Source organism: Microtus pennsylvanicus, chromosome 5, assembly GCF_037038515.1.
Source record: "Microtus pennsylvanicus isolate mMicPen1 chromosome 5, mMicPen1.hap1, whole genome shotgun sequence".
Lineage (NCBI taxonomy): Eukaryota > Metazoa > Chordata > Mammalia > Rodentia > Cricetidae > Microtus > Microtus pennsylvanicus.
Genome location: NC_134583.1, coordinates 138,499,250 through 138,643,428, shown reverse-complemented (window position 1 = coordinate 138,643,428; position 144,179 = coordinate 138,499,250). Strand labels below are relative to the sequence as shown.

Here is a 144,179-nt window from a genome sequence, read left to right as displayed (position 1 = left end):
TGCTCTGTACACTTGATTTTTTTCCTATAATATGTGATAGAGGGGTTCTTTTCCAGTATCATGTCTATTTGAAGTTCTAAATGACTCCTAAATGAAGGTATCCATTTCTTTCCATAGATCTGGGGAATTTTCTGCTATAAGTTTCCTATACTTTTAATTTTTATCCCATTTCCCTCTTCTATATCACAGACTCATAGATTTGGTCTCTCTCTTTGTAGAGGTTTGCACTTGTGTGTGCCTGTGTGCATGCAGTCCAGAGGTTGATGTCAAGTGTCTTCCTCAGTTGCTTCCCACTTTATTTTTTGAGGCAGGGTGTCTCACTGGCTTGAAGCTCACCAATTAGGCTAGTCTAGTTGACCAGCAAGCTCCAGAGATCCTCCTCTTGTCCTCTGCTATGAAATTGCTGACATATACCATCATGATTTCTTTTACATGGTGTTGGGAATCAAACTTGGGTCTTCATGTTTGCTTAACAAGCACTTTTTCCCCCTGAGCAATCTCCAAGTACCTTCTTCTGACATATTATTTAAACAAGCAAAACAAAACCAGAAATCTACACCAAAGCCCAGTTCAGAGATTCCATGCTCCAGAGCCACCTTGCCATCTCTCTCTAAATAAGTTCTTCCATTGAGTAAATTTGATATGAGTCCCCTTCTGTCAACTAGTATTTCATCTCATTTTTCTTAAGATCTGCTGTTTATATATCTGTCTTCCCACCTTCCACAACAATCTCTGTGCTCCCAAGGACAGGAACTGGGTCTTAATTCAACATCATGATTTTCCCCCAAAACCAGCTTCAGTACTGACTCAGAATAATCTTGTTTTAGTTTTCATAGAAAATAAAGTCCAGTTTCAGGCCCTGTATTTAGCAGTCTTTGCCACAATAAAAGGGAGAATTGCGAACAAAGATCAAAATAATTCAAGCTACAATTTCTCCTAGTGGAAGTATGACACAGGTCTGTTTGACCTGGACTTTGTTTACAGTCTCTTTGTTGTTTAGCTGTGCCCTGCAGTTACCCAGGGAACATGAATCCTGCATGTCATAATGATAACCAAAGCCACTTAGCAATAACTCCACTGTTATTTAGCAAATTATATTTGATCTGATGGGTAAACTTACATCAGTGCAGCTGCTCATGTCAAAGAAAAGGGACAGAACAAGGGTGTTTGGGGGAGCCTGCTGGGCTTGCTTCATAAAAGAAGACTTACTATCTTGTATTTTGTCTATAGTTGGGATATTTCTACCAGGGTAAGTGGTGACCGTCTTGTCGCTGGTGGCAATGCAGTAATAAAACCTGAAGAGTGGAGAACTATCACAGACTCCTCAAGGGGGACAGTTCCCAGAGGAAGGAGGCTTCTGGCTCCAATCTCATTTTCCTACTGAGCTAGGTAGACTTTCTGTACACTCTTTTTACTGTATTTCTTTCTTATGAGTAACTTTCTTCCAAGGTATCAGCTACTCTAATTCCTGGCCAGTTTGGTTCACCTACCATGGGGCTTCTATCTGCAGTAAGACTCCTGGTCTCAAGGAATATCATAATTGTTCCCTCGTTTGGAGACAAGCTCCCCCAGTCATGTGTCCTTCATCAACAGGCATTACCTCAAATGTCACTTTTTTAGAGAAACCCTTGCTGACTGTAGCTATCTTGGGAGAAATGAAGATAATTCAAAAGAGACACTTGTTCCCTTTTGGCTCTTAGACTATTAAAACGATGGTCCCCAAGGAAATGGAATTTCCTCCAGAATCTCATGTAGAGAGAAGGAAAGGCCTTTTACCAGTTAGAACCGATCTCCTGGAAGATTCACACAATTCTGACAACTTATCAGACTGCTGTTCAGAAGAGACTAGAGCCCAGACAGTGGTGATGGGTGGACCACTCTCTGACTAAGGCTGCTTAGTCATACATATCTCTTTTCTTCTATTTGAACTTAAACCTCATGTCAGAACTCCAAAGATGACCTTGGTTGAGGAGCCACTGGACCACTTTGCTCCCTTTCACAATATGGTCGCATTGAATACATTCCCACTTTTTTCTTTTCAATATTTGTTTTTGTTTGTCTGTTTGTGTTTTTAGTTTGCTTTTAAAATTGACCTGTTTAAGACAGATGAACAGACTAGCCTGCTAGGGATTCCAGAGCCTAGGCCCTGACTCCGGTAAGAATTCTGCCTTCCTAAAGCAACTTTGCCCCTCCAGTGCTCCCTTCCTATGCTGGAGCCTAGGCCCCAACTCTAGTTAGAATTCCGTCTTCCTAAAGCAGCTTTGTCCCACCAGGGCTCCCTTCCTATGCTGGATGAGTAGATGCCTGACTTAGTGAAGCCTTCACTGTAGCTTCAGGTGGCATTTGACTTCAGGAATCAGGATGATTCCAGGTTAGAGCTGTCAGCTCAGCACCTCCAAACCAGGAGAGGTGCTCTCCTCAGCCATGGTTGTCAGCCCCTGAATATTGACTTAAGCAATCACCACAGCAGTCCCAGTGGGGCAAACCCTTCAGAGAGCAGGATATTGAGACATAAGAGGCTGTTAAGACCCAACTACAATGCCATGTGGTATTAAGATCCCCATTTTACTGGTAATAAACTAAGGTTCCAAGTGATGAGAAAAATATTTCTCCGGTTAAGTTCCTGCAGGAGGGTGAGTCTTAGCCTTGGTCTTTGTCTTGCTGTCACTTCTGGCTGCCCTGCTTATTCAGTGAAGCACTTTCCCCCTGGTACTTCTGCATTTCCCACCCAACGAATAAATTCTGGTCCTTTCTGGAAAATTCTCCTTCATCATTTCCAGTCCCCTTGGAAAGCTCCGTTCTCTTCAGCTAGGCATCAGGGTTAGCATCACACTCTTGTAAGTATAAAAATTACGCTGAGCAGAGATGCATTCCAGATGGAACACAGTGCTAAACAAATAAGAACTAGAATAGAATAATCTTTGTACAAAATACAAGCAGGTATTTTTGTCTTCTTGGGGGAGTACACGCCTTCTTCAGCAAGTCAAAAAATTCAGATGCTATAAATAGCAAGGCTGGCATAGTAGACTGTTTAAAAACAGTTCAGATTAACACAAAGCAACACGCACACAGAAAAAGGCGCAGGCAAGGGATTTCATCTTTAACGAAGAACTAACGTATTTAATAGACTCGGTGAGAAGAAGGCCAAAGTAGATACCCCCAATTTTTTTTGTTTCATTCATTCATTCATTCATTCATTCATTCATTCATTTATTTATGATTTCTGCCTCCTCCCTGCCACCGCCTCCCATTTCCCTCCCTCTCCCCCCGATCAAGTCCCCCTCCCTCATCTGCCCAAAGAGCAATCGGGGTTCCCTGCCCTGTGGGAAGTCCAAGGACCACCCACCTCCATCCAGGTCTAGTAAGGTGAGCATCCAAACTGCCTAGGTTTCCACAAAGCCAGTACGTGCAGTAGGATCAAAAACCCATTGCCATTTGTTCTTTTTTTTTTCCAGTCAGACTTCAGTGTTTATTTTATTTTTTTAAAATTTATTTATTTATTAAGGATTTCTGCCTCCTCCCCGCCACCACCTCCCATTTCCCTCCCCCTCCCCCGATCAAGTCACCCTCCCTCATCTGCTCGAAGAGCAATCAGGGTTCCCTGCCATTTGTTCTTGAGTTCTCAGTATTCCTCATTGTCCGCTATGTTCAGCCAGTCCGGTTTTATCCCAGGCTTTTTCAGACCCGGGCCAGCTGGCCTTGGTGAGTTCCCGATAGAACATCCATATTGTCTCAGTGTGTGGGTGCACCCCTCGCGGTCCTGAGTTCATGCTCATACTCTCTCTCCTTCTGCTCCTGATTTGGACCTTGAGATTTCAGTCCGGTGCTCCAATGTGGGTTTATGTCTCTGTCTCCTTTCACCGCCTGATGAAGGTTAATATTCAGGAGGATGCCTATATGTTTTTCTTTGAGTTCACCTTCTTATTTAGCTTCTCTAGGATCATGAATTATAGGCTCAATGTCCTTTATTTATGGCTAGAAACCAAATATGAGTGAGTACATCCCATGTTCCTCTTTTTGGGTCTGGCTTACCTCACTCAGGATAGTGTTTTCTATTTCTGTCCATTTGTATGCAAAATTCAAGAAGTCATTGTTTTTTACTGCTGAGTAGTACTCTAATATGTATATATTCCATACTTTCTTCATCCATTCTTCCATTGAAGGGCTTCTTGGTTGTTTTCAGGTTCTGGCTATTACAAACAATGCTGCTATGAACATAGTTGAGCATATACTTTTGTTGTATGATAGGGTGTCTCTTGGGTATATTCCCAAGAGTGGTATTGCTGGGTCCAGGGGTAGGTTGATCCCGAATTTCCTGAGAAACCACCACACTGCTTTCCAAAGTGGTTGCACAAGATTGCATTCCCACCAGCAATGGATGAGTGTACCCCTTTCTCCACATCCTCTCCAGCAAAGGCTATCATTGGTGTTTTTGATTTTAGCCATTCTGACAGGTGTAAGATGACACCCCCAATTTTTAAGACAGACAGAGGATGTGTCTGGGGAGATAGTGCAGTGGGTAAAAAAGCCATCCTGCTCTTCCAGAGAACCCGATTTAGTTCCAAGCACCCACATTTGGTGGCTCACAACCACCTGCGACTCCAGATCCAGAGAATCTGACGCCCTCTGTTGACTCTGTGGGAACCTACCTGCCCTCCTGTACACCCACGCTCTCTGACATTAACAATAAACAGAGTAATTACAATTTTGAAAACATATAATTAAGTAAAATATTAAAATCAATTTTATCTGTTTCCTTTTGCTTAACAGATTTGGTTACTAGCAAATCTGATTTATATGTGCATATTTTAGTGGACAGACTTTCCAGAATATGGCTGAGGTAATGCTTGTGTGCTATGAAGAGATGTCATGAAAAGAGTTCTGACCCTTAATTAACCAGGCTACTATGACTAAGAGTTTTCATTAATCCATCCTGGGATCAGGATAGGTTAGGAGGGATCAGAGGAATCTTGGGCCCCTGACCCTGTTAGGTTAAAAACTGAACATCTCTGCCCCTCTTGCCTCCCAGTTTCTCCTTGATGTGACCTGAAGGAGTGAGGTCATCACTGAGGCCTCTCCTATAGCTCTAAGAAAAATGGATAGAAGCTTTCCTAGCCTGTGTTTACCACGGTGCATAAAGGATGCTGTATCGGGCTTTTTTTTTAGGTCCACCAACCAGCTCCCATATCATGACATAGAGACTTAGTTTTGAATGCTTGACCTTAACTTAGCTCTTTTCTGGCTAGCCCTTTTAACTTAAATTAACTTGTTTCTCTTTATCTGCCTTTTGCCTCAGGGCTTTTTACTTTTCTTTCCTCCTATGTTCTTACTTTCACTGTTTCTCATGTCTGCTGGCCTGCAGGCCACTTGGCTTCTGGACCCAGGCCTGCCCCTCATTTTTTCCTCCTCCATCTCTCATTTCTTCTCTAGAGCCTAGATTTTTTTCTCCTGTTTATTCTCTCTGCTCACCAGTCCTGCCTATCCTTTCTCTGCCTTGCTATTGGCTGTTTAGCTCTTTATTAGACCAACCAGGTGCCTTAGGCAGTCAAGGTGAAACAAATGCAACAAATCATCACATAATTAAACAAATGCAGCATAAACAAAAGTAACACACATTTACACAGTTAAAGAAATATTCCGCAGCACAAACAAATGTTGCACATATTTGCCCAGCTAAAATAATATTCCACAACAGGGTGCTCCTGACAGTCGTTTCTGGCCTAACAGAGTCATAGGGGCAATTTTACAGGTCTTGGTAGCAGAATACCACAATGACAGCTGGATACATCCAAGCTGGATAAAGATGCATATTATGGTTTGGCTGTGAAGTGTACCCCCCAGACCTATGTGTTTGAATAACCAGGCTCCAACTGGTGATGTTATTTTGGAAGATGGTGGCCCTGGTTGACTAGGGTGATAGGCCTTTGAGGGCTGTAGTTTAGTCCTATTTCCAGTTCTATTCCTTCTGCTTCCTTATTTATGTGATGTAGCCACGCTTCAGGTTTCCACAACCACAAGACGGAGTCACTTCAGCGACTATGTCTTCACTGCCATGAACTGATACCCCAGGAACTGTGAGCCAATCTAAGTCCTTCCATCCTTAGGTTGTTTTTCTTATGTATGTTTGTGACAGCGATGAGAAAAGTAGCTAATGCCAGAAAGCGGGGTTGTTGTCTGATGTATCTGATCATATGGTCATGGCATTCAGAACCCGACTGTGGAAGAGTTTGGAGTGGCAGGCTAGAGAATGATTTAAAGGTGGGATGCAGTGGAGATGTAGATAGCAAAGCCTATGCTCATGTGGTTTCAGAGAGAAACAAAGACTCAGTGGGAACTGACTAGAGGCCATTTATGTTTCACATTTTGTCAAATAACTTGACTATGTTTTACTCCTGTACTGAAAATCTGAGTGAGGACAAGTTTAAAAATAAAGAACTAACTTATTGGAGCGCGAACCCTAGTCCCCCGCGCGGCCCCATTTCCACTCCGACAAGATGAAAGAAACGATCATGAACCAGGAAAAACTGGCCAAGCTGCAGGCACAAGTGTGCATTGGTGGGAAAGGAACTGCTCGCAGAAAGAAGAAGGTGGTTCACAGAACAGCCACAGCAGATGATAAAAAACTGCAGTTCTCCTTAAAGAAGTTAGGGGTGAACAATGTCTCTGGTATTGAAGAGGTGAACATGTTTACAAACCAAGGAACAGTGATCCATTTTAACAACCCTAAAGTTCAGGTGTCTCTGGCAGCAAACACCTTCACCATTACAGGCCATGCCGAGACAAAGCAACTGACAGAAATGCTTCCCAGCATTCTAAACAAGCTTGGGGCAGACAGTCTGACTAGTTTAAGGAGACTGGCTGAAGCTCTGCCCAAACAATCTGTGGATGGAAAAGCACCCCTTGCTACTAGAGAGGATGATGATGATGAAGTCCCAGACCTGGTGGAGAATTTTGATGAGGCTTCTAAGAATGAGGCAAACTGAACGGAGGGGACTTCTGAAGAAGTGACTCTTGCAGAAGTTACAGGAGCTGCTATTTTATATCATGGCTGCTTTTTAAAGGTCTTTTGTTTATGGATCTGATCAAATCTAGATCGCTAATATTTTTAAGCCCAAGCCCCTTGGACACTGCAGCTCTTTTCAGTTTTTGCTTAAACACAATTCATTCTTTGCAGCAAATTAAGCTGAAGAAGCCTGTGAATAAAGTTTGGAAAAGGGTTAATAAAAAAAAAAAGAACTAACTTATTTGGCAGAAGAAATTTTAAGACAGAAAAACAGCTGGGTGGTGGCATGGTTGCTTCTTGTTGCTTGTAGTCAGAGTTTCACTGAGTATCCAGAGCAAAAAGCACACAGCAGAGAGAGATGAAAAATGTGGATTTTGGTGTGTAAAGGGGCATGTGTATGCTTAAATTAGTGGCAAGGTGGGTGCAGACAAACCATTAAAGAGAAAGCAAACTCTTTGCACTAGAACATGGGAATAGGGTAACCTAGGTAAGTGTTTTCCCAGCTTCAGTACACAGGCACTCAGAGGCTACTGCAGCCATGGTTCAAGGGGGTTCAGCTACTACTTGAGCTGGCAGCAGAACTTGGCATCACCCACATGACACTGACTGGGTTTACAGGTGTGCAGAGTACAGATGTGGTGGGGTCATAGAGCCCTGCAGAAAGAAACAGGTTCCAGGAAGAAGCCACTCAGGCTAGGCAACATATAGTAGGAACAGATTTCCTACATGGAGCTCCTCAGTAGGCTGTAGGTGAATCTTAAAGCGGAAACCTTGGGATATTAGCGATTCTAGGAATGTGGGGTGTCTTCTGAGAAAAACTTCAAGCCCTGAGTGAAACAAGCCGAAGAGGAAGCCCTTGTGCTGCAGGCGGCAGAGCTGTAGGGATGGGGTTACCAAGCTCACTAGAATGCACATCACACCGTCTTGTGCCCTGGATGCTAGACACGGAGTTACAGGGTTTACTGTCTATCATGTTCAGCTTTTGGTCTTGTTTTGGTCCTTTCTTTTCTGTTCTCCTCTAATGAAAATGTTTACTCTATTCCCTTCACAAGAGTTTCCCCTTATAAGTGGTTGTTTCTTGTTCTATTTGAAGAATCAAAGCTTTGTAGATGTTGCTGTTCATACTCGGTTGGTTATATTCCTCATTGTGTGACTTGCAGAAAGAATTCAGTGCAGAACAAAGAACCTCACCACATCATCTAATAAGAACCATGATGCTAATGTATCACATCAGGTATATTTCCTCCCATGTAGCAATGCACCTACATCTAAGAAGGTGCAGGGTTTTCCCAGAACCCTGAAGCATCTAGGAGCCCAGGCTTCTGCTTTTTTTGTACTTCTACCATTGGTGAGTAAGGGGCTTTCATCTTCAAGGTTGCCTCTTCCTCAACTTGTTCAGCATTGAAGTTTCAGCCATTATGTCTTCAACCTTGTGATGAAAAGGGGTAGAGAAAAGAAAAAAATAAATCAACTGTTTTCTTCAGAAATTATAACCAGCTACCTCTCTCTGCTCACATTTCCCTGACTGAGATTTCATTACTCAGGTGTAAGGTGGGCATCTGAGTTTTCTAATTGGGTGACTGAACTGGGGATTCTACTAAGAACAGGTAAAAGGAACACTGGCAGATGTTCTGGTTTGAATGTGAAATGCCCCTTATAGGTTCCATGTGTCTGAACACTTGGTTCCTAGCTGCTGTTTTGGGAGCTCGTGGACCCTTAAGAGGTGGAACCTCACTGGAGGAAAGTTTATCACTGAGGACGGGCTTTGAGGGTTATAGCCTGGCCCCACTTGCTGACTGGTCTTTGCTTAATTTGCCCAGATATGAGCAAGAATCTGCTTACTCCCATCATCACAGGTGAGAGACAATCTTTCATCCATGCCTTCCTTGGCATGATGTACTGTGCCCTCAAAACATGATTTTAAATAAATCTTCTTCCCTTAAGTTGCTTCTTGCCAGGTGTTTGGTCACAGTAGTGAGACAAGCAGCAGTTTTCATTACCCTCTGCAGGACATTCAAATCCTTGGACACACGTCACACCAGAGAGCTCGGTCTGCTCCCCGCTTCCTGCATCATAGACATGGCTCATCACAATAGGCAGACATGGAGAGACGCTGCTCAGCTCTTTTGGCTTGTGTGCCCAAATATTAACCAGCTATTGGCTAAATCAGGAATCTTGTACTTCATTCAGGTTTTGGAAGCCTGAGCCAGTGTGGCAGTTTCCGTTCACCACAGTGAGTTCATGACTGGGGAATACAGCACTGCCTTGGGACTGGGCTGGAGACTACAGTGTATTTGTGTTTTTAGGGTATTTGTGTTTGTTATTAGGGTATTTGCGTTCCATCCCCCCCAAGATAACTTGCTGTCTACACACACTTTCCAAAGACTCTCCTACCATATATGTGTGTGTACATATATAAGTGCTTGTGTGTTTTGTAGGTATACTTGTACATGTATTCATGTGCATGTGGAAGAAGAGATCAGTCTGGGATGTCATTCTTTAGGATGGCATCTTCCTTGCTTAGGTCATTGAGACAGACCTTCTTATTGGCTTGGGGATTGCTGATTTGACTAGACTGGTCAGCCAGTGAGTCCCAGGAATGTTTGTCTCCGTGTCCTCAGTGCTGAGATCATGAGTACCTGCCACTGTATCCAGCTTTTTCATGTGGGTTCTGGGGAATTGAACTCAGGACTTTATGCTTTCAAGATAAACACTTTATTGGCTGATCTATCTCCTCAGTCTTTTCATGCACTCAACTAAACTTCCCCAACTCCCTTCCAATAACTCAACTACATATCAAGAAAGGAAACTTCTAGAGTTACTATCAACCCTAACAACTCCACAGGTGTAAATGGTGCTCAGAGTAACACCCTCTGCCATCTGCAGAATGGTGGAAAGGTACTTTGTTATGCATCCTGTCCTCTGGGCAACTTCACAAATCAAATATTCCGTCTAATTTTAAAAACCATTTTTCTAACAGTGATTTTCCATTTAATCCCTCAGAGTTAACAATATGTGATCAGTTTCCCTTAACAAATGACCTCCTTTAACTTCATTAGCTCATAATTAATTTGCTAGCATGTAACCAAGATAATTAACACTCCTGATTAGAGACAGGCAAAAGAGGAGCCTCTTTTTTCATGGTCAAGGCAAACATTGATTAAAATCTGAGCTGTTTCCTAATTTTCCCTACAATTTAATTCAATGAAAGTCGTGATTTGTAGTGGTTAAAATACCTAAATTGGAGGAAAGATGAATGGGGCCTACCATCGAGTGCTTCATCATCAGCTCCTGTGCTGAATAATTTTACTTTATTTACTTCAAAAAAAGGATATGAAGTAAAATAATTAAGTAGTATCTGGCTATTTTTAATAGAGACTTGAATAGTTAGAATGTCTTTGAACTTGCTAGAAAGAAGGCTGGGCTATGGTGAGTGGACTCATGGGTAGCGACCATTCTTGTAAACATCATCTTTTGAGCGGTCCCATCCCACTGCGGGCTACAAAGCCTTTCCCTCTGATATCTTATTTGGTTCCATACAATTCTGTGATGAAGATAATGAGAAGGGATCAAACTCATGAGACTTTAAGATGAGAACACAGTCTTAGAGAAGTCATAGAAATATTGCTGATGCCAGGAACTGTGATTCCTACAGGCTGAGCTCTGCTCTTCATTCTCCTGGAGGCTAAGGCCAATGTCAGGTGATTCAGGCCTTCTTACAGATCTGTGTCTCTCAAGGTCCCTGCACACATTCTGTGAGTTGGACTGAAGAGATCAAGGTGTCCAGGGTACCAAAACAAAGGAAGCCTTCATTGTCAGGACCTTAGGTTTTGTATCCTGGGAAGCCCAGGTCTGCATCACCTAGCTGACATGTGATTGACACTAACTTGTCAGGCCTGTGCTAAGCATTTTGGTGCATCATCTCCTTTAGCTCTTACAACAACATGGGTGATGTGGATGTTGACAGCAACTTTGTTCTTAATTCACTATGAGTTCATTTCCTGATGAGGAAAAGAGCTTAGAGGGGAAGCAGAAGTTGTCGCAAGACATTGGCCAAAGCTCTTCTACTCTTCCGAGGTGGGTTTCTGGAGGCAGTCTTGGGAAATGGAAAGGGATCCCATTGCCTCATATGGTTTTGGAAGAATGACTTTAGTGTGTGTGGGAAGGGTGGGTGGCATCCACAGGATGGAAGTCAAGGAGCCTCCTTGAATCCAACAGGCAGGCAAGATCCCTCAGAGAACTGGCCTCTTGGCAGTCTCCTAGTCTTAAAGACAGAATGCCATCAAGAGATTCTGCTTCTCTTCCTGGATTTCCTGGTAGGGAATCTTTGCCCAAGGACAAAGGCAGATACAGTGGTGGTACTCTGTGGAGCTGAAGCTAGGGCTCAGGTGTGGGGTTTTTGAGCCGTAGGGTCCAATGGGAAGACACTGTTTGCGAGTTCTTCCAGGGCAAGGAGCATTTGATCTTTGGGAAGGAAATCTGGAGCAGGAGTAGGGAGTGAAGGGGAGTAGAGACCCCCGAGGCCGTGAACAGCACTCCAAGGAGAAGCCAGCCCAAATCCCAGTGTGTATGTGGGCAAGATCCAGAATCACAGCTGACTCAAGAAGCTGTGATCTATAATTTATACCCAGCTCTTTTCAGAAAGGACTGGCAGTATCTGCCAGGGGATTTGTAACTGTGAGTTTGGCTTTGATGATGCTAAGGAGATTTAGGTGGCCCCTGGGGTTGGGTGGTAGTAAATTCAGACCATCTGTGAAGCAGCTTCCTGTTTAGCGATTGCTCTCATCCTCACAGGTGCACTGCAGAATTGTGACAGATGGAACAATATGCTCAGAGGCAGAAGTGACTTGCCCAAGGCCGCCCCAAACCTTGGGGAAGGCAGAGTAGAAACTTAGAGCTGTCTGGTTGGAGTGACATCCAAGACTCTTCCATGGGAAGCAGATGGTGATAATGTTGTCCGTTTCTTGTCCAAATCGCTTCCAGGCTGGCAGCCATTTTAGGCATGATCCTGCCCTGAAAATTACCCAGATGGTTCTAGCTACCCACTGTTCTCACTCATATTTCCCCATCAAAAACGTGGGTCTTGGCTGCTTTTGATAGCTTATCACCTGTCGTGCAAAGGAAGGAGGGAATGAGATGAGACATGTAGATGATGAGGTCCTAGGAATATTGCCTTGGAACTTATCTAGCTGGCTCTAATGTTGGTTTTATCACTGGGCATTTATCGGTCAATTGGGGGTGCCCATACAAAACTTTTATGTGTATGGGCATTATGCCTATATGGATATCTGTGTACTATGTATGTGCAGTATCTGTAGAGGCCAGAAGAGGGCGCTGGATCCATTGGGATGAGAATTAGAGATGGTTGTGAGCTGTGATGCAGGTGCTAGGAATCAACCTGTGTCCTTTGCAAAAGCAGCCTGTACTCTTCACTGCTGAACCATCAACAAAACATTTTTATCAGTCTAAAGAGAATGACCATAACCTGTAGGACCACTGGTTTCAGAGCTCCAGGCTCTGCTATCATTTGTGGTACCCAGTTGTAGTTAGAGAAGGCAGAACTGCAAAGATCTTAATAACACCCAAAGATGATTTTACAAACGAAGTACCTGAGGCCCAGAGCTAGAATGAAAATGCTGGCATTTTCCTATTTTTGGTCTGTTGTTATTATGACTTCTGAACCATTTCAGTGTTCAACAGAGCCAGGAGAGCACTCCCATCCCATCTCTGTTGGAACCATGTATGAAGGATGTGGAAAATGCTATTTGTTTTTCCTCTCAGTGTTTTATGGACTGTTTCTTTTGTGTCTTAGCAGAATGCCCATCATAGAGTGAATGAATAAATGCCATTAATTACAAACTCCTTAAGCAAGGGACTTCAGTCCAGCTCATCTCTATAAATACATTCTCTCAACTCCTGCTGTGATGACAACCAACCCTTCCAAGGACAGCCCAACATTTTCATTGCCCTATCCTGTCCATGCATCTGTGTCTCCCTGGGAATTTGGATGGAAGTGTTAATTCACCAGACTTCTGTCAGAAGGGCATGATGACTCACTTGTCTTGACAGTACAGTCTCTCTAGTTAGAAATATGCAGAGACTAAAAAGCAGAACTTCCAACAAGGCCTGGTATTTGAGTTGGTTTTCACCACAACATCCCTCTCATCATTGTTCCAACAGGAGTCCAACTGTGGTCAGGCATGGGGAATGATGAACTCGAGGTGGTGGTGGTGGTGGTGGTGGTGGTGGTGGTGGCGGTGGTGGTGGTGGCGGTAGTCGGGTAAACTCTGGCTCAAGTGCCTCTCCTTTGCCAATGATTGCTTTTGGATTTGTCCCAAGACCCAGTTCTGGACAATGGTACTTTAAAGAACTTGATTTAGATGAGAAAGCATCTCTCTCCATGTCAGGGATACAAGTGTTTTGTGGTGGAAATGATGGCTACAACAGCTATTTTAAAACCAGGAGGGCAAGAGCAGTGAAATAGTTGCCCAGAGTAATCCTATATCACGGACCTGCAACCACTACCTGAGTTTCCTACCATCGTACTTCTTGTTACGTGAGACATGTGTTAGTCAGTTTCGTCATGGGTATGCACAAATACCTACAGAAACAATATAAATGAGGGAAGATTTATTTTGATTGATTTTTAGAGAGTTCAGCCTTTGCTTGGCCCTGTGTACTAGGTCAGAACATCATGGTAGCAGAATTGGATAGTAGAGGGTCTTCTTCACCCTCTACCATACCCAATAGAACCTCCAAAGCCATTGTCCCAACGATCCACCTCCTTCAGCTGTAGTGCACCTCCTAAAATCTTCACCATATTCTCACTATCATTTCAGAAGAAGTTCTCAATACTTAACACTGTGGGGACATTAAATATTCAAATTATTATAATAGATAACAGCTTCCAGGTTTTAAAATTTATGTGTAGGGGCTGGAGAGATGGTTAAGAGCACTGGCTGCTCTTCCAGAGGATCTGGGTTATATTCTCAGAACCCATATGTGAGCTTACAATGATCTATTAATTCCAGTTCCAAATCTCCCTCTTCTGACCTCAGTGTGAACAAGGCATGTGGTGCACAAACAGGAGGGCAAACCACCCATACACATAAGAAGTGTGTGTGTGAGTCTGTATGTGTGTGTGTGTTGATTGCCTTGGCGGGTTACTTAGTCTAGGGTTAGTAGCCCGCCTGGCGGTTCAGTTATTCCAGGGTCACGGAGAGGCACTACCTGGAAGATATGGGCTAGGAGACAGGAAGAAGGCCATGCAAAGTTTGTCAGAGCCTCCGTTTATTACAGATGTGGTACAGCTTTATATATGGTAAAGAGTTGGGGGATGGGCACAGGGTTCTGGGCTCTTGCCGCGTGGTTCACGTTGGTCACATGGTCCGAGTTGGTCACATAGGCAGCAGGTTATCTTCGGTCAAGTCACTGTAGGCCAAGAAGTCACGAGTCGACACACCTAGATCTTTAGATAGTTTGGAACGCGGGGTGGATTCCGCTAACAGATAGCTCTCATTAACAGCCAATTTGGGTGTGGGGTAGGCTTTGTCAATAGAACCATTCTTAACACAATTAGGGGTGTGGGGTTCTCTGCAGACTCCCCAGGGTGATGGTTCCTGTAATGATTTTAGGAGGAAATTGGCTCCTGACATGTGTGTGTGAGAGAGAGTGTTGTATGCACTTGTATGAGTTTATGTGTACTATATATGTGGAGGGGACAGAAGAGGGTGTCAGATTCCCAGGAGCGAGAGTTACAGGTAGTTGCCAGCTGCTTGTGTGCTGGGAACAGAAACCAAGTTCTCTGCAAGAGCAGAAAGCACTCTTAACAACTGAACCATCCCTCCATTTCTGAGAATTTCCACTTTAATACACCTGTTTTGGGATGCTACTTACAGTCAAAGTCATCCCAATGGATGACATCCTAGTGAAGATAAGGAACAAAGAGCAAAAGCTACTTCCCATGCCCAGATCCCAGCCATTGTGGGCCAGTGGTAAATGCATAGGTAACCAAAAGCTGGTCTTACGTTGTAGGAGGCCACTTGTTTGTTCCTGGCTGCTCAGCCCCAAAATAATCATACAGAAACCATATTATTTGCAATACTGTTTGGCCAATAGCTTAAGTTCATTTTTGACTAACTCATATCTTAAATTAACCCATCTCCGTTAATCTGTGTATTACCACGAGGCTGTGGCTTACTGGGTAAAGTTCTGGCGTCTGTCTCCGCAGGGGCGACATGGCTTCTCCTCACCCTGCCTTCTTTCTCCCATCATTCAATTTAGTTTTCCCTGTCTACCTCTCTCTATTCTGCCCTGCACAGGCCTAAGACAGTTTCTTTATGCTATGTACAAATCTTTGCATATGTATTCACCCATGTATACTCATTTGCTGGTACCAAGGTCTAGAATGTTCCCACCATCCCCCTGACCCTGTTCCTATCCAGTACCCCAACAGAGTCCTTCTTCTAGCCTCATTTTAAGGTAGTGAGGCACATCCATATTGTTCTTCATGCCAAGGGTTCTTTCTTAGTGTGGAGTGACATTTTGCCGTGGAAACATTCCACAGATGTACCCTCTTATCCACAGCCATTTGAGCTGTGTCTAGTTTGGCTCTTGTGAGACTGCTGTGAAAACTCTTGTATGTGTCTCTTCAGAAGAGACTTTTGAAATGCTTCTGAGCTTTATTCTTCACTCAGACAGCAGAAGCGATTAAGAATGAGCAAATCCATTCACAGAATCAGATGTATGCAGTCTGTAGTTTTCAGAGGTTCCTCAGGCATGTCATAAGAGTCTTGGCTGATATACACATGTCTCCAGAATGGTCTGGACTTGGGTACTTATTCTTCCTTCCAGGTTGGTATTTTTTATTACCATTGGTTAATAAAGAAGCTGCTTTGGCCTATGGCAGGACAGAATATAGATAGACAGGAATCCAAAGATAAAAAGAAGAAAAAGAAAGCGAAGTCTGGGAGATACCAGCAGCTGCCACAGAAGTAAGATGTGAGGTAACAAGCCACGAGCCTCATGGTAAAATATAGACTAATAGAAATGGGTTAATTTAAGTTCTAATAGCTAGGTAATAATAAGCCTGAGCTAATAGGCCAATCAGTTTATAATTAATATTAAGCCTCTGAGTGGTTATTCAGGAACTCCTGGCAGGTGGGAGAGAAACATCCAGTTACAGCTTAGTCACCAGGGAGTGGCACTATTTGAGAAGGATGTTGTTGGAGTAGGTGTGGTCTTTTTGGAGGAAGTGTGTGTGGGGGGGCTTTGAGCGTTCTCTCTCTCTCTCTCTCTCTCTCTCTCTGCATTCATATCAGGATGTGGTTCTCAGCTACTTCTCCAGCATTGATCATGCCTGCCACCATTTTCTTTGCCATGATAATAGACTAAACCTCTGAAACTTGTAGCAGGCCCCAATTAAATGTTTTCTTTTGTAAGAGTTGCTTCAGATATGATGTCTTTTCACAGTGATAGAACAGTTACTAAGACAGTGATTAATTCATGCTTCTGCTCAGTTCTTTTTCTCCACATTCACAATCCTAGGGAATTCCCACCTCAATGACTCTAGTCAAGATAACTTCTCACAGGCAGGCCTAGCAGCCCATCTCTCAGGTGATTCTAGGTTTAATCTCACCGACTGTTAACATTATCACACATACTTCCCCATGTCTCTTTCACCGTTATGTCAGAGACCTATGAGTGTGGCCCTGAGAAGTGGGATATGGTGGTGACTCAGTCTCCAGCCATCCCATGAGCTCCCCCACCCCGATTCTGTTTACATCAGGACCTCTCTCTGCCTCGCCCATGGTAGTGCCCTCTCTGCATCCTTTACTCCTGTATCCATGTTTGGCTGTTTCTGCACTGCCGTTTCACATGTGAATCCAATAAGTGGCCACTGAGGACTAACTGGAGCCAAGGTATAAATGAGCAACGCTGGGTTGTAGCCGATTGTTTTTCTCTGTCTCACCTAATCCCGCTGGACTGGTTTCTCTCCTGCCTGTCAGTCCCTGAAGCTGTCAGGGAACTCTGAGCCACTGAGGAATGTTCCAGGAAAGGAATAGGGGTGGGAAGTTCTTTTGGCAGTCTCTTACTTGTAATTCCTGTTTACTCAGGTAATATTTTCCTTCTCAGGTCTTTGATGGGGTTGAAGACTAGATAGTCACAGTTTCTACCCTCTCATATCTTAGCTAGACATAGGCACAAGATTTAGAGTCTTCAGGATAGGACAGCTATTGGAATAATCCTATTACTTGCCAGTTACCTATAGCCTGAACATTTAGTATGTGATTCTTGCTTGATGTTGTTCTTGTTGGTTGTAGTTCCATTTTGTGTATGTTACTACACTTTCTTTCTCCTGGACAGTACTTGATAATTGTTCTTTTTTTTAAGTGCACAGAATACAAATAAAAGTTTATTGTACAAAATTAAGGCTTCAGATTTCACAGTTCATCAAAACTAAAAAAAAAAAATTAAAAAAAAATTAGGTGACTCTATCCCCTGAACTTCAATTTCACTTCTAACCATTAAAATGGCTTGACCGAATGTAATCCAAACGAACACCATAAATAATACCAAGTCCTTTCAAACCGGCTATTCCAAAGGTTATTTCTTGGCATAGGTAATCTTCATTGCATGAGATGGGTGTGATATTAAACCCTTGCAAAGCATCTCTGGCAGCTCCAGCCTGCCCATCATTTTCAAATTCTACAAATGCAATGTCATGCCTCCCAGGTACCAAGCGAACATCTTTGAAACCAGGGAACTGATTGAACAGCATGGATAACATCATCTCATTCGTTTCTTCTGGCAAATTATTAAGGAATAGGATATGGTTTGGAGGGTAATCGGGGACCTGAGGATTTGGTGCTGCGTTTCCTTGAGTATTAGCTGAATTTGGTGTTCCCTGGCCAGGCTTTTTGTTTGCAGCTGCTGCAGCCTGTTCCATGGTTTTAGCTTTCTTCTTTTCCTTTTTCTTTTCTTTGTCAGCGAAAGTCCCACGCATTTTAGATATTATATCGGAATCTGTTTTTGCATACTGAATTCGCATTGGTTTACCATAAAAAGGAAATCCTTGTAACTGTCTCAAAGCATTTGTGGATGAGCCCAGTTCCTTAAATATAACGAAAGCCTGCCCCCTCATCTTCATGGTCTTTAAAGCCACAATATCTACCACGTGTCCAAACTGAGAAAACAGTGCATACAGGGATCTCTTCAGCTCTTCTTTTTTAATTTTATCATTAATATTGTTGATATAAATCATGTGATTTGGCCTGATATCCATGTCTGGGAAAAACCCTTCAAATAGCCTGAAGCCTGCGCTGTCCTGCCTGAAGACCAAACCGGAAAAGCTCTTGATAATTGTTCTTATTGTATATAGTTTTTATATTAGGTTTAGAATCTTCTTGTTTATACAAAAAGGGGAAGTGTTGTGGGAATTCATTCCATCAATAGCTTTGGGGTACCAGCCTTAGGATGTGGCTTCTTGTCTGCGGATGTGATCTCTTAAAAGGAGAGAGACAGAGGTTGTGCTCTCTTTTAGGATGTGAAGACTGGGTCAGGTGGGATGAAGTGCCTTGTGGTTGGTCCCCAGGTCCCTTGGTTCCAGCTCTGTGAGTCTGGGAGGCTGCTCCAAGAGTCCCTGACAAGATTATGGCGGCTTACCTGGTGTCACACTCAAGCCTCTTTCTGCTATTTTCTAAGAATGGGAAGGGTGAGTAATAACATTTAGCATGTAAAAGTACCAGACTGGGATTAGTGGCTGCATATGTGGTTGGCTTAGGTCCTAGAAGCGGTTCCTAACAGATAGGCCTAGTGCTGACCATAATATCTGGAAACAGGGATTGTGCCCATAGCAAGCCTGAGCACTCGGCTGGGGGGGGGGGTGGTTCCTATCTAATATCTTTTGAACGCATTTCTGCAATTTGAGACTAGAGAGCACTGGTCCAACTGATGTGCTTTCTCTACCATGAAACTGTGAACCAGAATAATCCTCCTGCCTGTCTGGTCAGGTATTTGGTCGCAGTGATGAGACATAATGCAGGTGCTGTGACAGAGGTGTTGTCCACAGGTATTTCAAGGCCAACTCTCCCCAGAAACCTTCTAGTGCCCTCGGGAGAGAGCACCGCTTCAGAGGAGATCCACAGGACTTGGCAAACTGTGGCCTGCTGTCTGTATGGCCCATGCATTACTTTCACAGTTTTAGATGGTTACATTCTCAATGTTTCAAATCCTGACACTGTATTCGCGTTAGGTTTTGGTCTACAGTGATTAAAGTGATTGCTATTTGGTCCCTGGTGTAGTTGTTTCCAGAGTCCAGCCTCTACCAGTAGAGAGACCTGGCCTTGCTTCCACCTTGACTTCCCTGGGGAGGCTGAAAAATGAAGATCCTTGGACACAGCCAACATGCTCTTTAGGCTTTCTCTGGTGTCACCCCAAAAGAAATGGGGCCCCTGAGGTTTGGGAGAGCTATATTTTCACTCTAATCTCCCACTACAGTCCACTGTGGATTGCTCCTGCTGGGGACAGGTGTGTCCCTGCCAAGTCAGCAACATCTTGTGGATAAAATCTAATGAGCTGCATTTAACAAGCCCGGCCATGTGCCTTCTGGGGCTGCTCCTCTGTCAACCCTGGGAGGCCACTCTTCATGCAGCTGGAGCCCTCTCCAGCCATCAAATCAGGAGAGAGCCAAGGTCCCTCGAGCCAGGTCCAGCACAGAGGCCCATAATCTTCACTCTCAGCTTGTGCCAACTCCTGGCTGCTCTCCAGTCTTGCTACAACACTGCCAGATGGTGCCTGATGGAGGATGAGAATACTTCTAGGAAGGCATGGGCACAGGGCAGTGGGGAAAAGAGAAGCCACAGGATGCCCTGACCATGACATGGCAAGCCTCCAGCTTTTAAATTACTATTTTTTTTACTGTTTATTTATTTTTTGCTATTTTAAAGCAGCTGTTGACCACCACAGTGGGCTCAAGTGGCTAATGTCACTTGTTTAGTTTGACCAGGGTCTTCCTGTCCCTTTAATATTCAGGAAGTGTTATCTCTGACTTCACCCCGAAGTTTCCATTTCTGTAGCCCCAAGCACTGGTTTGTGCTGCCCCTGATTTCCTGTTGACTGAAATGGGGTCCATGATTGTTTCTTTGTGTTCATGTGACACATACTCCATCAACCATCCCAGTCTGAACCTGGTGACTAAGAAGAATGTAAACTAGGTTGTCTTCAAATTTACCATGCAGCTGAGGATGACCTTGAATTTATGATACTTCTGCTTGTAGATGGAAGTTTCTGTCCCACCTGGTTCCATAGCTGTTCAGTCCCAAAGAAACACACAGAGGCTTCTATTAATTATAACTGTTTGACCTATTAACTCAGGCTTATTATTAACTAGCTCTTACAACTTAAATTAATTTATAATTCTTATCTATGTTTAGTCATGTGACTTGGTACCTTATCTTAGTACAGCATTTTCATCTTGCTTTCTCAGCATCTGGGTAGTGACTGCAGACTGAGCTTTTCCTCTTCCCAGAATTCTCCTAGTCTTGTCACCCCGCCTCTACTTCCTGCCTGTCTACTGGCCAATCAGTGTTTTATTAAGCCGATACAATGATAAATCTTTACAGTGTACAAGACCATTGTCCCACAGCACTTGCTTCTACTCTTGAATGCCGGGATTACAGGCATGGGCTACTGCACCCAGTTTTATTTGGGTTTGGAAATCAAACTCAGGACTCTGAGCATGCTAGAGAAGCACTCTACCTATTGAACTACATCTCTAGGCCAAGCTTTTATTCTTGAGTGCCTTGAAAATATCCCCCTTTCCATTTTTTTTTACCACTGTTCCCAGAGACCTGATAGCCAGTTGCTATACATATATGTTATGTATACATTACAGAGAACTAGCAAAGGTGAGGTGTTAGCTGAGTTCTGGAAGGATGGCGTTCTGTGGTCTTCTCACCAACAGATACCCAGACACAGGGCTAAGGAGATCCCAACTCCAGGACCTCTGCAAACTCTCTGGAGCCCTGTACCCCAGCCAGTGCTGGTCAGGTCAAACATTTGGCCTAACTTGTGAGGGCTGTGATCGATGTCCTCTTGATCCCCTAATGGCTTCAAGCAGACTGCTTGCAAGGTCAGGGTCCTGGACTTACTCAGTCCAACTCTACTTGTGAAGCACAAATCAAGATCAGATGAGAGAATTTGGCAGGACAAGGGTAGAATCCAGTATGGAGCTCTAACATAAAACACGTGGTGCTTGCCCTTCTGGGGAGACTCTCCCACCTTCTAGGTGGTGTTCTTTAGGTCCTCCTGGGGAAGTTAATATGTGTATTTGTGACTGTATAGATGGGCTTAGTAATCAGAACCAAAGGCAGGAAGAGTTGATTTTCCTAACACTTTGAGAATATAGTCCATCATGGCAGGGAAGGTGTGGGTGAGAGCAGCTCAAGGTTGTGGTGGTGGAGGCAGGAGGAAGCTGGTTACGAGTCCACAGCTAAGATACAGAGAGATGAATTCCGGTGCTCGGTTCACTCTCTCCTTTACCTTTTAAAATTCACTCTGTGCTCCCAGATCTCAATCAGAGTGAGTCTTCTCAGTGAAACCTCTCTAGAAACTCTTGTAGACACATTCAGGGTTTTCTCTCCTAGAAGATTGCAAATCCAGTTCAACTGACAATGGAGATCAACGTCCTCTGTCCATCATCCTTCTTAGTCACCTGGGAATGGTCAAGCAGGGGTCACATGACCATAAAGAACCATGGACCCTGTAATAATCAGGGTGGCGCAAATCAGAGCTTGGGGAGGGAGAAATGTATGCTTTGGGGAAGCTTAGGACTGGGAAGGAGGTCAGAGGTAACTACCTGGACTTCAGGGGTGGAGAGACCTTGATAAAACCAGACAAGTGATTTTAGGTACATGAGCCTGCTGGGGTGACCAGTGGCTTAGTCACTGCAGGAGGTTTCCAGGTCTCAGTATCTGCACCACACTAGCTTTTAAAGGGGTGGATCTTTAGACTAACTCTCCGTATTGTGAGGAAGAAGGCAAAAGTGGGTACTGTCAGCCCTCAGGTACCAGAAAGGAAGTTGGGACATTAGTGTGTTTCCACAGGATTTGAAAATTCAAAGAACTACTATAGTCTTAGTACAATTAGTTTTTTGAGACAGAGTCTGTCACTGTCTTAAAACTTGTCATGTAGGCTGTGCTAGCTGGCCAAGGATCTGTCTGTCTCTGTTCCCCCTCCCCAGGGCTAAAATTGTAAGCATGCACCATGCCTGTTTTTTTCTTTTTTAGCATGGATTTGGGGATCAAACCAAGTTTTTGCAAGTAAAGTAGTTTACCAACTGTGCCATTCCAATAGCTCTGTAAGGTGTTTAAATGAAGTGTTGTTTAGATTTAGAGACGAGAGAGGAGTGATGATAGAATTCAACTCAAGGTCACAAACATTCTGGCTTCGAGTATAATTTTCTGTTGTTTTTATATTTATTCATTTGTGTGTGTGCACACATGTAGAGATCAGAGACCAATTTATAGGAGTTGGTTCTCTCCTTCTACCTTGTGGTCCTGGAGATCAGACTCAGGCTTGGTGACAGGAGCTCTGATGTGTTGAACCTTGTTTGATAAGTCTCTAGGAAGTTGAATTCTGTCTCTATAACATTTGGGTTTTATCAGTTAGGTTGAAGTTTCTGAATCTTAGGTTGCAGATGGGCAGCCTCTTTTTCCTTTCTGTTGCCTCTTAATTTCCTCTGTTTTGGCAGATCCAGCCTGAATTTGAACAATGGTAGCAGGAATATGGGAGGTAAGGGAAAAGAGCTATCCTGAATTGTAAGCATGGAGTGAGGTCTGAACATGACTGTCTCTCTTGCCCCTAAATTCCTGTATTGAAATCCTTATCCCATGGAGAGGAGATCATTTGGTCACAGGTACAGAGCCCAATAATGAGATTAGCACTTGAATAAAGGAATCCAAGAGAGACCCCCCTCACACAGACTTCTACAATGTTAGCACTAGGCAGGCCCTCATCAGACAGAGCCCCCAGGAGCTTGATTGAACTCTGTAGCTTCCAGACTACAGGAAAAGCACTTACATTGTTTATGGCCACCTCCCACTCACCTCCCCATTTATTGCATTTTATTATATAGCCCAAGTCAACTAAAGTGAGGACGTTTCTACCTGGGGTGAGAAGGCAGGGATTTGACTCAACATGAGATGTCAGGAGACTGACAGCTGGGACTGTCTTTATTCTTAGTCCCTGTGGACAGTCATAGCAACTTCAAGAGGGTGACTTGGAAAGCCTCCTGGTGTCTGGGGTCGTGGGTGTCAGTGGTGTTCATATCAGCAAGCAAGAAGAGGGGTGCTGGTAGAAGTTCTAGAAACAGGGATAGATCCTGGTCTCCACCGCCACCAGGGGGAGGCCTGGCACAGTCTCCACTGCTTCCTGCAAAGTCTGTCAATTTTTGTCACTGCTGGAGCTGCTGGTGCATTGGGCATAAAGATGAACGGGTGAGCCTCCCAAGAGAAGCAGCGATATTGGCCCAGCAAGGAGGGGGAAGACAAACCATTCTCCAGCTTGCTGCCTTCTGCTGGCAGAAGCTGAGGCCGGGAAATCTGCGAGGTGGTTCTGGACAGATTGTGTGCCCAGTGTGCTTGTTTTTCCACATCCACTCTCTGCTGATCTAAGACTGGACATGAGAAAGCTGGCTGGGGGAAGAGTGGAGTCTGAGGAGAGATGCAGGAGTGTGAGGCGTTTCCCCAGCCCAACATCCCGGGAGGTGTCCTTGAAGCAGCTTGCTCTCGCAGTAAGAGCTCTCTGAGATGTCCCTGGGCAGCAGGTGCCCGTCAGAACAGCTCCTATTAGAAAAGGCTCTGAATCTCCGCAGTCCCCGTTGCCATGGCAAACAGCCATTCACAGAGCCAGGCTGATCATTCCAGAATCCTGCCCAGTGGAGAGGAGCCTCTAACCTCAATTTGAGCAGTCGGGGCCTCACCTTTCATAGGTACTGGCCCATGTGTCTCTTCCTGCCTGGAAATAGCTTTTCTCTCCACCTACTGATTTAAAAGAATGTGTAGTGTTCGGAAGCTCAGTGCCCTTGAGCCTTAGAAAAGCTGTTTCTCTCCCCAATGACCAAACAATCCTCACCTTTTAAAATGATCCCCGTATCACTGCTGAGCTGCTTGTGGGGAGGTTCCCTGAGTCTGGCAGATTCGCAGACAAGGAAATCCAGGTGACACTTAGAGAAATACCCAATGTTACTGGAGGTTATTTGAACCTGGTCATCAGACCCCTCAGCTACCCAGAGCCTGGCTGTTGAATCCACACAGAATCTTTATTTTTTAAAAGTATTTATTGTGGGGGCTGAAGAGGTCGCTCAAGGGTTAATAAAACTTGCTTTTTTCCACCCCAGAGGACCTGAATTCAGTTCCCAACACCTACATGGTGGGTGGCTCACAGCCATCTGTTACTCTAGTTCAAAGGGATCCAGCACCTTCTGACCTCTCTTAGCACCAAGTGTGCACATAGTGCAATGCATACATTCAGACTAGACACTCATACACAGAATAATAGATCTAACATATCTTTTAGTTGTGATTATGTGTATATGTGTATGTCTCTGTGCGGATATGTACACCACATTGGGTGCCTGCAGAGGCCAGAGGTGTTGGATCCCCCTGGATGCTGGAGTTATAGTTGTGAGCCATCTATATGGCTGAGAACTGAACTCTGGTCTTCTGGAAGAGCTGAACATCTGTCCAGCCCCACAGATGGTCTTTTCTGTCATGTTTGTGTTTGTACTAGACCTGAACCTCCCTTATTCCTCCAGCAACAGCACTTTTTACCTTAGGGACACCACTTCCTTTTAGTTCCTTTCTGACGCGATGGCCAAGACTTTGTCCAGCTACTGAGCTACGATGCCTGGTCTTGGAAGGAACATGAGAAAGGGAACAAGCTCAAGCTGACAGACAGGCCATAGTCATACCATGTAATAAGCTATGGGGAGAGCATGGGAGGTGTGGTCCCAGGAGTGCCACTCAAATGACTACTGTCAGGACCTACCATTGGCAGCAGGTGCCAGGAGTCTAGGAAGGGCTCGAAGAACACAGGATGCTGGGTGACATCTATTTAAACAGGAAACTCTGAGCTAGGCTGGATGCCTGTGGAATGATGAATGGAGTAGCAGTCATGGAAACTGAAGCAGGAATCTTGTTGCCTTTTCTGGGCCAACCCAGGTCTGGGCAAGCTTGTGCCTTTTAGAGTGACTTGATCATACAGCCAGGCTGTGAACAGCAGAACCTGTCCTCAGCCTCAGGACTGACTGGCATCACCAATGGTGTCGAGACACTGGGTGCCAGCAGGCCTGGCCAGCACCAGACAGCAGCCATCAGAAGGAAGTTCCTGTGGAGTCAAGACTCATGTAAATATGCTGCCTCCAGGAAAGTAGAAGATTCTGAAAGACGCAGTGAGCAAAGGAGAAAGACAGAAGAGGCAGATGAGCCCCAGGTAAACAAGCATCAGAGGCTACATCTTGAGGCAGATTCTGTGAGAATTCTTAGCAGCAGCAGAAATCAACCTACTGGGTGTTAGCTGGCTATTGTGGTTTGAGTGTGAAAGATCCTTCATAGACTCATATATTTTAACACTTAGTCCCCAGCTTGTTTCTTTTGGGACCTAATGGAGTCCTGGCCTTCCTACTCACCTCTCCTGTTGGTGACCTTTCTTGCCCTTGTTGTTCTGGGTTTCTGAGAAACTTGCAAGTTCCCTGCTCTCAGAGTTGGTTACCAACCCTGCTTCCTGAGTACGCATTTCCTTGGCCCTAACCTGAGGATCTGGTGATGAGGTCTCCATCCTGTTGGCCCACCTGTCTGGGTTAGGTATAAAACCCCTTTGGTGATGTACAGTAAAGGGTTTCTGATTCTCCAACATCCAGAGTGCGTGTTCAATTAATCCTGATGTCCTTCCCTTAGACTTGGCTCTAGCTGCACTGGTGCAGCAGGTTTCACTGTTTTAGAAGATTGTGGAATCTTTATGAGATGAAGCCTTTCTAACAGAAGTGGGTTTGGACATCCATGAGTCTGGACCTTGAGGTTTTATAGCCAACCCCATTTCCTGTCTGCTCTCTGCTTCTTGACCCCAGATGCAATATTGCCGTCTCCCACTCTGCCATACTGGAGTCTGAAGTATCTCCTCAAACTGTGAGTCTAATAGACCCTTTCTCCTTTACACTGCCTCTCACCTGAGATTTGGTCATAGCAATAAGAGAAGTAATAGATGCACCTGCTTCCTGTCACTGTAACAACATTGACATAATCGACTTAGAAAGCAGAAAGATTCATTTGGCTCAGTTTTGGAGGTATTAGTCCATGATTGGTGAGTTCAGTCACTCCTGAGCCTGCAATGAGGTGAAATATCGTAGGGAAAAAGACCGATAAAGTAAAGCCATTCACTTCATGGACAGGAAAGGAACATGAGAGAGAGAGGAAGGGCTGGCATCTGTCTCCCTTTCAGGGCACACACCCTAAAGACCTCCACTAGGTCTCATTTCTTAAAGTTTCTACTACTTGTCAATGATGCCACATGGTGGGGACCAAATCCTTGACCCGCAGATCTCTAGAGGGCACTCAGCACAACATAGCACCACCTAATGTTTGTGTTAGTGTTAGAGTTGTCCTCTGTTAATGCCATGCACAGACACACCCAATCTGGCTTCCTAGCACAACACTGGACTGTCAAGTGCCAGCTACTGAAACAATAACCTGAGCCACCCAAAGGTGGTGCTGCCTGCCCGCCCACAGCTGACACAGCTCTGTTCAACAGTCATCGAATTTTTCCCCGTGTTTTTTTACCGAAAACAAGTGGGAAGTAGTGCAAAGAGAAAGTGCTAATATTAGAGCTAAACAGAATAACGTTTCCATGTGTACTGGCTAATTTGATGTCAAGTTGACATAAAATTCGAGTCATTGTGGGAAGAAAGAACCTCAGTTGAGAAAATGCCTGCACCAAATTGGCCTGAAGTGCATTTTCTTGCTTGAAGATTGATGTGGAAGAGACAAGCTCACTGTAGGCAGTGCCACCCATGGGCTGGTAGTCCTGAGTGTTGTAAGAAGGCAGGCTGAGCAAGCCAGTAAGCAGCACCTGCCCCATGGTTTCTGCATCAGTTCCGGTCTCCAGGTTCCTGCCCTGATTTTCCTGGATGATGGGCTACACGCTGAAACCCTTTATTCTAAGTTGCTTCTGGTAATGGTGTTTTATCACAGTAATAGAAAACCTAAGACACCATGGTTGTTAGTATGACTGTTTCCAGGAGGAAATTCAGTTGCCAATATTTGGCCTCAGATGCTGTTTGACCTGAATGGTTCTACAAAGACTTAATAGTAAAGAAAAAGAAAGCATCAATCTTTAAATATTTAAAGTTGTAGAACACTTCTTAAAAAGATAAGGTCTCGGGACTAGAGATATGGCTCAGTGGTTAAGAGCACTGGATGTTCTTCCAGAGGTCCTGAGTTTATTTCCCAGCAACCACATGGTGGCTCACAACCATCTGTAATAAGATTTGAAGCCCTTTTCTGGCATGCAGGCATACATGCAAACAAAACACCATATACATAATAAATCTTTAAAAAATAAAAAAGATAGGTCTCTGGTAGCCCCATAACCCAGAGTAGCTCCAGTCTCTCTCTGTAGCTGAAGATGACCTTGAACTTGCAATCCTCTTGCCTCCACCTTTCCAGTGCTAGGGTTAGAGAAAACAGGGCCACTACACCTGGTTTATGCAGTGCCGGGAATCGAACCTCAGACTTCAGGCATGCTAGGCAAGCACTCTTGATAGCTGAGCCAACCCTGGATGTGAAATACCTTTGATCTCTCAGATTTAAGACCACTACCAGGGGAAGAGTATCTTGTGAAAATTTGAAAAGGGGGTTGTTTTTTTTCTTCCTCTACGCAAGTATAACACTGCACCATGATACACAGCTGAGTTCCAGTCCCTACTAAATCTGTAGCCAGATGCTGCTACACAGTGTGCAATCTGCCAAACAGGGCAGAGCTGCCCAGGATGGAACTGCCATTTATAATACAGAAGTCTCTTGTTCCAGTTCTGTGCAGTTAATTTTACACATATTCCACATTTATAAAAACAGAACGCTGCCTACAAACAATATTTCTGGTTCTTTCTACTTAAAATAGAAGACTTGTCCCATAACTGAGACATCCTTAAGAAAGCTGAGAATATACGAGCAAGAAATTATGACGGGCAAGACTAGGTAAGAGTCATGTCTTCCATCAGCAATTCTCCTCACTAGAGCAAAAGCATCTTTACGTTTTATTTCCTAGAAGTCTGTTTCCTGGCATGGTTGTTTGGTTTCTGTTGCTGTGATAAAACACTGAGCAAAAGCAACTTGGGGAGGAAAGGTTTTATTTCAGCTTACAGGTCACAGTTCATCATGAAGGGAAGTCAGGACAGAAACTCAAGCAGGAGCAGAGGCAGGAACTACAGAGGAACTCTGCTTACTGACCTGATACCATGGCTTATGTTCAGTTACCTTTCTCACACTTTTTAGGATTACTTTCCCAGGTGTGCCACCACCCACAGGTGGCTGAGCGTTCCTGTATCGATCAACAATTGAGAAGATGCTCCCACAGACTTGCCTATATGCCAATCTGATGGAGGCATTTCTTTAATTGAACTCACCTCATTTCAGGTGACTTTTTTGTGTTGATAAGAACTAAGCAGCACATTTGTATCATGGCTTTTACAGAATTGTCAGCTCTCTGAGGACATGAGCTAGATGGTTCATATGTCTTATTTCCAGAGCATAGCACACGGATGTGTGGGCGTGTGCTAGTAGAAAATGGCAAGAGTTGCCAGAGTCCATGTTGCAGGAGAACGAGTGAGCCTTCTTCGGTACGTGTCCCTCTGTGTTCCTCTTGATCCTCTGGGGGTAAGTGACACCCAGTGATTAATTTGTTTCCACTTCCCAAACTTGGTAGGGGGCAATGCACGAGGGCTGTGGTCCTGGGAGCTGACAAGACATCAGCCTTAGGACAGAGCCCAGCCGTGACCAGTTCACATTTGAGAACTGGTGGTTCCAGCCCTCTCTTTGAGTAGCACATCCTTTTTTAGTTGAGCCTGGAAGAATGATAGGTACCTAGCTTTAGCAGGTACCTAGTGGAAGGAATGATCAGGTATGGAGAACAGGGAGTAGAGCTCATGGAACAGGCTGTTTGGGGAGCAACCCCTCCTTGGTGCAGCAGAACAGAATGCCCTTTTAATTGTGGAACAACTCCAGGGAACATTTAGGAATCCCAGAGGACTCATTCCAGCATGCCCCATAGCAGAGTTGCAGCAGCTGGAATGAGTTGTATGTTTCTCTAATGTGGGCAGTCTGATAACTATGGTAGAAGAGAAACGTCTGCCCTAAGCCCTTCCTGGCATCCTAGAGATCTTGGTCATGGCTGCTTTTGTCCAGACCATCTCTACAGACTGAAGGTTTTTGTGCTTTAGATTGTCCAGTTCACCTTCTCTTCCTTCCATCTCAGACAAATTGGAAATGCAGCTTCCCTTGGTCAGCAATTGAGAGTGTTTATCTCTTGGGATGGAAAAAACACATTTGTGATAGAGAGAGAAAACTCTCATGGTTTGTGGTTAGTAGGTGATTTAAACAGTAATGAACTGCTGTTGTAGAATATTATTTTAAGGTGTGTTACTTTTGTTTATGTTGCATTTGTTTAACTCTGTGGAACTGTGAAGACACCTGATGGTCTAATAAAGAGCTGAAAGGTCAATAGTGAGGCAGGAGAAAGAATGGATGGGACTGGCAGCCAGAGAGTCTAGGAGAAATCTAGGAGGAGGGGGAGAGGAATGAGAGAACAAGGAGAGGACTAGGTCAGGGGACAGCTATCCAGCCACACAGCCAGCCATGGAGTAAGTGAAGATATACAGAAGTAAGAAAAGGAAAAAAACCCAGAGGAAAAAGTAGATGGGATAATTTAAGGAAAGTTAACAAGACATAAGCCAACCTAAGGCCGGGCACTCATAAGTAGTAATCAGCCTTCATGTGAGCGATTTATTTGGGAGCTGGGTGGCAGGTCTCCAAAAGAGTAAAAGAGTAAGGGGTAAAAGAAAAAAAAGCAAAAAACGCCCCAAACAACAACAACAACAACAACAAAACAACCACAAATTACTGCTGAGCTCCGCCATGTAGAACCATCTGGGCTGCCTTTCTCGGCAGCTTTTGTGGGCATCTGTGGGAATAGCAGCCTCTTTCAGGCTCCATCCTTCCTTCCTGTTGATCAGGAAGGCAGTGTCTCCTCAAGTGTAGTCCTGGGGCCTATGGATTCAACACACCCTGGAACATGTTTGGAATGCATGAGCTGTTCAGGTGACCAGAGACCAAAACTTGCCTTTTAACTATGCCTAGTAGCACCTCATTTAAATTTGAAAAGAGCTGTTCTTGTGTGTGTGTGTGTGTTAGCACCAGTTATCGACTTAAATAATCTACATGTTATTAAAATTACTGTGTCAATTTCACTCATAAATACAGTGTACCTATATTTTACTTTTTTACAGATTTATATTATTTCTAGTTGTTTGTGAGAGTGTGTGTTTGTGAGTGTGTGCCTGTGAGTACAGGTGCCTGCAGAGGCCAGAGGTGTCAGATCCCTTGGAACTGGAGTTATGGACAGTTGTGAGCCCCCTGCTGTGGATGCTAGGAACCTAACTCAGATTCTCTGGAAGAACATCAAGAGCCACATCTCCAGCCATATATCTGATTTTTGCCAACTAATCTCTCACAGATCCCAGACCTCACCAATTCAGCTAGACTGACCGGCTTGTTAGGGATCATTCTGTCTCTGCATTCCCAGTATTAGGAGCTACAGGGGCATATTCCTATGCCTGATTTTTATATGAGTGCAGGAAATCTGAACTCAGGTCCTTTAGAGTTGTGATCTCAACCTCTGACTGGAAGTCTTATGGTTTCATGGCAAGGTGCTCCAGTCCTCAGCCTAAATAAGACCAAGGCTCCTATTCTATGCCAGGGCCTCTCAGACAGGCTCAGTCCAGCATAAGCCCAAGGCAGGGCAACTCTGAGCCATAATTTGGATTAATAAATTACAAGTGGGAGAAATCTGAAGCTTGTCTCAGAAAAGCTAAACTTTTTGGCCACTGTCACCTACCTCACTGGGGACAGAACTGGGTCTCCTATCAAGGTGGCCCAACTTCAGCCACTTTTCATGTAGCAGTATCCAAGACATTATCTGTAGAGAAGCTGACATTTGAACTTTGCTGAAAGGTGAACAGTTTGCCAAGCAGTTAGTAGAAGACAGATGTTCTACAGAAGAGCCAAGGAAGTGGCATTTAGGCAGGAGAAGCTTGGACAGATCCATAGAGTGGCCTGATAGTTATTTGTTATAATCTCTTGGGTCCCACTTGGATGCTGGCTTGCCTTTACTTTTTCTGATGACCCCAGGATGTGGGCAGAACAATCAAGCTTAGATGAGATCTAATGACAATATGTTACCTAGAGGATCTAAATAAAGAGTTGGGTGGGATGCTCAGCTGGAGAAAGAGACTCCTAAGGACTGAATTTGCCTTTAAAAAATCAGTTGTCATATGAAAACCTCTCAATGTAATCCACCATATAAACAAACTGAAAAATAAAAACCACATGATTGTCTCATTAGATGCTAAAAAAGCCTTCGACAAAATCCAACATCCCTTCATGATAAATGTCTTGGAGTGTTAGAACCCGGCGTCTGTACTACGTGCTATACAGTACTATGCTTGTAGCTCCCAACCGTCCTGTAGCTCCTGTGTCTACAGGACCGGTTGTGCGAGCCTGGAACTGGACTGAGAGACTTAAAAACACAGAGACAGACACACACACGCACACACACACACACACACACACACACACACAGAGAGAGAGAGAGAGAGAGAGAGAGAGAGAGAGAGAGAGAGAGAGAATGAGAGACAGACAGACAGACAGACATGGGTCACTCTTGATACAAGAGTGTCAAATTTATTGTGCTCAGGGGAAGCTTCTATAGTGCTCTGGCCACGCCTCGGCTCTCGGGATCTTTCAGCTGCAGACCTATCAGCCTGCCGTCAAGGTCTCATGCTCAGAGCAGAGGAAAACAAGTTGTTTTGCTCAGAGCAGCTGCAAGCATAGGAAAAACAAGCCACTCACAGGGAATTCAGGGTCCAGGGGTCCACAGCCCCAAACAGCTCCCAACATTGGAGAGAGCAGGGATACAAGGAACATACCTAAACATAATAAAGGCAATATACAGCAACCCAACAGCTAACAGCAAACTAAATGGAGAGAAACTCAAAGTGACCCAACTGAAATCAGGAACAAGACAAGGTTGTCCACGCTCTCAATATCTAGTCAAAATAGTTCTTGAGGTATTAGCTAGAACAATAAGAAAACAAAAGGAGATCATGGGGATACAAATCAGAAAAGAAGTCAAATTCTCACTATTTGCTGATGATATGATAGTTTACATAAGCTACCCCAAAAAATACTACCAAGGAACTTCTACAACTCAAACATTTTTAGTAATGTAGCAGGATACAAGATTAACTCAAAAATATCAGTAGCCCTCTTTTACACAGATGGTAAATGGGCTGAGAGATAAATAAAAGATACATCACCCTTCATAATAGCTACAAATAGCATAAAATATCCTGGAGTAACTCTAACCAAACAAATAGAAGGCCTTTATGGGAAGAACTTTAAATTTTTGAAGAGAGAAATTGAAGCAGACACATGAAAATGGAAAGATCTCCCATAATCTTGGGTAGGTAGAATTAACATAGTAAAAATGACAATATTACCAAAAACAATCTACAGATTCAATGTAATCCCCAGCAAAATTCTTCACAGACCTCAAAAGAACAGTACTCAACTTCAAATGGAAGGGCAAAAAAACCAGAATAGCCAAAACAATCATGTACAATGAAGGAACTTCTGGAGGCATCACAATCCCTGACTTCAAACTCTACTACAGAGCTACAGTACCTTAAACAGCCTGGTATTGGCATGAAAACAGACAGGAGGACCAATGGAAGTGAATCGAAGACCCAGATATTAATCAACACATCTACGAATTCCTGATTTTTGACAAAGATGCAAAAAAAAATTAAATGGAAAAAAGAAAGCATATTCAGCAAGTGTTGCTGACATAACCTGATATCAATAAGTAGAAGAATTAAAATAGACCCATATCTATCTCCATGCACAAAATTCAAGTCCAAAGGGATCAAAGACCTCAACATATAACCAACCACACTGAACCTCATAGAAGAGAAAGTGGGAAGTACACTTGAACTCTTTGGCACAGAAGGCCATTTCCTAAATATAACCCCAGCAGCACAGACACTGAGAGAAACAATTAATAAATGGAACCTCCAGAAACTGAGAAGCTTCTGTAAAGCAAAGGACATGGTCAACAAGACAAAATGGCAGCCTACAGAGTGGGGAAAGATCTTCACCAACCCCACATCAGACAGAGGTCTGATCTCCAAAATATACAAAGAACTCAAGAAATTGGTCATAAAAACACAAATAATCCAGTAAAAAAAATATGAGCTATAGAACTAAACAGAGAACTCTCAACAGAGGAATCTAAAATGACTGAAAGACACTTAAGGAAATATTCAGCATTCTTAGCCACCAGAGAAATGCAAATCAAAGCAAGTCTGAGATTCCATCTTATACCGGTAAGAATGGACAAGATAAAAAACACTGATGACAACTTATGTTGGAGAGGATGTGGGGTAAAGGGAACACTCCTGCATTGCTGGTGGGAGTGCAAACTGGTACAATCCCTTTGGAAATCAGTATGATGATTTCTCAGAAAATTAGGAAACAACCTTCCTCAAGACCAAGCAATACCATTTTTTAGCATATATCCAAAGGATGCTTAACCATGCCATAAGGATATGTGCTCAACTATGTTCATAGCAGCATTGTTTGTCATAGCCAGAACCTGGAAACAACCTAAATGCTCCTTGACCAAAAGATGGATAAGGAAAATGTGGTACATTTACACAATGGAGTACTACACAGCAGAAAAAAATGACATTGAGATTTGCAGGCAAATGGATGGATCTAGAAAATATCATTTTGAGTGAGGTAACCCAGACCCAGAAAGACAATTATCATATGTACTCACTCATAAGTGGTATTTTTTTTAACATAAACCAAAGAAAATCAGCCGACAATTCACAATCCCAGAGAACCTAGACAACAAAGAGGACCCTAAGAGAGACATACATGGATCTAATCTACATGAGAAGTAGAAAAAGACAAGGTCTCCTGAGTAAATTGGGAGCATGGGATCATGGAAAAGGGTAGAAGGGGGAGGGAAAGGAAGGTTAGGGAACAGAGAAAAATGTATAACTCAATAAAAATCAATTTAAAAAGTTAAAATAATTCAGTTGTCACTAGATGCAACTTGGTAGTCTCACCTCCACAACCAGAGCTTCAGCATCTAGGGATTTTGCTTGGGAGGATAAACTACTACCAGGGGGTTGGTAGCTGGTTGGTATTTTTCTTGTGTTTGTGGATCAGTCTAAGGTCATTCATTAGGGGCCCCTACATCATTGGACCATCACAGTGACTCAGGCTGTGGTAGAACCCCTGTATCAAATCTCAGAGGCATTTTTGCAAACAGGTTTTAAAGCTCCTTTCCTTTCTTTTCCTTTCCTTTCCTCCATCCCTCCTTTCCCTGTCCCTCTCTCCCTTCTTTATTTTCTCTTCCTCCCTTTTTCTTTCCTTCCTTCCTCTCCTCTTTGATTTTATTGGTGTGTATGTGTGTGTGTCTTTTTCTGTTTCTGTAATAAAATTCCCTGACAAAATCAACTTCAGGGTAAAAAGTTTTATTTTTGCTCACAGTTTGAGAGTACAGTCCATGGTAACAAGGTATGGTAGCAAGAGCGTGAGGGCAGTTGATCACTTGGCATCCACAGTAGGGAAGCAGAAACGAATGTTTGTGCCCAGCTCCCTTTCTCATGAAATGGTGCCACCCACATTTAGGGTGGGTCTTCCTAACTCAATAAATATATATTAAGAAAATCCCTCACGGGGAAGTAGGGGTAGATATGATTAGGATATATTGTATACATATATCAAAATTTCAAGAAAAAGATTATTTTTAAAGTCCTTAACAAGCATGATCAGGGGTCTTTTCCCAGGATGTACAGGGGTGATGACAGCCATAAGGGAAAGGCAATTCAAGGATGGAACCTAGAAGTAGAATCCAGGAATACTAGGTGACAGCACGAGGGACTGGAGGGCCAGGACGTATCCTCTTCTGGTGTCTCCTAAGGAACACTGCCTACTCACACCTCAGCTTGCATTTCTGTTCCCACAGACACAGATTTCTTTCTTTTTTTTTTATTGAGAAAAGGAAAAAAAAAAGTTCCCCCCTCCTCCCAGCCTCCCATTCCCCCCCCCCACCCTTCTCCCCCTCCCCCACTCCTCTCCCTCTCCAGTCCAAAGAGCAGTCAGGGTTCCCTGCCCTGTGGAAAGTCCAAGGTCCTCCCCCCTCCGTCCATATCTAGGAAGGTGAATATCCAAACTGGCTAGGCTCCCAAAAAGCCAGAACATGAAGTAGGATCAAAACCCCGTGCCATTGTCCTTGGCTTCTCATCATCCCTCATTGTTCGCCATGTTCAGAGAGTCCGGTTTTATCCCATGCTTTTTCAGTCATAGTCCAGCTGGCCTTGGTGAGCTCCCAATAGATCAGCCCCACTGTCTCAGTGGGTGGGTGCACCCCTCGTGGTCCTGACTTCCTTGCTCATCTTCTCCCTCCTTCCGCTCCTCATTGGGACCTTGGGAGCTCAGTCCAGTGCTCCAGTGTGGGTCTCTGTCTCTATCTCCATCCATCACCAGATGAAGGTTCTATGGTGATATGCAAGATATTCGTCAGTATTGCTATAGGATAGGGTCGTTTCAGGTTCCCTATCCTCATCTGCCCAAGGAACTAACTGGGGACATCACCTTGGGCTCCTGGGAGCCACTCTAGGTTCAAGTCTCTTGCCAGCCCTAAAGTGGCTCCCTTAACTAAGAATTGTGCTTCCGTGCTCCCCTATCCAGCCTTCCTTTATCCCAATCATCCTGTTTCCCCAAGTTCCCCCCATCCTCCCCTTCTCACTTTTCTCTCCCCATCTCCCCTTACCCCCAACCCACCCCACCCCCAAGATCCCACTTTCCTCCCCGGCAATTTTGTATACTTCCCATAGGCAAGAGGATAACTATATGTTTTTCCTTGGGTTCACCTTCTTATTTAGCTTCTTTAGGATCACCAATTGTAGACTTCGTGACCCTTATTTATGGCTAGAAACCAGTTATGAGTGAGTACATCCCATGTTCATCTTTTTGGGTCTGGGTTACCTCACTCAGGATAGTGTTTTCTATTTCCATCCATTTGCATGCAAAATTTGAGAAGTCATTGTTTTTTTACCGCAGCGTAGTACTCTACTGTGTATATATTCCACACTTTCTTCATCCATTCTTCCATTGAAGGACATCTAGGTTGTTTCCAGGATCTGGCTATTACAAATAATACTGCTATGAACATAGTTGAACAAATGCTTTTGTCATATGATCGGGCATCTCTTGGGTATATTCCCAAGAGTGGTATGGCTGGGTCCAGGGGTAGGTTGATCCTGAATTTCCTGAGAAACCGAAACACTGATTTCCAAAGTGGTTGCACAAGATTTCATTGGATGAGTGTACCCCTTCCTCCACAGCCTCTCCAGCAAAGGCTATCATTGGTGTTTTTGATTTTAGCCATTCTGACAGGTGTAAGATGATATCTCAAAGTTGTTTTGATTTGCATTTGATTGCTAAGGAGGTTGAGCATGACCTTAAGTGTCTTTTAGCCATTTGAACTTCTTCTGTTGAGAATTCTCTGTTCAGTTCAGTGCACCATTTTTTAATTGGGTTAATTAGCATTTTAAAGCCTAGTTTCTTGAGTTCTCTATATATTTTGGAGATCAGACCTTTGTCTGTTGCGGGGTTGGTGAAGATCTTCTCCCAGTCAGTAGGTTGCCTTTTTGTCTTAGTGACAGTGTCCTTTGCTTTACAGAAGCTTCTCAGTTTTAGTAGGTCCCATTTATTCAATGTTGCCCTTAATGTCTGTGCTGCTGGGGTTATACCTAGGAAGCGATCTCCTGTGCCCATCTGTTGTAGGGTACTTCCCACTTTCTCTTCTATCAGGTTCAGTGTGTTCGGACTGACATTGAGGTCTTTAATCCATTTGGACTTGAGTTTTGTGCATGGTGATAGATATGGGTCCATTTTAATTCTTCTACAGGTTGACATCCAGTTGTGCCAGCACCATTTGTTAAAGATGCTTTCTTTCTTCCATTGTATACTTTTAGCTCCTTTATCGAAAATGAGGTGTTCATAGGTTTGTGGGTTAAAATCTGGGTCTTCTATACGATTCCATTGGTCGACTTCTCTGTTTTTATGCCAGTACCACACTGTAGCTCTGTAATAGAGTTTGAAGTCAGGGATGGTAATGCCTCCGGAAGATTCTTTATTGTATAGGATTGTTTTGGCTATCCTGGGTTTTTTGTTTTTCCATATAAAGTTGATTATTGTCCTCTCAAGATCTGTGAAGAATTTTGATGGGACCTTGATGGGGATTGCATTCAATCTATACATTGCCTTTGGTAGAATTGCCATTTTTACTATGTTGATCCTCCCAATCCAAGAGCAGGGGAGGTCCTTCCATTTTCTGGTATCCTCTTCAATTTCTTTCTTCAATGCCTTAAAGTTTTTGCCAAATAGATCTTTTACTTCCTTGGTTAGAGTTACCCCAAGATATTTTATGCTGTTTGTGGCTATCGTGAAAGGTGAAGCTTCTCTAATTTCCCTCTCTGCTTCCATATCCTTTGTGTATAAGAGGGCGACTGATTTTTTGGAGTTGATCTTGTATCCTGCCACATTACTAAAGCTGTTTATCAGCTGTAAAAGTTCTTTGGTGGAGTTTTGGGGGTCGCTTATGTAGACTATCATATCATCTGCAAATAACGAAAGTTTCACTTCTTCCTTTCCAATTCGAATCCCCTTGATCCCATTATGTTGTCTTATTGCTATTGCTAGAACTTCAAGCACTATATTGAAGAGGTATGCCGAGAGTGGACAGCCTTGTCGTGTTCCTGAGTTTAGTGGGATGGCTTTGAGTTTCTCTCCGTTTAATTTGATGTTAGCTGTCGGCTTGCTATATATTGCTTTTATTATATTTAGGTATGACCCTTGTATCCCTAATCTCTCCAATACTTTTATCATAAAGGGATGTTGGATTTTGTCAAATGCTTTTTCAGCATCGAATGAAATGATCATATGGTTTTTTTTCTTTCAGTTTATCTATATGATGGATTACATTGATAGATTTTCGTATGTTGAACCAGCCCTGCATCTCTGGGATGAAGCCTACTTGATTATAATGGATAATTTTCCTAATGTGTTCTTGGATACGGTTTGCCAGTATTTTGTTGAGGATTTTTGCGTCGATATTCATGAGTGAGATTGGCCTGTAATTATTTTTCTTGGTTGAGTCTTTGTGCGGTTTTTGTATCAGAGTGACTGTAGCTTCATAAAAGGAATTTGGCAATGACTCTTCTGTTTCTATATTGTGAAATACATTAAGGAGTATAGGTATTAGGTCTTCTTGGAAGTTCTTTAGAATTACGCATTGAAACCATCTGGTCCTGGGCTTTTTTTGGTAGGGAGGTTTTTGATAACAGTTTCTAATTCTTCGCCACTAACATCACAGACACAGATTTCTGCCGTCACAAGCCTTTCTTTCCACACTGCCTCAGGGGCTTGCTTGTCTACATCCCAGCAACCCAGCATTGGTACTGTAAAGTACAGGCATGCACTGCCAGGTCTGGATTTTTATGTGAATGCTGGGAATCTGAACTCAGGTCCTTGTACTTGTGTGGCAAGAACTTTATTTATTTAGCCATCTACACAGACATTTCAAATTTTAGTTATATGAAAAACCAATACTTTTCCTTGACAGAGCAAGTCCAAATGGTCTTCAAATGGGATACTCAATATGATCTCCTGGGCTTTAGGAAAATTATGGGGACTTTGAGGTTAAAAAGCAGGAAAGTGGGCTGTAGAGATGGTTCAGCAGTTAAGAGCACTGGCTGCTCTTTCAGAGGATCAGGGTTCAATTCTGAACACCCACATGGCATCTCACAACGTCTGTAACTCCAGTTCCAGGGGATATGACATCCTCACACAGACATACACATAGACAAAACACCAATGCACTTAAAACTATTTTTTAAAAAATAAGAAAGCAATTATACTTTTCCAGTCCTTTAATGGATGGCTGAGGATCCTCTTACTTACCCACCAAAGAAAGCTATGAATGCATGCATACACATGTACATACACACCCACACAGAAAATAAATAGTGATATCACTCTCTTTCTCCACATAAAAGAACCAATGGCCAGAGAGGACATAGCAAGGAGGTGGCTATCTGCAAACTAAGAAGAGAGGCTAGCTAGATCCCTAGTAATTCTCATTAGACCCCAATAATTATGATGCCATGTTCTTGGACTTGTAGCCTCCAGATCTATGAGAGAAACTTCTGTTTAAATTGTCCAATTCATGTTGTTTTGTTATGGCTGCTTGAACTGACTAATATAGGTTATATGAACAATACCATTTGGGAACCACTTAGGAATGGGTCAATGTGGCCGTGACAGTTCATAACATCATTTGTTCTTGCTTACTGGTTCCATGTCTTGTGATTTGCTGTGACCAATGAAGCAAAAACTATTATGTATGCATGCAGAGGCTTGGAGGGTACTTAGGCATTGGGGACCATCTTACTGTGGAATTTCTTGACATCTGTTGTCAGACATCACAGCTCTATGGGGGTTGAGAGCCTTGTGGCAAGAGAATTGCATATATCCGTACTGGGGCCTAGGGCTCATGTTTAAGGTCATCCTCCACCACCTGCTGTAGCCAGCATCACCCAGTCCACAACAACTACCCAGATTACGGAAAGTCTGGAGAAAGTAGAAGCAGCTATTGCTTCAAGCCACTATATTTTGGGGTGCTTTTTTTGGTTACTCAGAAAACGTCAGGCATACAGGGGCATTTTAGTTCAAGCCTGAGATCTTCAGCCCAGGTTGAATGTTGCAAAGCTCACACAATGCATGGTTTGCAGTTATGATTTAATATTGCTTCCAAATTTATTTCTTGTTGTATCCTCAAAGGCTAGCTGACAGATGTATCCAACCTACTGCCCAAAGGCCACATGAGACAGAAGACAACTGTGAATACAGTTGTCAAATATGTCAAAGCCATAAACATACTTAAAATATTATGAGTTTTTTTGTGTGATACATGATTGTTTTCGGAGGGTTAGTCATTTCAAGAATGATCTGTTATTGTCATGCTAAAAGGTTGGACATGTCTGAATGTTTATTCTAGCACATAGTGTAGGCTTTAAAATATTTTTGAGGTAGTGAATAAAGATGAATCCAAAAAGACATACATTAAATATTTTTAAGTGCGTTGCATGGATTATTTTACTTAATTTCTGCCCCACATATGCAGTAAGTTCTTTATCATGTCAATTTTAAAATAGGGCATTTGAAGCTTAAGTAATGCAATGTAAGTTACTTGCCCAAGATCAGACCATGAGAACAGCCAAGTAGGGATGAGATCTCTCCCATCCACCTGTCTTCAAGCAGCTTTATAAGCATTGTGCACATTACCAAAGATTCCAGCCCATCCATCATTCCAAACATGGAATGTGCTCTTAGCTGTGGAAGCTAGAAATAGCATTCTCACCCTCTCGCTGTTGCTTAAGCTGTCCCTGTTCACCAGGTCCTTAGGGCACACAGTGAAGGTTGACAGCTGATTTTTCCCTGGAACCAGGCTGCTCACGATGGTGACAGCTGTGGGCCTGGTGGGTCTACAGTGGAGGTCACTGATAGAGGTCATTAGGAGTAAAAGACACTCAGCCAGGATCTGGCCTCTTCCAAAGCCAGTAGCTGGGAGGAGAGCCAGGGTACTACTCCAGTTTGGGCTTAGAACTAATTGATGCCAGATGCAATCCCTGGGACTCAGGTGGTGCCCATTATGTGAGGAACTAAAGCCAGCTTCAGTGGAGGGGCCTGTGCCAGACAGGAATGGGCAATTACTGTGCTAGGGTGGTCTGTGTAAAGCCCTATGTTTGTCAATCCTATTTTCCATTCAGGTTTGGAAGGACAGAAACAGCACAGATTGGAGAGCTAGGTAGGGTCTGTGCATAAGCCACATGCTGGGCCACTGGGCTTTTGGTAATGGTGGCCTCTAGTCCTTGCTGGCTGCTTCTCGAGGAAGATTTTTTTTGGTAATTGGTGGTTCACCAGAGCTTTTCATGATGTCTCTGTTCCCAAATTTCCTTTCTGTTGTCTGCTTCATTGTGCTCTGTCCCTCTATCGATCTTGTCTTTCCTCAACCACACCTGTGACTCTCACATGTAGACGGAAGTTTCTGTTCCACCTACTCCCACAACCATTCAGTTCCAAAGAAACACACAGATAAACTAGCTCTTACAACTTAAATTAACCCATAATTCTTACCTATGTTTAGACATGTGACTTGGTACCTTTTATCAGTGAGACATTCTCATCTTGCTTCCTTTGTGCCTGACTGGTGACTGCATCTCTCTGCCTTTTCTCTTCCCAGAATTATCTTAGTCTGGTTGCCCCCAGACACACACACGCACACACACACACATACACACACACACACACACACACACACACACACACGGTGCAGTATCCTGGAGCTACATCCCCAGACCCTGTTTATGGGCTTTTTAAAAACCTTCTCTATCCACCAACCTCAAGTTCCATGAAAATAAAAGTTTTATTTTTTTCTCCATCCTATCTTCAACATAAGTAAAAAATTTCTTGTATTGAGCTAGAGATGGCTTAGAGGCTAAGAGTACTCACTGCTCTTGTAGAGGACCCTCAATGTTGGGTACCTCATAGCTTCCTGTAGTCCAGCTCCCAGAGACACAGTGTCTTCTTCTGTCCTCCTTTACACTTGCACTCATGACCACCCCCACACAATACACACTCTTAAAATATTTCAAAAATTGCTAGGGGGCCTGGATTTGTAATCACAGATTTGGGATATTGAAGCAGAAGAACTTCAAATTCTAGGCCAGCTTGAGCAATATAGGAAGACCCTGTCACAGAAATAAGAAAAAAAATCAAATGAGTATTTTGGGAGACAGGATCTCTGGTATTGCCTAGGCCAGCTGAAAAATTATGATCCTTATGCTTCTGACTCTTGAGTCTGGTATTTCAGGTATGCACTTCCATACCAGATAATGTCAGTTCTTGAAGGCAGGCATTGTTGTTGTTGTTATTATTATTATTGTTGGTGGTGGTGGTAATGGTGTGTGTGTGTGTGTGTGTGTGTGTGTGTGTGTGTGTGTGTGTATGTGTGTGTGTGTGTGTGTAATGTGGGTGCAGGGAAAAAAGCAAGCACTCCTTACCCACTGAGCTATCTTTCCAATCCCTGTTTTCACTAATTTAATGAAAGAGGATAGTAAGGTTCTCACATTCAAACAGCCATCAAATCTAATATATTCTCACCATGTTCAACTGACTTGAAACCTGTGAGGACCACTCTTCGAGGGTTAATTAAGCAGGTGCCCCTGGTGGTCAGAGGGAGACCTTGCTTAGTGCACAGACCTCTTTGAAGGGAAGCAATAAGGTCCCAAACAACATTTCCTCTTCAGATACCTTTCTGTTCTAATAATCTAAGAGATTATATTTTTTTTCCCAGGGAAGGGAGGCTTCAAACTCAGAATTAGACTCTCATGGGGAGATTTGACAGGGAGAGGCAGAAAGTTTGGGAAGTAAGTTGTGAAAATGAGACAGAAACCAGCAGTCCAGGATTAGAAAGGCAGCTAATCCCCCCTTTGTCAGGAATTAGGACTCCTAGTTCTTGATTTGGCACTTCGTCTAGATTACAGTCTAAGACAGCGCCTGTACCTCCCAGCCATCACATTTACCTTCTTGCCACCAGAAAGAAGGAAGTCTTCACCACTTTAAGGACCACTTCCTAAAAGTTAAATGCAACGACTCAGCTTATTCTCCTTCTACTTGAAGGCGTAAGGAAAGAAAGGGGAAGGATTTTGTTCCATCCCTGTGTTTGAAGCCACTCGACACCCATGGCTCACTGCTCATGATAGAGCCTTTGGGCTGGCAGCTTTGATCAGAAGATCAAGGACGGCTTCCTTTAAGGACAGATTATAAAGTGAGACTTACCTGTGACCTGGATCTTGGGCTGATGAGGACAGAAAGTTACTCTACGTATGTCTCATAGGAGAGTGGGAGTTTATTTCCCTCCCCAACGTGTGTGTATAATCTGCTGCACCTTGGATTGTATTGAAGCCAAGTAAAGAGGGAAGGTTGGCAAAGAATCCCTCTTAGGAGTTGTTGGAGTGCTCCCAAGGCGAGGGCAGTGGACTGTCACTGCAGGCTGATTAGATAGGACTCAGGCCCTGGATGAACCAAACTTTTGTTGTTGCTCCATTAAGTAGGAGTAACAGGAACAGGGCTGGCACAAAGCTTAGGGAGCAGGTTCTGTGATACCCTGTAAAGCTGGCAAGACCTGAAACCCAGTGGTATGAGCCTACTGTGCATTCAAGTGCATAGAAGGAACAATTGCCTTCAGGGGAAAGGGCCCCCAGCTCTGGACAGCTGTGGGTATAACTCAGGTTATACCTGCTAGTTGGTGAAGCTTTGGGAGGGTGGTAGAATGGATACAGGCTGCTCAAAAAAGGGAGGGAACAAGGGAACACACCCACACACCCCTTAGGTCCATGCAAATGTGTGACTGCATGCAATAAACCATCAGCATCTGGAGGGCAAGGTAAGCAGAACCCCTCCATAGGGAACACACAGCCACACTAAGCTACTCTACTCCCAAGATGCTGGAGGAAAGAGGAATGGTGTCCAAGGTAGAATAAGCCTCTTCATGTCTTTCCAAAGAGGAGGAAGGAGAGACCCCCAGGCCTGGTTAGGTAATTCCTCATCAAACATTCCCACAATAAAGGCCAGGGCCCTCTTGCCCAGGTCTCTCACCTCATCAAAAAAGACTATAGAATAAACAAGACAGTCTGGCAAGTGCATAAAGCTGTCAGTGACCTTAACGGGGCACAAGAGACAGCTACCTGTTCAAGGAGGGGACGTGGAGCAAGGTCTTCACCAGAAGAGAGTCCCTGTGCTTGCTGATGAAACCTCCATAGGATGAGGCTGGTGCTTTTTCCAAGTTGCCCTGGGCAGGTGGCCCTGCAGGGTTGATGGGACCTTCCTGAAGGTGAGTCATTTGCTTTTTGTATTTCCAAACCCATCCCTGGGATTTGGATTTTTGAGTATGGTGATAGAGAAAAGGAATTGTCCTACAAATTGGTGGAAGTTTAAGAACCATTGAGAGCTCATACTGATTCTCATGTTTTTAACACACACACACACATGCACGTGCACACACACACACACAATGCTGATGTGGCCAGTACTATCTTACTCACTTAATAGTAAGTATAGGCTCAGAGATGTAGTCGGAGGCTGCTTGTTCCTTTTCCCAGCTGCCCAGACCTGTAATAATCACACTGAAACTGTATTAATTGCAATACTGCTTGGCCAATGACTCTAGCATATTCCTAGTTAGCTCTTACATCTTAAATTAACCCATTTCTATTAATCTGTATATTGCCATGTGGTTGTGGCCTACCAGTAAGGTTCCGTCCAGCATATGTCTCGTGCAGTGGCTACATGATTTCTCACTCTGCCTACTTTCTCCCAGCATTCAGTTTAGTTTTCCCACCTCGCTCGATTCTGGCCTGATATAGGCCCAAGTAGCTTCTTTATTCATTAAAAAAAAACATTCACAGTATACAGAGGGGAATCCCACATCACCTCCCCTTTTCTGTCTAAATATAAAGGAAGGTTTTAACTTTAACATATAACAAAACAGGTATCAAGCAAGAATCTACTTTATCTTTTATCATAACTAAAGAAAGCTTAATTATAACTACCTGTTTTTCAACCATCAAAGACCACAGAAGGATATAATATTATCAAAGTTAACAGGAAGTTTATTGTAAGCAAGTTCTAAAACTCTAGAATTGACAGAGACATTTCTCTGCCTGGATAGTCACCCAAAGTTCTTCTGTAACATTGGGGCATTCAATCTTCAGCCTAAAGGCCCATAGTATCCTGCAGACTTTTCCCTAAAGCAGGAAATTTGAGGATCTGTTCTGCCTCTGCAGAATGTCTGGCAGACTTTTTCATGAAGAAGGAACCCCGAAGGATTGTCTCACCTCCTTTAGAAAACTGTAGCAGTCATTTTTCTGTGGGTTCTTCATGTCCAGTTTATACAGCATAACATCAAGCAGTCCAGGCAAGAGCAGTTTCTTGCCCAAATGGCTAACCAACTTCGTAAGGAGCCTCTTCAATGCCCATTGTCCTCTTGAAGTAGATTAGTGCTGCCAAGAGCATATTTGTCTCATTTTCATGAAAAGTCTTAAGTTCTTAAAACTTTTTAAATGCCATATTCTGTTAGTCTTTGAAAGGTTTGAAAGATACCTATCTAACTGAAATACATCTATGTACATCTAAAAAACCTAACTAACATGACTACAAGGTTGACTATTATAGGCATGGTGGTTTATGCGTATAATCCTAGCACTTGAGAAGTGGAGGCAGGTGGATCAGCACTCAAGGCCTATAGTGATATTTTATTTGTGTTTTAATAAATAAAACTTTCCTGAAGATCAGAGTGCAAAGCTAACCACACTAGTCAGCCATACAGGCTAGGCATTGGTGACATACACTTTTAATCCCAGAAGCCACACTAGTTAGCCATAGAGGCCAGATGATGGTAGTGCACACCTTTAATCCTAGCACTAGAGAGGAATATAACCGGGAGGAGACAGAAGCTCAGGTCTCAGTCTGTATCCTGACGTTTGGTGGAGAGAATTGAAGTCTGCAGTCATTCTAAGGACAGGATAACCCCTTTGTTTGTCTCAACCTTGGTAGAGGTAAGAACTCTCTAGTGGCTTGGCTGCTTTGCCTTTTTGACCTTCAGCTTCAACTCCAATATCTGTCTCTGGGTTTTATTATTCATCCTACAAGGGCAAGCCTGGGCTACATGAGGTCTCATGTAGGAAGGAAGGAAGAAGGATGGAAGGAAGGGAAAACCAAAAACCTTACTGTATATCAAATAACTTTCAGGAGGCTCATATCATACTGTATTCTGTCTCCAAGGTTCACCAGGTCTTGACAGCCTTCTGGTCAAGTGTGTTTCATTTGGTTTGAGTGTTTTTGCTTATTGCAACGCACACATCCTTCCTGGAGGAGAAGTGATGGACATTTGAGTATGTAAAGGAACACTATACTGAAGTCTACCAGGAAACAGGGCATTAAGAGTGGGACATTAGTTGACAAAGGTTGCTATGATAGATAAAACCTGGACCTCAGTGGCCTCGGCTGATTCTTGTTTATGCCACAGCGAGGGACTATTCCTGGTTATTTAGGCTTCATCCAGAGACAAGATCCTTTCATCTGCCTTGTGGCTCTTCCCTTTTGTGAATCCTTGGAGTCTTCTGCATACAGCCTTAAGTGGGCTGCTCTTATCGCAGTGTTCTCAACCTTCCTGATGCTTCGGCCCTTTAAAACAGTTTCTCCTGTTGTAGTGACCCCCAACCAGAAAATTATTTTTGTTGTTACTTCATAATTATGATTTTGCTACTGTTATGAATCGTAATGTAAATATCTATTCCAGTGGTCTTGGGCAATCCCTGTGAAAGGGTTGTTTGACCCCAAAGAGGTTGCGTCCCACAGACTGAGAGCCACTGTCTTATGGGGAAGCACTCTTGCCCAAATGTAACAAAGATCTCTGCCACTCGCTTGCCACTGTGGAGAAGCAATCACTGAATTTCACTAAAACGCAAGAAGCTGATGTTTCTGGAAGCAAAGTACTTTCTCTGCAGACAGTTAAACAGGCCAGATGTTGTCATTCACTTCTGTAAACTCAACATGGTTTGATGAAAGCATTCTACAACTTGGGTAGGGAGCAGCTGGGTGACATTGTGAATGAACTACATACCGTAGGACAGGACTCCTTACAAAAGTTAATGCTATGTTATGCATCTTTCATCTATATTTTAAAATATGCAAGGGGACTAAGAAATGAAGTTCCTGGCTAGGAGGCTGCTGTTTGCTTCCTGACGCAAACCCCTGCACTCTAGAAGGGGCACGTGTGTCTTTGGTGAGGAGTCAGTGTTTGTGTTCACATTTCTGCTGCTTCCCCTGTTCCAACACATATTTTCAGTACTCATGCTCAGTGCATGTGCACACAAGTTCTGTTTTGAAACAGAGAAGGGAAATGGGGAAGCAGAAGGGAAAAGGGAGGGGAGGAAAGGGAGAGAGGAGAGGAGTGGGGGGAACTACACATGTATGTGGAGGCCCAAGGTCTACCTTATCTTTTTGAGACCAGGTCTCTTCCTGAACCTGGAGCTCACTGACTAGCTAGGTTGACTGGCCAGCAAGCCCCAGAGAGCCTCTTGTCTTTCTGGCACTGGAATTACAGGTGAATGACACTGTGCCCAGATTTTTCTGTGGGACTTAGGGATCAGATTCAGGTCCTCAACCTTCTGAGAAAGCACTTAACCACCTCCCCATCTTCCTCATCTCCCTCTTGAAGTGAATGGACAGTGCACTCCAGGCTGAAGGTGAGGCTTCTTTTTTAACGATGCAAGCAAACTTCCAGGTAAAGTTCAATACAGAGGCCACTGGCCTGGATATCTGAGATTCTCCTTGACAGGCATGGAGGAGATGTAAAGATGACTGAGAAATTCCACCGTCAAGCCACCTCTGATACTGAGAAGGGCTATCAGGTCCACTGGTCCTTATGGCTCTGACACCACTCTGGAAGATTTATTCTTGCTAAGCTTCTCTGGAGTCACATGCAAATTGAGTTTTGGAGAGTTTGCCCTACTCAGAGGGTACACAGCATTCATAAGCTGGCTTCCTGCCCATGCAGGTTCCCCCACCAACCCAAGTTGTTTAATGCTTGAACAGTCAAAATCCTTGCTACTTTGGACTTATCAATTTCCTGGCAATAAGATGCCCTCAAAAATGTCATAGGCTAGACCAGGCATGGTGGTACATGCCTTTAATCCCAGCACTCAGGAAGCATTTGTAGACAAGCTCTTAGTTTGAGGCCATTCAGCAAAACAGTGAGACCCTGTGTTAAAAAGTATTAGCCAGGCTTCTTAATAGACTCAAACCAATACTTACTGCATATTTTAGTTACATGACATTCACAAATAGGCAGAATGGGTTTGGGAGGTGCTTAGGCACTACAGCGCTTATTGAGCAAATGAAGACCTGAGATTCCCAAACCCATATTAAAATATTCAGGTGTCATGGCATGCTCTGAGATGAGAATAAGTGGATCTCTGCAGATGGTTGATCATTAGTATAGCTGAATGGGTAACTTCTGGGCCAGTGAGGAACTCCGTCTCAGAAAACAATGTGGATATAACATCTTAAGGGATATCTGAGGTTGACCTCTGACCTCAGCACGTAGATGCACCTACAAGTACACATACATATATGTACATGTGTACACCTCCACAAACATGTAAGCACACAAAAACTGGCAAAACTAAGTGATGATGACCCTTTGTGAAATGCCATTTTCTGTCTCCAAGAGAGTCCAGTCCCTTTGATTTGGAATCTGTTAGATGAGAAGACAGAGATGATCAGAGGGTCTGAAGTGCTTGCTTCAAGTCACACAGCCATGGACAGCATAAACAGGACTCAAATTCAGATCTCCTACATTGCAGGCCATGCAGTTCTCACCCCCAATTCCAGGAGGAAGCAATAGAGACACTAGATTACAAATGCAGCTTCTCCTTTCTGTGATTTTAACTAGCATATATGAAATATACTGCCAGTCTAATTTAGTTATGATTAGGTAACCAGGAGGCTGATTATGCTGTAAATTTAGATTAAGGAGCTGTTGTTTTCTTTCTTTTTTCTTTCTTTTTTATTGAGAAAAGGAAAAAAACAAGTTTCTGCTTCCTCCCAGCCTCCCATTTCCCTCCCCCTCCTCCCACCCTTCTCCCCCTCCCCCACTCCTCTCCCCCTCCCTTTCCAGTCCAAAGAGCAGTCAGGGTTCCCTGCCCTGTGGAAAGTCCAAGGTCCTCCCCCCTCCGTCCATATCTAGGAAGGTGAACATCCAAACTGGCTAGGCTCCCACAAAGCCAGAACATTAAGTAGGATCAAAACCCCGTGCCATTGTCCTTGGCTTCTCATCAGCCCTCATTGTTCGCCATGTTCAGAGAGTCCGGTTTTATCCCATGCTTTTTCAGTCACAGTCCAGCTGGCCTTGGTGAGCTCCTCAATATCAGTCCGAACACACTGAACCTGATAGAAGAGAAAGTGGGAAGTACCCTACAACAGATGGGCACAGGAGATCGCTTCCTAGGTATAACCCCAGCAGCACAGACATTAAGGGCAACATTGAATAAATGGGACCTACTAAAACTGAGAAGCTTCTGTAAAGCAAAGGACACTGTCACTAAGACAAAAAGGCAACCTACTGACTGGGAGAAGATCTTCACCAACCCTGCAACAGACAAAGGTCTGATCTCCAAAATATATAGAGAACCCAAGAAAGCTGTTGTTTTCAATTAGGCTTGATACCACTCTGACCATTTTTCTGGCCTCTGAGAAAGTTCCACATTTCATTTTTTCCACAGGTCTGGGATGTTGGTAACTAAAGTTCTTGGGCACCCTCAGTCTGATGCAGATTTGGACCTGGTATGTATTCCATTGGTGGCAAAGGCTTTCTCAGTAATAAGGACCCTACTGGAAAGTGGCTCAGACCCCAGGGGAGGGCTTGAATCTCATGCAATAAGAAGTTCAGAGGTAAGTCAGTTCCAGGGTTGGCTGGTCCACTTTTGAAACATCTCTGACTCAAACACATTCCAGTTTTTTTGTGCAGCAGACTTATCAAGTACTGGCTTCCAATCTCAGCTTGACTTATTGTATTTTTGATGGCTGGTCCTGGCCCAAGCTTTTCCCTCAGAGGGGAACATTCCTGTCTCACGTCTCTTCATACGTATTGTTGGCGTCTATAGACCTCTTTAGACTCTTTGGCCAGAATTGTGGCACCAACATTTTTTTTGAGTCAACTCTTAGTGACATCCATCATGGATTTAATCTTGGGACCCATAGTTTCCTGAGATCTGTGGCAGGTGGTAGAGACTAGAAGTGGAAAGGCAGAAAATTGAAAAAGAGAAGGGACAAGGGCCCTTCACCCTGCATCCTGGTTGAAGCTTCCCACCGGCTGAGATAGGCCAGGGGAATGGAGTGTACTTACGCTCCAGCTTCTTTTACCCCAACCCAAGGGGTTTCCTTCCACCAGTTTAGCCTCAGGTACCTCTAGGCTTCTTGTGATGATTAAATAAATAAGATAATCCGTAGAACATGGTTAACTGAATGTCTGGCATGGAGATAGCAGACAATGGTGGTTTGCTAATGTTATCATTGGTGTTATGATTGCCCAGTGTTCTGTGCACCTAGAGAGGGTGCCATACTCCAACCAGCTCAAACCTGACTCCCTCTTTTTGTTGGTTTTAAGAGTACTTGGGTCCAGAGGAGGGGCAGCTCCTGTGGATGACAGAATCATTGGTGTATGCCTGGTATACAGCAGGCAGACAGTGACTGTTTTAACAGGCCCCAGACTTTAGTAGGCCCCCAGACTTAGCACAACTGACTCCATGATGGAAGTGCTATTAAGGCTGTAAAACTCAACACACAGACAGTACCACCTGCCAAAAATGAAAACAAAGACCTAATCCATCAAAGTCTGTAGTTTTGGAAAAGTCTCTAAATGCACTAACTTGGCTTCTGTAGTCCTGCTTTGGGCTAACTGTTCTTGTTAACTGAAGTATGTCAACCCAGAACATGATTTTTGTGCTTCAAAGCTCATCCTGAGAAAGGTTGGGGCTACACTGGAATCTGAAACACCCAGTGTAATCACCAGCAGGCTAATAAAGACTTTCTATTGGCTTAAATCCATGTCTGAGCAGTCTTCTCTGGTGAATATCTCACAACTATTCTTTACTTTCTTGATTTAAAATCACCCAGCTACATTCATGATGTCTCCGTTTCCCTTCTAGTAAAGCCTCAGGGAAGCTACGGCTGTTGTCTCGGAGGCATGGTGCTCCAGGAAAAGAGCTCACCATTCGGAAGCTCTGTAGACTTCCTTTCAACATAGGTTCTTCAAAATTTTGGACCAAATTAAGCACAGAAGTTGAAAATTAAACCACATGATCTAAGAGGCTGGACTATACTCAAAAGTCAAGAATATTACAAAATCCGCAATTATAGCAGATTATTAGATATCCATAGCAGTGATTTATTCTCCTACTCATGCACCGCCACACCCAACATATAAAAGAAAGATATTCTTTCTTTCTTTTTTTTTAAGACAAGTTTTCTCTGTGTAGCCCTGCTCTCCTGGAACTGCTTTGTAGACCAGGGTGGTGCTGAAATCAGAACTCCACCTGCCTCTGCCTTCCAAGTGCCAGGATTAAAAGGTATGTATCACCGCAGCCAGCTTCTTTTCATTTTTTAAAAAGAAAGTTACTAGTGTTGGGTGTGGCGGTGCATGCCTCTAATCCTGGCATTTGGTAGGTAGGGACAAGTGGATCTCTGTGAGTTCTCGGCCAACCTGGTCTAGTGAATTCCAGAACTATGTAGCCCTGGCTACATAGTGAGAGAAAATCATTAGTATGAATTTATCACGTTTTCCGTTTTCTATTTATTTTTCTAAAGCAATGAGGAGTAGGTACTGAAAGATTGCTCAGCAGTTAAAAGTGTGTAGCTCTTGCTGAAGACTGGAGTTTTAACCCCACTACTCACATCAGGAAGCTCACAACTATTTAACTCCAGCTTCAGATGATCTGATACCCTCCTCTGAACTCTGCAGGCACCTGCGCACACATGGCACACACAGGCATACCAACATATACATAAATAAAAATAAAATTAAAAGAACAGGGAGGGGAAATGTGGAATTTTCATCTATATGTACTAGTGATGGATAGTATATGACAGGGATGCTGCCAGTGCTGACCTGCATGCTGACAGGGCCAGTTCTGCACCAAAGTTAGAGGTGTCTGGGGTTAGAGTACAGGAGGCAGTTTCAGGTAGTGATGCCCTGACTGTCCGAAATAATAGAAACTGGGATTCATTTGTATGGGCCTCTTCTCCCGTATAACAAGACAGAAACAACTCTTCCCAGATAATCAGCATGTCTATAAAGGGAACCATGGCCTCTGCCTAGTGTTAATCTCTGGGGGATGCTGGAGATAAGCTCATGAAGCATTTTGGTCCAAACTCCTGGGATGCTGGTGAGGATTGCCTGAATTCACTGGCCACGAAGAGTCGGGTGTCTTGGGCTCAGTGGTGCCAATCACAGACACTGACATCTGCTGTGCTGGCTGATGGTAGAAGACCAGTTTTGCTTTTCAGTTCCATCAGACCAGACCTTGCAGGCCACAGCTGAGCTGCATTTGGTCTGGGTCCCTTTCCCACTGAAATGCCACTGGGATTAGGCATGCCCTATTACTCTGACATTTCATCACCAGAATTTCAATTACCCTGAAAACACTTCTCATTTCTCATCTCTAAACTTTCCTGTAATCCTCTGAGGCAAGTTTTTTATTTCTTTTCTCTTGCATGCTCCATTCCCTTCATTGTAACTTCTAGAACTCTTGCTCCAAGGTCACCCTTTTGTATTTTTTAAAAAATATTACTTTATTTTATTTTATGTGGATGGGTATTAGGCTGAATGTATAATCATACACCATGCATGTGCAATTCCTGCAGAGGCTAGAAGAGAGTGTCAGATACCCTGGAGCCAGAGTTACAGATATGGGCTGGAAGAGTAACAATTCTTAACTGATGATACATCTCCGCAGCCCTCCCACCCATTTTAATGGATTTTTTTTGTTGTTGTTCAATTCCCTTGTCTTACCTTGAATTTAGCAATCCTTTGAGTATTCCCTCCCTTGTTACCTTCTGAAGGCAAACTATATTCTCCCAACAGGGAAGGTCTGATGGTGGCCTCCTTTCTGCTCCTTTCTGTTTCTTTCCTAAAGTTAAACTACAAGGTTGTGCCATCCTACTTCCTCAGGAGTGACATCTTCAGGTCTTACAGCCATGTCCTGTAGTGATATTTCATTACAAATATCATAAATAAATAAATAAATAAAGCTTGTCTGAAGTTCAGAGAGTAAAACAGCTGCAATTATCAGCCTTAAAGACCAGACAGTGTTGACACATACCTTTAATTCCAGTAGCCACACTAGTTTGCCATACAAAAAGGATGGTAGTGGGGCATGCCTTTAATCCCAGCGCTAGAGAGGAATATAAAATGGGAGGAGACAGGTTTCATACACGCTCTCATACTGAGGCTTCCTGGAGGCAGGATCACTATTTCAGACAGAGGTAGAGGTAAGAGCCAGTGGCTGGCTGCTTTGTTTTTCTAACCTTCAGGTTGAACCCCAATTTCTGTCTCTGAGTTTTTATTAAACATACTACAATGCCCTCCCTGACCTTTTCAAAATGTCCATGTCCTGGTCTTGAGGTCATAGTCCCCTTCTCATCTTTTTTCCTGGGTTACCTTATCTTTGTGCCAGCTCTTATCATTCTCATGAGGGAAGCTCCAGCACTCACATACATAGCCCTTCTCTTTCTCTGGTCTCTTCCAGGCCCATTGGTAAATAATTGCAGAGACAGTTACCATGGAGGCTCATCTGTATGGCTAAAGGTTTGGATGTTAAACATCCAGTCAACAAAATGTTATATAACACAGGTTTCATTTTCCTCCCTTGATCAATATTTTTATGATAAAATAAAAATATGTGTAAAATATATGGTAAGGTATGTGGCTGCTGTAGAACAATCTTTTTATACACTATGAATATGTACTACTCTCATTGGTTAATAAAAACCTGGCAGGCTGATTAGCTGGGCAGGAAGTTAGGTAGGAAAGCCAAGTAGAATGATGGGGAAAAGGAGGGCAGAGTCAGGAGAGATGCCAGTGACCCAAAGGACAGGTAAAGCCATGAGTCACGTGACAATAAATAGATTAATAGAAATGAGTTAGCTTAAATATAAGCGTTAGCTAGTGACAAGCCTGGGCTATTGCCTGAACATTTATAATTCACATTTAGTCTCTGAGTTGGTTATTGGGACTAGGTGATCAGGACAGGTAATGTCCATTTACATATGACTGCTTGCAACTCATAGAGCACATCTGAATGTCTTTTGATAGGCCAGGTAAATAAGCAAAAGTCATACATGATGTATTTATGTTACAAGAGTTAATTTTCTTGCCATAAGTGAATTGATAATTATTTTCAGATCAAGACATGCACTAACTGGTGTTTAATTTAGAGTAATGACACATTAGGGATCTTATTTAGGGATGCTGGTTCTTTGGATGATTTTCACTAGTTCCAAAAAAGAGAAACAATTTTTCTGACATCAGAACAAATGGAATTGTGATTAAATTGTTAAAGCAAATGCTTAGATCAGAAATGAACCATGGGTTTAACGTAAATTTCCAATTCGAATCCCCTTGATCCCATTATGCTGTCTTATTGCTATTGCTAGAACTTCCAGCACTATATTGAAGAGGTATGGCGAAAGTGGGCAGCCTTGTCGTGTTCCTGAGTTAAGCGGGATGGCTTTGAGTTTCTCTCCATTTAATTTGATGTTAGCTGTCGGCTTGCTGTATATAGCTTTTATTATATTTAGGTATGACCCTTGTATCCCTAATCTCTCCAAGACTTTTAACATAAATGGATGTTGAATTTTGTCAAATGCTTTTTCAGCATCTAATGAAATGATCATATGGTTTTTTTCTTTCAGTTTATTTATATGATGGATTACATTGATAGATTTTTGTATGTTGAACCAGCCCTGCATCTCAGGAATGAAGCCTACTTGATCATAATGGATAATTTTTCGGATGTGTTCTTGGATTCGGTTTGCCAGTATTTTGTTGAGGATTTTTGCGTCGATATTCATGAGTGAGATCGGCCTGTAATTCTCTTTCCTGGTTGAGTCTTTGTGTGGTTTTGGTATCAGAGTAACTGTAGCTTCATAAAAGGAATTTGGTAATGACCCTTCTGTTTCTATATTGTGGAATACATTGAGGAGTATAGGTATTAGGTCTTCTTGGAAGTTCTGGTAGAATTCCGCATTGAAACCATCTGGCCCTGGGCTTTTTTTGGTAGGGAGGTTTTTGATAACAGCTTCTAGTTCTTCGCGACTGACAGGTCTGTTTAGCTTGTTCACCTGGTCCTGATTTAATTTTGGTAAATCGTATTTATCTAAGAAAGTGTCCATTTCTTTTACATTTTCCAGTTTAGTGGCATATAAGCTTTTGTAGTAAGATCTAATGACTCTCTGAATTTCCTCTGTGTTTGTGGTTATGTCCCCCTTTTCATTTCTGATCTTATTAATTTGCAAATTTTCTCTCTGCCGTTTGATTAGTTTGGATAGGGGTTTGTCAATCTTGTTGATTTTTTCCAGGAACCAGCTTCTTGATTCATTGATTCTTTGGATTGTTTTTTGTGTTTCTATTTTGTTGATTTCAGCCCTCAGTTTGATTATTTCCAGTCTTCTACTCCTCCTAGGTGAGTCTGCTTCTTTTTTTTCTAGAGCTTTCAGGTGGGCTGTTAAGTCTCCAATATGTGCTTTCTCTGTTTTCTTTAAGTGGGCACTTAGTGCTATGAACTTTCCTCTCAGGACTGCTTTCATAGTGTCCCATAAGTTCGAGTATGTTGTTTCTTTATTTTCATTGAATTCAAGGAAGACTTTAATTTCTTTCTTTATTTCCTCCTTAATCCAGGTATGGTTCAGTAGTTGACTGTTCAGTTTCCATGAGTTTGTAGGCTTTCTGGGGGTAGCATTGTTGTTGAATTCTAACTTTAATCCATGGTGGTCTGATAAGACACAGGTGGTTAGTAATATTTTTTTGTAGCTGTGTAAGTTAGCTTTGTTACCAAGTATGTGGTCAATTTTCGAGAAGGTTCCATGAGCTGCAGAGAAAAAGGTATATTCTTTCCTATTTGGGTGGAATATTCTATAGATGTCTGTTAAGTCCATTTGCTTCATTACCTCCATTAATTCTCTAATTTCTCTGTTAGGTTTCTGTCTGATTGACCTGTCCATTGGTGAAAGAGGAGTGTTGAAGTCTCCTACTATTAGTGTGTGCGGTTTGATGGCTGCCTTGAATTTTAGCAATGTTTCTTTTACATACGTGGGTGCTTTTATATTAGGGGCATAGATATTCAGGATTGAGATTTCTTCCTGATGAATTTTTCCTGTTATGAGTATAAAATGTCCCTCTCCATCTCTTTTGATTGATTTAAGTTTGAAGTCAACTTTGTTAGAAATTAGTATGGCCACACCTGCTTGTTTCTTAGGTCCATTTGCTTGATAAGCCTTTTCCCAGCCCTTTACTCTGAGTAGGTGCCTGTCTTTGTGGTTGAGGTGTGTTTCTTGTAGACAGCAGAATGTTGGATCCTGTTTTCGTATCCAGTCTCTTAGCCTGTGCCTTTTTATAGGTGAGTTGAGTCCATTGACATTAAGTGATATTAATGACCAGTGGTTGTTAACTCCGGTCACTTTTTAAGTAGTAGGGTTTGTGTGTTTCCCTTCTTTGAGTTGCGCTGGTGAAGGGTCTCTAGATGTCTGAGTTATTGAGGTCTTTGTTGGACTCCTTGGTTAGTGATTTTCCTTCTATTATTTTCTGTAAGGCTGGATTTGTGGCTACGTATTGCTTAAATTTGTTTTTATCCTGGAAAATTTTGTTTTCTCCATTTATGGTGAACGAAAGCTTGGCTGGATATAGTAGTCTGGGCTTGCATGCATGGTCTCTTAGTTTTTGCAGTACATCTATCCAGGACCTTCTGGCTTTCATGGTTTCCATAGAGAAGTCAGGTGTAAGTCTGATAGGTTTACCTTTATAAGTAAGTTGGCCTTTTTCCTTTGCGGCTCTTAATATTCTTTCTTTATTCTGTATATTTTGTGTTTTGATTATTATATGGCGAGGGGATGTTTTTTTTTGATCCAGCCTATTTGGGGTTCTGTATGCCTCTTGAACCTTCATAGGTACATCCTTCTTCAGGTTGGGAAAGTTTTCTTCTATAATTTTGTTAAGTATATTTTCTGGACCGTTGAGCTGCACTTCTTCTCCTTCTTCTACTCCAATTATTCTTAGGTTTGGTCTTTTTATTGTGTCCCATATTTCCTGAATGTTTTGTGATGAGAGTTTGTTGGACTTGCTGTTTTCTTTGATCAGTGCGTTTATTTTCTCTATGTTATCCTCAGACTCTGAGATTCTTTCTTCTATCTCTTGTATTCTGCTGGTTATGCTTGTTTCTGTAGTCTCTATTCGTTTACCTAGATTTTCCATGTCCAGCCGGCCCTCTGTTTGTGTTTTCTTCTTTGCCTCCATTTCATTTTTCAAATCATGAACTGTTTCCATTATCTGCTTGATTGTTTTTCCTTGCTTTCCTAGGGTATCATTCACTGATTTACTCAATTCCTCGAACTTTCTGTTATACTTCTCATCCATTTCTATAAGGGCGTTTTTTATATGCTGTTTAAGGGTGTCAATCACTGTCATGAAGTCAGTTTTTTCTCCTTCTTCATGATTAAGGTGTTCATGTCCTCCTCTTGTGAGGTCGCTGGCTTCTGGTGTTTTCGTGTTGTTCTTCAGATTGTTGGGTGAATTCTTGCATTGGCGTCTCCCCATCTCTTCCTTCCAATATTCTCCTATGGATCTTCTTTTACAGGATCAGGTCTTCTTGCCAACTGATGTACCTTCCAAGTGATGTCACTCCCCCGTGATGTTTCTCCTGGAGTCCAGTTCCGATCTCCTTGCTGCTTGGTTAGCTTGCAAACAAAGGCCCACCCTGCTTGCTGCAGGCAGGTTATGGAGACAAAGGAGCTACCACCTTCCCCTTTGCACTCACCTTCGGGTTCAGTCCCAGCGCCCAGGCAGGCTGAACAGGGAGGCACTCTGCTCCAAGAAGGGAGGGATGGAGGGAGACAGGGGGTAGGGGGATCTGGATGTAAGCTGGATGGGATAGGAAGAGAGAGGAGGTACCGGGCAGTGTAGCCCTATAGGTTGATCAGGAAGTGTAGGCGGGCTGTTCCCGGGTGCCGCAGCACTCACTCACCACAATGATGTCTCACTAGGTGCCCTGATCGAAACTCCGTGCTGCTTGGTTCGCTCGCAGACAAAGGGCCCACCCTGCTTGCTGCAGGCGGGCTATGGGGACAAAGAAGCCCCCGAGCTCCCCTTTACCCTACGCTTGGGGTTAGGACCCAACGCCCAAGCAGGCAGAGCAGGGAGGCTCTCTGCCACCAGGGAAGGGAGGGGGGAGAGAAACAGAGGGTGGGGGGATCTGGATGTAAGCTGGATGGGATAGGAAGAGAGAGGAGGTACCGGGCAGTGTAGCCCTGTACGTTGATCAGGAAGTGTAGGCGGGCTGTTCCCGGGTGCCGCAGCACTAGCTCACCACAATGATGTCTCACTAGGTGCCCTGATGAAACTCCGTGCTGCTTGGTTCGCCCGCAGACATAGGGCCCACCCTGCTTGCTGCAGGCGGGCTATGGGGACAAAGAAGCCCCCGAGCTCCCCTTTACCCTACGCTTGGGGTTAGGACCCAGCGCCCAAGCAGGCAGAGCAGGGAGGCTCTCTGCCACCAGGGAAGGGAGGGGGGAGAGAAACAGAGGGTCTAAATTTCCTTTTTTAAAAGGCAGTACAAACATTTTTAACTTATCCTAATTTATAGTTTTTAATGTTTTTGTTATTCATTAAGTTTTGAAATATTTTTCTGTCTATAAAAAATAATAAGTGTTTTGTGGGGGTCCTTGTAAATGTCATGGCAGGCAGGAAAATGAACCACGAACAGGTAAGAATGAAAACTAGGTTCAGCCTAACTTAGTAGGTCTGGATCAAACTTATAGTGAAGCATGATTAATAAAAACAGAGATAGATATTAGGGTTCAACCTAAAGACCAGAAAAGCAAAGCAGCCAGCCATGGCTTTTGTTTGTTTGTTTAAAAGATTTATTATGTATACAGTGTTTTGTCTGCATGTGTCCCTACAGGCCAGAAGAGGGCACCAGATCTCATTCTGGATGGTTGTGAGCCACCATGTCCTTGCTGGGATTTGAATTCAGGACCTCTGGAAGAATAGCCAGTGCTCTTAACCTCTGAGCCATCTCACAGCCATTCAGAACATCCTGCTTCACAGAAAAGTCTGTTGGATATGCTAGACCTGTAAAACAAAGATGGATGCCCCAATGTTGCAGAGGAACTTTGGGCAACTGTCCAGGCAGCCAGCTGTTTCTGTCATTACTCATTTTTTTTTAGAAGTCACTTGCTTGTACTTCCTGCTTACTAAGTTAATATTATTTCCTTCTTGGGTCTCTGAGGGATTTGGAGACTAGATAGTTATAGTTTTCTTTGTTTGTCTGATGCAGAAAGCAAGTTATAATAGAAGTAAATTAGGTACAAGACTTTGAACTCATCAAGGTAGGACAGATATGGAGTATTTTCTCTCAATTTGTCAAATGTAATGGACTAGACATTGTTGATATATTTATTGCCTGTATATATTGTATATAGTTATTGTGTTTATTGTATATAGTTTTTCTTATATTAGTTATAGCCTTATCTTTTATTTTAGACAAAAAGGGGGAATGTAGTGGCAAGTCATTTGTATTTTAAAAAATAAAGCTTGCCTGAAGATCAGAAAAGTAAAACAGCCACACTTGCCAGCCTCACAGGTCAGGCAGCAATGATGAGACACACATTTACTCTCAGTAGCCACACTAGTTTGCTATAGAAACCTGTCAGGGTCCGGTGCTAGCCCAGACCATAAATTATTTCTCTCGACCAGGCCCCAACATAAACTATCTCTCTCTGGACTGGCGTGAAGATGTGGGAATAAAGACAACTCACGTGGCTTCATCGGGAGGGAGATTCTCAGAGATCCCTCATGAAATCCCGAGTTCACGTCCTGAAGAATTCCTCTGTTTATTCTCCAGTCTTTATACCAAAACTTAATACATTAGCATTCTGTCTCCTAGGTAACCAGGTGAATGGCTTTTAGTCATTTCCACAACTACCTGTGTGCTACCTGTCATGTAGGCTGAATTAGCATTTCTCTCAGGCACCCTCCAAATTACAAAGAAAGGAGCAAAACAACATACTGACCCTTTGTTAGGGCAGTGACAGCCTGTCTGGAAGGCTATGTGGCCATCCTCAGATACTGACTATGGCTTTAGAGCCTGGTTGCCATACCAAAAAGAAATATGGGCCTACAGAAACCAGATGGTAGTGGTGCACGCCCTTAATCCCAAAACTAGAGAGGATTATAAAATGGGAGAAGACAACTCTCAATCACAGTCTCATTCTGAGATTCCTGGAGGCAGGATCGCCATTTCAGACTGAGGCAGAGGTAAAAGCCAGTGGCTAAATTGTTTTGCTTTTCTGACCTTCAGGTTCAACACCTGTCTCTGAGATTTTATTAATCATGCTTCACTTATTGTCTGAGGCCAGGAAGTTTACTGTAAACATATTTAAACACAGAATTTGGAAGAAAGGTTTCCAGGCAATCACCCCATTTCCAGGTGCACAATAAAACTTAAGCCATGACTGCAGAGAAACTCCTTTGCAAAGGAAGATGGATTCTGTAGCTTAAGGTCTAAGATCTGGTGTGGTCGAGGTCAGCAGTCTATAAAGTACATGTGACATCCCTCCTAAGGATGGGCACTGTTAACTGGGAGCTAAAATAAAGGTCTAGGGAGGGAAAGTTTGGGATCACCAGGTCGTTAACAGTATTGCAGTCCCAGCTTTCTGTGCGGAATGTCGGTATTTTATTCCCTCCCTAGAGGAGACAGCCCTGTGTGATAAACATTCCTGGTTTCCCTGGTTCTCTGTGGACGTGAGGACCTCTGTGTTCCCAACAGTGCTTGTTGTAGAGGAAAAAGAAAAAAAATAAAAGATACATAGAAGATTGAAGCATCCATAGTCCTTTTTCCCCTCAAGATATACTTCTATGGATATCTTTTATGTTTTAAATTAGTTTTCTCTTTAAGTATATAAACTTACATGTATATTTTGCAGGTACACAAAGAGGTTAACATCTGGAACTATGGAAGGGTATATAATTATTAATCTGGGCCCACTGTTGGATCAGTGTTCCCGATATTGTTATATCTGTCTCTACATACTGAACAAACCGGCAGCGGTTTTACGTTAATAACTACTAAAGCATGATATACTTTAAACTTCTAAGAGTCAACCAGTTATTACTGGCCCATTCGATTTCCCTTTAACGTTTCTTACCCATGACCACCTATAAACCCTGTCAATGATTTCTTTGGCCCAGCCTGTTTTTAGTTTTTTCCATAATGATGTTTAATCAGTGAAAGCATTTATTTTGAGTATCTTAAAATACACATGGAGAGTTCAGTATTTACTAGTGTGCTGGGGAAACCTCCTTGAACAGGGCCTTCCTAGAAACGTTTACTATGCTTGTACCGTTCTTGTCAGTTCTAAGGTTTTCTAGTATTCTGACTTTCAGACCCACAAGTTAATCAAGGAAATAACAGGGACTTGCTATTATTCAGTTAATGGTTTCTAACTGCACAGTGGGCAGAGAATGTGGTTGCCGTGATGTCAGTCCTCAGACACGCAGAGACACTTGCTTCGGGACCCAGTATATTTATCTTTAGTAAATGTTTCACATATTCTTGGAAGGAATGTATATTGTGCAATTCTTGAAGCAGTATTCTGTATGTCTCAGTTTTGTGCACCAAGGGCTAAGAAATGCACATACCAGCAGCCTACCCGGATCATTTAGAGTCTGTACCCAGGGCCTGCTGCGACCCTGTACTTCTGTCTCCAAGCAAAAGCTGAGACTGGGAGGCCAAGACCTAGGTGGCAAAAAGCACGTGTCGGTGGTGGTTAGGGAACCCCCCTATAAAAGATTAGCCAGCACAGATCGTGATGGGACACTCGGGAGGCTGAGGAAGAATGAATGCCAATTGTTGGAGGCCAGATTGGGCTACAGAGTGGGACTTTTTTTTTTTCTTTAAAAAACAACAACAAAAAAAGGCTGATGCACATAACCACTGCCCGCAGGGTTCGGGTACCAAATCAGAGAACGCGGGCGTGTGTAGACCAGTCCTCTATGACGTAATGCAAGCGGGGGCGGGGCCGGCGGATGCTGGTCTAGCCACCTGGCCTAGGCAGAGCCCGGGAGGTGGCAGCTGGGTCCCTCGCGCGCGGAGTGGGACCCATAGCTCCCGCCCCCTTTCCGCCCAGCTTTTCCTGGGCCGGTCCCTCGCACCACGTGTCTTCCTGGCCGCTCCCCCCCCCCCCCAGAGCTCTTCCCAGGCTCCTGCGGAAGCTGCTGTAAAATGTCGTGACGGACGTCGCCGCTTTGCGGCCGTCTCTGTGAGAAGCCGAGCCCGGGAGTGCCCACCGCAGTTAGCGGTTCCTTGAGCGGAGTCCTGAGCGAGGGCGAAAGCACTCGGGCGCGCGCTCCTGGCCTGTCCGCCGCGCCCGCGAGGGCTCCGGGCGATGTGAACTCGAGGCGGCTGCTGTGCTCCCGGGCCTCGGGGAGGCAGGTGCTTGGGAGGCCGCCGGGAGGCCCGGCAGGATGGAGGAGAGCATGGAGGAGGAGGAGATGCTCAGCTATGAGGCGATGATGGACGACCAGAACCACAACAACTGGGAGGCCGCCGCGGACAACTTCCGGCAGCCGCCACCGCCACCGCCACCGCTACCGCTACCGCCCTCGTCGTCCATCCAGGATCCCGGCCGAGAAGCCCCGGGGGGGCAGCTGCTGGCTATGCCCGTGGGTTCCGTGGACGGGAAGGACCCTAAGGAGGGGCTCCCGCTGGGGCCTCCGCCCTTGCCGGAGCCCAACGGGGTGATCATGATGTTGAAGAGCTGCGACACTGCTGCCGCGGTGACCAAGGCGGCCTCCGCCCCCACCCCCAGCTCCACCATCAACATCAACACCTCCACTTCCAAGTTCCGTGAGTCTGGCCTTTTCCCCGTAGCCTCGGCTGCTCCTCCACTTGGGCTCGCCGAATCCCCCCGCCCTGGGAGCAGCTCCACTTCCTTTGTTCCAGGCCTAGGTCTCTCTCTCCCCTCTTACCTCCCACCCTCGTTCGGTGTCTGCAGCCGGTGTCTGGCCGACCAGCCCGGGCTGCTCGTTTACCTTCGCCCGCAGCCCCAGATTATGCTTCAGACAAGATCTTTATTACGCCTGATCATCTCTCAACATTAGTAAGCTCTTTTTCTCACGCGTCCCCTTCAAAGTTTCACCTTACAAGGCGAGGAGGGGGGAAGAATAAGGCGGTTTTGAATTTCGTTAGCAAGAATTCTTTTTGGTAACCAGAAAGCAAAGACATTTGACAGCCTGTGTTCTTGTATACTTAGCCGCTGTACTTTAAGCAAATCAGGAATCGGAACGTTGTCTTTTTAGGTTAGTACTTTGTTCTCTGCTCTGTGCATTTTTTGCATCCTCTCACGAAACTCTGAGTTGTTTCTTTATGCAGCGGGAACTGCTGCCACTGTTTTGAAGCTGATGTATAAAAATTACGTTTCAGAGAAGCCTTTCAAGTGACCATACCTAGGGCCCTGCCGCTTGTTGAGCTTTTTAGCGCTCTGCCTTAACATTCAGTTGCAGGCGGAAGACAAAAAGTAATTCGAAAACATTTACAGTCTGGTGGTGCGCTTCCACAGCTAGGGAAAGAACCAGAAAGTGTTGTTTTAACCCCGGGAGATGGTGTGGTAAAAGGAACGTGACCACTAGTGGTAGCCAGGGCCTTGTTAACTGCAAGTTTAAAATGACATCTGGTAATGCAACTGGAGATTTTATTTATAGTTATCAATTTTATTAAGCTATAACAGTAATTGCCCACCTAATTATGAAGAGAAAATTATTTGTCCTGATGCTTATGTGTAGTCACAACCTTAGAAAAAAATTTTTTTTATGGAAATAGCACACCACCTTACATGCCTTCAAGATAACTGCTTTAGGCAAAGGCATGTGTGTAGGTGTGGATAGGAAGCTTTGTTCCCTGTTATGCATAGACGGAACTATCATTTATTTAATATAGTTTTTTTTTTTTTTTTTTTTTTTTTTTTTTTTTTTTGTTTTTCGAGACAGGGTTTCTCTGTGGCTTTGGAGCCTGTCCTGGAACTAGCTCTTGTAGACCAGGCTGGCCTCGAACTCACAGAGATCCGCCTGCCTCTGCCTCCCGAGTGCTGGGATTAAAGGCGTGCGCCACCATCGCCCGGCTAATATAGTTTTTATTTGTTGAAGGTTGCGTTGTGAAAATAGACCTTATAGTGGCGGTGTGGTTTACCTTAAATGCTGAAGAAGTTTGTGTTAATGGTTAAGTAAACTTTCTTTGATGGGTTAAGAAATGAACATAAAGAACAGAAGTCATCAGCCAAGCTGAGAGCAAAAGAACTTGCCAAACCAAAAGATTATCCCTTGAAAAGATGAATAAATTTGGGGTGTTGGGGATGCAGCTGGGTTGATGAGTGCTTGCCTAGCGTCCTGGAAGCCCTGAGTTTGATTCCAGTGCCTTATAAAACTTAACATGGTGACTAACAATTACAATCCCAGCATTTTGGAGGTAGAGCCATGAGGATCAAGAATTTCATTTTCCTCGGCTGTGTATGCTGTTCAAGGCCAGCTTGTGAAATATGAGATCTTGTTAGAAAACAAAAAGGTTAGTAAGCTATGCAGGCCTGTTAAAGATTGGTCCAGGGCAAAATTTGCAAATAAATGAAAAAATTAAAATAGAACATTAAATTTTTAAAAAGCTAATATATGGCAATAAATTTGAGAAGGTAGATGAAGAAATCTATGATTGTTAGGGAACTATTAACTCGAAACAGTTATCAGTAGAAAATGTGGACTATGCTTAGACTTTTAGTAGTAGTGATGAGGGCTTTCCCTTCCAAGTCTCTTGGTTCAGTACTCAATAACCTTTCCTTTTTATAAGTTCTGGAACATAGGGCACAAAAGCAAGGCAAAGCCAAAACTCCCAAGGCCATTTTATGGGGATAGTGGAATCTTGATTCTAAAACTAGAAAAGATTATATATAGGTGTGGTTCACCTATTAGTGTAGAAATGAAATCCTATATCCCATTAGCTTGTCAGACCTAGCCATGTCAAAAGAATCATGATTCACAGTTTGTTCCAGTTTTTTTCCAGTGTCGATATATTAGTGTAATTTATTTCAGCAGATTAAAAACACATGATTTGATCATTTTTTTATGTCAGCCGGCCAGTACCAGTTTTTTTTTTTAATGATAAAAATTTAGTAAGGCAAAGAGTGCAGGATAACTATATAAAAGTCATTACCAGACCTGTAGCTAATAGAATAATGGAGAAATTTTCAATATATTCGTTATAAGATGGTAACCAGTCATAGATACCCCTTATTTCTATTACTGTTTAATATGTTAAGAAAAATCCTGGTTGCTGGCCTGATGGCTCACACCTTTAAACCTTCTCATGGGAATCTTATGAATTCCAGGTCAGCCAAGGTGATATAGTGTGAGACCCTGTCTCACAAAACAAAAACAAACCCTTTAGAACTTGGCAGTAATAGCTTTGAAACCTTGAGAAACTCAGTTGAAGACCAGCCTGGAAAAGTTAGTATTTATACTAGTAGCAATATACCAAAAATGGATGCCTATGTAACAGTCACAAAATTATGGTGTCTATATTTAAAATAATGCAAGAATACACAGACTTTTAAGGAAAGACAGGGAAACTTTACTAAGGAACTAAGGTGGACTCTAGTTAAACGGCTCAAATTTCCATGCTCTTGGATCAAATTATTTTAAGAATTCCCTTTTGTCTCCATTTTAATCTAGAAATTCAATTTAAATATCACCAACATTATGTTTGATTTGTTTGACAAACTCAGTAACCTAAACCAGATTTTTGTTTCTCTGGTGCTTCTGGACAGCACTGGCTGGTCTCCATGTTGTCTTGTCAGTCATAAAGTTTGTCCTGACAGAGTAGACAGTAGTAGGCTTGCTGTGTCCCTTATTTACACGGTTTGGCGCTTTCCAGTGATTTCTGGTCTTTCTTACAGTTGTGTGAGACTGTTCAGATCTGCTGCTCATTTCTTGGGTTGTTTGTTTTGTTGTGTTTAAAGACACTCTTGTGAACTTTGAGTGCATGTTTGTCAGATAACCTGCACTCTGAATGCCCTCTCCCCTACGCGTTTCTTTTAGTGTTTTCTGAAGAGTAGTAGTTTTAGTTTTGATGTTAACTGATTTTTTTTATCAGTGTTCTCTTCTATGGCCTAATTTTTTTTTTTTTTTGTATCCTAAGAATATTTATGTAATCCAGAGTCAGGAAGAGTTTCTCCTAGAAGTTTTGTGGGTTTAATTTCTAATCTGTGGTCTGAATTAGGAGTTGATATGTATGTGCAGTGTGAGATTGACATTTTTCCCCATATATATGTCCAGTTCTGTCAGCAATATTTGTTGAAAAATTACCCCTGCTGTTTTTGGCAGTTTTGTAAGAAAGTAACTGACTGTATATGTATAGATTTCAGTTCTGTCCATTAATCCCCTTATGGTATATCATTTTCAGGACTGCTGTGTCCTGGACCATGGGTGTTTCATCATGATGGAATGAATGCCTGTCTTTATCCCTGTAGTGTCTGATATCTGAGATGTTCAGGTTCATTGTATGCTGTGTCTTTTCCAGTTCATTTGTTTTTAAATTAAAGTGCATTTTTTTGTGTACAACATGTGCTGTAGGAATTCCTACAGCCAGTAGCTTTTAAGTTACCCGCCCACTTGGGCGTGGCCTCTTATACTAGTTAGGCCGATGTAAAGATTTATTTGTGGCAACCTCTGTCCGCCTGTGTTTCCTTCCTTTCTTTTTCCCTTTCCCTTCCCTCCCCCTCCTCTCCCCCTTCTGTTTTCATACTTTTATTTCCTTCTGGTTTTTTTGAGACATTTTTTGTTTGTAACTCTGACTGTCCTGAAATTTGTAGACCTTGAACTCAAAGATCTGCCTGTGCCTTTGAGATTAAAGGCATGGACCTCCAGCCTCTAAACCTTGTTGAAGAAGGCTATTCACATTTACTGTAAGGTTGAAGTCCATTGTCTATTTTCTTTCTTTTACTTGTTTTTAATCATTTGATTGTGTGTGTGTGTGTGTGTGTGTGTGTGTGTGTGTGTGTATACATTGTGGTTTTTGTTTGTTTGTTTTCGTGGCTTGCCTTAAACTTAATCTTCTAGCTGAGGATGACCTTGAATTGCTTGCTGATTCTCCAGTCTTAGGAAAGGCATATCTAAGTGTTTTGCTCAGTTTTGATGAAATTTGTCTTCAGTTTGGCTTATCACTGACCTTTTTTGTTCTTTAGTGATCATTCTAAGAGTTGCACTGTGAAAATCTAACTTGAGTAAAGCATAGTCTTTTCATAGACTACCTCACATGTGTTAGAGTAAGTGTGGCCTTGTTAGGATTGTGTCAGTGGCAAAAGCCTAGGCCAGACAAGCCTTTGTCTCTGCTGGTAGATCAGGATGTAGCTTTCAACTAGTTCAAGTAGTTTCAATCCAATGCCGTACCTGCATCCATGCTCTCCACCATGGTGACAATGGGCTAAGCCCCTGAAACTGTAAGCAAGCCCCCCATTAAATGCTTTCCTTTATAAGGATTGCTGGATCATGGTGTCACTTCACAGCAGTAGAACAAAGATTAAGACAACTGGGAAAGAAATCTTTTATATTATTGTGTTTCTCTTCTTTAGTTCTGGACTTCCATAAAAACTTTTCCTTTTTTTATTTCGTTGTTGTTATTATTATTATTATTGCTTTGTTTTGTTTTTTGAAGTAGGGTTTCTCTGTGTAGTCCTGGACACCCTGGAACTCGCTTTGTGTGGATCAGGCTAGCCTTGAACTCAAGAGATTCTCCTACCTTTGCCTCCTAAGTGCTGGGATTAACCACCGACTGGCTTGTTAATGTTTTTTTAGATTTGGTTCTGTTGACCTTGGATTTAGTCAGCCTTTGCTTGTCTGTAGAAGTCTTTGTTTTCTAAGAGTACTTTTTACTGGCTATAGAATTTTATATTATAACCCCTTTCCTCCCATTATTATTTTAAAAGCTGTCTTTCTATTTTCTCTCGACCTTCATTGTTTCTCTACAATTTTTATTCTTTGAGAATTTCATACATGCATTCAATGTATTTTTATCATTCACCTCCTGCTCCTTCCTCCTAACTACTTTCATCCACTTTCATATCCTCACCCCTTACCAACTTTATGTGTGGTTTTTTCATTACCCACCCAGGACAGTTCTTGGGGCTTTAAGCATATTGTCCACCCATTGTCAGCCTACCAGAGCTCACAGCCTTAAAGAACATTGACTGTGTCAGTACCGTCCACTAAGGTTGTGAGCCCCCTTCCTCCAGTGTCTGTTTCTTATCTTGATTGTCTGAATCGTCTTTGTTCCTTTCTTTATATTTCCCTTTTTTTCTGGCTACTTTTAATATATATTTTTTAATCTCTGATCCATTCTTTTGGCCCACTCCGTCTTTATATTGATTTTGTACCTGAGGATGACCTTGAATTTTTCATACTCCTGCCTCTACACTAGGAGGGCTGGGATTGTGCCCAGGTTATATCCGCTGATTATCCAACCCAGGGCTTTTGAAGCACTACAAGCTAAACCACCACATCCCTAGCGCTGCTTTATCTTTTTAAACATCAGCAGCTTGACTGTGATGTTTCTAGTTTTTCTAAAAGTGTTTGTCCTTGGTCTTTCTGAACTTCCTGGATTTAAGAGTTGTCAGATTATCTCCCCCACTCCCATCCCCTGTTCCCTCTGACAGATTGCTCTGTCTCATGAGTACTGTACTGAAGCACTGTTCACTTCCCTTTTTTTTTTGTTCTTCATACAAATATAGTTCCCTAAAAAGTGTGTGTGTGCTCCAGAGGATGATAACTTTATGGAATTATTTCTCTCCTGTTTCTATGTGGGTTCTGGAGACTGAATTTAGGGTGTCAGACTTGCAGGGCAAGTTTATTTGCTGAACTCTATGGTCAGCCCACAGATAGTTTTTATTGCTATGCATGCTCACTGATCTTTTCATTTTTAGTGTCTGATCTGCTTATACAGATTTACTTGGGAATTCTGACTGAGTGCACGCTGACATCAAGTCCAGATGTTGTTAATTGAGCGAATCCTAGGTGGTGATGAGTGGAGGGAGTCTTCAGTAACACGCCCATTCCCAGTGTATTCCCAGGTTTCTGCCAGTGTCAGGTGCTGCAGTTTTTATGGAAGGTTACCCACCTCTTTTTCATTACTCTTGGCACTTGCTTTTCTGTGAAGTCTGATTATAACTAGAGGCCTGGAGACATCATGGGCTCACTTCTCAGACTGATTGGCTTTCAACAAGTTTGCTTCATTCTGGGACTCAGGGTTCTGCTGTATCACTAGTATTGTACTTATTTTCCTTTAGACTTTGGATTCAATTCATATGGTAATTTCATGATATTAATGTCTTTCTGTCTGTAATTTTTTTTTTTTTTGTATGTCAGCTTAGTGCTGCTAATGGTTAGGAGATCTGTTATGGGTTTTGCAGAGGTCGCACATACTCTGAGACAAAATAAGCTAATGGTTAGGAGATCCGCTATGGGTTTTGCAGAGGTCGTACATGCTCTAAGACAAAATAAACTGGACATTCTCCTTGAGCCTACCACCGTCTTCCGATCAGATGTCGTAGTCCTTGTATTTCTCGTTCCCCACTACCTCAGCAGCCCACCAGATTGCTTTCTATAGAATTTTTTAAAAATATATCCACAGGTGATAATTTAACTCTTTGTGGCTGCATGCCATGTGCTGCTAGAGCTTTTTCTAAAATGGTAGCAAGACATTACTGCTGTGAAACTCAATTGTGAGAGGAAACCAAAGCTGGTTCTTTGAGCCAGTTTCCTCTGGGTAGCACCATTTACCAGTCACAGTTCAGTGCAGGAACTGTGGTGTCCACAGCAAGAGGGAATTGAGGACAGGAACTCAGGTGCTTTAGGAATATTTGGCAGTTTGGAAGGATGGAAGTCGGTGGCCATTCCAGAGAGTGGTCTGCTGTCCTTGTCACCTTTTTACACCAGCTTTGTAACCTGTCTCATCCCGAGGTTAGTGATCAAGTCCTGGAATTTGGAGTTTGTTAGTGTCTACAGAAAGATCAGCAGTACTGCAAGGCCCTTGGCTTTGATTTGGCCTTCCAGATTGCGCTAAAGTGTGTTCTCTTGGCAGAACCTAATTTGGAAAGTGTAACTTTTTGTTTAACTTTCCATTTAAAATTAATGAGTTTTCTTATGAAAATAACCTCCAAATCTCAGAGGCTTACATAATATAACAAAGGGTTTTTGTTGTTTTGTTTATATCTCTCTTTTTCTTGCTCATGTTATGTTTAATAGGTTTTCTGTGTAATGTGATAATAGGTTTCTCTGCTGACACAGAAAGCCAGATCAAGCCGAGTTGAAAAAGCAAAAGAACATGTTTATTTGAGCAAAACAACTCCTGGGTGAGTTCTCCGGCCCCAGAGATTGGAGCCAGAGAGGTCACGTGACCGAACTAAAGCAAGGAGCATATATACCCTGTAAGTGAGGGGGTGGTGATATGCTGAGTTTGTGCCCAAGTATGGTTAAAAACTGACCGCTTTAGTCGGGGTCTTGGCCTACTGGCAACTTCAGCAGAGGAAATAGCTGCCTGAGATTTTCTGAGAGAGTGGGGTGTGGAGAGAGAGGAATGGGGCTTTCAGATCAAGGAGGAGCGAGCTGGAGGTTCCAGCTGAGCAGTATAAATGGCTGAGATTTGCTGCAGCCCTTCATATGTCATTTTATTGAGAAGAGCTTACTTTAGATCCTATTTTGTTTTGTAGAGACAAAGGGGGGACAGAAAAACAAGTTTTTTAAAGATGCTTTTCTGTTTAGATTAGCCTGTGTGATGTAGCACATCTGTAATGGCACATTTTATGATACAAGCTAAAGTAATCAGAGGGGAAGGAGCCTCAGTTGAGGAAATGCCTCTAGGAGATCCATTTTTTCCTCTAGTGATCACTGGGGGAGGGCCCAGCCCATTGTGAGTGGTGCCATCTCTGGGCTGGTAGCCCTAGGTTCTATAAGAAAGCAGACTGAGCAAGCCAAGGGAAGCAAACCAGTAAAGAGCATTCTTCCAGGATCCTGCCTTGTTTGAGTTCCAGTCCTGACTTATTTCAGTGGTGAACAGCAATGTCGAAGTGTTAAGCTGACTAAACTTTCCTCCCCTACTTGCTTTGTGGTTGTTGTAAAGCAGCAGAAGAAAGACCTCGGCTGGCTAAGGGGCCACACAGCACATGAGAGCCCACAGCAGGTGAGGAGCAGACACACCATGCAGGCAGAGCTTATGTATGTGGGAGTTTTATTGAGATAAAGGGAGTGGGGGAGGTAAGAGAGGAAGAGGAAGAGGAAAAAGAGGCAAGGATTAGCCTACCTATTCAGAAGAGCGGTGGAAAGAGAAAGCAGGAATGGGCAGAGCTGGTCTCTTAAAGGGACCTTTTGCACCTGTGTATATACATAGTGACGTAGCAGTCATAGGACCCTGGACTGACCAGGGTACTGCCTAGGTTCATCCTGCCAGGTGACAGGAGCCAGCATAATGCCTGAATCCTAACAGTGGTAATGGTGTTTTGTGGCAGCAGTAGAATTCCATAGTAAGACTCTATCAGAATGCCTACACCTGCTCACATTCCATAGATGTTAAATAGAGTAGTTCCGGAATATATTAGGAAGCATGATGAACTAGGGTATGCTGGGACAAATAATAACTGAATGATGGCTAAATGAGTGGAAGGGTCTTCCTGTAACTGATGCTGATGTGTCCAGGTATAAAGAGACTGTGTGGTATGGTGTGGGTATAGGTGCATGTGCACACGCACACATATGAGAGTGTGTAGTTGTCAGACGGCAACCGTGGGCATCTTTGATCTGAGGAGACTTAGCAATCCACATCACTAATAATTCTTGTCCCTAAGTGAGAAGGCAATTTATAATACTTCATATTGAACCTAATGAAATACTTTTTTTTCTAGTATTAAGTAAAATTTAACTTTTGAATTGATGAAAAGTATTAACTGATTTTTCTAAATTTTAAATTTGTCCTTTGGTTTTCAGGGCCTGTCTTCCAGTTTGCAAATGGGTTGATGGACTCCGAATGTGGTGTGTGACTTGTCACCTTCTAGCTTACTGGCTTTGTTTGGCAAGCATTATTACATGAATGTGATCCATTAGCTGAACTGCAGGATATTATTGGGGCTCTTCCTTTGCCATGTTGCTTTTTATTTTTACAAACTGGTATCACATAAAATGTCATTGATAAAGAGAAACCTGCTTTTGATTTGTATGATAAAGCTTAGTTTCAAATCTCTGAAGAAAACAGTTTACTTCTTTTGTAAAGTACCTGAGCTTTAAACCATGCACATTGCACTGTAGGTTGTTAGGCACTTTGTGAAGTTTGTTTTTCTTAGCCTTTTGTAGTGTGTCTTAGAACTATAAACTGGTTTCGTGTCTCATTCTGGTGTTGGTGACATGTGGCTGTTAGCCTCTGTGGGTTTATATTACCTAGTTTCAGATGTGGTGATTAGACATCTGAATGGTATTTTATTCAGCAAGTGTTTCTTTATGCAAAGTAGTGTTTCAGCTTCTGATAATGAGCGCATGGAATGAGACAAAATTAATGTGAGATGATGAACAGACATAATGCTGGTGCTTTATGACCAGATGCTAGTGTTGCGTACATACTTGATAGCATGGGGAGGAAGGAGAGGGAGGGAGAACTCAGATGTGACCCATGATTATTTTGGGAGCACAGGGTGTAAGGATGGAATGGCACAATTAGACGTGAATAGATAGATGTGGTTGGACAGGAAGGGACTCCTCCACTCAATGTTAAGGGAGTATGTGCCTTGGTTAAGTTGTGTCTTAATGTGAGTGGAGAGAGACAATGACCATTTTGAAGCTGTAATAATTGTAGACAAGAGGTGGAGCCTGGACAATTAAAGCTTTGGAGTAGGGGTTTTCAGATGTTTAGAGGTCTTTAGGGATTGAAGTCTATAGAATTTTGGGTTGAGCAAGAGAGGATGAATGGTTTGAACTCCTGAACTTTTTTATCTCTCCCACCTTAGAATATTGGAACTCCTAAAACAGTAGTTTCATCAAAAAACTTTGCTGTTATTAAAATAATACAAATTGGGAGGGGCGGTAAAGATGGCTCAGTGGTTAAGAGCACTTGCTGCTCTCATAGAAGACATGATAGTCACTGAAGGACCAAAAATGTACATAGATACATTCTCTTTGATCTGGAACTTTGACATGCTTTTGTTGAACATACTCTATTTTATTTTATTATTTTATTTTATTTGACAGGCTCTCACTGTAGCCCTGGCTGGCCTAGAAGTTCCTGAGAGCTGCTTGCCTTTCCCTTTTAAGTGCTGGAATTAAAAGCATATGCTAACATGGGCGGCTTGAACATATTCTTAAAACCTGTCAACAGCGTCATTCCATTAACTTGGTCTTTGCTTATGAAATTATCAGTCCTCTTTTTCCTTTTGGTTCCTTAAGGCTAAGGCATACTTGTCACTCAGCAGCTTCTCAAGTATTATAGTGGCCACATCCACTCTCTCTGCCTTTCTCCTCTCCCCGTTCCCTCTTTAGTTTTGGTGGTGGTGGAAATCAAACTTAGGATCCCTACATGCCAGACAAGGGCTCTGCTGCTCAGTTACACCCTCAGCCTCTATGATTGCATCTACATTTTTCGTTGGTATATTCCTGTCTGGGTATGTATGCATATTTGAAGAAGTCTTCTAGTAGGTTCCTGATAAGAATGTTAGATCTTGCCTAGCTAAAAAAAAGGGGGGGGGGCTGCATTCATACTTACCTAATTGATAGTTGAGATGGAGAATCCCTCCCGCCCTCATCCCCCAACAAGTCTCTTACTATGTAGCTCTGACTGTTCTGAAACTCTTTGTGTAGACCAGATTGGCCTCAAACTCATAGAAATCTGCCTGCCTCTGTTTTCCTGAGTGTTGGGATTAAAGGCGTGTACCACAGGAAATCTTGACTGAATTTTTTCCTAGAACTTTTAAAGTGTTCCATCTTTGACTTCAAGCTTGCTATCTACATTGAATGATATCAAATGCTACTTTGACTTTCATTTTTGAGGGAGCTTATGGGATACTTTATGTTGTAATATGTCAGTATCTGTTTGCCTTTACATTTTTCCTGTTCTCTTTCATTCTCTTGAATTATTAGTAGTCATGTAGAATTTCCAGTTTTTCTGTCAGTTAGCTAGGTTTTATCTTCTATTTCTCTTAATGGTCTGGGAAAGTTCCCTGATGATTTCTTTATCTCTCTATTAGATTTTGGCTGTATTTTTAACTTTAGAAGCACCTGGATTGCTTCTATGCTAAGACAGTTTTTAATTGTATCTTATTTTTTTAAATAACACTCCCTGTGTGTGTGTTTGTGTTAGCATGGTAACATGTGGGAGGTCAGAGGACGACTTACAGGAATTGTTTTTCTCCTTTTACCAGGTAGATTCCAGGATTGGACTCAGGCCCTTAGGCTTGTTGGTAAGCACTTTGAGCCATTTACCAGCTCTAATTGTATCCTTTTGAGAATAGTAATTCTAGACTTTTAAAAAATGATTTCTTCTATCCTTTGAATTACCTTTGTTCTTAAGTTTGTCCTTTTTTTGTTTTGTTCATGTCTGAAATTTGATCATCCTTTACTGTCTATTCATATTTAAAATTGAAAGAGACTTTAGCAGGTCTCTGAAGGGTTCCTTGCTAAGCTGTTAAGTGTTGACTTCACTTTAGGTTGATTGGATGGAGAACTGCTGTTGAAGAACTGCCAGGTGCTAGTGCATGAGTGTCTTTCTCTGGGATGCTCGGTTTCCAAGAGAAGGATCTTCATCCTGAGGAGGGAGGGGGGATGAATGGAGCAGGAAGAAGTATATTTCTCCTGGTTGGACTTGAACATTCCTTTTACTCTGGGGCTTTATAAATAGTTACTGTGCTTTCGTTTCCCAGCTGCCCAGCTCCAAATAATCACACAGAAACTATATTAATTACAACACTGTTTGATCAATGGTTTAGGCATATTCTTAGCTAGCTCTTACATCTTAATTTAACCCATTTATATTAATCTATGCATCACCACAAGGCTGTAGCTTACTGATAATGTTCTGGCATCTCCTTCAGTGGCTACATGATGTCTGTCCTCAACTCCAACTTCTCTCTCTCTCTCTCTCTCTCTCTCTCTCTCTCTCTCTCTCTCTCTCTCTGGACTTCCTGCCTAGTTTAATCTGCTAAGCCATTGGCCGAAACAGTTTTATTCATCAACCAATAAAGCAGCACACACACACACATATATATATATATATATATATAAAGACATCCGACATCAGGGCTTCACCTCAACACCTGTCTTTGTTTCATCTTCAGAATTCAGACATTTTTGGTTTTAGTGTTAAGGAGTGATCACCCTGTTGAAATGTTAGGAGACAATTAAGAATTTTAAATTAGTGAGATACTTGTAGTTAGTGTAGTTGAGAACAGATTTCCTATTTTAAATACTTTTTTTACTTTGGTGAGAGTTTGAATTAGATGGAGTTGGTACCATATAGATGTCATGATAACCCTAACCATTTCATACATGTGCTGTCATGATGGGCTTTTGTACACAGCTGTGTCTCAAGTTGAAATGTGATGGTAGAATTGTAGAGCAGTGTTGTGCAGGACACACACAACACTGTTCTGTAGGAACAGAGTGTTGGTTTCTTAACCTATCTTTTGTTGGGGGCATCTGTACTCTCCTAGTCTATTCCTCTTGCAGAAATGGGTTCTAAGCAATAGAACAGAAATGCTATTTACAACCTTCCAGTGTCGGGAAGAGCATTTCACATGAAGCTAACTTGCTGCAGCCTTATCTAGACCAGTGTATCTTTGTGGACAGTTGAGTAGGGTAGAACACCCAAGGAATGTATTAATGAGGACCTTAATAAAAACTAGATGCCAGTGTTATCTGGTAATATGTTTATGTGAAAATAGCTTCAGAACCTATGGGAAGAGTGATTTTATAAGTATCCACAGTCGACATTTTAAGTTCTCAATAGTGTCTCCAAATCCCCAAACTTAGAAGTCCCCAAATACCCAAAGCCTTTTCATAGAATTTGTTTGGGTAGAAAGAAATGCAGCTACACTAGATACAGATAGCTGCTCTCCTCTACTGGCAAATCAAAACATCACCAAGTCGGTGGCTCAGAGTTAGACTTTTCTCTCCTCACGAACAGACTATTTACAATGGATAATTTTGTTTTTAAACTGGCCAGTTCTAGTAACAACTAAGTGTTACGGTTCTGTGTCAAGTTATTTTCTTTTGGGTTTTTTTTTTTTTTTTTTTTTTTTTTTTTTTTTTTTTTGGTTTTTCGAGACAGGGTTTCTCTGTGGCTTTGGAGCCTGTCCTGGAACTAGCTCTGGTCTCGAACTCACAGAGATCCGCCTACCTCTGCCTCCCGAGTGCTGGGATTAAAGGCGTGCGCCACCATCGCCCGGCTTCTTTTTGTTTTGAGATGATCCTTCTGCCTGTTTCTGGAGTGCTGAAGTCGGAGGAATTCACCTCCACATCCAGTTAATGCTTTCTGAGATGCTGAGGATCAAACCTAGGGCTTTATGCCTGCCTGGCAAGTTTCTGCCAGCTAACTAAGCTACACCCTAGCAAAATTATTTCCCTTTACAACTAGGGTTTTGCTTCTTAAATACTCCCATTCGTTTATTAGAATACATCATCTTGTTTTTGTTCTGACCGTCTGTTCCTCTTATTCCCAAGGACTTCTTTCCCACTCTGAAAGTGTAATTTTTGGCCGTCAGCTCCTCTGTCCGGTACTTTAATGAGTTCAGTCAACCCCTTTTGATGGAGGGAGCAGAATGCTGTGCCTGATACTGTGTTTTGAGTAATGCCATTAACTGGCCTGTTACTGAGATGAGCAAACTGTGATAACAGGTGGCTTTTTTTTTTTTAAAGAAACATCCACTTTCTCCCTGGCCCATTTCACCTGATTTGTAAACAGAGTTTTCTTTGGGCTGCCAGCTCACAAACAAACCAGAGACTTACTATTAATTATGAAAGCTCAGCCTTAGCTTAGGCTTGTTCCTAACTAGTTCTTTTAACTTAAATTAACCTGTATCTTTTAATCTATGTTCTTTTATGAGGCTTGGTTACCTTCATTCTTACTGCCCATCCTGTGCCCTCTGTGTCTGCCTGGCAACTCTGCCTTCTTCCTAGAATCCTCTGTGTTCCTGGTAATTCTGCCTAACCTCTTCCTGCTTACTGTCCATTTAGTTCTTTATTAAATCAGTCACAGTGACACATCTTCACACAGTGTGCAAATATGCCACAAAATTCCCCCTTTGTTTAAATAAAAAGCAAAGGTTTTAATTCTAATAGAGTAAAATTACATACAATAGGAAAAATTTTCAAGTAAGAATTATGTTCACAATGTCCAGTCCATTTGTTTTTGGCAAATTCAGAGAAAATATTATCTATCATATCTTGGTAAGTCCAAAGTTTTGTACCTAATTTACTTTTCATCATAACTAAGAAAAACTATAACATAACTATCTAATCTTCAACCCCATCAGAGACCTGGGAAGGATATAATATTATCTGAGTAAACAGGAAGTTCAGAGCAAGCAACTTCCAAAACTAAGAAACGACAGACATCTGGCTGTCTGGACAGTCACCCCAGGGTTCCTCTGTAATGATGGGGCATCCAACTTTGGCCTATGGGCCTAATAGCTAACAGACTTTTATATGAAGCGGGAATTTTGAAGGGCTGTCCTACCTTGTCTAGGCAAAATTTGGCAGTTGCTTTTTTTGTGTCCTGCTTGTCCAATTTGAACACTATACTGTCAGCAGTCAAGGTGAAGGTAGTTTCTTTTCCAAATGACTGGCTTTGTCACAACAAAAGCAAGCTATATAGAGGTTCTTCGATACCCATCATCTTTTTTTGTAGTAAATTAGTACTGCCAGGAGCAGATGTGTGTCTCTGTCACAAATAGCCTTAGTGTACCTAATCCTTAGTTTGTTGTGGAAGGCTGCTTGTTCATTTGCGGCTGCCCAGACCACAAAATAATGACTCAGAAACTATATTATTTAAGCCACTGCTTGGCCAATCACTTAAGTGTATTGCTAGCTAGTTCCTAGATCTTTAGTTAACCCATTTAAATTAATCTGTTTATTGCCACGTGGCTGTGGCTTACCCGGTAAAGTTCCATACAGCCTCTGTCTCCAGTGGGGCTACCTGGCTTCTCTTCGATTCCGCTTTCTTTTCTCCGAGCATTCAGTTTAGTTTCCCCTGCCTAGCTCTACTCTGCCCTATCACAAACGAAGGCAGTTTCTTTATTCATTAACCAATAAAAGCAACATATATACAGAAGGACTTCCTACACCAATAGTTAATTAAAAAACCAACTATGTTTCAGATGTAATTTAGTTTGCTAAGCTTGGCTTATTTTAAAATTGTCATTAGCAAGTCAGAGAATCAATACTATAAGCTAACTTTCTTAGCACTGGACTGAGCTCCCAAGGTCCCAATGAGGAGCAGAAGGAGGGAGAACATGAGCAAAGAAGTCGGGACCATGAGGGGTGCACCCACCCACTGAGACACTGGAGCTGATCTACTGGGAGCTCACCAAGGCCAGCTGAACTGTGACTGAAAAAGCATGGGTTAAAACTGGACTCTCTGAACATGGCGAACAATGAGGGCTGATGAGAAGCCAAGGACAATGGCACAGGGTTTTGATCCTACGCAATGTGCTGGCTTGGTGGGAGCCTAGCCAGTTTGGATGTTCACCTTCCTAGATATGGACAGAGGGGGGAGGACCTAGGACTTACCACAGGGCAGGGAACCCTGACTGCTCTTTGGACTGGAGAGGGAGGGGGAGAGAAGTGGTAGGAGGGGGAGAAGGATGGGAGGAGGGGGAGGGAAATGGGAGGCTGGGAGGAGGTGGAAACTTGTTTTTTTTTCTTCCTTTTCTCAATAAAAAAAAATAAAAAAAATAAGCTAACTTTCTTGATGGGGAATAGGGGTACCATGTGGAACTTTGATGAGTTTGCATGAAAGCACTTCTGCCTGCTCTTTCAATATTGTCTTTGATATATTTATACATTTCATTGACCACAGTGCAAAGATGACAGACCCCTTACTAGCAATCCAGAAAAGAAAATGAATGTTACCTTCTCTAGCTATATTGTACTGTGTATGTGGGCCAGTGGTTCTCAAACTTGAGCAGTCTTGAGGGTCGTTTGGGAAGAGAATATGGAACAGATTCTAGGGTCTCTTCTGACTCCAGAGTTCTGATCAGGTCTAAGGTGGTGTACTGGCTGGTTTTCTGTGTCAACTTGCCATAAGCTAAAGTCATCAGGAAGGAAGAAGCCTCAGTTGAGGAAATGCCTCCATGAGAGGCAATTTTTCAATTAGTGATCATTGGGGGAGGGCCCAGCCCACTGTGAGTGGTGCCGTCCCAGGACTGGTGGCCCTAGTTTCTGTAAGAAAGCAGGCTGAGCAAGCCAGGAAGCAAGTCAATAAGGATCACCCCCTACGACCTCTGCATCAGCTTCTGCCCTATTTGAGTTTCTGTCCTGACTTCCTTCAGTGGTGAACAGCACCGTGGAAGTGTAAGCTGAATAAAAACCCCTTTCTTCCCCAACTTGCCTTTTGGTCATGGTGTTTCGTAGCAGCAATAGAAACCCTAACTAAGTAGGACAAGTGAAGTCTCACAGTTCCTATGACAAACTGCCTTCCCCATGATGTTCCCTGTTAAGTAACCAGGCTTTGAGAGTTACTGTTGGAGTGTAATGATCAGTCTCTGCAGTAGCTAGACCAGCCGGACAAAAGCACAAGAAGTCATTGCGAAAAGATTAGGGAGTAGGACCCCATGTGAAATGGAATTTTAAACAGCAAATAGTATGCCTTGGATTGTTTGTTTCTCCAGTAAACACTTACTTTGTTAGTCCACTTCACAGACTTTGACTGCCCATCAGCAGTTCAGAGTTGGGGCTCTAGCTTTTAATTTCTTGTCAATAGTGTTGGTGTTAAAGCAACACCTTCTGTTCCCTGCTCTCAGGCAGGATTTCTCTTTAGTCCTGGCTGTCCTAGAACTCGCTCTGTAGACCAGTTTGGCCTTGAACTCAGACTCGCCTACCTCTGCCTCTGGAGTGCTGGGATGAAAGACATGTGCCACTACTCCTGACTTTTGTCAAGTTTTAGTAAGTTATTTGGTTAATGAAAGTGCCTGCCATGAACGACACATTTCTAGTAGTTTGCTAGTTCTTGACAGCTGTATAGTATCTCCCAAACCCTAGGTTCCAGCTGTTTGTGCTCTAAACTTAGTTTCATTTGGTTGTAGTAAGGGTCAGTTTAACTACCTTTGCAATAGGAGTCTGGTTGTGAGTTTGATATCTTCCCAGTAAGTATTTTGAGGTTTCATCTTTCTGGCAGTTGTTTGGAGAATCACACAAGTTTTATTTTGAATTGGAATGTCTCTTTGTGAACTCACACCTTCTGGTTTATTTGCTTTTCATTCTTTTCTCTCCCTTCATTCCTCTCTCCTTTTCTCCCTCCCTTCCTCCATCCTTCCTTCCTTGATGGAACTTTTCAGCATGCATTCCAGGCTGGCTTTATACATACTATGCAGTTTGGCTATCCCCCTTCCTTAGCCTGCAGGTGTGCACCACTATGTCAGGCTTTAATATGAGACACTTTTTTTTCTAATCAGAAGTAATAGGTATTGAATTTGCCTCATACATGTTAGGTGAGTTGTCAGCCACTGAGTTAAATTTCCTAAAAGGAGATTTATAATATTAAGTCTTTAGGAGAATTGCCACCCCTCCCCCCAGTGTGGAGATTCGAACCCAGGGTCTAATACATGCTAAGCAAACCTCTACCCTTTATTGTTGTCTCTGTGATTCATTTGTCTTTAGACTTGTCAGGTTTCCATTTCATTTCTGCCTCTGTAACCTATAGCCTTGTTGATTCATTGTATGGTGCACAGTTCCTTTGGTTCTGACACAAATAGAGTGGTATATTGTTATTTCAATTCCATACAAAGCACCTCATTGCCCTAACAATCTCCCTGTTAGCCCTTTGTAGATATGCCTTTTCCTTATTGACAAATCTCTGGCAATCAGTGATATGTTTTTATCCTCACAGTTTCACCTAAGTTAATATATGCACGGAACTCTTACAAATATGGAGACTTTTTTGATTATGGCTTCTTACATTTAGCACTGCCCTCAACCACATAGTTTTAGTAACTAGACCCAGGGCTTCTCATATACTAGACGAGTATTATACTGAGCCTTATTTACAAAATGTACTTAATGTTAATGGTATACTAAAACTGAATGTGTTGGCATAAGCTATAGTCCTGCTCTTGGGAGGTAGAGGCAGAAAGAGCAGGAGTTGAAGTTCATCCGTGGCTACATTGGAGTTTGAGGGCTACATGAGACCCTGTCTCAAAAAGGGGAAAAAAATCTACCATGTTGTCTTAAGAGTCAGCAAGTCATTCTTTAAGTGCCCTTTGGCTTGTATTTTATGGCACTAAAAGTAAAATGATTTATAGGAAATTGAATAATAATGATAGCAGTGGTGTATTTTATATATATCCTTAATGGCTAAGGTTAGACGTTAGGAATATGATAAGGCTTTTCCTGGCCTGGCCTCTTTGTCTGGAATTAGCCATGTATTCTGGAGGAAGCCAGTTAACTTCCTTGCTTCCCAGGTTTTGGCAAAATGAGCAGTAAAATACTTGATCTGGAAGTTGTTACCTCTTATCTTCTTGGGTATCTAGAAATCCTTAGGTAACTATTTTTTAACTTTAGCATCTTATTGTAAAGCACGTGTTACCCCTGAACTTAGGAACAGCTTGCTAAGGCCTTGAAAGGATTCGTGATGAGGGTTTGAGTTTGTCCATTGAAATGAAGTGACCCTTCAGTGTAGGGTCTCTAGGTCACTGTCTTTTTTTCCTTGGTCTTGTCGAATTCTAGGTACGGCACTGTGATACTGTAAATGTCAGTACATTTTGTGGGATCCTCTTTTGGGACTACAGTGTTGTTTAAATTTCCAGCCCTGTAGTTCAGTTATTAGATAGACCCCACCCCCCCCAGGGATGTCTATAAAGATTAATTATGAAAGGCTATAGTTCCTGGAACCTTCTTGTAGTTCATTATGTCACATAATTGTGACAATATGTATTTGAGGGTCAGGATATTTTTGAGAATGCTTCACTGATGATAGAAGCTTATAGCATATTGGGAAAGCAGCCAATGACTGCTTAACATTCCTGACTAGTTCGTGTGTGTGTGTGTGTTTGTGCTTTTACTCTCTCTCTTCTGCTCATTCTCTTCCCCATCTCATCTCTCTCTTTCTCCTGTCTCCCCCTCAGTTCCCCCATCTTTTTTTGAGACAGTGTCACTGCACTGTCTCAGAGCTCACTATGTAGATCAGGCTTCCTGGAACTCAGATACCTGTCTGCCTCTGCCTCCATCTTCCAACTTTCTCTTCTGTTTAAAAACTGATAGAGGTTGGGTAAATAATGGAAGGACAGATTTTGAATGTGTATACACTTTCTATGATTTGTATTTCTGTGTGGCGCATAATAATGTTTATTTTACTTCTATTTGTAGTGATGAATGTCATAACAATCGAAGATTATAAGAGCACATACTGGCCAAAATTAGATGGTGCCATAGACCAACTTTTAACCCAGAGTCCTGGTGACTATATACCTATATCCTATGAACAGATTTACAGGTAAGTGACTATTTAATTTGTATGGGTTTGGATGGATTTTGATTGCTGACAACATGAATGTGATATATAAAGTATATTAGATGACGTTGGATGTGTATATTCTCCACACTGGTGAACTGGATGTTCCGTTCAGAAGTGGTTTTCATGTCAGGATAGATCTAGTAGACCACACTATTAACTTCCACCTCTGCTTGCGTGTCTCTGTCATATACAATGAAAAACCTCCAGGGCCAGTGAGAGAAGCTAGTGGAGTGTCTGCTGTAAAAATACATGGCTTTTAGGAGATCCTAGTTAGCCCTGTTGATGCTGACTGACATCAGCTCTAACTGTACCTAGCTCTTAGTCAATGGAAACATTAGGAACTGGGGTGGGAAATGAGATCAGCACAGTGACAGGAAGAAGTGACAGCTATGTCATTCCCCACGACTGGTGTACAGGAGGACGTATTGCAAACACCTTTGTAAGTCAGAAACCGTCTCTCTTTTAGTTACCATTCTCTTTCTCATTTTGACAAGTATTTTAAAAAAGAGAGAAAAGCTGACTTACAAGGAGTTAGTACATTCAGATCCTCATTTTGGATTATCTCATGCCTATTTCACGTATACTATCCAGGTCATTTGAAGTTAATTGACAGTGTCCTTTCCATCAGAACACTGAATGGGGAGGGTAGATTTTTCTTTCAGTTTTTGGTTGATCACCTGTTATAAGTTGAGTTTTATTTTGAAAGTGTACTTTAACATTAGATTGCCGGGAATGCTTCTTCATTGACTTGGTGTCTGTGCCTGTTCCTTCTTGCAGCTGTGTATATAAGTGTGTGTGCCAGCAGCACTCGGAACAGATGTACAGTGACCTGATTAAAAAGATAACCAGTCACTTAGAACGAGTCTCCAAGGAGCTGCAGGTAAGGAGCTGAGTGCATCAGGATTTGTTGCTTTAGTGTGTCTGGTGGAACTAGGCTGTCTCATGAACAGTTGGGATCTTGTTAATTTGATTTACCACACAAGTTTATACTTTTCTAGTTGGATAACTGGCTAAATGGTCTAATCTTTAGAAAAAATATTTGAAAATTTGACAAATTATGGAACGTTTTATTTGGAATATATTTCAGTTTATAACTGATACCACAATGTCAGCATTTTTTTTTTATTTAAAATAATGTTTTTTCTCTGTTAACTTTACTATCTGGTGAAATTAAAAAAATAGATCCAATATATTTTAACTTCTTTTTTGAATTTGTATTATCTTTCAAGAGTGAGTGGTTTGCCTCCGAGTTTCTAACCCTTGTTGTATGAACAACTAAAGCTATTGACAAACCCTTGCGGATGATGCTGTTAGGTAACACCCTGAGTGGAGTGCCTGGCCTCAGTCACTAGCTTTGGGCTAGAGCCAGGTCACACTTGGATTCTGGTGTAGAAGTAACAGGGCCTACAAAACTCACTCACAGTAGGTGACCAGGGTTCACTCCAAGGTGAGGAACAGCTCCAATAGTACGCTTTGTGTCTGATACTGTTTCTCACTTACCTTGTTTTGTTTTGTCTCCCACATTTTATCTTGTGTGTGTTTGGGGGCAGCGTGCATATGTGCCGTGGAGTGTCCACTCTGCGGGTCAGGATGTGTGGTGTCGGGCATCTTCTCATCTTTGCATCCTGAGCCGCCTGCTTGGCCCAAAGTTTGTTTTGTTGTTGTTTTCCTTTTTTCCCCTTAATTATCAACAGAGCTACATTCTATAAAATACACACCTTCGCCTGTTGTTTTCTCCATCTTTTTGTAACTGAATATACCATAATAATTAACAGATATTTACTGCCTATATATCATATGTCAGTTGTAGAAGTTTATTGTGCCTTAAATAGTTTGCTTTTAATTCTGGACTCTCCTTTCTCCCCAAATTCTCCCTAAAGGCAACTTGCTGCTCTGGTCTGTCTGTCCTGTGACTTGCCATTCCTCTGTTTTCTTGCTGCTCTGGTCTGTCTGTCCTGTGACTTGCCATTCCTTTGTTTTCTTGCTGCTCTGGTCTGTCTGTCCTGTGACTTGCCATTCCTGTTTTCTGTCACTGTCCTTTTCCAAGTGTTTTGCTGATTGTTCTCTCTTACTTGTTGTACCTAAGTTTATTTATCCAGCTTTTGACTGATGCTGATACTGGTATTCCCAGATTTTAGTCATATCTGTGTCAGAGTTTGTTTTTCCTCACCCAGCTAATGCAGCATTTTACAAAACTAAATTTTTAACTTCCTATTAGGAAGGACTTATTAAAGATTAAAGCAAGATAAAGGTGTTGTGCTCTTTTTAGTATTTAAAAGACTGTCAGTAAATGTAAAGGTGTATATCATGAAAACCCAAAGAGTTTATTTTTAGAGTCAATACACATCTCATTAGTTTAAAAAACATTATTTTCTTTAAATTCTTTTTTTCTTGATGTTCTGGGTATCATATTCTCTGGTCTTGTGCATGCTAAGCAAGTGCTTCCCCAGTGAACTGAACTAGCTCTTGACAGTCTTCATCTGGGCTTCATCTAACAAGCACCTGCTGAATTAGAATTGTGTCAGACCACTAGTGATCCTTCTGCCTTGACTTCTGGGCACGCACATACACACGCACACCACACACACACCATACACACCCACACACCATACACACACACACACACACACACACCAACCTGCCAGTCTTTAATTGACTTCTGTTGGAAGATGGTAACCAGTTTTAAATAGCTAGGTAAAGTAGGTAACAATGTGGGGACCTCAGACCCTGGTTCCAGCTTTGTCGCTCATCAGTTGTAGACCCTTTCATTAAATGTGTTCAAATCATCTTGTCAGATTTTCAACATTAAGGTGAAATATCCTTATTGAAATATCTGTGATACCTAAGTTTACACTAAGTTTTAAGATCCTTTTTTTCCCCTTCTGCTTCCTGCCTTGCAAAGCTGCCTTTTCTCAGTATTACATTCATTTCTGTTCACCTATGGACAACCTTCCTGGAACTCTTGTCTAGCCCTCAAGACAGTACAGAACAGAACAAAGCAGACAGTTGGCATTTGTTTATGGACTCCTAGCCTCTTCGTAGTAACAAGCTTGTTAGGGCTGCAGCTGTGTTGCTGTCTTTGTATTCAAGTCCAGCTACTTCTCTGGCTCTTCTGGGAGGCAAGGACTCTGTCCTGCTTCTCTCTCTCTTTTTTTTTAAATTTATTTATTTATTAAGGATTTCTGCCTCCTCCCCGCCACCGCCTCCCATTTCCCCCCCCTCCCCCGATCAAGTCCCCCTCCCTCATCAGCTCGAAGAGCAATCAGGGTTCCCTGACCTGTGGGAAGTCCAAGGACCGCCCACCTCCATCCAGGTTTAGTAAGGTGAGCATCCAAACTGCCTAGGCTCCCCCAAAGCCAGTACGTGCAGTAGGATCAAAAACCCATTGCCATTGTTCTTGATAACCTTAGTATCAGGCACAACCATAATTCAGACACTTGAGTGAATGCTCATCAGCTGATTTTTGACCTGTACCAATAGGGAAGGTATCACGATTACTCTTTGATAATTGATCCTCATGTTCTCTAGGTGTTTAGGTAGTTTTTGTGATAACCAGAATATGGCAAGTCTTACAGGGCAGGCCATTGTGTTTGGGTGGGGCATGTTATTTGCCAACCTGGTTTTTAAGTTCTTGAGCCAGAGCAGTATTGTGGTCTGAGTTGCATTTGGCAGATAAGCAAAGATTGAACATTGCATTGACAGATCAATTGGTTGAAGCCACAGGGCATCATCCTCTGTCAAGGACATCTTAAAATAGGTACTGGTTTGACTTATTTATCCAAGTTTAAAGGTATGTTGTGGGTCTTGGAGAGATGGTTCAGCAGTTGAGAGCACTGTCTGTTTTTCCAGGGGACCAGGCTCAATTCCCAGCACCCACATGGCAGCTCACACCTGTCTGTAACTCCAGTTTGAGGGCTTCTGGCACCCTCACACAGTCATACATTCAGGCAAAACACCAGGGAACATAAAAATAAAGGTGCATTCTGTTGGAGAGACTCAAAAGTGCTGTGTGAAATAGCATTCCATATTTATTTTTGGTGTTGACCTAAAAAATAGAGAATATAGTTTTCAGATTTTAATATTATTAGTCTATCAAACCTAAATATTTTTGCAAAGTAGCATAATCTAACATAGTGTTGTAAAACACAGACCTCACACTCCCACATACACCTTTCAGTTTGGAATAGTGTCTTTTCTACCCCTTCAATAACTTAAGTTGCTCGTTGTTGAATTGGTAAAACAAATAACTGAACCCATTCAGTCTTCTCATTTGTTGCTTCACTTGATTCTTGTCTATAGTTTCTATTTGAGATTGTGACAGTTTATCCTGCCCATTTTTTATATCCCTCTTCCTATAACTTCTGTCTCTTTTAAATATAAAGAAATTCAGGGTCCCCCCCCTTTTTTTCTATATCACCGGAGTATTGAATTTTTAGGGTCTTTTTTTTTATTCTCAAATGAATGGAACTAGTTATATACAGAAAATTGTTTTACCAACTTAGTTTTGTTTTTGTTGTTTGTTGCCGAGACAGGGTGTTAATATGTAGCCCTGGCTGATCTGGAACTTGCTGTGTAGACAAGGCTACCTCTGACTCCCCCGTGCTGGAACTGAAGTGCAGAGATGTGCGTTACCACTCCTGGCCTGCTTAGTTTTGCAAAGTTCTGTTTAACCTTTAACAGTTGCTCGCTTTCAATCAGTTGGAGCTTTTACTGTATCTTACCCACGTAGCTGTTTAAGCAGAGACTGTTTTTAGGGAAAGACAAAAACATTAAAGTGGGGGAAACAGCACAGGTAATGCTGCTTTCAGGTCCTGATAAGGAGCAACCAAAGTAGAGCAGGGGGAGGAAAATGGTATAAGTTCTCATTCTTAAATCTCTAAACGGCACTTTACATTTATTTCTTTATATTTTATGTGCATTGGTGTTTTGCATGCATGTATGTCTGTATGAGGGTGTCAGATCTTGGGAGTTACAGATAGTTGTGAGCTGCCATGTGGGTGCTAGGCGTTGAACTTGGGTCTTCGGGTAGAGCAGTCAGTGTTCTTAACTGCTGAGCCATATCTCCAGCCCCACTAAACAGTACTTTATGGAAGTGTTTATCAGCTGTTTTAATTAAAGGGAAGTTGACTGGGTATACTTAAGATATTATTTTTTTTTTTAAATAGTAATTTTGGTACCTTTTAAGCTAAATATATCTTGGTTTGTAGATACTATATTTGACAAACCAATAAATAATGAAATTAGTGGAAAGTAAGCCCTAATTAGTCTTAACTTTATTCAGGCTGTACAAACACCAGCTTATATTACTTTATTGTATATTGTATAACTTATATTTTTCTTACCCAACTGCCATTAAAGGTCAGCTATGTCTTCTTGGTGTTAAGATCTGGGCAGGTGTTGCATTGCTATTTGCTTTTTCCCCAGTGGGTGGCAGTACAATCCAACTGGTTGCTTACAGCTGTCTTAGCAAAAATAAAAAGTAAAAAAATTAAAGATCTTGATTTTTAATTCTGCTGAAGTATATAGTGTGCCTTAAAAACCAATAAATAAATAAATAACCTCTTTACTTCCAGTATAATTTTTTCCTTACTAGACTGAAGGTTTTAGGTAATAAAATTATTGGGCTGGAGAAATGGTTTGGTGGTTAAGAGTTCTTGTAGCTCTTGTGCAGGACTGGAATATGGTGTTGAAGGAGGCCGCTTGGTTGTTCTTGCTGCTCGATCCCAAAATAATCACACAGAAACTGTATTAATTAAATCACTGCTTGGCATATTAGTTCTAGCTTCTTATTCACTAACTCTTACATATTAATTTAACCCATTTCTATTAATCTGTATATTGCCTTGTGGCAATGGCTTACCAGGTAAAATTATATCCAGCTCTGGCAGGGCTACATGGCTTCTCACTGACTTCTCCCTTCTTAACCCAGCATTCAGTTTCGTTTTCCCCACCTAGCAGTGGGTCTGTCTCCTATAGCTCTGCTATGGGCCAAAGCAGTTCCTTTATTAACCAATGATATTCACTGCATACAGAGGGGAATCACATATCACCTCCCCTTTTCTATTTAAAGAAAAAGGAAGGTTTTAACATAGTAAAATTACATATAACAAAACAGGTATTAAGCAAGAATTACAGTTACAATATTTATATCTATTTTATCTTTTATCATAACTAAGGAAAACCATAACTATCTATTCTTCAACTCCATCAAAGACCACAACAGGATTTAATATTACCTAAGTAAACAGGAAGTGCATTGTATGCAACTTCCAAAACCCTAGAATTGACAGAGACATCTCCCTGCCTGGACAGTCACCCAAAGTTCTTCTGTACTGTTGGGGCATCCATCTTCAGCCGACAGGCCCATAGTATTCAGCAGACTTTTCCACGAAATAGGAAATTTCAGACAGTTCCACCTATATTGGCAGTTTGTCAGTCACTTTCTTCTGTGTCCTGCAGAATGTCTAGCAGACTTTTTCTATTTTTCATGAAGCAGGAACCCCAAAAGACCTTTAGGTAAGTTCAGCAGTCATTTCTCTGTGGGTCCTGCATGTCCATTTGATCATGCAGTCCAGACAAGAGCAGTTTCTTGCCCAAATGGCTAACCAACTTCATAAGGAGTCTCTTTGATGCCCATCTTCCTCTTGAAGTAGATTGGTGCTGCCAGGAGCAGATGTGTCTTACTGTCATGAAAAGTCCTAAGCTCTTAAAACATTTTAAATGCCATATTTTGAAGGTCTCTGAAAGATTTGAAGAATACCTACCTAACTGAAATATATCTCTATATATCTAGAAAACCTAACTAACATGACTATAAGCTTGACTATTATAGATGATTATCTACTAACCTGTATTTCTTAATTATACATTACATTTTTAAAAGTTCCTAAAGGGTTGTCTCTGGCCCTGTTTAACACTGGTATATGATTAAATTCTTTTTCCTGGTTCTTGAATCATGTCCCAGGCATTTAAGGCTGTTTTGTGGCATAGGGACAAGATTTGTTCATCATAAAGAGCTTTAACCTGTTGGTCAACATAAGTGCCCTCACCAAGAATTTGATCTTGGGAAGTCTCAAGTTTTTTTGTTTTTTTCTGTTGGTCTAAAATTTTAGCCTCTTCTCTGAAATAATATGTTTTAACAATTAATCTCCATATACAAAATTTATCTTCATATATAAAATTTGTATATAATATACAAAAATATAACCCAATGTAAAATATTTAAAATTAATAGTTTTTTTTTAAAAAGTAGAATCAGTAATCTATTTTTTTAAAAATAATTCTTATTGTTTATTTACTTTATTTTATGTGCGCTGGTGTGAAGGTGTCAGATCCCCTGGAACTAGATCTTAAGACAGTTGTGAGCTGCAATGTGGGTGCTGGGAACTGAACCCAGCTCCTCTGGAAGAGCAGGCAGTGCTCTTAACCACTGAGCCATCTCTCCAGCCCCAGTAATCTATCTTTTTATATCTATATCCTCCCTTTTTTCTTTTCAGAGTAGATTCAATAAGCTATTCCTTTATCTTATCTAGTGGCTATGGTGGTTTAAATAAGAATGGTCCCTATGGTCTCGTATTTAAATGCTTAGTTATACACCAAAGTATGGTCTGAGTGTTGAAACTACCCTTTTCTATAGAACACCCTGTTTACTTGAAGAATGAGTGGATGAAGAACAGACTGATTATTGAGACTTAGGTATTTGAAATGTGTCAGCTGTTAGAAGATATATGTAACTCATTGTTTTCCAGTGACCAATGTGCAGTGGTAGTAAATATGTAAAAAGACTCCAAGTAGAAGGTAAATCAGAGCACCATATAATATTTAATGCACCCATTGGTAGTTTCAGGAGACTTAATTTGTATTGCAACAAATTTTCTTAAGCTTCTGAGAAAGAGAATCTGTTGTGTCATGAAAGGGCTACTCAGGTCTGGGTGGTGGTTGGCAGCAGGTGCACGCCTTTAATCCCAGCACTTGGGGGACAGAGGCGGGTAGATCCCTGAGTTCTAGCTCCAGGACAGCCAGAGCTGAACAGAAACTCTGTCTCAGGAAAAAAACAAAACGTGTGTGTGTGTGCGCACACACACACATACACACACACACACACACACACACACACACACACACACACACACACGGAAAAAAGAAAGAGAGGAGTCTATTCAGATACAGCTTTCTCCCTCACCCATTTACAATTTTTTGAGGTTAGATTTTCTTCCTTTAATTCAAAACACATAATAATTGATTAGTGAAGCAGATGCAAGAATTAAGTTGTAACAATTGTTAAAATGTCAAAATAATTACTAAAGTTACTTAAGTACTTTTGGATTTGTTTTGGAAGATTATTTTTCATAAACAGTATGATTTTATGTAATGACTTTATTATTGTCATGTTGGAATGAATTAATTCAGGTTTTTTAATATGTAAAATTGTTTCCATTTATTTAGAATATAGACATTCAATTACAAAAGAATGAAAACTATATGCCTCAGACCATTATTTAAAGAAAAGTTAAAATGTTCTAGGGCTACTAAAGCACTAAATGCAGATATCAGTTGAAATATGAATAATCAACATTTTTATACATTTAAAATTCAGATGTTTATATTTATATTTTTAAGAAAATTTAAAAAAAATTATTGTTTTACCCTTTCCCTGAACCATTGTGTAACAGATCCTGTGAATGTAATATAACAGACTGCCATTCAAAGGTATATTTTAACTTTTAGACTTATTTCATCATAGCAGTATACGACTTCCTAAGACATATTGAAGCATAAAGAATTATTGTTTTACATAATGTAGCCAAACCTTGGTATGTTGCCAATTGAATAATTTTATCAAAAAATGGAAAGCTCTCGATTTATGTTGATTCTGCAAAGCATGTTCCTTTGTTGCTGTTCGTGTTGTTTTGCTTGGTGTATTGTAAGGAAGGTCCATCCTGGAGTAAGCATGCTATCAGCTGTTTCTGATGTGAAGCAGTTGTGTGGCTGTAGGGATGCTGAGCCTTCAGTGTTAGACAGGGAGGTGACAGTGGTTTGGCTGCAGCAGAAGAGCTATGCATGGCAGAGTAGCAGCAAGCATAGAAGATATGTGACTTCTGAACTTTGTTATTGATTTTTATTGATCTTTACACAAATAAAAAAGAATTAGAATAGATCATTTGTATGAATTGGGAAGCAAAAACAGCTTAGAAAATTCCATAGTATTTAATGCCCTTGCTTTTTCAACATGGAACTTGCAGGAATATGAAAAAGAAGAGAGTGGAAGCCTATAAGTTAGAAAGAGACTAGAAGGAAATTGCCATCAATGTCACAACATACAGGTCTTATTTTGACATAGACCCAAATAAAATGTTAAAAAAATAGGGCTTACAATGTGATTAGGGAAAATCAGAATATTGGTTGAATATTTCATGAAATAAAGAAATTATTGCTAAATATTTAAGTATATGATTAAATAATTTCTAGAATTATAACATTATTTAAAAATTTGAAAGATGATCTCAACTTTTATTTTTTCTTTTTTTATTAATTGATTTTTATTGAGCTATACATTTTTCTCTGTTCCCCTCCCTGCCTCAACTCTTCCCCCAAGATCTCCATGCTCTCAATTTACTCAGGAGATCGCATCTTTTTCTACTTTCTACTTTTCTTGTAGATTATATCTATGTAAGTCTCTCTTAGTGTCCTCATTGTTGTCTAGGTTCTCTAGGATTGTGGTTTGTAAGCTGGCTTTCTTTGCTTTGTGTTTAAAAAACACCTATGAGTGAGTACATGTGATAATTGTCTTTCTGGGTCTGGGTTACCTCACTCAAAATGATATTTTCTAGCTCCATCCATTTGCCTGCAAAATTCAAGATATCATTATTTTTTTCTGCTGTGTAGTACTCCATTGTGTAAATGTACCACATTTTTTTTTATCCATTCTTCAGTCTAGGGGTATTTAGGTTGTTTCCAGATTCTGGCTATGACAAACAATGCTGCTATGAACATAGTTGAGCACATGTCCTTGTGGCACAATTGAGCATCCTTTAGTTATATACCCAAAAATGGTATTACTGGGTCTTACTGGGAGGAAGGTTGTTTCCTATTTTTCTGAGAAATCGCCATACTGACATCCAAAGGGGTTGGACCAGCTTGCATTCCCACCAGCAATGTAGAAGTGTTCCCCTTTCCCCACAACCTCTCCAGCATAAGTTGTCATCAGTGTTTTTGATGTTGGCCATTCTTACAGGTGTAAAATGGAATCTCAGAGTTGTTTTGATTTGCATTTCTCTGATGAATAAGGATTTTGAACATTTCCTTAAGTGTCTTTCAGCCATTTGAGATTCCTCTGTTGAGAGTTCTCTGTTTAGGACTGTACTCCATTTTTCTTTTATTGGATTATTTGTTCATTTGATGACCAATTTCTTGAGTTCTTTGTATATTTTGGAGATCAGACCTCTGTCTGATGTGGGATTAGTGAAGATCTTTTCCCATTCTGTAGGCTGTCGATTTGTCTTGTTGACCATGTCCTTTGTTTTACAGAAGCTTTTCAGTTTTAGGAGGTCCCATTTATTAATTGTTTTTCTCAGTGTCTGTTGCTGCTGGGGTTATATTTAGGAAGTGCTCTCCTGTGCTAATGCATTCAAGTGTGCTTCCCACTTTTCTATAAAGTTAATGTGACTGGCTTTATGTTGAGGTCTTTGATCCATTTGGATCTGAGTTTTGTGCACTGTGATAGTTACAGGCCTGTTTTCATTCTTCTGCGTGTTGATATTCAGTTTTGCCAGCACCATTTGTTAAATATGCTTTCTTTTTTCAATTTGATATTTTTTTTGCATCTTTGTCAAAAGTCAGGTGTTTGAAGGTGTGTTGCTTAATATCTAGGTTTTCTATTCGGTTCCATTGGTCCTCCTGTCTGTTCTTAGGCCAATACCAGGCTGTTTTCAGTACTGTAGCTCTGTAGTAGAATTTGAAGTCAGGGATTGTGATGCCTCCAGAAGTTCTTTTAGTGTACAGGATTGTTTTGGCTATCCTGGTTTTTTGCTTTTCCATATGAAGTTGAATGCCGTTCTTTCCACATCTGTGAAGGATGTTGCTGGGATTTTGCTGGGCATTGCATTGAATCTGTAGATTGCTTGCACTGGTGAACTTTTGAAGACCTTGGTAAGGAGGGGAAAAAAGTGCATAGCCTTAATTTGAACTGACTAGCTTTTGCCTTGCTCTTGTACTTTTGTGTTTCACAAAGCTGGAGTTCTCTTGGCCTTTGTCCTTCTTAACATACTACCTAATGCCTGAGCTCAGAGGCAGCTTGCTTTCTAGCACAGAGTTGCTTCTTCCAAAAACTAAGCCTCATTCTTGGTGAACTCTTTTAGCTTCCTTCAAAATGGCTCCTTTCTCCTCGTTTGCTATACAAACATCCTGCTTCGTTTGTTCTTCCTCTTGACACAACATAGAATTCACATTCCTTGACTCCGTATGTCTCTTGAAAACCAAGGTGCTTGTTCTCTGCTGAGTTTCAAAGTCTCGGTGATTTTTATTTCCCACTTTGGCAGTACCTGATGGGTACTGGTAAGTGCTGAACATTTTATATCTGGGCTTTGCCTTATCGTACTTCTTCCTCAGTCAGCAAATGGCAAATGTCTATTTGTCCCAGCCTTGAGCTTGGCTGTAGAGTTGTTATGGGCTGGGAACTAGTGAGTCTATCTAAACAGCATTGCTGACCAAGTTACTCATCCTAAAATGTCTGTAATTTGGTTTTGGAAATTGTGTATGCTTTGGTGAGTGGTAGTATAATATTTACTAAATCTACCTTGTTGTCTAGGCTTTTCATAGTTTAGAGTTGGGGTGTCTCTTGAGAACAACCTGTTGGTAAAGCCCAGTTTTATTTGTTTTGGGGCCATACAGTCTCATTGAGCTACCCAGGCTATTATCAAACTTCTGGGCTCAAGGGATTCAGCTTCCTCGGGAGTACAGATGCTCTCCCGTACCTTCATTAATTCCAGATAGAAAAGGCTTTTTGGAGTCTTTAAGGTTAAAGATTTATCATTTATTATTTTCATGTGTATTTGTGCTCCCATGTGAGTTCATGTGCACCATGTGTGTGCAGGAACCTGTGTGGGCAAGAAGACAAAATCAGATCCCTTGTAAAATGCCATGTGTGTGCTGGAAACTAAACCTGGGTTCCCTGCAAGAGCCCTAAATGTTCCAAACTGCTGAGCCATGTACCCAGCTCCATCTTTAGTTATTTTAAATAGTGTAAATCATTCCAGGAATCAAAATGTTTTAGACTCAATAAAATAAACCTACTCCAAGATAGATTGTTAGAAAAAGTACAAATTGGTACTAGAATAATTTCACATTTGTGCAAAGAACTATTAGACTCTTAATTCTACAAGCAATATATTTCAAAAGGATAGAAAATAATTAAATGGCCGTTGTTTTCAGGGAGGAAGAAGTGAAAGTAAAACTCTAAACCCATTGAACTGACGAGGTGGGGCAGTAGTAGAGCACCTTTGTCTGGCACTGGGTGAGGCTCTCGGCTCTGCCCAAGCACTGGCACCACTTCCCCTAAAGACTGGGAGGAGTTTAGAATAGTAGTTTTTGTTTCGTTTTTTTTCCCCTCAGATTCCTTTTTCTTGTTTGATGTGAGCAATTTTTTTTTTATTTAATTAATATCCAAGCCAGGTACTGTCATTTTGGAATAGTAAAGCTGAAACTAGGCAGCATTTTTCCCAGTAGAGACCACAGTGTACTTATTTTAAGTTTTAAAGAGGAACAGTTTGATTTGTATTCTCAAAATGACATTTATTTCTAGATTCCTGGAAAAGATGAAGTTTATTTCTCAGACCGTAATAATTTATGGTCTTTGTTATTTCCAAGGTTTTAAGTGAGTAAGTGCTGCATGAAATGTGGAATAAAGAAGCTGAGTGTTCTGACATTTGATTCAGCACAAAAAGTGCTTTTTATACTCCTAGCCTTTGAGGCTTGGGGACTTTGTGAAGGAATATTGAGCTCAGTTTTACTCGTTCTCTCTGCTGTTCAATGTGCCTTTTGATCAGTGTTCATGTTTTTAACTCTTAGACGAAGTGTCCTTTCATGAAAAGGGAAAAATATTTTAATGTAATGGATTTTCAGATTTTTTTTCTTCTATATGTATAAAATTTACTTCTTTGAATGCTGAATATCAATTCCTGAATTCTTTGAAGCTGCTTTGAGAAAGATGCTGCGTGTGTCTGTTCATTTCTGGTAGTTAGCCTGTAATGCGGAATCATTTCCCCCAGTTTCTCTGGTTGACAGACTGCTTTTTGAAATGCTACTGGATTTTTCTAATTGTTAGGCACATGGTTGCTGTTTACTCCTACTCATGGATAGGAGGTTGTTTGTCTGATTCTTGACACATCCTTAGAAATAACGTAGTGTGGGAATCTCTCCTCAGAATGGAAATGTAAATTCTAAGGGATGAATTACTCAGTACCGTAAACCCTTATTAATACTAAAATAGAAATTTAGATTTAAACAGAGCTAGGTTATATTATAAAGTTTAGATTTCAAAAGACTCTGTCTTTGAAAAATACATCTCTCTGTGTCCTGTATTCTAGACATTCTGGTCAGATTGTAGAGGAACAGGTAAGGCACAGATCCTGCCTCAGGGCTTGCAGTTAGTGACAGGGTGAGTTGCCCAACTAAGGGTCATGAAACTCAGATGTTTTGAGAAAGCTACAGTAGATCTTGAAGGAATAAAGCAGGTCTGATGGAGGTGGGGAGAAAGATGTCTGGGCAGACAAAAGACACTGATATTACTTGGGATTGGCTGGTTGGTCCATGTGCTGGGCTGGGCAGTATTAAAGGTACAGGCTGTAGATGCAGAAAAGTAGACAATGTGCCTTCAATTGAGAAGTCCGAACTTAAAAGGTGGCGGATTTGAGAGTAATAAGAAAGGAGTTTCGAGGCCGGGCGGTGGTGGCGCACGCCTTTAATCCCAGCACTCGGGAGGCAGAGGCAGGTGGATCTCTGTGAGTTTGAGGCCAGCCTGGTCTACAAAGGGAGTTCCAGGACAGGCTCCAAAGCTACAGAGAAACCCTGTCTCGAAAAACCAAAAAAAGAAAAAAAAGAAAGAAAGAAAGAAAAAAAGAAAGAAAGAAAAAAGAAAGGAGTTTTGGCACAAAGTAACTCAGAGTCCCCAGGATCAGATTGAGTCTTGGTACATATTAAGCTTAGCTTGGGATCACAGTCAAATAGTTAAATATTTCTGAGCTGCTTACCTGCTACATGTGATGGGGACAACCTTTATTCCTAAGCAGTTAGGAGGACTAGGAAGAGACATGGAAAGAGAACACCAGATTTTAAGTGCTCTGTAATGAAAGATGAAATAGAGACAGTTCCCTGCATGTATTCTAAGCTTCTAGGTAGAAATGAAAACATTTGTGAGGTGATTTTACAAATTATGAATTTAAAAAATTAAAAACATTTAAGAGTATTAGAACATTAAATGTTTCTCAAATAGCTTAAGACATGGCTTCTATAATTTCACTTTAAAACAATTTTTAATTTTTTTATATGTATTTCTGTATATTTATGGATGAATGTGTCTGAAGAAACCAGAAGGATGGGATCATTGGTGCTGGAATTACAGGTGGTTGTGAGCTGCCTGATAATGGGGGTTTGGGAAACCAAACTTAGGTCCTCTGGGAGAGCAGCAAGCACTGTTTCCCACTGAGCCATTTCTCCAGCCTCCTCATTTCACGTTGTTGGACTTGTTACTTAGGAGTCTTAGTGTGGCGAACTGGAAAGCAGGATTTGTCTTTAAGGTCGGGTTGCCAGATGGTGAAATTTCCAAAGGACAGGCTTCATGTTTTTGTATTTTATACATTCCCCAACACCTTAACCCAGGAATTAATTTTTAGTTGAACATGTGTATTTTACATTTGCTAATATTTTAGTCTTTTAAATTACTCTTTCATTTAGGCTTCTTTACTTTTAAAATTAAAGAATAAGGTAAAAGTAGTACATGAATAAATTTTCTGTAAAACATAACAACTCAAAGCACCACAGCATAACATCTTAACTTACAGCAGAATACCACAGCCTGGGAAACTTATTTCTTATAGTAGTTTAGAAGCAGAGAAGTTCAGGATCAAGTTCTGGGTTAGGGGTTTCCTGGTGAGGACTCTTGCTGACTTGTAGGAAGAAGCATTTTCACCAAAGCCTTTCTTCTGTGCCACATTTTGATAGCAAATGTTTGGGAGTAAGCCCTTTGGTATCCTTTTAAGAACACACAGTCTTGTAGGATGAGGGCCATGCCCTTATGACCTCATGGAGTTTTAATTATTTTCTTATTTCAGATACAGCTATACTGGGAGACCAGACATGTTCAGTCAACACACAGTAAAAAAGAGGTTTCCATAGTGACTTTTGTGGCTTAGTATTTTGTAGCAGTGGGTGAAGTTAGGAGGTATGCATTATACTGTACTTCAGTCTAGACCTGCATGTATATGTGAATTCTTTGAGTTCTTACTTCTCATGTTGATAGTTTATTAGCTAGAGTAGCTGTTTACAACCAAGCTAGCATTATAAAGTTTATTAGCCATTCTAACAGGGTCTTTTTTTTAAAAAAAAAAAAAGAGGTTGATTTTTTTTTTCTTATGTGTATAAGTGTTTTATTTGAGTGTATGTTGTATACCTCATGTGTACAGTGCTTGTGTGGTATTGGGTTCCCTAGAACCAGAGGGACAGATGGTTGTAAGCTGCTGGGAATTGAACCTGGTACTTTTCCAAGAGCAGCAAGCATGTTTAACGGCTGGGCATCTCTTTAGCCCCTCTAGTAGTATCTTGAACCTTGAACCTGTTTTACATGTTTGAGCCCCCCTCCTCCCAATATAGCTTGATTCCTGTAGGTACTGTCTCCCTAATTCAATGGTGATTTATTAAAAACATAATATGTTAAAGTTCTACAGTTTTTAAAGGTGACTAAACTGATTTGGAACAAAGACACCTTAGCTGACTTTAAAATATAAGTCTCTCTCTTCCACACACACACACACACACACACACACACACACACGCACCACACTACACATCTTATGGGAATTTGATTTCTTTCTAAGTTGGTTTGTATTGCAGGAGGTTGGTTTCTCAGAGTGCTTACGTTGCTATGCTTTCTTACAGGCCAGCCCTCCAGACCTCTATATTGAGAGATTTAATATAGCTCTGGGACAGTATATGGGAGCATTACAGAGCATCGTGCCTCTTTTCATATATATGGTAAGTTAGAACTCTGTTTACCTCCCAAACCATGTGGTTAATTGTGTTCTGGTTTTCTTTTCCTGAGTCAGATTAACGATGGGTGTCTTCATGAATCTGGAGTTGAGAGTAGGAGGTGTAATCACTACCTTATTCTTCACATCTAAATGGAATGAGCCTAAAAGTGAAGGTGACAGAAGAAATCATGCCCAATTTTGAAAGTGAAGAAAGGCATTTCTTCTCCCCCTCACAATTTTATTTTATTAAATTTGTTCTTTCACCATTTCATCCTATATATAGTACATTCTGTTTACTTTCTTCTACTACCCTCTCTTATCCCCCTCTGTGTTACCCCGCACCCCCATACACAGGTCCCATTCCCACATTCTCGCTGAGAGAAGAACTCACAGCGATCTGTGTGCATCTGCCTCCCAAGTGCTGGGATTAAAGGCGTGCGCCACCACCGCCCAGCCTTATTATTATTTTTTTAATCAGTACATTTATACATTATTCCCTTAAACACTATTTGGTTCTCCCACTCATGGGTATGATTGCTTTTCCTTGTTGATATATAAAAACTTATTTTATTTTTCAGAATAAGTTTTACATAGAAACTAAACTTAACAGAGACTTAAAAGATGATCTTATAAAGCTGTTTACGGAACACGTTGCAGAAAAGCACATTTACAGCCTAATGCGTAAGTAATTTCACTTCTTATGGGGGGAGATAGTACTAGCCATGGTCTCCTTTTCCTTCTTCCCTTTCTTCTCCAGCTCATTCTTACTCTTTTCCTTTCATCTGAGAACATTGTCTTCTGAATTCCAGTATTGACATCTCTAGAACCAGACCTCAGTCTGCAGAGAGAGAGACACCTGGGGTTGAAATTTTAATTTACCAGTCATCTGTTGTTGTTGGAATACTTAGGCAGGTCATGTATTGGACAGTGTCTTGTGCCTGCCCTGATCTGTGTTGCCTTTCTTCACTGATTAGCAGGGTTGCATGTAACTGCAGTATCACTGACTCTCAAAGGGGTGCTAGGTGTCTTATCTGGTTTCTACTGTTAGTCTAGTGTGGCTGCTACTCACCATGTTAGCGAGCTGCTAGCCTCCTGTGGATGAGCATTTGTAAAGTATTTACCATGGCTGTGTAGATAGCTAAATAAGGGACAGGTGCCAAGCTCAGTCTTTCCCCCACTCCTGGCTCACAGTAGGTGGCATCGTTTCCTCTTCATCTAAAGTAGACTCCAGGTGTACCTTCACTTGTCTCTCTACACCTTCAAGAAAGCTCATGTTTTGGTCATTACCCAGCAAGGCATTCTTTAGTAATTTGGTACTAATGTAGACTGTAGTTTATATTTTCTTGCAGTATTTCAGTTGTAATTAGTTGATGCCACACAGACGTTTTACTGAAATTTACAAAGTAATTGTTTTAAGCTTGATCACAAACTCTTTTTGTTACTTTTGATTTTAAATTAAGAGAAGGGATTTATATACTAGACCAGTTTACTTTTGCAAGGCACAGTTTTTACAAAACCGTATAGATTCAGGTGACATCAATTAGCTCCCAAAGTGTCCAGAGTCTCTTAGAGAGGGCCTTGCTTAGCCTGTGTTGGCTTAAAACTGTAAGCAATTTTCTTGCCTGAGCCTTCCAAGTTCTGGAATTCAGAGTTTTATTACTGCACCAGCTTCTAACCATTGGTTATAGCCTTGATACTGACATTGTTTTTAATTTTTTTTAAATTTTGTTTTGTTTTTGGAGACAGGGTTTCTCTGTAGCTTTAGAGCCTGTGCTGGAACTAGGTCTTGTAGATCAGGCTGGCCTTGAACTCACAGAGATCTTCCTACTTCTACCTTCTGAGTGGTGGGAATAAAGGCATGCACCACCACTGCCTGGCTTTTTTTTTTTTTAATTTTTTTAAAGCACATTTTCTTCTTTGTTAAAATTTTATAAAGAAACACTATGTCTGATAGAAATATGTATTTTCTTTCTAAATGACTTTATACTTGCTAATAATTTGGAAGTTAACTTTATTGCATATGCAGAAAATTTTAAAGAGAATATTATACTTAAATTGACTGTAAGTACTTTCTAGTCTGGGCTTTTCAGCAATTGACACTTAAAGGATACAGCCTTTTCCCAGCAAATAGAAAAGGCCTTGAATTTTTGTAGGCTGGATTAAACTAAACACATCAGATATTTATTGAGCAGCTGGTATGTATTGTACGTAGGGTGGAAGACACAGCTGCTGGCCACACTGGTTTGGGTCCCAGGACAAAGAAGCTCTGTAAATGTTTGAACAGTTGTATAGATGATCGGCACAAGGATTTTCAACAGGCACACACACGGTTTACATGTAGTAGGACCTGTTCTAGATACTTTACAAATATTATTTAAATTTCATTACACTAAGGTAGGTGGTCATTACCATAGAAATTGAGACAGATAAAAATAAGGTCAAAACAACAGTAATTCAGGGTTGGTATTTTGACTGTAGTGGCTACAACACAAGTAAGTACACCCAATGTCTGTGTTTTTCTAAAAATCAGAACATTAGTTTGTAGCACGATTACTAAAAACCCAGAGACAGATAACAGATATTGGGGTTCAATCTGAAGACCAGAAAAGCAAAGCAGCCAGCCACTGGCTCTTACCTCAGTCCAAAATGGAGATACTGCCTCCTGAACCCTCAGAATGAGATTGAAGTAGAGCTGTATAAACATAATACCTTAAACAAAAGTAGAAAAGTACATATAACAAAATTGACCTTAAACTTATATTAATAAGCCAGAGTCCATACTAACGTACAGTAGTCATTTCTGTAGCATTAGTTTCCTTCCTTTGGTCTTTAGCACACTGGACATGCTACTGTTCCATTAACTATCAGTTGGAAGTACAGTGGCTCCAGCCAGCACCGTCTTTCAATCTGCTGTATATTCTGGAAAGGGCTTTTTGAGGCATCTTCTCTGCCCTGCTCGGCACTGGCTGATGTGGCCTAGCTGGGCTTTCTATTGCTGGCTTGCATGACTGCTAAGTTAGTGCAGTTTTAGTTTCTTAGACTTTCTCCAATAGTGAAATGTTCCAAGATTCATAAAGTAGAAACTTGGAACTGTGTTTAAGGTCCTGGACACAGGAAAGATTTCCTGCATCCTATTGGGTAGACTACTGGGGGACATCATGGACCCCCCCATCTCTCATTGGGGGGGGGTATTTCAGACTAGTGTGTGAGAGTTCATATCTTAAACTAATAAGGCAAGAGTGTGTGTTACAGACAAATTGGTACTCGATGTCCTCATGTTCATGAATTAATACTTTGTGAATAAGAAACAGTTTCTGTTATAGGTGAGGCACAGTGCATGGTCATTGCATACATGTGTCCTTGGAATATAAAGTGACATGGTTTTGACTGTAACAAAATCGCTTTTCTTAGAAAAAAGTTTTCACTTTGAATTGAACTGAATGTAGAGCTAGGAGGATTTACATTAATTGAAGTATTTAGATGGTGCTGTACTGAGCAGATGTGAGAATAAGTATATTCATAATCAGGTTGGACATTTCAGAGAAAGTATGATGTCAGAATGCTCTGGACAATGAAGGTAGTGAGATGGCTCAGTAGGTCAGGCTGCTTTCTGCCAGATCTGGCGGTCTTAATCCTTGGAGTAGGAGTGAAAGAGAAGTGGCTCTCTGAAGTTGTCTTCTGATCTCTACACATGCACGTGTGTGTACCACACACGCTGTAAGTACATGTAATGAAAACTTAAAGTAAGAAAACCCTTTGCAAGATTTTAGCACCAAGGAATCTTTGAAACATCAGAGGAGCTTAGGACTCAGCAATTTACTTAAGAGTTTAATGCCATAACATGGGAAGAGAGATTAGAATACCCTGTGATTGATACACTTCTGTGAGTAACAGGATTATTGAAGCACCCTGTTCTTTGATAAATGACTTTCAGAAGAAACCAGTTACTAAGAACAACACTTTACTAGCTCCAGTCCATGTAAAACCAGTGTCTCTGTGGTATGTGTACTGAAGGAAGAGTGAGTATAGGGTTCAGAGGGAATACAAGTTCCTAACCATATGAAATGCTCCTCTTATTAAAGCAAAGATAGCAAAGGCCAGAATTTGCTAGGTGCAGTAAACACCCCACCCCTTGCATCCTTAGTAAATCCCAGTTCTTTTAAGGGAAAAAAAGCTGGAGAATCCTTTAAACTTGAATACTTTCTCCCAAGAGTACAAATAGACAAGGAGATGCTATCAAATTATTAAAATACTTCATCAGCTCTTGATAACCTTTTCTTTTGTTTGCTTTATTGAGATAGTCTCTTGTAGCCCAGGCTAGCTTGGAACTCTTAAAGATGATCTTGAACTTCTGATCCCCTTCTTTCACGTTCTATGCCTGGTTTACGTGGTGCTGGGGGTCAAACCCCGGACTTTGTCCATGGTAGGCAAATGCTACCAAACTGAACTACACCCCCAGCTGTAGTAATATTTATTCTTTGAATATAATTAATTATAGTCCACCCCAGATTATTTATGCACATTTCATATGCCTTGTATGTCTTTATTAAATTTGCCATTTCTTCATAGCTGTTAAGTTGACATAGAAATATGGAGGGACTGTTGTTAAGGTCAGTACTTAGCCACATATTGAGGATGTGGTTAAGCAATGAAGACCTCAGGTATTGGTCAAAAATTAAGAACTTAGATTGGTAAAAAGAGCACTTACATTTGGGGTACATGCTGAGTACCTAAGGCTTTCGGAACACAGCATTTAGAATTTCAGTTTTTAAACATTAAATTTTGACATATCATGATTTTATGACAGTTCACATTTGTCTTCCTTAAAATTTGTTATTCAGAATCGAAATTATATTTGGATAATGAGATGGGAAGAGTAAACAAAGCACCTCTGGTGATCTTTATTAGCAGACTCCATAGCAGGTCATACCCCATGTCTGAAGTTACCAAATCCTTGAAGTGTAAGGAGGTATTTCCATTTTTAAAAAGACAAGGATAAAGGAAGATAGTTAACTACAAACCTGGCTTATATAAATATCCCACCATTTAGTTTTCTCTTTTTTTCCCTCCCCCCCCCTTTTTTTTTGTTTTGGATAGTACAATATTTCTGTAGTGGGTATTTTTGTTTGTTTGTTTAATCTTTGAGAGACGAGTTAAAAATGAACTGTTTCAGGGCTGTGGCACTTGGTCTCCCAATAGACATGGAATTAGTATGTTAATGATTATAGAAGTATTATTGAAGTAATTCCTTGTTTTAAAAATGGAGGAAGTGTAGGTTATATAAAAGAAAGTTGACTGTTCAAAGTTGCTGAAGTAGAAAAGGTGAGTTGTCATCATCTCTGCCCTTTTGCATAAGAAGATTTTTTTAGTAGAAAGATGAAGCTATGGCATTTGTGAAAGTAAGCTTTGATACAGTTAATAAAATTATTATTGGTTGAGTTTCCCTAATCCTGAAAGTCTAAAGTACTCTGAAATCTATAATTTACTTTGTATTTGATGGGGAGGGAGTTTCACTGTGTGGTTCTGGCTGGCCTCTGACTTAGATCTGCCTGCCTCTGTCTCCTGAGGGCCAGGAGTAAAGACATGTGCCACCATTCCCAGCTGAAATCTGTAGCTTTTTGAGCATGAAAAATTCGAGTATTTAGATTTGTTGCATTAGGGATGCTCAGCCAATAAAATCCAAGAAAACTTGTGATCCAAGCATTTGAGATGAGGGTGATTTGAAGAAATAAGGGTCACCTGTCATTTTCTCTCCACACAGGCAGACATTTTGAGCCACGTAATGAGTCCCCCAGTTCTGTTGCTTTACTTCTCTCAGACTCTGCCCTGCTTCAGTTACTAGTCAGCAACAGTAACTGTTTTATTGAGTGCTGTGTAAAGGCTTTGTAATCATTCTGTATGTATAAACTTTTGATCTGTCTTGTGCTGCTCTTCTTGTGGTGTTTACCTCTTCGGCCTTCAAAATGCTAATAGAGAGAAATTTTTACTGTTAGCAAGTGTTACATGCTTTTTTCTTTTTTTTTTTAAATTCTTTTTCATTTTTGTTTATTTCTTTTTCTTTTTCTCTTTTTTTCTTTTTTTTACCTGTTTTTTCTTCTTATTCCAGCTTTACTTTTAGAAGCCCAGTCAACACCATTTCAGGTCACACCTTCAACTATGGCAAATATTGTGAAAGGCCTGTACACTCTCAGACCAGGTAAACACCTGTCATTTCTGTTGGGATTGGGCCTGTGTTTTTATTTATTACAGCCTTATCCAAAGGGCATTGGTTCTTACATGCTCTCTAAGGCCAAATGACATTTGGGTTTACTGTAGTAAAAATCCTGGAACTCAAATCTGCGTGAAATGTTGGTTTAGGACTTGCTTGGAACTCGTTTTCTACCAGTGAAAAGCAGCTGCTTTGGTTTTTGTAGCACCTGAGAGAGATCCACAGAATAATTTGCTGTACTGACAGTTGAAAGTACAGTCATCTGTGAACTGAAGCAGGAGGGGTGATTCTAAAGCCAGCCGGAAAGCCTCATAGCTAACAAAGCAAGAAAGTGAATAGTGTGTTTGTTGTTATGGAGTTTCTCTTTGATTTCACACTGTAAGTATGTGTAAGAATACACACTCAAATTACACCTTTTAGCTCATTTCATAACTGACAAGGGATTAGAACAGTTGATAAAGTTATGTCATGAGAATTTGGGGGAAGAAACATAAGCAGTGCCCATATTCACAAGGGAGGCATGTAAATGACCTTACTGTGCCTATTCATAGAAAAACATGGTGGATGCAAAGCAATCCAAAGAGCCTTTGTAGGACATCAAGTTTGCCACCAAGTTATCTACCATTTACAGCATGCCCACAGGAGAAGCTTGTAGAAATCTCAGGTTAAAACATTGTCCTACAATCAGTAAACACAAAAGATACTTTATTTTTTTGTACAGAAATTACTGTTTTGTGAGATTTTGTTATCTGAAGATCCAAAAAAATATAATGTGAATGAAGAATTTTACCTGGGGACTGGAGAGATGCTCAGTGGTTAAGAACACTGGCTGCTCTTCCAGAGGTCCTGAGTTCAATTCACAACCATCTCTAGTGGGAACCTTTCTGGCATAAAGTCAGCAGAGCGTCCATATACATAAAGTAAATAAATAAATCTTTAAAAAAAGAATTTAACCTGATACCAATAATAAGCATTTTTAACTTGGTATTCATCACTTGAATTTCATGATTATTTTTGATGAATTGATAATTGATTTAAAAGACACTTCAAATTTAGTTTGCTAAATTTAGTTTGCTAAATTTTGAACCAAGAACCAAGTGAAACTGCTATCAAGAAATTACTAGTATTATTATCATTATTAATATTTTGAGGCAGGGTTTCTCTGTGGCCCTGGCTGTCCTCGAAGTCACAGAGATCTGCCTGCCTCTGCCTCCCAAGTGTTGGGATTAAAGGCATTTGCCACCACTGTCTGGCAAGAAATTATTTTTTCTTGAGGTACTATAAAATGATTAGTGACTTGTAGTTTTCATGTTTATTATCTAACTTTGGTCTTGCGCTCATTCGTTGTAACTTTTAACAGTAATCATTTGTATCAAGTAATTACTTTTATAAAGTTAAAAATACCTTACTACATTTTCTAGTAATTATTTTTCTTCTAGCTTTCCTGATATTTGAATTTCATTTTCCTATAGTGTTATTAAGAATCCTCATGAATTTTTTGTATAATAGATTATGAATGATTTTTTCTTATATGTTGGAAGTCTTCCCAGTGTAGAATGACAAATTCTGCCTCATAAGTAGGCAGGTTTATCAACCATGGCCTTTAATATATGCAACAAAATTACAGAATAAAGCTAATCACTATGGGTAGAAAAAAATTTTAGATGCCTATTTATCTAAATGCTATTTTATCCAGGTTGAGCTCTGGAAATAGGATTTATACTCCTTGTGAGGAGAATTCTGTGAGAATTGTCCTTTTCAAAAGGTGAATTTTATCACAGACTAACCTTTTGCTACCCTAGGCGTGTTCAGAGACGCTGTTAAATGTTTTGACATTTCCATGTCTTGCCAGTACTCATTATGTTCCTGGTCTAGTAAAATTTAGTCACCTGACAGATTAAGGTTGGAATATTTGAAAAGCTGAATTTGAAACATAGAAGCTTCTTCTGCCACAGGTGTCCTCAATCATGTTAGTCTTTGTGTGCCACATTTCAGTCACCTTGGTAGGTTTTCAGCCTTCACCCTGCCCTCACCCACTGGCAATTTAGAGGATTTAGCGTTGATGTTAACTTTCCGTCAGAGTTTTTAAAAACTCACTTTGGAGCAGTTGCAGCAATCTTACTCTGCCTCTTTTCATCTAATACATACGCTTTTGTTTCATTATCTTTATGTTAACGACTCCTTGAAGATAAACCACCTGGAGTCTCAGACTGGCTGGCTGGCGTTGCTCCGGCTCCTGCACGTTTCCTCTCTTTAGCCCTTCTGCAGTTGCGCATTGTTTTCTACTTTTTACTTGCTGTTGGCCGCCACCACACAGAATCAGAAATGCGGGCTTTCAGATTCAGATTGCAGTTTTTAAAGAAGGCTTGCCGGCTTTATAGAGCATTGTCATGTTTCTTTCAGTATAAACAGCCAGAATTTTTATAAAGGGGCATTTTGAAAGCCCTAACCTGAAATACTTGGAAAAACCTAAATAGTGCTCATGGAAGACCTTATTCAGGAAGTTCAGGTGCAGTGCCATCCCTGACCAGTGTGCACGTGGGTTTTACCTTGAATAATTAATATTAGCAAGCCTACTTAATGCTGTGTAATTTTTCTTCAGATAATTCATTCCTGTCTTTGTTTGTTTGTTTGTTTTGATTCAGGGTTTCTCTGTATAACAATCCCAACTGTCCTGGAATGTACTCTGTAGACCAGGCTGGTCTTGAACTCACAGAGATCCGCCTGCTTCTGCCTCCCGAGTGCTGGGATTGAAGGTGTGTGCCACCACCACCTGGCTCATCCTGTCTTTTACTCTTCTCTGAACCTGATTTGTAAAAATACTCTAATACACATTTTTGTTATGTCTGGTAGAAATGTATCCCTATGTCCTCTCTTTGCTCTTCTATTTTCTATAGATTATTTTTCTGGTCTTTCTCTTGATAACCATGTAATTCTCTTTACTATTGTATTCCCACTCCCACACAGAGTTGTCATTTAACAGGGATCAAAAGAGATTTATTTGCAAAGCTCTAACTAGTTCTCCACTTCCTTGCCCCACTTGGATTTTTTTCCTCTCTGGGTTATACTGTTGTTCCCTCTGAAGTGCTGTGTTCTGGGACTGGTTTCTTGTTGGATTACTGGCTCATAGAGAGCTGGTTTAGCCATCTAGCTGCTTCTCAGCACATCCTTTTCCACTCAGCATTGTACAGTAATCTCATTTGTGTTTTCCTACATCTTTATAATTTTTTTTGCAAGATTTAGACAAAAGTTATAGGTTTTCATTTAATTTTCTTGAATCAGTAATGTAAAAATGTCAATTTTCTTTATACTTTTTAGAAAGAAAAATATACATTTTTGTGTGTTCACCAAAATAGGGCTGGACTAAGTTTTCATTTGGTTTAATATATATTCTTGTTGTTTAAATAAGAAGCTTGCTTTTTAAATTTCTTATTATTTTCTTAACAAATCATATGTTTCCTTTTACAGAATGGGTTCAGATGGCTCCGACTTTGTTTTCTAAGTTTATTCCAAACATTCTGCCTCCAGCTGTGGAATCTGAACTATCTGAATATGCCGCTCAAGATCAGAAGCTTCAAAGAGAACTTATACAGAATGGTTTTACCAGGCAAGTTGGCTTTCCTTTAGTGACATTGAAGCCCATTTTCCTAGGCTGGTAGCTTAGCTAGAGAGAGTGTCGAGTATCACTGTCTGAGAGCTGGAGCTGCAGGCTCCTTATCTGGACATTCCCAGCTGGGTGCTAAGCTGGAGGAAGCTGTGCATTTCTGTGTGCATTTTGAAGAATGAACAGTTAGATGGAACAAGGCCTTCTTCCAGGTTAGAGTCTCTCACATTAATCCTGAAACGACGCAAAAACATTATTGTCATGTTTTCTCTAAATCTAAATTTTCTTTAAAAGTAAAGTCTCTCTTTATAAATGTCCAGAAATTTTCCTTCCCTTGCTTTTGGTGTTTATGTTTATTTTTCTAAAATGTTTGCAGTTATGGCTGTACCCCAGAGAAATCATAGTAAACACAGGTCTTTTTTTTCTTTAAATTAGAATGAATTAATATAAAAGTCTGGTGATCTTCAGTGGGAAAGTACTTGATTGTGTTAGGAAGTCAAGGACACACTAATTATATTTTCATAACTTTTCATGTTTATCTGTCTCTCCTATCTTCTGGTATCTGAATACCTAGTGTTAAGGAAACTTGTGAGAATGAAGACCCAAGCAGCAGATTGAATCTTGATTATCTGATGGGACAGGATGGGCATTTCTCTAAAAAATTCTGAGACCAAACTGAGTTTCAGAAACAGACAAACAAAGGAAAACAAAACAAAAACAGCTTTTACCATGGTTGCTTACTTAATCTGTTTCGGGTTAAGAAAGGAAGGAAATGTTGTTGTCTGTCTGTCCACAGATTGGACTTCATTGTGTGGGGGGACATCAGTAGTCGTGAGGTAGTGGAGGTACTGAGAATCCCACTGGTCATTTAGTTCCCTCCCTAGTAGCTGACACCAGAAGTGTCAGTGCAGACAGGTGTTACTTGAATGTAAGAGGTAGCTTTTCTGTTTGAGATTGAGGAATCCTGTATCTTCCAGTATTGAAGTATTTTGTGCATGGAGTGAAGCCATTAATGCCACATTCTTTGGCAGTTTCATGGATGCACGTAATGTATCATGTCAGAGTTGGGTTGCGATGAAATGAGTAGCTGACTCTGGAAGCGCCATCATACAGTATTTCTTTTGCTTTCAGAGAACTGTTGTAGTGTTGTGCTGCCAAGGCCAAGGGGATCAGGGAACTGCCTTAGGCTTTTGAAGTAAATTGGAATTGTTATTACTCATAATGAATTCTTTAAAACAGCTTCCGACTGAGTTTTAAACATTAGGTTGTATTCTAAGAGGTAGTAAAATTGAGATGTCTTGTAGCACAAACTTAAGCCACTTCTATAGTTGACACTATATTACACATTTACTCTGAGGATTAAACTCTGCCTTCTAAGTGATTCTGACAGGTACTTTGAGCAGAGTAAGCCCTGCCAGAGCTGACATCCTATGACCCACTTTTAGGCTTATTAACCACCTATCAGAAAGGACTGCCATGCTCAGCCCTGTTGCAAGCCTGTCTCTGTGTCATGGGCCTTCTTTGGAATACCCTGTCAGACTGATGTTCTCTTGAGTCATTATCTAGCTAGGATTGTCTTAGAGAGACATAGTGTTCACTGATATGAAAGGGGAGAAACCCCCAAAATATATAGGCTCTCAGATAACTCTTTGACTGCCTCTTTGGACTTGAGCAATAATTTGTGAGTTTTATTTCACCAAGTTTGTGGTTCTTTATTGGAATTCCAAGCTCTTCATTTTGTGTCAAAGTCTTTGAAATGTTTTTACATACTATGCAAATGTCTTCAGATAGATTCTCCTCTGCAGTAGCTCTTTAGATGCATGGGAGTACAGGGAAGACTTATTTTGAAACTAGAGTGGTAATATAGTCTTGAAGCATTATGATCTTCTTGTGGGTAATTGAATTGGTTGGAGAGGAGGATAGGTTGATGTCTGCTGTCAGAAATACCTTGAAACAGAAAACATGGGCCCTTGGCTAGAGTATACTGTTCAGGCCAGCCTAGAGTCCCACCAAACATTTTGCAAGGGCAAATAAGATGTTCTGCCTGAGAAGAGGTGACTTCTGTTTCTGGAATATAGTAAAACCGTGTAAAGATACTGGTGTTTTGGTTTGTTGTTGTTGTTTGTTCTGCTGAGAGGGAGGCCCCTGGATTTGGGCTTTTCATTTCATAGAGCAGTGTGTAGCAGGCAGACTTAACGAATCAGTTTTGTTTTTTTTTTTATTATTATTTTTTTATTTATTTATTTTATTTTTTTATTTTTTGGTTTTTCGAGACAGGGTTTCTCTGTAGCTTTGGAGCCTGTCCTGGAACTCCCTTGGTAGACCAGGCTGGCCTCGAACTCACAGAGATCCGCCTGTCTCTGCCTCCCAAGTGCTGGGATTACAGGAGTGCGCCACCACCGCCCGGCTATCAGTTTTGTTTTTTGCATCTGCATCAATTACTTTCCTCTGGCCTACTGTTTCCACATTTGCATTTCACCCCTATTACTGGTCTGTCTTCGTTTTCTATTTAACGAGAGAGGAGGTAGGAATGGATACTTTGTTTAGAAGTAGAGGTTCTGATAAAAGGTTTCGAATCTTCAGTTTTAATCAGTATTATAACCACAGAAGTTGCTCGGCTGGATTTGGTAGGGCACAAAGTTGGATATCTTTTTAGGCTGCTCAGGACTATTCCTGGAGAATACAGTGGAATTTCTTTTAGATGTTTACTGTAAAGAACCATATACCTTCCAGGCATGTATTATGGTCTCTCTGCCAGTCATCAAGGATCCTTAGATTAGCAAGAGATGTCTGTCTTGGTCAGAACCAAATAAGGGAAAGAATAAACTTCGAATATCTGGAAAATTGTTCAAAATCTTACAACATTTCAAAATTAGCATTGGTTTAGTAATCAGGTATTATTTTGTTTGGTTAATTGAAATGTGGGATGCTCAGGTCAGCTTTTTAGTAATATCTGAGATTGTGAATTATTAACCAATTTGTTGACTGAGCAGATAGATTGCCAGTGTCTCTTATGTTCTAGACACTGAGGCACTAGGGTGGACAAGACAGACAAAGTTCTCACTTTCGTGGTACTTACGCTCTACTGTTGGCAAAGAGATAATAAACTTGCAAAAGTACATACAGTTTCAAGTAAAAAGTAAGCACTGTGAGAGAATTAGAGAATGAAGTAGAGTTAGGGGTTATCAGTGACGTGGTGAGGTGAGGAGGAAGAGACAAGCTATGTAACCACCTTGGGAAGAGAGCAGCAAACAGAAAAAGATTACCACCCCAAAGTGAGCAGAGGTGGTAAGTGCTGGAAAATGAGGTGGGAGATGTAGTCCAGAGCCTGACAGTGGCTGGGAGATGAATTGGAATTGATTTTAAACTGTAGTGGAAAGTTATGAAGAGTTTTAATCAGAGGTGTGAACTGATCTTATACCTTGTATAAGCTCACTCTGACTCTTTGTCAAGAATATACAAGCCTGAGGAAGGTTTGGGGATGGAGCTGAACAGATGTTATATTCTCGGTATGGTAGTTTTCAGTGTGTATTTAATAATGAGAATACTGAACCTACAGATCTCAGTCAGACAGAAATCAAGAGCGGTCTGTAAATTTCCGAGCTACAGACTGACAAGGTCTGCATCTTAGAAGAAAGGGAAGGATGTGTATGGAGAAGCAAAGGTGGCCCATGGCTGTGTTAGTCAGAGTAGCAAAGGAACCAACAGTGGGTGGGAGAGGGTCAGAAGAAGCTAAGAAAAAAGTATTTCAGGAAGGAGGATTGATTGTACCCTTAGTTGAGACAAGTGGAGCCGTTACTGCTCATTGCTTAAGAACTGGAGTTTTCGGTTAGTGTCTGAAGTCAGAAAGCCAGAGTGATTCATAGGAGGCGTAAGGCCTGTTCACAACCACTCTTGACTGCCTCTAGGCTTGTGAAGCTAGACTGGGCACAATATCTGAAGGTTTGTGCTCTCCACCTTAAGGGTCTGCAGACACCTTAGTTTCTGACTTTCAAAGGCTTGGAGGGTCTCAGTTTGGGGCTTGAGGGCAAGATTTTTAACTTCTCTCTGTTTGATATTTAAAGTTTGGTTACTGTGTGCAGGTTCTTGGGGATAGATAATATTAACAGAACCCAAGATTGTCGTCAAAGACATATTTTACTTTCCACCTGTTTCTAGTTCTCAGTGTAAACTGTCCTTATAGATTTTATAGATTTAATAACTTTCTATGTTTTACAGACTACATACCCTTGAGGTACAAATACTCGGGGTAAATGACTCAGCTGACGTTTAATATCTGTTTAAACAGGCTGTTGGGTTAGGACAGCATTTGCTGTTCGATTTATTTCTGCTGGTTTTGTGTGTAAAGAAACCAGTCAGTTTTGTTGACTTCTTTCTCTTTTCTTATCCCTAGAGGTGACCAGTCCCGGAAGAGAGCTGGGGATGAGTTGGCTTATAGTGAGTAGTGATGCTTTTCCTGTGTTGATGTTTTTGGTCTGGGCCAGCTTCTGAGGATAAGTGTGGAATCCCTGGGGTGGAGTTGGTGGTCCAGGTGGCACAGCACGACTCGTGAAGTTGAAGTCCTGGCCTTGGAATCAGGAGAGAAATAGCGTGTGTGAACAGAGTGCTCTCTGTCGCTCATAGTTTTTCTTCTTCTGGCCTTTTTTCCAGACAGCCAGTCCGCTTGTGCAGGTTCCAGGGGATACAGATAGTGACTGTTGAAGGACTTTTCTCCCGGAGAGAAGACACTGGAGCTGCAGACACTGTTCCAGGCACAGTGGGGCCTGCACCACTCAGGAGCTCTGTCAAAGGCTGTTCTCAGAGAGGATGCCACACTTCTTTCTTTTGATTTTCAATTTTAAAAAACAAGAACTAACAACAACAATTGCTGCTAGACTTGAGGGTGATTTTGAAATGGGACAATCTTTTATTAAGTTTATCTACAGAGCAAGTGTCTTGGAGAGTGGCCATTGCTAAGTGAAGCCCAACATGCAAATCAGCTTCCTCCAAAAAATACAAAAATGAAAGAATTTTTTTAAGCACTTGTCTTGTTCTTTTGTAGACTAGGCACATGGTATCTCATGTCAAGATATCTTTGCTTTAAAACCAAGCAGATGCTACAGTACAGTGTTTTCACCTGTGTCCCAAACAATGTTTTAAATTCAGAATCGGTCTATGTTTAGCACTAGTCTTATGGAGGAAAATGCTAATAACTGCTTTCACTATAACTTTCCCCATCAGTTCACGTTTTTAACTCTGTGCCTTGAGCTTTGTGCACTTTTGCAACTGTGTGACCATGTCATCAAACTCAAAATGCTTCCTGGAGAAGTTGATATCCCTAACTGACCCACCAAGGCCTCTGGTGTGGCCTTCTGGCAGGACCTGATTGAGAAAATGGATAGGGGTCAGAATTCACCTTCTGTCCCAGTTCTCATGAGTACCAACTCTTACTGAGTGGTTTCCTTCCTGCCATCTCCCCATCTGAACTTACCAGCGTCTGTAGTGTGGGTGGAGCTCTGGTCCAGGACTGTGCTACTGTAGAGATTGCCCAACAGGGAGAGCTGCTCCCTGAATCCCTCTAGGGAGCAGTGTTAGTAAAGCCAAATATGGTGAGTAGTCTTGGTCCATCTCTTTTTTTTTTTTTTTTTTTTTTTTTGGTTTTTCGAGATAGGGTTTCTCTGTGGTTTTGGAGCCTGTCCTGGAACTAGCTCTTGTAGACCAGGCTGGTCTCGTTTTTATTGATGCATTTAGTATTTGTAAAAGGTCAACTCTGCCCTGTTTCTTGTAAACATCATGTTTGATATTTGAATACAGTAGGGGAGAGTTTGCACTGGTTTTTGAAGGCTTCCTTCAGCTGGATTTTCTGTCTCACTGCACCAACAGTGCTCTTTAGGTCCTCACAAAAGTCTGAAGCTTACTCCAGGTGTTTTTCCAGTGGTAAACAACAAATAGACATGGTGAAGAAAAATATTTTTCTCCTCAGTTTTGCTTGAATATGAAGTGAGCCTTGGCTTTGTGCTCAGGCTTAGCCGACAGTGATTCTGAGCCTTCAGAGAATGCCTCCTCAGGCTACTGCTGCGAACTCAGTGGGCAGAGAGTTAGAAATGGGATACAGGGGCAAGAACCTTGCCCTATAGCAGTTCAGGATTTGTAAATGATGGTCTAGGGGAGGAATAGTAAGAGCTGACAGCTTGGTTCTTTTGGGTACTTCTCTGCAGTTGGTAGTTTGTGGGGTTTTTAATTGACTTAGTTTCATTTGGCTTAGATTGAAGAACCCACAGTAGGGACAGGCAGGCTCTTACTGTGGCCTGCACAGCCTTTTCTGCTCTAATAGCAAGGGAAATTTTCATTTTATCAAGAATTCCAAAGTTTGCTTTCTGTTGGGATGTTTGCCGCACGGTTGTAATATCATTTGGAACTGGTTTCTTCTACATGGCTTTAATATTTTTGACAGCAAACTTGGAACATTTCTTGAAACATAGGTAAGTAGCTCAGTGTCTTAATTTATACTCCTCCCCTGAAAGAGAGTACACTTTTTTCTCTAACAGAACCTTCCCTATAAAAGCATTATATTATGTAAATTGGCATTAAAGTGAGTGCTTTTGTTATTAAATTAATGGAGAAGTAATCATACTCATTCTGTGTTAGCACAAAATGTGCAGGGAAAGCCTGTGAAGTTGTTTGAGTTAGAGTTGGCTACAGCTGTACAGATGCTGAAAGGTGTGGGGGAAAGTGTGATCCTTACAGTCCGTAAAACTTACTCAAGGTGAAATTGGTCTAGCTTATTAATTGAAATCTTGACAGAATTCTTAGTCCTCAACTATGAGGAAATAAAAACCTGCTCTCTCCCACTTAGTATTTCCAGAAAACGTGTTCTTGCCAGTGCATTGTGCACTTTTTCTACTCCTGCTGAGGACTACTTAACCAGATCCTCAAAGGCCAAATAATATAGATCGCTTAGCCAGTCATTGTGGTGCAGTTATTTGGCCAAGCTGGCAAGTGTGTGCATTTGCCTGGAAGTCAGCCCTAAAAGAAAGCCACAAATTGTGCGTTGTTTCTAGTTACTGGTTCCCATAACAAGTCGTTTACTCTCCTTTTTGCTAGGATGAAGTTGGTTTGTGTGTAGGTGCAGAGTACAGAGGAATGGGTGCCCTTGGTCATGACACTGCATATATGTCTCTAGTGCTCAGACCTGGGTAGCTGCTGCCCCCCTGCTTGCTTTTTGTCAGGTTGCAAATTTGCACACATGAATGATTCCTCAGGAACAATTTGCACACTCCTCACTTCAATGTACTCTGTATAGACCAAACATCATCAGAGGTTATCGGCACAAGAGGCTTCATACACCTACTAGCAAAGGCCGTGGTGAGCTTGCAAACAAAACTGGTTTCTGCAGGTCATGGGAAGAGGAGCACATAGTGTTTAAATGACCTCTTAGTTCTCCCTGTAAATAACTTCCAGATTTTCCTGTCTTATTGAGGCTATGTTTGTTTTGTTTTGTTTTCTCCTGTTTCCTCTCACAGTAGTTAATTATTTCTCTGGTTAATTGCCCTTGAGCTAAGATTCAGTTATTAAGCAGCCAACATTAAACTAAGCATTATTCTACGGATGTATATTCATAGAATATACTAATCTGAGATAATAAGAAACAACAAAAAGCCTGCATTAGCTATCCAACTGTTAGAGTGTTTAGAGTTTTGGGGTTTTTTGTTTGTTTGTTTTTATGGTGTATCCCTTGAGCTCGTAGCTTGGAATATTGTATTTGCTTTTTATCCAAGTGGTAATCTCTTAAGGGGACTTTAAAATTCAAAGTTGGAATGTGACACTGGTAACTGACACAGCTGAAACCCAGTGTAGAGAACCTTTTCTGTTGTGATCACTGCGTTCAGAAAAACTGTGCAAAATAAAGTTCATTTTTACCAGAAGTTGCAGAGGTTCGTAGAGAAATGGCTCTTGTGCTTTAATTGCCACATCAAAATTTCCCTTGTCTCCTGACTCTCAGAATATTTGGAAGAAGGTACCTGTTCTTTCCCAAAGGAAATGTCTCCTCTCTGGTCCCCCTGCTACTTAACTGTAGTCACTGCCTCCTCCCTCCTGCCCTAACTGAGACCTTAACTTGAACCTCTTTCCAGAGGGGTCCACCACCTCGCTGCAGGACCTGCTGTTTTACAGAACCATTCTCTGCTGTAAAGAACTTCACTTTAGGCTTGATTCATTTTCAGAAGAGTGCTGATGGATTGCACCTCTGGGAAAGTCGTCAGCATGGGGGTAAGAGTTGAGTGGTTTGGAAAACAGTAGTTGTGTTGGTTCTTATATGTCACTTAACTATTGGGACTATACTAAGTGCAGTAAGACTGAATGTTCTCCCAGGGTGTGTTTGGGTGAATGGTTGATGGCACCCTTGGCTCTTCTTTGTCTTTGTCAGTGTTACAGCCGTGCGATCGGGGAGAAATTATTTAATGTCACTTAAAAATGAGAAACTGTGGCTCAAACAAATGCTCATACAAAGTATAGAAATGCCATGCAGGCACCAAGCTTTTGCCGCCCACCAGCATAGCAGAGCGAATGAGGCGTTGCTGTCCAGTTTCCCAACTGTTTGTCATATGACATGGCAGATCTGGTACTGTCTGTCACCTCTCCTCACTTCCTGAGCTGGGGCACAACGCCACTGGCCTGGGCTCTCTCCTTCTAAACATTTGGTGGATTTTGAATCACTCCTCTGTATTGGGTGTATATTCTCACTCTAAAACATTGTGGTTAACGAAAAATAAATCTTGTAGAAATGTCCTTAAACTTGTCTTGTTATAAGTTTTGTGCAAATGTCCTGGCTCTGACAACCTGGTTCACTGTTGTAACATGCATGTTGAGTTCCACTTACCGGGAGGGTACTCTGTAACATGGTAGCCACAACTCAGACACAGTCAGCCTTAACCTCTAGATCAGTGACTACAAAATTGTTTGTTTACATGTGCTTTATGCATTGTAGTGTGTGCACAGACGTGTACTGTGGTTGTATATAGTGTGCATGTGAGCATGTACTGTAGGTGTAGCTTATAGTTTGTATGAGTGTACTGTAGGTATAGTGTGTATGCATGCTGTAGGTGATATATGTGCACACCTGTCCTCTGGGTATATATAGTAAGTATGAATGTACTGTGGGTGTAGTGTATATGTATGAATATACTGTAGGTGTAGTATGCACACATGTGATTTAGACATGTGTTATGTTTGTATACATTGCTGTAAGCATATATAATGGGCATGATTTTCTTTATGGAGAAGCCCAGAAGCTTATAAGCATTTGATAATAAGAACATTTTGACTGTTGTAAACATGTCGTTTCCTTTTGGATTAATATATGAATTTATACAAAGCCATTCCAAAAACCAAAACCCTTGTATTTAATATGATGTAAATCCTCATATGGAAGTGTAACAGATGAAAATAGGAAAATACCCATTGAAAGAAGAAAGAAATAGAAGGAACTTGCTGTGCCAAAAAAAATACATCACATTATTCAAAAGTTCAATTAAATTTAAAACAGTTATAGTAGTGTAAGCATAGACGGGGTAATGGGAAATGGGTAAAAATAGGAATGAAGGCATGTGTTAACACTGGCTTTTAAAATTATTCTGGCCATAAGGAATTATTCATTGAAAACTGCTGGAGAAAATTAAATTGATTGCTGTCATACCATTCATCAAAGAAAGCCCAGATGAGCTTAAAATTAAATTTAAAAGCACAGCACAAAAAAGACAATATGACTCCCCACCCCAGGAATGGAGAAGTTTCTTTTAAAGACATAATCATGAGATACAAATGCTGCAGACATGCTGTCATCGGCCTTTGTGCTCCATGGAGTGTTCAGTGTGTGCACTTACGGATCCATGAGTTTGTGTTCCGTGTGCATATAGTGCATGCAAAGATCAGAAGAGGACCTCTAACCTGGAGCTAGAGCAGCAGCTCTCAACCTATGGGTTCCAACCCTTTCACAGGGGTTGCATAGCAGATCATTGTGATTCATAACTAGCAAAATCGCAGTTATGAAGTGGCAACAAAAATGGTTGGGGTCACCACAACTTGAGGAACTGTATTATAGGTCTGAAGCGTTAGGGAATGAGAACCATGAAGCTACAGTTACAGTTATGAGTTGTGTGTGTGTGGGAAACCAAACCCAGGTCCTCTGCAAAAGGAGTATACACTCAACATTGAGCCATCTGTCCACCCCCAAATTGTTTACTCACATGCTAGTACGCAGAAGACTAAAGAAAAAGAAAAAAGTGAGGTAACGTATTTGAAACTATTGTGGTGGCATTGGTATCTTTTAAAGCTATTTTTTATAAAAATAGTGGTTTTTATTTTTTCGTTTTTTGAGAGGGGTTTCTCTGTGTGGCCCCTGGCTGTTCTGGAACTCACTCTGTAGACCAGGTTGACCTTGAATTCAGAGATCCACCCACCTCTGCCCCTTTAGTGCTGGGATTAAAGGAATTGCCTACCCCCCAAATAAATGGTTCTTAAGGAACTTGAGCCATGCAATTCAAAAATGGTTTGGAGCTGAGGAGATCACCCAATAGTGTGCTATACTGTGTGACAGCTGAAGTCTGACTCCTGAGGACCTGTAAAAGCCGTGTCTGGTAGCATTCCTACAGCAAGATGGGAAGTAGAGACTGGCGAATCCCTAGAAACTTGACAGCCAGTTAACTTGGCATTGCAGAGACCATGCCTCAAAAATACAAGATGAAAGACAAGGAGCCACACTTGGGGTCCTCCCCTGATGACTTTGAACCGTCGCATGTGTGCACAGGATACATTTGGGCTCAAACTATTTTTTAAACTTCATCTTAGGGTTCCTGTTGCTACTTTAAAACACCATGATCAAAAGCAAGTTGGTGTTGTGTAGCAGTTTCCTCCAAAATTAAAACATTCCACTCTACAGGGAAGCCCCTTAAACAAAAAGGCAAAAACTCAGAGTCGCTTCAGGAAGTCCCTAAAACTGACCAGATTCCCTAGGTCACCCTTTGCCAGAGTATATAAAAGCTGAGAGTCCCCCTCAGAGGAAAAAGCTAGCTGCAGAGAAGACTCAAGACAAGCTGAGCTATTAAAAAAAAGGGTGTGTGTGTGGGGGGACATACAAAGAAGATTCTGACCAGACAAGCTGCCTAGAAGAAGTAGAAGGCAGCTTGGCTGTCTAGAAGACTCTGTCTAGACCAGAGTCACTTTGGAAAGGACTCCCTCCAGCCTGTTGAGCTGCCTGCAGGTGGTGCAGTGTGTTCCAGGTTTCCCAGCTCTTGTGAACTGTCACCCATGTTGGCGTGGGCCTTGCTGATGCAGCTGTCTGTGAGTCATTCTGCTTCTGTAAGTAACTCCATTAAAATTCACTGGTTCACCAAGCTGGACTTGAGTGGTACCTGTACTTTGGTCTTGAAGGGACACTAGCCCACTTGAGCACACGGCTCTGGCAGACCTTACTCCTCTCTCCCATTCCCTTCGCCTTGCCAGAAGTCACTAGATTACATTCCTAAAGCTAGTCACCAAGGTCTAATCCCTTATTTGGCCACTTCTTCCTGAGACTTATTACCAAGGTACAGCTATCAAAGTATTGAAGTCTGACAGTTGGGGATCCTGCATGGGACCAAACTAAGCCCTCTGAATGTGGGTGGCAGGTTCGTGGCTTGATCTGTTTTGGAAGGGGGGGTGCTTTACAGTGGGACTAGGACTTAGGTTCATGAACTGGCTTTTTGGAATCCATTCTCTGTGGTAGGATACTGTGGGCGGGTTCTGGATTTGTTCTCTTGGTGATAAATGACCCCTCTTTCCCAGAGATTTCTGTCCTTGCCCTCTCAAGAGACGAGAATACTCTTGACTTTGGTTCACCAGCTTCCACTGTTGATGAAAATGCTACCCTCCAATTGAAAACCATAAATGGTGCACTTTAGCACCCAATTATAACTGGCACTGAATGTGTCTGTTTTCTCTCTCTGCACCAAACCCTCAGTGTGATTCTTTCACTCTGAACTTTTCCAAATTCCACCGTAACCCTTTGCACAATTTCATGTTCTATTTCATCCCTCCATATAATGCAGGAATACTGACTGCCAGGCACTCTACTCTGCAGCCCCCTTACTGCCCATGCTGCCTGCAGTTTCAGCCTCTGCAAGAACGGGGCAGGCCACACCCATCAGGCCCAAGCTGCTGCAGTGGCTGTTACAGTCCCCACTGCCCGCAGCTACCTGAGTTCCACCTTCCTTTTACTCTGCCTGAACTCCAATAACAGGTCCTGTCCTCCTCCCTAGCCATCTGTCACCTGGCCACACTCACTCTGGTGTTAGCCACACTCTGGTGTTAGCACTGTCAACTCTGCATGGCCCAGTCCAGCCTGGCTTGGGGGGGGGAGGGGGAGTCAATACTCAGTGGCGCACACCAGCCTTTCCAACACTCTAACCAGTCACACCCATCCCTCTAGGGAACTGCAGTTCCTTAGGCCCAAGTCTGGGCCACAGAAACCACCTTAAGCCTTCTGGGCCTCTGTGAATTTCCTCCCATTTCTTGGCTTCCTCCTGGAAGTTATCATACAGGGCTACTGATATCCCCTCCACCCGCACTGAAGTCCCAGGACTCTGTAACAGCTTCTTGCAATGCTGAAGGAGTGGACACTGCTGGATTCCTGCTGTGGAGATCCTGGCATTGTCTGATACTGGCACTCCTGAAAGGTGCAGTTTTGCTTTGTCTTTAGACCCCACGCCTTTCCTATTTCACTCATCTTGAGAGGTGAGTGAGTTTTCGCTGTTTGTAGGCTATTTTCTGGGGGCTTCTGCTTTCCATATAATGCATTCCCCCTAAGTGGGGTCTTTGTTGCCCATTTCAGGGCAGTTGTGGAAAGGGTGAGCAGGTGAGTGGTTGCATCTGAAGAGAGTTACTTGCCAGTCTTCATCTGTTTGTAAACAAAGGGGACGCTTTCTAGGTTGCTCCCTGTCTCGGTCCTCTTGGTGTTGGAACAACAAAATTCCTGAGGTTGAGTACATCAGGAAGAACAGATTTAGTTAGCTTAAAAGTTATAGAGACAGAAAATGTCAAGAATACTTGCAAGGCTTCCAGTGAGAGAGCCTGGGGCATTGGTTCATGGTAGAGAAATGGAAGTGGAAATGTTTGTGGGCAAAAGATCACCTTCTGGGTGGTCTCATTTATAGGAAACTCTTTCCCATGAACGAGATCCATCAATTAACAGAAGTAATCTCTCTTAATGACCTCATAGTTCCTTATAAAGGTCCCTCCATCCTTTTCTGATGCACTAAGGAATAGAGCTTCTGTATGAGTTGGTGAGGACAGAATGCAGTGCCCACACATCGAGTCTCTCAGAGTCCCTGCCAGTTCTGGATGACTGAACGCCGATACACGCTGTGGACAAGTCTGGAAGCTTTAGTCCACACTGTTCAATGAACTGCCAAACACCTCTAGCTGCGTGCCGCTTCTGGCTGACCGTCTGTAAATTGCTTTTGCCCTGCTTCCTGACAAGGTGAAAAACGCATTTCCCAACTCCAGGCAGCAGCAGGAGGATACTGGCAGCCACCACAGCAGGTGCTCACAGGGCTGGCCTGCAGCCTTGGAGAGGGTCCACAGTGCAGAGTGTCCCCGACTTTCAGAAGACTGGCCATCTTCTGCAGGATGGGAACCAGCCAAGGGGGTAGAGAAGGGGCAGGTGACTGGCCCCAACTGGAGAGTCTTTCTCTGTACAGCAGGCTTTAGTGACAGCCAGAGACAGCCTACTCACTGCCAGTCACATAACACAGGGAGGAGCTGCTGTGGGCTCAGTGTGTTCTGAGCAGGACACCATTCCCTGTACAGGCTGCTAATGAGAGCTTTATGACAAGCCCTGTGCCCAGCCCTTCTCACAGTGTGCCACATGTCTCCACATGGTGCTGTGCACTGAAGGTTGCTGTCTTTTCTCCATTCTCCTCCTGATATCCCACTGCTAGGGCCTGATCAAGGCTTCTGACCTCAGAGGGGTCAGCTGGTTTGGGCCTTCTGTTCCTCCCCAAGCCACCACTTCCCCCATATGGATAATGCCCATGGTGTCTTCATCCTAGAGAGCTTTGTGGATGTCCCTCTATTCCTCCCATGAGACAGAGTGAGGACATAACACTTGGGTCATTTTTCTGGTATTGAGCAACGGGATGCTGAAGGGAGCTGGGGAAACCAGAGCACAGTCTCTGAACTCTGCTCCTGCAGCTGTATGACCCCATCCTCAATCTCCACAGCGGTCACACCCTACCTGGAATTGGCAGAAAATGAATATAACTACAATCAGCAGGCATAGAAGGCTTTTTTCTTTAGAAGAAAGCAGTTTCCGGTAAGTGTTGAAGAACCAAATTACAGGGCTGTCTAGCCATACACCATTATTCACATTGCTTTTTAACTTTCTTTTGAAAAGTTAAAATTAGAGTTTTTTTCTTTTAACTTAGTGGATGTTTACTCAGCATCCTCTGTGTACTGGATTAGGCGATTGCCATGGTAATTCAAAGCACTCACCTCTTATTATAGTTCTACCAAGGCTTCATCCTTGGGTATGGGCAATGGCTTCTGGTTATTGAGTGTTTCTTCTTTGGGGCTGAGGAAGCGCCACTTATGATCAGTGACATTAATTTAAAGAGTCTTGCGGGGGAACTGATAGCATTTTTAAAAAACGAAAATAAGCAAATCAATAAAAAAAAAAAAAAACCATCAGATCTTAGGTAGAGCAGGATGGCCTCAAACTCGCTATGTAGTTAAGGATGACCTTGAAATTGTGGTCATTCGGCCTTCTTTACTGCTGAGATTATAGGCACACATCATTATTCCTAGTTGATGTAGCACTGGGGAATTACACCCAGTGTCTCCTGTTTGTGTGGTAGTCAGTGTACACAGAAATTCTGTGTCATCCCATGTTCTAAAGCCGGGGGAGGATAGAGTTGGATCAGCTTGAGGTCTGAGAGTTTGGATCAGCTTGGGGTCTGACCCAGCAGCTCTAGGTACATGGCCACACTGCAGATCTGGAATGTCACAGTGGAAGGAGACTGAGCTACTTTAGAATGCTGAGACCCTTAACTGGATCCTGATACTTCTCTCCAGGAGTATTCAGCCAGCTCTTCAGGTAGTGTGACTGGGATTGAAACATCCGTCCACGCTTAGCAGCAGTCCTTGACTTCTCTAGGCTGAAGTGGCCCTAATGGTTATTTAAATAACCTAATGGTTATTCAGCATGACAAAGGGAGAAAGCTGCTGGTAGCAGTTAACCCTAGTCTGAGCAGAATCCTCTTCCCAGGTCAGGAGTCTGATGAGCAGAGAGGGAAGAGATGGAAGGACTCCCTCTGGCTCTGGCTTGGGTGCTTCAATCTGGAAGATGGAGTTCCCTCCCTTGTCTGCTCATAAATGAGGTTGGGGATCATTCATGTAGCCCTTAGAGTTCTCTGAGAACAGCCTAACCCATCCCACCCTAACCCAGAAACTTGGTGGCCTGATTATCCCGAGAAGAGTGTCATCAGTCAGCAGATGGCAGAGCCCACCCAACACAAGATCAACAAGGCCACTCCTTTCCCTGGAGATCCTGCTGACAGACTGCAGTGACCCAGCTGCCTTGCCACCCAGGTTTCCTTTATAGGCATCTAAGATCATCTTACTACAAGAGTCCAGAGGCTCCTATAAATTGAGGCCTGGCCTGCCCAGCTGCTCCAGCTCAGTGACAGCTGAGTTCCAGGCCTCGGTCTTGCTTGGCTGAGACCCTGGCCACATAACTGCTCCTTCAGCTCTTGTGTGCAGAGCTGTCACTAACAGGGTTTGTCGATCATGGGACTTTCTTGCCTGTCACTCATGACTGAGGTTCTGATTCTGCACATGTTCTATAGTCCCAACACCTACTCTTCAGCCCCACCCTCCACATGGCTCAGGTGTGCATAGCAAGCCTACTTCTTGGAGACACAGAAGCTGGATCAAGTCTAAGAGTCCAGTTTTCATACTGTCTAATTGAAGACTTTTTTTTTTCTCTTTTCAAGACAAGGTCTCAGTAACTCAGACGGCCTTGATTTCTTGATTCCACTGTCACCACTTACCAAGGACTGAGATTTCAGGTGTGTGACACCACAACCTGCTTGAAGACTAATTCTTAAGTCATCGCTGAATTTTTCTCATTTTAGGGCTAAAATTAGACTCTCAATTTGGGTGACCTTTTTATTCCATTCTGGCTCTGTGCCCTGAGCTCTCTTTATGGAGGAGGACTTGGGTCAGGGCTGATAGGAACACAGAGTGCCAGGTCCACATAATGGAAGAGACTGAGTGCTTTGGAGGGTCTAGTAGATGGGTCACGCAGGGCCCTACTAGAGTGCGTGCAACTGGAGGTGCCAGGAATCATCAGTACAGGAGGCTGTCGGATGCACTGTCCAACAGCAGTTTGTGTGCAGATGAGAATGCTCTAGAATTTCAGGGTCCACTGGGGCCCTGGGTACAAGGCCAGTGAAACAGGGGAGCTGGTATTTATGTCTATTTAATGCAACGAACACCAATATCCAACAGTCCTGTGGTGGCTGCCACTGTAGGACCCAATTCCATTCCAGCGGATCTCCATTCTGACCAAACTCGCCCATTAATTTGCCAAATGACCCATGTGTCTGCATAACTAGATGTCCTGCTTGATTTGCTGAACACAGTGGTTAGTGACTTATGAGAGGAAAGAAGGCCAATTACCCACATTCCACGCAAGAAATTTAGTGTTTATGCTAATTTTGCTTTAAATATTTGCATGAAATTTACATGCGTTGTGTTTTATCTTCTCTGGGTTGGTGGATATTTGGCAAATGACTCTTAGCGAGTGGCCCATTTTAGATCTCCATGGAGGAGCTTGCAGGTAACCCAGAAAGAGGGAGCAGTAAAATTGCACAGGCAGTTGGGTGAGTCCCCAACTGTCTCAGAAATTCCCAGGCCACCTTTCCCCTTCAACCATGCTTGAAAACTGAATTTTTAATCTAAATGCTGCACTTGGCACTTGAGAAATGAATTTCAAGAAACTTGAGCGGTTTGGTTGAGGTTGCCCAGGCTGACCCATCAGCCCAGGCAAATGCCTGCAATGCCAGTTCATGGCAGAGTAGGGCTCCTGGCTCACAGCCTGTCACACAGTTTCACCTTTGAAAGGAGGCCACTTGGCTGACAAGGTGGAGCAGGCCAGAGTGAGTGTGGATTCAGCACCTTCCTGTCCCCAAATCCTAGTGACCCTGACTGTCTACCTCTGAGTTCTATATCCTGTCTTCCTCCATGACTGGGGGAACTTTGGAGACTAGAACATGAGGTCTCCATGTTTTTGCCTGCTGGTTTCTGTAGGGGATGAGCCTCCTGCTGTTATCAGATGCTAGCGCTGGCCACAGGGCAGCTGTAATGAAGGACTGGTATCTGCGATTCAGCCCTTGTCTGGAAACTGGCCAGCTGCCCTGTAGGCTGGGCTGTACCTCTCTTGCTGGGAGGTATGGAGGGGAAGGGGTAAGCCTGAAGGGCCTATTCCAGTGCCTGTGTACTGACACAGACAGGAAAGACCTCAACTATGTCCAGGAGCCATGGGGAAAGGAATTAACTTTAGTCTTGGTGCCACTTGGGACCTAGAAGGTGGTAACCGACTCTATGATCAGCACATTAGAAAGCCTGAGATAGGGCGCACCTTCAGAAGGTCACCTGGTCCAGCCTCTGCCTTCAAGACATGGACAAGTGTCATTGCTGTTGTGTACAGGGGGCAACAGAGCCTGGGGGATGAAAAGGAGTTGGAGAGGCCGTTCTGAACCTGGAGTCTTTAGATTGAGTGGAGGTCTGGGGCCACACAATATCTCTAGGCTCTTCACTTTTCACAGCCTCCCTCCCCCAGGCTCCCAACAGAAAGCAGGCAGGATAGGGCGGATACATCAAAGATGGAAGAAAGTTAAAATGGAAATGTCTTGTATGTGCTGTGGATGCTGGGGAGGGAGCAGCTTTTGGGATGTGGGGTTTGTTTGGGCTACCTCAGATTCCTGAGTATGACAGGGGCAGGCATAGTCTCAGTCATTTTGGGGACCTTCACCTGGCTACTCTGGCTTGAGCTCTTTCAGAGGTACACTGAGACCCACAGCAGATAAGGGTATGTGTGTGTGTGTGTGTGTGTGTGTGTATTGCCGTGGCCCCTGTGATCACAGGACCAGTGTGAGGAGAGCCCTCTGTCTTGATTAAGGACCCGGCCCAAAAGCAGACACAGGTGAGACTGGAATAGCATATAAGGGGGAGCCCTTATATTCCCATCCTGTGGGTGTCCCTCTGACACCCTGGGAACACCAATGCTATGTCAGTGCATAGAGACTCAGCTTTGGAGCATCTTCTTTCACTCTGTTCCCTCCTGGGGGTGGGGAGAGGATTAATGTAGTCCACACAGACACACTGTGCTTTCAGCGAGGCTTAGGAGCAGGGAGCCTGCTGCTCATTGTCACTGTCTTTGGGAATGGGGAGGAATGGGGGCTTTTAGAGGCAACTTTCAGCCTTAGGAGACGACTGAGGGGATGAGGTCCTGTCCACTCTGACCTTCACTCAGAATATGGCTTAGAGGAGGAAACAGAGGCAGGGAGCTGTTGATCACTTCCTCTCCATCTCCCAAGTGGCGGTGATGGTGATGGAAGCTACCCCACCCACATGATGAGTCGTAGGGACTCTGGCAGGGACCTTGGCGTGTTCATCAAGGTTGCAGGAGCTTTTTAAAATTATTATTAAGGCTTTACAGACCCTTGATCCTGGACGTTGGAAGCACATATCCTTAGGGAGCCTGCAGCTCAGCCACCAACTCTGGTCTTTCTCTCACCTTCTAATTGCAAGTGGGAATTTTTCTATTTCTGAGAAGCTGGTGCCAGAAAGGATGGTGGTAGTTGGAGCAGACTGTAAACAGCCAGTCTAGGTGGTGATAGCAATGTTTTCTCCATCCTATTTGAAAAACAGCTGAAAAGCAGGCCTGTGTCTGATTCAGTGCTATTATCCCTAATCATCACATCACAGAGGCCTGACCTCTATCAGAACAAGTTCCTATGGCAGTGATTGGGGCATGGGCTGAGAGAGAGAGGCTGGAAGCCTCAGATCTGTTTTTGTTCCTCAGACCTAGTCTCTCCAGAGCTGGAGAAGATTCCTGTGAGGTAAAATAGGTTTGGGAAGGAGTTTGTCCCAGAGGGGCTGGTGGACCAGTAGGACCCAAGGGTAGGTGCTATTATTTTTCACCCAGAGTGTCAGAATGTGGACACTGCATTATGAGGCTTCTGAGAACTGCTCTAAGGGATTCTTGACCTCAGAAGACATGTATTGGGACACACACTGTCAGTGGCAGTAAGATAGAGAGGTACAACTCCACATGTCAGGCCAGTAGCCCACGGAGTTCCCTTAACATCCTGGGACCCTGATTCAGGTAAAACTGGATCCTTAAGCACACTGCAGAAAAAAGAATTTCAGGATCAACCAGTATGAAGTAGAATTGGAGCTCATTAAAAATAGAAAGGCATTGGAGAGAAAGAATAAGGCACACTGAGAAGCATAGCCTTATCAAAGAAAAGTCATAGTTAACTGTTTGACCATCAGTGCAAGCACCAAGTTCTCAATTTGCTAAGAAACTTTTTCCTCCTTCTTTTTCAATAAATGAGATTATCGGGAGGCTCCAGAGACACCTAGGATAGGGCTATAATCTGGTAAAATAAAACCAAGAGGGACTAGGGTTGCAGGAGACATACAGGTCATTTCCTTATACTGTAAACAAGGTTCCTATTGAGATTCTGCATCGATTTCAGGTTCACAGCTGGGAAGAAAAAAAAGACCTTAAATAAATATTAATTGTGCATGTGGACTAGGCTGGCTTCAAACTCATAGAGGTTTGCCTGCCTCTGCCTCCTGATGCTAGGATTAAATGCCTACTCAGCCAGGCCATTAATTGTGTTGTTGGAGGTGCTCAGCTGGTAGGAGAGACTTCAATCGGGTTCCAAGGTGAGGGGATTCTTTCTCAGATCACCATAGTTTTCCTTTCTTTTTATCCTGCTGCTACCTGAAAAGTCTTGCTCTCAGGAATGGTTAGGTTGAAGCATTAGGAATGAAAAGGAAGCTGGTACAAGAAAGGACCCAAAGATGTCTTCCATGTACTACCAATAAGAGTGGCATGACAGTGGGCACTGTGTGTTAAATGCCAGAACACCACAGGATAGTTGGTTCAAACAGCCTTTCATTTTTCTCAGCATCTTCTCATTGGATGGCCAATGCCAAGGGGCCTTCAGGCCTGATTTCTGGCGAATTTCTCTTCCTGTTTGCAGAAGGGATTTTCTTAGTTCATTCTCATGTGGTCTTTCCTTTTGATGTGGACTGAACCAGGGTCTCTTCTTCCTATTAAAGACACCAGTTCATCTGTGGAGTTAGTTAGGGCAGCTCAGAAAGACCTTAGGACCTCAAGGCATCACTGAACCTTAATGGCCTCCTGTATTAATTGTTTTTCTCGATGCTATCACCAAATACCTGACAAGAAGCCACTTGTCAGCAAGGAAGGCTTATTTATTTTTTGACTCACAGGTTTGAGGGGAAAACATGGCAGCAGGAACTCTAGCTACCTCTAGGTGGTTTTTCACGTTGTAGTCACAGACAAGAAGCAGAGAACAGACAGGAGTAGGGCCAGACTGTAAAACTTCTAGCCTCACCCAAAGTAACCCACTTGTTTAAATGAAGCTCCGCCTCCTAAAGGGTCCACAGAGTTCAAAAACAGTACCACTGACCGTTCAAGCATGTCCTCGTTTAAATCATAACACCTCTTGTAAGACCCCATCTCCTGATTCAGCTACATTGGGGATCAGGGCTCCAGGGTGAGGTATAGGAGGGGAGCATACAGTTCCGTCAAGAAGATGGTGGATTTGTCAGTTTTATAAGACAGCTGGTCTCAGGAGGGCAGATATGGTGGGTGGATCCTTGAAGGGTCTCCAGGTTGGTTGCTCTGCTCAGGGCTAGGCAAACCTGCTGCTTTAGGGAATCGTGTGGAAACTAGACACAGGAAGGTTGCCACAGGGGTAATGTCCTACCCCCACATATTCAGAAAACCTGAAATGCATGAGAGGACTTCCCGTGAAAAACTGGTGGAGCCATCAGATTCTGTGCTGGTTAGTCTTGACACAAACTAGAGTCAACTGGGAAGACAGGCCCTCAATTGAGGAATTGCCTCTCTCAGATTGGCCTGTTTGGGGAGCATTTTCTTGATTGCTAGTAGAGGTACCAGTTTACTGTGGGTTGTACCACTCCTGGGCAGGTGGGCCCGAGCTGTATATGAAAACAAATGGAGCAAGCCGGAGAGCAGAAGCCAGTAAGCAGTGTGGTGTGTAATAATATTTCATTTGTATTTTAATAAATAAAGCTTGCCTGAAGTTCAGAGAGTAAAACAGCTGCAATGATCAGCCTTACAGACGAGACAGTGGTGACACACACCTTTAATCCCAGTAGCCACAGTAGTTTGCCATAGAAACCAGACGGTAGTGGTGAACGCCTTTAATCCCAGCTCTAGGGAGAAATATAAAATGGGAGGAGACAGCTCTCAGACAGTCTCATTCTGAGGTTTTCTGGAGGCAGGATCACCATTTCGTTCTGAGGTAGAGGTAAGAGCCAGTGACTGGCTGTTTTGCTTTTCTGACCTTCAGGTTGAACCCCTATGTATGTCTCTGGGTTTTTATTTATCATGCTACAGTGGTGTGTTTTTTAGTTCTTGCCTCCAGGTTCCTGCCTCGAACTCCTGCTCAGTGATTTACCTGGGAATGTAAGATGAAACAAATCCTTTGATCTCCGAATTGCTTTTGGTCATGGTTTATCACAGCAATGGAGAAGTGAACTAAGTAGAAGAGGCACTAAACCTGGAGTTGTGGTGGTGGAAGCAGATTCAGGTGGGGTGAGAAACCAGTGTGAGGAAGACCAAAAACCAGGAGATCCCCCAAAACTAACAGAGCTGGAGGCTGTGACTGTGAGGGGGTGTGAATCTGCCTTGTTCTGCCAACCACCTTTGAATCTGTGTCAGGGGCAGGCATGATGGGCCCACAGTACATAGGAAATGTTTCAATATTAGAGATATTGAATATTAAATATAAGGAATGGAAATACATAATGACTCAGTAAGTATTTTGATATGAAAATACAAGATGCAAAATAAGCCCCACTTGGCTGGGATAGGAGTCAGAATTACCCTACAAGTTGATGTTATTAGATTGTATTGCATACACGTGTATGTGCATGTATGTGTATTTGCATATGTTTGTTGTATGTGTGCCCGTGGGTGTGTACGGATGTGAAAGTAGAGGTGAAAGACCACCTTTGGGCGTTGTTCCTTCCTTAGCGTTTCTCTTTAAAATCACAATCATTTATGATGGATGTGGGTATGGTACTTGCAAACCACAGTGTGTGGTTCTTTCCCTCCTCCATGTGGGTCCCAAGGATGGAACTCAGGCTGTCAGCTGAGACATCCTGCTGCCCACCATTTATAGCTAGTGCCTCTGTACAGCCTAAGTGTTAGTATTGTCATAGTAACACAATTACCAGGGGATCATATCTAAAACATTCTATTTCAGGTATTATCAGCTGGGCTCTCACTGGCCTGGAGCTCACTGATTAGACTAGGCTGGATTGACAGTGATCGCCCTAGGGACCCACCTGTTTCCACTTCCCCTGGCACTGGGATTACAGGTGTCCACCACCCTGCTCAGCCTTTTATACATGGGGTTTGGGGATTTAACTCAGGTCTTAACGATTACTCAGCAAGCTCTTTACCACGGATCCATTTCTCTGGCCCATTATCTGATTTTCTTTTTAAGTAGTGGGCATGCTTTTCTCATATAATCATTAAAGCACATAAATATCTTGTTTTATGGTGCTCTGTGTAGCGCTCCCCCCCCCCGAGTGATTTGGTAGGAAATTGTCCTTGGATGCATAGCTGGTGCCCTTTCTTCATCTGAAGCACTTTCTGGTCAGCTCTAGGCTGCCTGCTTCTCATGCAGAAGGTAATTTTCAAATGGAAGATGTCACAAATGTTGCCCCACACTGTCCCTCCCCCTTTCTGCTTGTTCTCAGCCCCGCTGTACAGCGTAAGCATTAGTTATTATCATCATGACAAGATTACCGTGGGACTTCATCTAAAACATTTCCTTCCAAGTGTGCTCAGTTGGGCTCTTCAGGAGACAAACAAGCTCATTTCATTATGCCAAAGCACCCTATTTGGTACCCAATTTCCTGCCACCCTCAGCCTCCCCATTTCCTCTTGGGAGAAGGATGGGCATAAAGGCAGGTGTGCACAGGCGTGCCTATCCAGGGCTTCTTAACAGCATGCAGGGCCACTTCTCCATGAAGCTGGGCTCTTGGGAGTGTGACTGCCATTTATTATGTGATTAGTCTCACCAGGGCCATCTTAATTTGCCCTTCACAGGCACGTATTCCAACCACACAAATTGAGGGATTGCATCTCCAGCCTGTAATAAGACAATGCCTTCAGCAGCATCCTGGAGCACAGCGGCACATCCTGAGCTTGCTCATGGCCTTAATTTCCATCTGGGCTGAGAAAACACGGACATTCTGAGAAGCTGCAGCTTTCAGATGACCAGTATACCAAGGGAAATGTCAGGCAAAGAATTCGTCTCCTGTGCCCTTCTCGTGGTCTTTGGGGACTTTGGAGAGGTGAGTCGGACGAGCTTAGGACTCAAGAAGCAGAGCTAGAATTTTAATTCTTTCTCACATGTGTGCGGTTGTGGCAAAATGATTTAACCTTCTCTGGATCTTACTTCCCTCATTGGTAAAATGGGTGTGATTATAAATATCCTGTGTGTTGGTCAGCCCTGGATGTTTCTCAGCATCTCTCAAAGCCTGAGACTGTTCCTTGATTTCCTTTTAGGGAAACCTCTTTCACTTGTATATATCCCCAGAAGGGTAGAAATCAAGGTGTTCTGCCCCTGCGAGGCTGGAAAGGGCATGTAATCAACCTGGGCAATATGAGTGATTCTGAGGACACCCTCAGGATGACCAAGGCTCTTTGTTCTGTTGGCCACAGCAGTGCCCAGACTGGAGAGAGATTGTTCCTTAGATCGAAGACTTCTCCCATTTCTCCAGCTCTCTTCCCTCTTCTGTGAGCTGACCCTTGGAGAGGATCTTTTCCGCTTCTGTCCTCCAGGGCCGTCTCCTTTGCTTGTGACTAAAGCAGTTACTACAGCTCAGAGCTGGCCCACCTGCCCTCCTCCAGAGGACAGCAGAAGCCAGGTGATTTTAAATTGCATCTCCATATGTGGACAAGCCACCTGAAGTCTCATCAATTTGCCTAAACCTCAGGAGAGCACGGATTGCGGTGCCGGATCATGCTATCCTGCAGATCCAATGTGTCTGCCAGAAACAAACGCTGATCAAGCTGCATTAAATGTGTGAAACCACCTTCAAAAACTAAACAAAAGTATTTTGTGAGAAGTCAGACTTCATAGAAAACCACACAGAGGATCTGGCAGTCATGCTATCATCCCCCTAAATTAATAGCTGTGATGTATTGCCTATTTCTTTTACACATTAAAAAACTGAACCCTGGGAACGGAGATAAAGCTCTTTGGCATGACATCAGCTAATTCTACTTTGATCTTCAAGCAGCTGAGTTGACCTCTGCATTCATGTGCCAGGAAGCGTACTATAGTGTGATTTCTCCTGAGGAGAAACGACACAAATGTCTACTCACCCCAGAGAGAACATCAACAACAGATCAAAGTAATAATTCCTCTAAAGTCAATTTGGTTTTTATTGGGGTTACTTACAGGAACAGGGATGACTCACAGGTAGCTCTGAGTTCCTGAAATGCCCACCCAACCTGGGTTATGGTTCACAGAAGCTGCATCTTTCCAGCTCTCTCCATTACTTGCAGACAGTTCCTTAGGTCTCAGCATGTATTCTTTCAGAAAATTGCTGCTTTTATAACCTGAGGAGGAGCCTTGCAAATCTTGGAGGTTTCTGATATTCTAGGATGTATGAAGTTTGTTTACTTCCTGAGTTTCACGAGCCTCCCTTAGCCCTTCTGGAAGGAATGCTTCAATTTGGATAAAATTTGCACACATACACATTTGCACATGCATGCCCACACTTGTGTGTCCTTTAGCAGGATTTATATTAGTGCACCGATGTTTTTTAAAAAATCCTATCTGTAACTTTTGACATCTTGATTTTCATTCAACATTATTTTTGTTTATTATTTTACAAGTTTGGATATTTTGCCTTTCTGCGTGCCTGAGCACCACCTGTGTGCCTGATGACCGTGGAGATCAGAAAAAGGCACCACAGCCACTGGGACTGGAGTTATAGATGGTTGTGAGCTGCCATATGGGTTCTGGGAAAGGAACTCTGGTTCTCTGGAAGAGAGTCATCTTTCCAGACCAATGTTGTTTTTGTTTTTAATTTTTATTATTTATTTAGTGTGTGCAATTTGACGGACTTTTATTTGGTATGTGTGTCATTGCACATGCGTAGAGGTCAGAGGACAACTTGTGGCAATTGGTTCTCTCTTTCTATCTCATGGGTCCCAGGATATGGTGGCAAGCAGCTTACCCAGTAAGTCATTCCACTGGTTCCTGAACATTTTTAAGAATATATGTATATGTACCTGTTTGAGTTTCTGTGCAACATGCGCGTGCAGGTGCCCTAAGAGGACAAAGAATGTTGGATTCCCAGGAACTGGAGTTGCAGGCAGTTGTGAGCCACCTGATGTGGGTGCTGGGAACTGAACCTGGGTCCTCTGTGACAGCAGAAGGGTAAGGGTAAGGATTAGGGTTAGGGGTTAGGATAATTGCTGAACCGTCTCTCTAACCCTATGATAAGTCTATGTTCTATGTGATCTAATACACAGATGTGCAAATGTAGAATACATACATGTGTGTACTTGGACTAAGCAATTTTTTTTTGAGTGTTGAAAAGACCTTGGCCCACAAAATGGAAAATTTCATATCTGACTTCTTGTGGTAGGCTATTGTTGTGGGAGGTCCTTCTGCTCCTCCAGCCTATAGCCGCTGAGATACCAGCCCATTGGGGCGTGGTCTCTCTCCCTTTAAAAAAGTGACCACTTCCCTCTCCTCTCTCTCTTCACTTCCTGCTCCGCTGGCGACTAGACTCCCTTCCTGGTTGTGCAGAGGGCTGTTGTCTGGGACGGTGATCTGTAAGTTTTTTCCCCTTTAAATAAATATCACCCTATTAATCATAATTCCAAACTGGTGTGGCATTGTTTGCGACTTATGCCTTCAATTGGCGCCCAACGTAGGGCACGACCCTGAGATTAAGAGTCTCATGCTCTACCAACTGAGCTAGGGTGCTGGGGATGCAGCCCCGCAGCTCCTATTACTACAGGCTGTGATCAAAATGCAAGTATATAATATATAGTTTACTCAGCATTTCTAGGGGAGAAAAGATGCTCCCAATACCTTCAAGTGCAATAGACAAACTTTGTTTCATGTACAAAATATTACATAAGATTACTTCTGGTCTATGTGCATGAGGTATATATGAAATGCACACTTTTTACATTTGGGCTTTGATACTATGCCAACCTATGCTAGCCTTCTATCACTGTGACAAAATACACAGAAAAGAAAAGGCTTATTGTGGCTCATGACTTCAGAGACTTCAGCACATGTTATCTGTTTCTGGGACTGTGGGGAGATAGAACACCACAATGGACAGAGTATGGTGCAGCATTGCCTGCCTTATGGTGGGCTAGAGGCAGAGGAAGTGAGAGTGAGACAGAGGGGGAAGAGAGAGGCCAGGAACAAGATATACTCTCCTAGTATATACCATCAGTGACCCCTTCCCCAAACAAGGATATACCTCCCTGTATTCCATCAAATTATGAATTTATCCACAATTGATTGATGACATCAGATCCCTTTTGGTCTGGTCATATCCCCAAAGCTCTACCTCTGAGCACTCTGTACTGGGGACTTCAACACATGAGTTTTGGGAGAGACTTCTAGATGACAGCCATAGTGCCAAGTTATCTCATTAGAAATACACAAATACTTTAAAGAAAGAAAAATAATCTGAAGTCTGAAATTCTCCCATTCCCATAAATTTCAGATAAGGGATAGTAAGCCCATACAGTTTCCTGCTATGATGGTATCTGTGATGCTTCCTGTTGGGATCCAGGAGACCATCTTTCTTGATTCTGTGTTGCTGTGCCTGCACTTTTACTCTGAGCATGTGCAAGTGTCTTTTGGAAAGGACGAGGCAGGTTTATCATTAACTTCCATCACTATGACAAAATATCTGACAGAATCAATTTGAAGAAGGAAGTTTCTGATGGCTCATGGTTTCAGAGATATTTCCCACTTGACTGTGTTTTTGTGACTGGTGAAATAGAGCATCATGGTGGGAATATACAGAGAAAGAAGCTGCCCGTTTCATGGTTCCTGGAACGGAGAGAAAGGAAATGTCAAGGCTCCCTGTCAGAAACCATCCAATCTGTTCGATTGTGTCTGAAAGGGGGAGTGAAGATTGAGAAAAGACATAGACAAGAGACAGAAGAGTCAGGAGGGCATCCAGTGAATACTATATCTGCCCAAATTTATTCCTTATAGCCCTTATATACAAAGCAAAAGGGGAAGGCAAAAGACTTCCCTCCCATGATACAAGGAACTTCCTTAATACTCAGAACATCTAGTAACCATGCCCTTAGTCAAGCATCCTGTGATCTGGCCTTGATGATCAAGTCATCTAATAACCACACCTTAGATTGAACATCCAATTATCTGGCCTTGAGGATCAAGAGTATGTTTGAACTTTTGACCCTACGTAAAGATGAAATGGAGTCACATCTGTGGGCTCCCACAGCTCCCAATATATCCTTCAAGGGCATACCTTCAAATGACCCAATTTCCATCCACCAGACCCCAGCTCCAAAGGTTCCCGCATTTCCCAATAGTGCCACCATCTGGGACAGAGTCTTTAATACATGGCCTTTGGGGAACTTTTATGATCCAAATTCCAACATAGGTCTTGCCAAACATCTGTAACTTTGAAAACTGCTCCATCACAATTCCCCTTGTCGCCCTTCTAATCTTACAGGGACCCCTCCTATGCTAGCGTTGGCCAGCTTAGATTTTTCTGAAGGTGGATTACACTCACACCTCTCTGGCTTTTTCCCATGAGTGCTCTTACTGTTCCTGTTTCCTTTCCTAGTTTTTTCCCCCTTGTTCTTCCCTATTCGCTCACTCAAGGTTGTGCTCTAGCCTTTCCAATCTTGGGTTACATAGAAGCCAGCATGGTATTCTTGAGGCACTTTGAACCTGAACTTCCCTCTCACTAGGCACCTAGAAGAGACCACTTGCTAGTGCACTCAGCATCCATTCCAGCTTCCTTCTAGGGTAAGTTCCTCTCTAGTGGTACTTGGAAAGTTGGGCACGGTATGTCCCCAGCTTCCTGCAGGTGTGGCTCTAGATGGGGTTCAGATCATTGATCAGATAGACTTATTTGGGTCTTGAATTCAGGACAGAGTTAAGCAGTAAGTATAGACAGAAGTTTCTGTCTCGTCTGGTCCTGCAGCCATTCAGTCCCAAAGAGACACATAGAAGCTTATATTAATTATAATCTATTTAGCCTATTAGCTCAGGATTATTATTAACTAGCTCTTAGAACTTAAATTAAACCATAATTCTTATCTATGTTTAGCTACGTGGTTTGGTATCTTTTCTCAGTGAGGTGTTCTCATCTTACTTCCTCTGTGTCTGGCTGGTGAGTGACTCTCTGCCTTTCTTCTTTCCAGAATTCTCCTAGTCTGGTTGCTCTGCCTATATATCCTACCTGGCTACTGGCCAATCAGAATTTTATTAAACTAATGAGTGACAAATCTTTATAGTGTACATGAGCATTATCCCACAGCAAGTAAGCGTCACAGTATCTATTTTCTGTGGTAGGTTCTAGCAGACACATATGGCCTTGGAGTCAGAAGTCTTGGCGCCTCTTTCTGCCCTATCCACTAGTGGCGTACACCTAGAAGTCTTGGTTACTAGTTCTGCTTCCTGATCTGAACAGAAGAGGCAATTTCTTCACTCAGTGGACGGGCTCTGTGGATGTCTTTGGGTATTGTCACTTAGGTTAGGGATTATTCTTTCTTTGTAACCACATGACTCTCTGAAACGTTCATTTTAGCACACATTAGCTAGAGTGGTTTTGATTGTCTGTAATGGGAATGTGACCAATAGAGTTTCTAAGAAATGGAGTGTTTAACACCCAGTGCACCCCTGCCTTTTCCTCTAAGAACACAGGTTAACATCAATGCCTTAAAATTATTTAACAAATCATCTAAAAGTATGTATGAAACAGTAAAATAAGATGGTCCATAGCAGCACTTGGGAACATTATCCCCCCTGTCTTCTAACTTAAAACCACGGGTGCTGTGATGGTTAATCTCATCAACTTTATAGGATTTAGAATCGCCATGAAAACACATGTGTGAGTGTATTTTGGAGGGTGTTTGTAGAAATAGTTACTTGAAGAGGGAAAACCCACCTTGAAATTGGGTCATGCCATCCCATGGACCGGGGTCCCAGACTGGATAAAAAGATGTCTGTCTAAGCACCAGCATCCCTCTCATCTCTCTCTGCTCTCTGGCTGTGGACCTCAAAGTCCTTTCACCATGACTTCTTGCCGTGATGTACTGTGTGTTCAAATATATACGTAAATACACTTTCAAGTTGCTTCTTGTTAGATATTTTGTCACAACAATGAGAAAAGTAACTAACACAGTTGCCTTTGACCCTTTGGCTATTCCATAAGTTTGAGCGTCAGAGTGGATCTTGATACACTGATCATTTGATTCTACAGGTTCAAGACCCTTGAGACCCCACTCTACCCCTGTGCAGACAAGAGGACAAACAAGCTGGAGGAAAGAGGGTGTCACCCAGAAGGTCACTTGTGTTCTTGAGGCTTACAAAGAGTACCATTAGCACCTGCCTCATTAATGTGCTCTGTTCAGGTTCTGAGAACTGCTAAACTGTCACTTCCTCTGGCCAGCTCAGCAGACAGAAACAGCTACTTCCCTGGCAGTCACATTAGAATCACATCTGGGAGGGTCTGTTCTGACAGAGCCTTGGTTTTTGCGTTAATGATGCTCTAAGCCTTGAGATCTGTCACGCCGTGAGAGGGAATGAAAACGCAGATACCTCTGAGTGTAAATGAGTCAGGTAGCTTCAGGGACAAGCATGCTTCCTTTCCTTCTTCTATTTTAGAGTCATAAAAAAAGCTTATGAATTATTTAACCCAGACTTCAAAATAAGGAACACTACCAGAGATGAAGAGGGACCTTTCATAATGAGGGAAACAAAGAAAAGTGTTTGTGTGTGTATGTGTTCCATCAGAAGCTATAATATTTGTAATATGCATGTATTTCATAACAAAGCTTCAAAATACAGGAAGCAAAAAACAGCAGCATCAAAGGAGAAATTGATCACAAATGGCCATTACAGGAACACTCTTACTCCCCTCTCAGTAACTGATAGAGGAGAGAGCTTGGTAGACAAAGACTGTGGAAGACCATCACAGTGCTACTAACCATCTCGACCTAGCTGACATTTATAGACCTCTCTGCCAAGAACACACAGTCTTTTTCCCATTTAAAAGGAACACTCAACCCACGACAGCTTTTTGTGCTGGGTCACAAAACAAAATTTCAAGGTTATGAATTCTGTTAAGTACATTTCCCTATAAAGTATATTATTCTCACAATAGAGGATCTATATTTCAAATGTATAAATGACTTCACACACATATATTAGAACATACACATGGCAAGAAAACATAATGAGGACTACTTAGGGGAAGAAAGGACCAGCAGGAGAGAAGACATAAAAGAGAGAGTAACAGGGTAAACACAGTACAGAGCAGTGATATACATGTCATAGTAAATGTTATTTTGTATGATAACAAAAAGAAATTAAGCAACACAATATTATTTTTATTTTTTCATCCTAGGGATTGAACCTAGGGCCTCATGAATGATGAGCAAGTGCTGTCCAACTGAGCCTCATACCAAATCCAATAACATTTTTTTCAAAGGTTAAAAGTTATGTGTGCCTACGTAAGTTTATGTGCACCATGTGCATGCAAGTGGCCTCAGAGGCCAGAGGGCATCAGATTCTCTGGAACTGGAGTTACAGGGAGTTGTGAGCTTCCTGCTGTAGGTACTGGGAAGTAAACCCAGGTCCTCTGCAGAAGCAGCAAGCACTCTTAACAGCTGAGCCATCTCTCCATCCCATTAAACCCAACAAGACAATTTTAAACAATCCATTGGTCAGAGAAAAAAATAATAAGGATTGACAGCTTCTGAATTCCAATCACGGTGGTTTCTTTCTCTCTTAGAAGTTGCGCGGTCAGCTGCCCTGGTCTGTCTAGATCTTCGTCATTTTCATTCCACAAAATCCTAAGAAAGTCCTGGATTGTGGGTAAACATGGATGGTCATGTGATAAAGGGCTCAGTCTGGCTCACATATTGGACTGTGAACCAGACTGAAAGCAACACCCAAGTCTTCATTCATTCATGATGGTTGTGCAAGTAAAGGAGCCCAGAGAGAAAGATTCTGGCTCCTAGGACTGGTCTGGACACCAAGAAAGGTGTGGGTGATGTCTGCTGAGGCTTTCCCAACAAAAGCTTCCAACTTTTGTGGACCAAGGGGCTAGGGGAAGGGCTACAAGTGGAAAACTCCTGAACTGGAGTAGATCAATTATCTTGGCTAAAACCTATCTGAACAGAGGAGCATCATGTTGGTCCATGCCAAACTAATTCTTCTGTTTGAGATCCTGAGTTTTGTCTTATTGTATTTTTTTTGTGTGTGTAGCTATAACTTCTGTGATGCAGGAGACAATATAACTACTTGTAATGAAACTGGAGAACATCCACATTGAGACCACCATGGAACTAAAATGTTAATGTCAACACTAGATTCCTTTTTGAGTGGATTTTTGAGGAACATGATTTGTCCCTTTTTGAAGTGTGTACACCCCTCATCTGCAGCCCTTGCCAGGAAAATAACTGAAGTGACCCCACAATAGAATATACTGTTATTGTCTGAGACACTGCCCTGTGAAGAGGTCTCTCTGTAGGTACCACTTTCACAGTGTTCCCAATTCAGGTTCCATCCCTGCTATGACGAACGGGAGCTGTTAAGCACCTCAGCACTGACATCCCAGAGGACCCTAAGAACTGACCTTCTCATGAGGAAAGCAACCTGACTTTTACAACAGACAATGCTGCACTCAAAAATCCACTGTGACAAATGGCAGGAATTTTGCAAGTGGAAGACAGAACAAAAGAGCCATCCAGAGCCCTCTCTCTGTAGAGGGGAAAGATGCTTCTGGGTGGAACAATGAGGCTTCAGATCTGTGCACTATGGACAAGGCCTGGGTTGGTTATATAGCATAACATGGGTAATTGCATTAGCCTGGACATCATTATGTAATTGGCATTTATTTTTAGTACAGAGCAATATGAGGCAGAAATACAACAAAATAGGTAAGAGGAAAAACCCCATCTGCCTCCTTGACACACACACATAAAGCAGAATGTGCCTCATTCACAGCCAAGATGAGCTGGACAGAATGACTTACATGTAGGGACAGATGTCTTGGCAATGGCCTGCATTTTGCTGGTGGCCCAGGACAGGATGGAGGTCAGGTCACGTGTAGAGCTAGTGGGCCTGTACAAGGCTACTCTCCCACGATATGATGGCAAGCTTCCATTTTTCCATACTGGACTAACATGGGAGAAAGCCAAGGCCAGGGAAGGAGACTAATTAGGGCCAGGCTATGGGAAGACCTCACATTTGTGGGGATCCTTTTCACATAGGCATCTGGGCTGCACTGTGCTATGGAACACATAGAATGTTTCTGGACTGAGATTCATAGATTTAGGACCCCCTCCCCCCCACTTTCAGAGGAGAACCAGCTCTTCTGGGAGCCATTAGCCTGGGACTCTACTGACTCTGGTAGAGGCCCAGGGCTCTGGCCCTGTTAGTGATCACATAGTCACCTAACACTGCAGGAGCCTTGGCTGGGCAGAGGATGGTGCAGGATAGCAGTTGGAACTACCCAGACAGCTCTGATTTCCCTTCCCGTTAATGGTGTCTCCACCTGGGGAAGTTTGGCTTATGTAGAGGTGGGAAAGCCTGGTGGGTGGTTTGGGAAGTTAACAGTGATGGTCTGCTACTTTTCTTTTAGGGCCTCCTTGCTTCAGGGAGTCTCTGCATTACACACTTTAGTCATCTGCAAACTCCCTCCCTACCTGGTGTGGGTCCTTTCCAGGTCCAACTGGCCCTGTGTACTTGACTGTCTGTTCAGCCTCCTGTCCTGCTGGTACTCTGATCTAAGTGGCTACCTTTCAGGTCCTTGCATTTTCTTCATCTCAATTTCCTTTTTCCAAACTCACTCCAGACATCACCTGACTCATCTCAGGCCACAGCCAGCCACTTCCTTCTTTGGGTAGATTGAGGGGAAGGGGGAAGACAGCAGGGATTCAGGAAAAGCAATGCTCAGGTTCCTGGACACTGTCAAACTTCTGCTTTAGTCTGAGAGACAGCTCAGTCTATTCACTCCCTGCAGGTGGTAACTTCCTTCACCAGATAGGAAATACGTTTGCTCATTGCCCACAGCTCCATCCTTCTTCTCAAGTCTTCTACTCAAAGAAGGATCATGCTCCTTCCCAATTTCACCTTGAAGAATATTGGGGGAGAACCCTAGCTTTGCTTGGGTTGGTTGACTGCTTACAACTCAACCAGCCATGGTTGAGGTCAATGCCATTTTTGATACAGCCAGAGTGTGAGTTTTCTTATTATCTAGTAACTCTCATGGTGGGTTTACACTGGTCTGATGGCCATCTAAATATCACACCTTTCTACCATTTTCATATAACTCAATAGACAGAGAATTGAAGTTTCAAGATGTTCAATTGTTTACTCTGTTTTCTACAAAACTGCAATGATATAAAACAGGGCACTTTTTTTTTCTCAAGACAGGGTCTCACTATGTAGCTCTGGTTGTTCTGAAACCCACTATGTGGACCAACATAGTCACAAACTCACAGAGATTCACTTGCCTCTGCCTCTGCCTCCCACATGCTGAGATTAAAGGCATGCACCATTATGCCTGGCATAACAGGGTACTTTTGTATGCTGAGTTTCCCTCTGTCTTCGTAGAATTAGCTTCAGGGATGTTCAATTCATCTTTGCCCTGGCGCCTTGTAATCAAAGCCCGCAGCTGTATAGTGAAGAACAAGGGAGGTGGAGGGAAGAAGCCTTGGGGGAGAGAAGCAGAGTGGGAATTATGCACAGCTTCAAAGGAACATTCCATGAGAGTGTAGCCTTCAGATGATAAATTCACTAGATATAATTAATTTATTCAAAACCTATTCCAGAAAAATATATTCATATAATTGTATTTTATATAATAAATTCATAAAACTGTGCCTAGGTACAAGCAATTCTTTGGGCTAGATTTGTCTTATGAATAATATGTTAATAAAGAATATATTTAAGGGAATCTTTATATTCAAGATGATCTTATTAATTTTTCTCTGGGTCTCTGAATCTTTCCCTCCTCTGCCCCAAGTCTTATGAGCTGAGAGCCTATTGTTTCTTTATTCCCATCTGCTTAAGTATGTGGTTTCTAGATTTTTCATCAATTTGCATATACTCTTGTCATTTATAGGTGACTGATCCTATCTTTCTTCCAGGCTGGGTCTTAGATGTATGTATGTATGTAAATAAGTGAGTGAAATGGAACAGAGGCCTTGAATTCACACTCTGCCCTGTTAACTATTATCATAGAGATTATCATACGTGTTGCTAAGCACATTGGTTAGTTTTCTTAGTAACTATGCCTTTTAGTGAATGTGCGCTGGACTTCTAGTCAGATAAAATCTTCATACCAAGCCAGGCTGTGGTGGCACACACTTCTAATCCCAGCAGTCAGGAGGCAGAGAGGCAGGTGGATCTCTGAGTTCAAGGCCAGCCTGGTCTACAGAGTGAGTTCCAGAC

At 42.3% G+C, this 144,179-nt stretch overlaps 1 protein-coding gene and 2 pseudogenes across 4 annotated transcripts; 2 read left to right on the top strand and 1 right to left on the bottom strand.

Moving 5' to 3' along the window:
- The first annotated feature begins 6,451 nt into the window (after positions 1 to 6,451).
- Positions 6,452 to 7,223, top strand: LOC142850632 (transcription factor BTF3 pseudogene; annotated as a pseudogene).
- Positions 7,224 to 17,412: 10,189 nt separating this feature from the next.
- On the bottom strand, positions 17,413 to 18,350 carry LOC142851234 (U2 small nuclear ribonucleoprotein B'' pseudogene; annotated as a pseudogene).
- A 44,073-nt stretch (positions 18,351 to 62,423) lies between these two features.
- Cacul1 (CDK2 associated cullin domain 1) lies at positions 62,424 to 114,750 on the top strand. Of its 4 annotated transcripts, XM_075974565.1 has the most exons (10): positions 62,600 to 63,209; positions 74,794 to 74,832; positions 82,949 to 83,075; positions 83,874 to 83,976; positions 99,246 to 99,341; positions 99,916 to 100,018; positions 105,444 to 105,533; positions 109,014 to 109,152; positions 113,543 to 113,586; positions 113,800 to 114,750. In XM_075974565.1, exons 1-10 carry the CDS (start codon positions 62,828 to 62,830, stop codon positions 113,838 to 113,840), a joined length of 1,164 nt encoding a protein of 387 aa, XP_075830680.1. In that variant the 5' UTR covers positions 62,600 to 62,827; the 3' UTR covers positions 113,841 to 114,750. The 4 variants fall into 4 exon arrangements, with proteins under 4 accessions (XP_075830681.1, XP_075830680.1, XP_075830682.1 ...); XM_075974566.1 differs by lacking the exon at positions 74,794 to 74,832 and having other exon boundaries at positions 62,424 to 63,209; XM_075974567.1 differs by lacking the exon at positions 105,444 to 105,533 and having other exon boundaries at positions 62,682 to 63,209; positions 113,800 to 113,985.
- The last annotated feature ends 29,429 nt before the right edge of the window (positions 114,751 to 144,179 follow it).

What these genes read in the sequence shown, in the direction of transcription:
- Cacul1 (XM_075974565.1), top strand. Translation starts at nt 62,828, where the DNA reads ATGGAGGAGAGCATGGAGGAGGAGGAGATGCTCAGCTATGAGGCGATG. An exon ending in CCTGTACACTCTCAGACCAG is followed by an intron (nt 105,534 to 109,013) that starts GTAAACACCTGT and finishes TTCCTTTTACAG; the next exon opens with AATGGGTTCAGATGGCTCCG. An exon ending in TGGGGATGAGTTGGCTTATA is followed by an intron (nt 113,587 to 113,799) that starts GTGAGTAGTGAT and finishes CCTTTTTTCCAG; the next exon opens with ACAGCCAGTCCGCTTGTGCA.